The following is a 144,179-nucleotide window of genomic DNA, read 5'->3' on the forward strand; positions in this document are numbered from 1 at the left end:
AGTGCAGAGAAAAGGAGGCTCAGAAGAGATCTTATCACTCCCTACAACCACCCAAAAAGAAGCTGTAGCCAGGTGGGGGTCAGCCTCTTCTCCCAGGTAACTAGTAACAGGACAAAGGGAAATGACCTCAAACTGCAATGAGGGTAGCTTAAGATTGGACATCAGGAGAAAGTTTTCACTGGAAGGGTGATTAAGCATTGGAACAGGCTACCCAGAGAGGTGGCGGAGTAACCATCCCTGTAAGTGTTCAAGAAATGACTTAGCACATGGTGGTGTTTGATCAAAGGTTGGACTCTGATCTTGAAGGTCTTTTCCAACCTTACTGATTCTGTGATCAGTTGTTGCCTCATCAGATGTGATGTATATGGTAAATTTTTAATAGCATTCACAAAAGTCACTTTTATCTGTGCACAGTTTCTCATTGTCTAAACTTCAGATGGTGGCAAAGAATTCAAAGCAAATTCTTCCCAAGGTTTGCCGACCACGCTTACCATGAGTAGAAAAGTAGAGTACAGTAATTTCACGACTATAAGGCGCACCCTTTTGACTAAAATCTCCCCCCAAAACCAGAAGTGCGCCTTATAGTCCGGTGCGCCTTATCTGATCTACAAAGTTGCGACATTTGCCACCCCGGAAGTGAGAGCCCGTCGGCATCGGAGCCTCCCCCGTGCGGGGCGGGTCCGCCGGCTTCGGGGCCGCCCCCGCGCGGGGCGGACCCGCCGGTATCGGGGCCTCCCCGCCGGCATCGGGGCCGCCCCCGGGGCCACCCCCGCGCGGGGCGGACCCGCCGGCTTCGGGGCCTCCCCACCGGCATCGGGGCCTCCCCCGCGCAGGGCCGTCCCGCCGGCATCGGGGCCGCCCCCGCGCGGGGCGGACCCGCCGGCTTCGGGGCCACCCCCGCGCGGGGCCGGCCGGCCCGCCGACATTGGGACGGCTCCCTTGCGGGGGGCGTTAAAGCCGCAGGAATCGGATCGGCTGCTGCGCGGGGGGGGAGAAAGCCGCAGGGATCGGATCGGCTGCTGCGCGGGGGGGGAGAAAGCCGCAGGGATCGGATCGGCTGCTGCGCGGGGGGGGCGAAAGCCGCAGGGATCGGATCGGCTGCTGCGCGGGGGGGGGCGAAAGCCGCAGGGATCGGATCGGCCGCCGCGCGGGGGGGGCGAAAGCCCCCGGAATCACGGCGGTCGCCGCGCGGGCGGGGCGAAAACCCCCAGAAGCACGGCGGCCGCTGCGCGGGGGGGGCGAAAGCCCCCGGAAACACGGCGGCCGCCGCGCGGGGGGGGCGAAAGCCCCCGGAATCACGGCGGCCGCCGCGCGGGCGGGGCGAAAGCCCCCGGAAACACGGCGGCCGCCGCGCGGGGGGGGCGAAAGCCCCCGGAATCACGGCGGCCGCCGCGCGGGCGGGGCGAAAGCCCCCGGAATCACGGCGGCCGCCGCGCGGGGTGGGCGAAAGCCCCCGGAAACACGGCGGCCGCCGCGCGGGGGGGGCGAAAACCGCCGGAAGCACGGCGGCCGCCATGCGGAGAGGGGGAAAACCGCCAGAATCGGAGCGGCTGCCACGCGGGGAGGGGGCAAGCAGCTGGAATCGGGGCAGCGGCGGCACGGGGCAAGCCTGCCGGCATTGGGTCACCCGGAGCGCCAGGGAACTCCCGGAACAGCAGGGCCCTGGGGATGCTGCACGGAGCGGCGGTGGGCATAGCCCGGCCCTGCCGGGTACAGGCAGGCCCGGGAGCCAATGGCTGCCGGATTGAGGCGGGGCCTCGGCCAGCAAGCGTGCGGGAGGAGCTGGGGGCGGAGCCTCGCTGCAAAAAAAAAACCCGGTGCGCCTTATAGACCGGTGCGCCTTATCTGATCTACAAAGTTGCAAAATGTGCCGGCTCCCGGGGGGTGCGCCTTATAGTCCGGTGCGCCTTATGGTCGTGAAATTACTGTAACTATTCAAACCAAGGTCTGTGGTATCTGATTTTTCATTAAGAGTTGTCTCAATGGCCTGATTAATTGTGCTCTGACTTGCTCTTACTTACTTGTGAACATTTTAATGAACCTGAATCCTTTTCTTTAATCAATCCTTTGTAGCTTTAAAACCGTGTGGAAATGTCTACTGGGTTTACTACCTTTAAATGTATTTAAAACAAAACTTTCTACATTTGCTATCTTTTTAAGAATTGCCCATGTTTTCCAAATTGGAGTGTGTTCTTAGTTAATGTGGGGCTCTCGAAGAAGATTCCTCACTGAAACTCACTGCTTAATAAACTAGTTGTCTTCATGACACCATGATTTACACTTCTGATGAAAAGTTTTAGCAATTTGCTGTAATTGAAAACATCAGAAGTGCATTATGGTGTGAACGTATTTTGTCCTATTAGATGTGCAGGCTCCCAGAAGAGAAGTAGAAATTAGTGAAGTAATTTAACTCCTTATTCTTAAGGTCTGTAACTACTTCATGAAATGAGTATGCACTGACACTGTAAGCTGGAATGTTTAAGAGCACTTTGAAAAATTGAAGCACAGGCACACAGAGCAAACCTTCAGTAGCTTCACATTGTCTGCTAATGGAAATGCAGAATCCTCACCAGGGATGGCTTTGTTGCTGAGAGGAGGAATTTTTACTGATTCACACTCAAAACCTCATTTCTCTTTCATAAGTTACTGCCAGGTGATCAAATTGTGTGCATCTTTGCAGCCAGAACAACAAAAAGATTAAAAATCTATCTACCACTGTGTGTTTGTAGGGACGTGCTGTTTACTTTTGGAGTTTGGGTTTTTGTTTTCATGGGCATTGGTTATTTGATTTGTTGATTGGAGGGATTTTTTTGTTTGTTTGTGCATTTTGGGTTTTTTTATTGTTTGAGTGTTTTTTGTGGGGAGTTTTTTGGTAGTTTTATTTTTTGTCTAGTTTGGTTTAGTTTTGAGCATGCTATCTCTACATAGTGAAAAAGCCTAGAACTGAATTCTGATGTGATGAAAGAAACAAGTAAGTTTCTGTGGCAGAAAAAAGGAAGGTAGAAAATCACATGCATTTTTTCTTTGATATTACTCTAATAGTTTATCCTTCTTCTTCATACTTAGCAATTCAGAGATTGAGATACTTCCTTTTCATGTTGTTAATCATCTTGTCTTTGAGAAGTTGAGTCAGAACTACTTTGTGGTAACCATCAGACATCTCCAGTGATACAAGAGGGCTATTTAGGCTATTTGTCCCACAGGGGACATTTAATAAAAATTAATTAAAATATTAACCAGATTGGAAGGTACTCAGGAAAGAAATGTGGAACGACTACTTGCATGATGACCCTATGAAATATTTTTATTTTGTGACTCCTGTACTTTTGTGGTGTCCCTCTTTGACTGTGAGGAACTTGAGGCCTAAAGTTGATAAAAATTACCTTTGAGCAAAAAAACCCCAATTAGATCTGTTTATCACAAGCTTCTTAATGTTTATTATTCTTAATGTTATGTTCACCTGCAATTTATACTATCTGACTACCTCTATTCTGGGTTTTTTTTCCCTCCTCTCTTATGTGTCACATTGTGGATGGAATTAATTGGACATGTGCTCAGAAACTTCAGTACCAACATTTGCTGCCACTCTCAGAATTTGGTGTGTCCAGTGTCCCCAGAGAAGCAGTTTCAAGATAAGAAAAGTAATAGCCATTTCTTTGTGGTTTGATTTTTTGCATGCTCCATTCTCATGAAAGATGTTTAATATTTTAATGGCTGTTGCTGGCTTGTGTATGCTTTTTTTTTAGCTCCTGCCTTCTGACCTTTTATTGTCATTTTCACTCCCTGTTTTAGGAGAAAAGAGGAACCTGAGAAATTCTGGAAAAGGTAGGAAAAATATTTTTTAAGATGGTGTACTGTCTAGTTATCTAACTAATGAGGATTCTCTCTCTAGACACTCAACACTGCTTTCAAACTGCCCTTTTGAGTCATCTCAAAGAATTTCTTTGGTGGACGTCTTCCCAGTAGACAAAGACCTGAGAGGTTTTCCCGTGGGACAGCTGAGGTCAGCAGGCACAAGCACGGGTGAGAAGGGCTGCCCTGGTGGGTGGCAGAGGGGAAGGTGTCTGCCTTTCTTTGTGGGTACATTCTTCTCCCTCAGCCTTGTTTACTTCTGCCTAGACCTGAGATAATTGGACAACAGTGTCATCTTTATCTTATCTCAAGTTCCCTAATGTTGCTTAACTCACAGTCCAAAGTTTCAGTCGAGGCATATTTGGGGAGGGGTGGGCTTCAGTGGTCAGAGCTTCTTCATACAATTTTGCCAGAATGGGCAAAAAGTCTTTCATAACAGTGTTTAAGCCATTAGCCATAACATTTCAGTCTCTCACACTCTCTGCCTTGGGCAGGGACAATTTCCACTGGACCAGGCTGCTCAAAGCCTCATCCAGCCTGGCCTTGAACACTTCAACCTCTCTTTTTCCCCATATTTCTGTTATATGCCACATCTCACATTTGATTATGTGAGTATCTCCATTGAGGGAGTCTCCACAGCCTCTCTGGCAGTCTGTTCCAGTGAAGTCAACCATAGTCAACCCTAATTGTAATGGCAGCTTGGGGTTGAGCCTGAGGACCTCAGGAATATGGGAGCCCAAATTAGAAAGGTGTGAAATGAAAGATGCTCGTGCTGAGCCATGCTCCCCTTGGCATGCCTTTTCCAGCCCTGGTATCCCTGGAGCTGTAGGCTTTGTACTTTCTGAACCCCAGCACTAACCCTAATGGTGCCTGGGGGCTGAGGCTGAGATCCTCAGCACCCTGGGTGGCCCAAATGAGAGGGCAAAAACTTGCTTTGGGATGAGCATGCCTTGGATGATTACTGCTTTACAATGCTGTATACTTCACATGGGGAAAACCCCATTCTTATATAGGAAAGCACAGGTTAACATCAGTGGAAGCTAAAATAACAGCTTTGGAGATATATCTTAAAGCAATATTCCTTTCTCCTTACAACTTGTGTTGAGTAAGTGAACACTTAATCACTCCTGTGTCTAATTCTGGGATCCTTTGATTTGTCTTGGCATGAATTAAATTCTGCACTCACAGTGGTAAAATTATTCCCCTGAAGTAATTTCTTTTGACAATAGCATTTGCCTTGCAGATGCAGTGATTAACTGCAGGCTTCACTTGTGGATACTGCAGTTGTTTTCATCCTCTAGACATTCTTGAATTCTTACTTCTCAATGTTTCATGACCAAAGGAAACAGCAGTATATCAAATCAGTGCTTTTATTTTTTGTTTAGAACAATCATTTTGGAAGTGCTTGATGTATCAACACAGTTTAAACAAGGATATAATATTCTGCTTTTTATGGGTGTAATATGCTTTTGAGAGAAATTTCTTGTAGATATAATTGTTGCATAGATCCAAGTAACCACCGGAAATAGGCATTTCTTTATTTTTTAATTTATTTATTAAAACCAGTGCAGCGAGAAAGGAATCAATTGTCAGTGCCAGAAAATTAGCTTTCCATATACTTTGTGTTTATTTTTTGATACTTTGCCCTTTGTATGAGACTATGTGATTTCTAAGTTCTCTCTCCAGTTTTATCTTGGTATGCCTCCAAACTTTTCTTTTGGGAGCATCCTTCTTGGAAATGAGCTTCTTCAGTAACAGCCACAATGCTAAAATATGTTCAGAAATAAATCAAAATATGAACTAACATCCAGCAAGAAAAGTCTCTGGGGAAAAGGATAGGAGGGAGGGCAGATGAAAACAAATAGTAGCTGCAATTGCATTCCTAGTCTTTAATTTTTTTTGTTCATTCACATCTTTTGACTTCTATCTTCCTTCTGGAACACCAGTCATAAAAAAAAGCCTACCCTGTAGTATTGGTCCATATAAATACTCTTCCTTCACATCAAGTCAGAAGAAATCTGTCTGGAAGAGATTTTACAAGGTTGTCTACTCCATTATTCTGTATTATCTGAAAAAAAACCAGTTGTGCCGCTTTCTCATTTGTGATGGAGACTCCACCACATTCCCAGGTAATCTGTTCTATTGGTGTTACAAGTTGCTTGCTGATTGACCTGAATATTTCTTGCTATGCTTTAAGCTGATTACTGTTTCTGCTATCCCATCCTTCCCTTACGTAACAGCTTTGAAGACTATTATTGCACCGCCTTTGATCTGAAGATATGCTGTTTAGGAAAATTAACTGGACAGATTGAAGACCATTCTCATTTTTCTCCCAGAAGTGCCAGTTGGTACTTTCCTTGTGTTGAATTCAAAGTTCTACACGAGGTGCAGTGCTCTGGTTAAGGTCTTCCCAGTGAGGTACTTGCATTATAGAGCTTACTTTTGTATCAAGTGTCATTCCTCCCTCTCTCTGTCCTTTCACAACCTGAATTTACTAAATCTTGCTGACATTGTGATTTTAACTCACCAATTTTCTTCTCAAGAGCTGATTTTTCTTGCATCATTTCAGCTGAGGTGAAACAGTGAAGTTCTACCATTCTTTGAGATGGAAAATCTGGTGTGGATGTCTCAGTTCTGTGGGAGCTTTGTGTTTATGCTTTTTTTCAGATTCCTAACAGGTTTGCATCAGCTTTACCTGACTAGAAGTATTATTTCTCCTTCCCAGTTTTGCTTCATAGGATACATGTTAGTGAAATCCACAGCATAAACTTGGAATCCTTAATGGAAAATAAAGAAGAACTGAACAATTTTATTTTTTTAATCGTTATTTTTTTCAGAGCAGAGGTAAGGCTAAAGAGAAGCTAAACCAAAATGTAAGGTATTTGACAGCAGCTTTTGCCAGACACTGTATGTAAATAGTCTCTTATGCATTAAGTAAATGTAATATGAATAACTATGCAGGTATTTATTAGAATATGTTTTACCTTTGCTTATTTTTGAAACCGTATGGAAATGGTAAATATGGAAAATACTTTATGTCAGCTGAAAATATCTTTATTAGACTTTGAGATGTGTAGTAATCCCTGTTGCAATCTGATGCATAGAAATGCAGGTAAGAAAAGCCAAAGCTTGCTTCTCTACAACAATGTTCAAGATGCAGGATGTCTATTATTTCCTGCTCCTCTCTTTTCTTCTTTCACTTAAGTTAGGCTGCCTCTAACCTGGTGAAGTGAAAGGTTTTATTCAGTAAACTTAGTGGAGGACTGCTGTTTCAGGTTTTCTTCAGCCCCCTTGTCAACTTACTACTGTATTAATGTCTGCAGTGCCCTCCTCCTCCTCCTCCCCTGTGAAGTTACTACCATAAATAATACATAAAACTGTGAACTGCTTTTCACCCTGAAGGAGCAGTTCACAAAGTTGCTTTAGACACTAGTCAGGATGATGCCAAGATTAGTAACTTTTTAGTATTCTTTTTGTCTTAATTGCATTTTTCTCTCACTAAAATTAAAGGAGTACTAAAAACTGCAACTGTATTAGTTCCAAATAAACACGGACTACAAACTGTTCCTTTGCATTTTGACTTCAAAGCCAGCCTTTTTGATAATTTGTTAGATTGAATTGTACTCTTGGGCTGTAGAGATTATTTGATAGCAGCATGAACACAGGCTGGGAATTCTTAATTCATATCTATGAACAATTCAAAGGTGGAAAAATATGGTTTTGACACCTAAAATTTCAACCCAGAATGAGCACATCATGATACTCAATTTAGACTGAGTTTTAATTGCTAGTTTCTAATATCTGTCTTGATAAAAAGTGTTCAGAAGCATCAAACAAGAATTGGCATGGTAGGTGTCAGTTTAGTGAACTAATGAAATGTAAATGGGGGCTGGTGTCATATTTGCGCTTCTGGAAATGTCTTATGCCCACTCTGTACCATGAAGCTGATTGTCCTGTTGCCAAAGAAGGGTGTGGAGATGCTTTTCCCTTTAGGAGAGATGGTGAACCATAGGACTTCTTGCCTGTCTGTGTTCTTGAATGCATTCTGCCCAAGGGAAGGTCTGGGTGGCTATAGGGTAGAAGCTGGCATATGGAACCTCCTAAGAAATTTTCAAAATTATTATTAAAAGCCTAAGCCAAGGAGTTATTAAAAAATGTAAATGAATCTGATAAGTGGTGGTCTTTCCCCCCCCCCCCAAGATTAGCATAATATTCACGCTAATTATGATACTGCTAGATTCTAAATTAGAGCTTCCTTTTATGGAGGAGGAGTAGCAATCTTTTAGTCACAGTAGTGGGAGAAACTTAAAGGTATATTTAAGTCGACAGCTGTGCTCTCAGAGCATCTCTTTTTGCATTTTTTCTTCTACTCTGCTTCACCTTTTGCTGCTGAATCTTTTTGAGCTGGGACTGTTTCATTAATGTGCTTTCCAGCTTTGAAGAGCCTAAAAGATATGTCATGGCCTGAGCTAGTAACAATGCACACTACTACGTTGGGATATAATCCTTGCCTCAGAAAATGTAAAATGAGTTGGAAAAAAATATGAGACAGAGAAGAGATGAGGGTGGGATGATACAAACAGTTCACTTTTAATGTAATAGCAAGCATCTCAAATTGCATCTTGCTTAACAAGTACCTATGGCAGCAATTTGTAGTATGAAAAGATTATTGAAAAGTCATAAAAAATCTTCAACTCTGCATAGGCTAGAAGGAACACTAAGGTAGCTCCCTAGATAGGTAAGGGTTTAAAATATTATGAGGATTTTCTTCATTTAGGCAATTTACAAGCAGATCTTTAGGAGCCATTCTTTTTTAAAGAGGTCCTTTGAATCTCTTTCTGGCTGCATAAAGTTTTATAAAAAAACAATTGTTACATGATGTGAGAATGCTTCTTCCATTTTGACAGTCAACACTTGCCAAAAAACCTAATGGGAAGGATTTTGTTGCTTTGTATGTGTGCTGTTGTGAACCTTGATCTTGAGAAAAAGCAGGATTATTTTTCTACTACTAAGGGCTACTAACTCACAGTTAGGCTCTTCCTGCCAAGACTTCCCACCTCAACATGACCTTGCACAGCTGCTTAAGACTCACTGGCACCTTGTCTCTGAGGAGGAAATGCTGACAATGCTACCTGCAGTGGATCTGGTGATTCCTATCTGGCTCTCCCCTGTCTGGCAGGGTCATGGTTCCAGTTAATGGGTCATAGCAGAAATCTGTAGCAGCACCTCTAACCTTGGCAAGACCGAAGCACAAGCAGAGGAGATGCAGTGTTTATCTCTTGAGAATGCTGTTCTGTTTCCATGGCAGTAGACAGCTCAGTCCAGATTTGGGCAATCTTGTCTGCAAAGTAGCACAAAAAAAAATTAGGAGAGGAAAAACTTGACTGCAGCTGAATGGAGGCAGTCAAAATTAATCAAGTTTGCACACACTGAGATTGGGTCTGCCATATGAGACTGCAGAAACTAAGAAGAAACTTCATTGCTTCCCACACTGCTCAGGCATCTGATTTCAAATCTGCCTGCCTCAGTCAGTGATGCTCTGTGGGAGACTTCTGTGCCTCGAACTCTTGGAGTTGCCTTTCCAACAGGTAAACTATAGCTATTCACAGTGGGAAGAGAAAAGCATTGCAAAACAAAATTATTAAACTTTGAATCACACTCATAATCAATTAAATTGCTGCTGTTTCAGGATCGTCTCAATGACCATCAGTGCAAGCATCTTCAGAATGATCTGTTAAAGCATATCCCTGTATTCTTGAGGCATGTGTATTATGGTCTCTTCCTAAAAATTAATGAGAAGAATGGAGATTGCTCGTCATGGGAAGGAGGAAGATGATAGATGAGGTTTCCAGTTAACTTTGGTGAAACACAGAAACTAGGTGTAACAATGCCAATCACCTGGAAACCTCTGTAGTCCTTACAGTGTTTTTCCATTGATTTTGGTAGCACATGAGGGACTGTGTACTGACTTCCTCAAATAAATCACTGTCATATGTAGATTATGTATCAGATTTGAACAGATTTTAGAAGATTAGTAAAAGCTAGAATTAACTGAAACATAAGACTGCTTCCAAAATATTTTGTTGAATGGGCCTAATCTTTTAAAAACACAGACTAGCTGTTCAACAACAACCTGAGTATCAATTAGGTAGTAGATAGAGCGTATGCTGGATGACAGATGATTTGATTTACCAAAATAAAAGTGTAAAGGTCTCTTTCCTATTTTTTTCCCTACAAGTCAAAATATGTCCAAGTCAGTTTGGTCACTTCAAAAACTTAGAAACTGAATATCACTTTAAATTTCTTTGCAAGGTTGTTTAGTGGTACATATACAGTCCCCTATAAATTGGCTATTTTTTAATACAGTCTTTGCCAACGAAATGAAAATTACAGATGTTTTAGAGCAAAGTGTATTACAGATGTTTTTATTTCGTTCAGGTTAGTTGTTGTGGTTGGTTTGGGTATTTCCATCTCTGTTCTGAAGAGACTCCTAAAATTAGGTAATACTGCACTTCTTGTTTAGACAAGTTTAGTTCTTTCAGAGCATGCTCTTCTGTAGCTGAAGAAAACTAATTGTCCTGCAATCTAGGTGATTGTTTATTATTTATATTATGTGAATGCTTAAGACTTGCAACCAGATGAGGCCCTCATTATACCGATACAAAGTTTTATTATTTATATGTTGCCCAAAAACTTCAGTTAAAATTAATGAGAAGGATAAAAAATAGAAAAGCACAGAAAATTTAGAAGTAGAATTTCCCAAAATTTTCGTGAGACTGCCAGGAAACAGAAACTCCTCCAAGCTGGTAGAGGCTACCTTGGCTTTGCTGACCAGGCTGTAAGAAAAGATACACGGCTTTGGCATTTCCCCATTTTCCATCTCTCTGCATTTTCCGAATAGAAATGGAAAGCTTTATTCCTTTTGAATGAGGAAAGGTGTTTGGAGGTACTGCATTCATTTTCCTGTCTCTTGGGACTCTGTATGCTTGACGAGGACATTTCAAGACCTGTTTCTTTCAGTCTCTGCAAGTACTAAGAGCACTTGGAAGAAGCTCAGTCCATGAATTTACACTTGAACTAAGGAGTAAATGCCTGTTGAGGAGTTCAGCACTGTTCTCACTGCCTAATGAGTCTTTACAAAGACACTGTCTAGCTGAGAGGTGCCAGACCCTCAGAAATGGCATCATGTACTGGTTAGCTGCAAATGAGAAAACCGCATCACTGACCTTTTCCTGAAATCGAAGGAAATTTTCAGGATAGATCAAAAATTCATTTCAACTACTTTAGCACTGGACACTAAAAAATATGCGTGTGGACAGAGCCTGAGGCAAAGCCTCCTTTTATAAGCAGAATGTAATATCCTAAAGCTCTTGAGAAAATCTGCATCCCACAAACGTGAATCAGCACTGACGAAGACACTTGAATCACAGCAGAAACAGGTGAGTAATCTTGCCTTCCACCATCTTGCATTGCTAATTCCTCTGGCAGTAGCCCTGGGAGGGGCAAAGGACACCCCAGGGTCATGAAGGGAAAAGGCAGTGACTTGAAGATTCTGGTGAGGTTGACATTTGGGCAAAGGCCATGTACAATTTACCCCTGATCGAAAAGAAAGGTGGAATCAAAAGTGAACAGTGACAGTTTCTAAGGGAGAAGCAGGTGAGAGCAGGGACCTGTGAGAACAGGTACTTTGGATCTGAACGTTTATCAGTCTGGAGGAGGTGATCTATTGGAAAGGCTGCACTTGCCTGCATGTGTTCTTGTAGCATCCCAAGCAAAACAATCCTGAGGTGGGGGAATTTCACCCTTGAACACACCAACCTCTCCCTTCCTTTTGAAATGAGAAACCCAAAGCCAGTTTTAATGTACATACACTTTAGAATTCCATCCCCACCACTAGAGAAGGGAAAGATTTAATCATATAGTCTGGGTTATACTGGGGATTCCTAATTAAGCAATGGAATTAGTGCCCACCTTATTTTTTTTTCCTACTGTGTCATCTCTTCTCGGGAGACCCCAGTCCTGTGAACCCTAACTACACCATGGCTCCTTACAATTCTATTTCAAAGATGAAGATGTTTTCTTAATCTATTTTTTTGTGGGTTCAGAGTAAGATTCTGACTGATAATCAGTGTACTTCAGTATAATGTGGCTGCCATGTTCTGCAAGATGTGTAATGAATGTAATTGTAAATATTAGAGATTATTATAAATAATAAGGGAAAATAGAAAAATATATGAAAGAAACAAGTAGAAGCTTAATAAAATGTTAATGACAGTGGAGATTTCAAATAATTCTTTTACTTAATAATCAACTAAATTGATATAAATGATCATATTTTATCTGTTGCATTGTCCTCAGTTATAACTTTTGATTACAAAATTGATTATTTTTTGTTTCCCAATTGCAACATCATATGAATAATCTGAAATAGTGATCTGCACTAGAAAAACTTGGTGGCTTCAACCTTTCATGTCCTCCTCAGGATGGCAGATGTTATCTGGCCAGGTTACCCTTCAGGGACCCCTAGTTAACAGGGACAGGACAGGCCTCCTCCAGAAGGTGATTCAGAGCATGACTTTAGCTGAGGTACAATGCATTTGTCCTCAATTTGCTTTGCTTTTGCACAAAATCTTTCTTCCAAAGAATGATTGCTCGTAGTAAGTAAAATGCTCATTCGCCTTGGGTTTCTCATAGTGATGCTTATATCTAATTTCATTGCTTTGCTGGTTAAAATCATAACATAGGACCTTTCCTTTTGTAAAGGAATTATTAGCCAGCAGGGAAAATCAGTTGCACATTGCTTAGTATCACTCAGTTCCTCAAATAAAGCCCCAAATTCTGAGCTACAGAAATGTTTCCATTTAGCTTTTAAATAAATATGTTTGAGCATGCATGTAAAAAGTTTTTGGGATTGTTGGGGCTTTTTCTCCCTTGCAGACGTATTTCATGGTTAGGCTCACTCAGCAGACACGTTTGTCTCTCTTACATATGTCTCACGCTTTCACTCTTACTGGAAGCTCTGAGGAGTGCAAAAATTCAGGTCAAACTCTTGTAGGAAGGAAATTAATTCATAAATGTCACTATGTCTGTGTAGAATGTTGTGATTCAAGAAAATTTCAGCTCTGGAAAGTCAACATCTAACGTAATTTCATCCTTCATTGAGAAGTCTGCCTCGTGATGAAACTACAAGGAAGAATGACACACACAGAAATTAATAGCATTATATTTAGTAACAGACAAGTTACAGAATGTGAAAAATTTTATATGCCTGAAGGACTATTATATTCTGAAAGAGACCATTCTTTTTCTTACCTATTAGAAAAATTCTTTCTGTTGCTTATTCTTACCATGCATAAAACCCCCCGTGTTCTTCATAAGTCTGAAGTGTCAACAGGTTGCTCATAATACATGCCTTTTTCATGGCAATAGCATTACAGATTTTGTTTATGAGATGCCATCCTTGTTGGTCTCAGGTTTCTTAGGATTTTGGGTGGGTTGTGAGGGTTTTTTTTGTGTGTGTGGGGATGGTTAGTGGGGTTGGGTTTAGGGGGAGTTTGTTGATTTTGTTATTGTTGGGGCTTTTGTTTTGTTTCTTGTGTGTTGTTTTTTTTCTGGAGGGGTTGGCTTGTTAACTTGGGCACAGATGACTTGAGCAGACAGTGATGGTTCAGAAGGAAGTCCTGGTACTCAGTCATGATACATTTTGTGTAGTGTTTTGGCAGCTACTGCCACCCTATGGTTTTCTATAATGGATGAATGCTGCAGAGCTTTAATGTGTTGCACTTCTCCAAAAACCTCTTGTAGGTCAGAGAGAAGACAATGAATACTCCTTTTGTCTTATTCACTCCTTCCCTATGTCCCCCTTTCAGAAAAATCCCATCTGCAAAGAAAATCGAGTATGTAATGAGAGGCCATAGGTAGCACTAGGATGGTAGAACCTTTTCGACTGCATTTACAACAATGTCATTGAATATTAATTTTGGTTCCAAGGGTTCTCATTAACTGATTATATCTGCTTTGGCAGGGTAGATTTTGCTCTTTTTGTTTTTAGGAACTTCAAAATGTACATCTGGAGAAAGCTTCCAAAACCCATTTCTTAAAGTTGCTGCTGCTTTGGGAGCCTGTGTTTACATCATGGATGCCACATATAGACAGATCTGGGTTAAAGCAATCTGGTCTAAGCAGAATGTCCTCAGAGCATTGCTTCCAGCAGAGCTTTGCCCTCCAGACGCCAGCAAGTGCCCAGCCGAAGGCTCTGATGCGGAAAGAGGACGTTTCAGATACCATTATTCCACTCACTGCCCTCCTTCGGGCCAGGGAATACCCTCTGAGTGGAGGAAGACTTTTTTTTCCTTTTGAGGAAGCAGCAAGAGGGATCACCTCTCATGTTGTGTATCTTCTCTTTGGGGCTGGAAGCTTCTTTCCCTTTGACCAACCCAGCTGAAACCAGGCAGCAGTGTAGGCTGTAGAAAATAACTCAGCTGGCTTGGAAGCAGGGATATGGGACTCTCTCATATATTATAGTGCACAAACATTGGTTTCCCTCAGATATTATTGAGGACTCTCAAATTCCATCCCCTCTGCCACGCCCAACCTCACACCTATGGAGTACACGAAGTCTGAAGTGCACCCACTGCTCTTTATTCTTCTTAGCCCGCATGGAATTGGATGCTCTCTCCTTAAGCCGATGCCCAAACCCCACTGCCGGCTCAAGAGCCGGTTCTTGGTGTTCCCCCGAGTCGGGGCTCTCCGCTCCGCCGCGTTCCCTGGTACCCCGCGCATTCCCTGTCCCGCCGGCCGGGGCTGTGCGGGCGCTCCGTGATCCTCTCCTGGGGGCTGAGCCGCTCCTCTCCGCAGCCACCTGTAGCTACGGCTCATTTTTTCTGCATTTCTCCGAAAAACAGCTATTCTCAGCGCCTTCCCGCGTGTTTTACTTAAGTGAACTGAATGCCCATGTATCAGGAGCGGAGGTGGTGTCTTTTTCGGAAAGATGCCGTGTTTGTTTTCGCTGTCGCCTCCCCGCGCCCCCCGTGCTGGTAGCGCGGGACCGGAGGGGTGCGCAGGGCTGGCTCGGCTGCCCCTGCCCCCGCCCCGGGGCGGAGCTGCGGCCCCAAATGAGGCACGATTTCACCTTTGGGCTCGTCTTCCCGGAGCACCACTGGAATCACCGCTGTCCAGGTGCTGGCGGCCTCCCGCTCATGGCTCGGCGCTCCGCCGCTGGTCCCCGCTCCCAGCCCCGACGTGGAACGGCCGCATCCCCCCTGTAAAATGAGGGGAGCGGGATCTCCGCGCGGCAGGCGGGAGCCGCTGTTACGCCTGTCGGAGTTGAGCATGGAGGGAGGTGAAACAGCCACCTGAACGCGGAGAAACACCCGAGCCGACAACAAGTAGTCTCGCCTGGCAGGGCGGCACGGAGAGCGGCTGGGGCCGGAGCCGCCCGGGAACAGAAGCCGCTGTCGCTCCTCCGGCAAAGGTAGCGGCGTGGGGACGGCGGGGCTGGGGGGAGCGGGAGGGATCCCACCTGCCCTTCCTTCCCTGAGATACGCGCTCGCCTGCGTGGTTTGTCTGAGAAAGTAGCGAGCCGAGCTCCACACAGAGAGCTTCTCCCAGGGTACGCCTGCTGCCTGCGCTTATGGGGTGCTCTGTATTGCTTCCCAAAAAGCATCCCTTTCCTCCCTCCCACAGTGGGGGTGGGGAGGAAGAGAAAAATATCTAAGCCTTCTTTTTTCCCCCTCGTTAGGCTGTTAGGATAATAAAAGATAGATGCCCATTAAATAATTAACCGTACACTTTCTGTTCCATCAGCGCGGTTCACACAGCCCCGCGAGGGAGAAGGGGGTGGGGACGGTGGCGGATCCATACGCGGTCTAAGCAGCAGCAGTGCCATTTCGGTAGCCTGCTTCCAGGGGAAGCGGGAGCCAGCCCGGAGCTGTGCCCGGAGCTGTGCCCAGGCGGCACAGCCCTGCGCGGAGCAGCGTGCGGAGCTGGCCGGCGGTGGGTGCCGGGCCGGGAGGGCTCTCCGCGGAGTGCGGGTCCGCGGGAGATCTTGGGAGGGGTCTGGGACAGGCCGTGACCGCGGGGTACGGTCCTCCTACGGTGCTGCCTGTGGGGCTTCTCCTCGATTTCTTCTGTTTGCGTTTAAGGCAGAAGCTCGTCCCCCGCGGACCTGCCGGCGACCGGCTGCCCCCCGCCCAGCGACCGGCGCGCCCCCCTCCCCATCCCCGCCGCCGCCTCCCGTGCTCTCCCCAGTCATGTCCCACCCGGAGCGATGGGGAAGCTCGAGGACAACGAGAGGGTGATCCTCAACGTGGGGGGCACGCGGCACGAGACCTACCGCAGCACCCTGAAGACCCTGCCGGGGACCCGCCTGGCTCTGCTCGCCTGCGAGTCCCAGGGCGAGTCCCCGGGCGGCGAGGAGCCGCCGCCGCCCCCCAACCCTCCGCCGCCTCCGGCGGGCGGCTGCCCGGAGCCCGGCAGCGGCTGCAGCCCCCGGGGCAGCGGCGGCGCCAGCGAGTTCTTCTTCGACCGGCACCCGGGGGTCTTCGCCTATGTGCTCAACTACTACCGCACCGGCAAGCTGCACTGCCCCGCCGACGTCTGCGGGCCGCTCTTCGAGGAGGAGCTGGCCTTCTGGGGCATCGACGAGACCGACGTGGAACCGTGCTGCTGGATGACCTACCGCCAGCACCGCGACGCCGAGGAGGCCCTCGACATCTTCGAGGCACCCGACCTGCTGACGGGCGAGCCGCCCCCCGACGACGGCGACGACGACTTGGCCGCCAAGAGACTGGGCATCGAGGACGTAGGGGCGGCCGCCGAGGGCAAGGGCGGGCGCTGGCGGCGGCTGCAGCCCCGCGTCTGGGCGCTCTTCGAGGACCCTTACTCCTCCCGTGCCGCCAGGGTAAGCGCCGCCGGCCGGCGCTCCCACCGGGCTGGGGAGGCCGAGGGGCTGCTGGGGTCCCCGAGCGGGAGCCGGCATCGCGGGCAAGCTCGCCCCGCTTGGGGTGTGCGCGCAGAAGTGATGCTTTGGTGGGCCACGGCAAGGGGGGACGTCGGTCCACGTGGGGTGGTGATGCTTGTCCCCTCCGCATCTGCGGGCAGTGCCAGGCACACGGGTTCCCGCTGTGCAAGCATCCTTCCCATGGGAGCGTGCGGGGGTGAGGTGGGAGCTGTGCCCCGCGAAGCCTGCAAGGGAGCCGCACTCACCCCCTGGCCTGTGTGGGCGCATGGAGGGGTGACTCACTGTGGACCTGTTTGTGTGTGGGTGTGAGCAGGAACAGCCCCCAGGCACCCCTGAGCGCCTGCATGAAGGTGCATTTGGGGTTGGGGAAGCTGGCCTGAGGTCTCTGGTTTGGGGTCAGGTGGTGACAGTGACACAGGAGAGTGACCTCAGTCCTTTCCGAGCTTTGCTCTGTCTGCGCTGGTAGGTGATCCTGGTTGAACAAAGTAAATGTGACAGGGGGTCACCCTGGCTCTTCCTCCATTGATTTCTCAGGGTGACCCTGACTGGCTCTGTGACTGGGGGCCTGGGGACAAGACAGTAAGTGATCATACTGACTTTCTCTTATTTAGATAGGGATTTTAGATTTTGATGCTCACTCCTTTATACTTTGATGTCTTGGATTTTAGATCTTTATTTTCATTGAAGTTGTCAGTGGTGATGCGGGTTCGTTCTCTAACTCAGGGCTTTGGAGCAAACAAATGGTTGTAAGTCCTTTGAAAGAAATACGCAGTGGTGTCTAATTTAACCAGAGAGAAGCAACCACCAGCAAATCCCCCCTGCAATACAAGACAAAGGGATTGTAATGGGAAATGTTTGATGATAAAATAGCAATAAGTATTTTGTAGTGTATTTATCAGGATTTCCAGGAGGTATTCAGAGCTAAACCTCATTCTGAAAAAAGTATGGTTACGGTGGGTGTAATCTCCTGATCAGTTCCACCTATTCCGCTGGTGGTCTCATAAATGTGCCCATAAGTCTGTAGTTTGATGACTTCTGGAAGTGTAGCCCATGGCATGATGCAGTTTCTACTTCTCACTCTATCAGCTTATTGAGGTAAGTTAAACAGAAAGTAAAAGTCCCCACAATTATTACTGTCACTTGCTGAGTGCCAGCGCTGCTTATGTTTCTGAAGGTTGCCTACCAGTATGTTTTCCCATGACAGCTGGCTCCAGCTGATTCTCAAAATATGTTTTTAATAAAGAATGGGTTCTGAAGAAAAGCTACCAGAAGTGTCTATCTTTGCTCCTCAGTGACATACCCCCATCTCGCATCTCAGCTGTCTGAATCCTAAAGAAAATTTGGCTGTCAGTTACCTGACAAACTGTAGTGTATGCGGTGGTTGCCCTGCAGGTTTTCTTTCACCTTACTGTCTTGTGGAAAGTTGCTAACAGTGTCAAAACTGCAGCTCCTATGACAGAATCTTCCTGCTCAACTTTGCTGGAGAACTAAAAAGTGTGGAGTAAGTGGTAAATGGAAGATACATGGAGAAATAGGAAGGTAGGCATGCTCTTGTGCCCTGGAGTTGCAGTTGGGTTTTCAGCCCAGTCTTTGACAGAACCTGTAGGTGCTTGCTTTTTAAATTTTCCATCTGTACTAGGTCATCCTGAACCATTACTAGCCCAGGTGAAGATATTTCAATTTTGCAAAACGAACACTGTAATTAACACTGTAGTAGGAAATTGAAACATGGCAATATTAATCTCCTAGAAGATAGTGTATTTACCTTTTTAGAACTTAACTGTTTTAAAGGAATTAGTCTGACTTCAGATCCAGGCAGCCAGAATAAGGGTGTCAGAACCTTAACAACAGCGTCTAAATCTGTATTTTCATTTTTTGAAGATCTGTACTTGATCTTTTCGGTAGGGAGACAATTTCGAGAATTTCTGGTGCGTTTTAAAGCATTAAAGTGAATTTGTGTTTAAGGACTTGTATGCACTTAGTAAGCACTCTTGAACACAGTAATTTAAGGTGATGTTAACCTCAGTTTGGAACTGAGAATATTTTTCCACACCTGAAACAAGAGCCCTTATTTTCTGAGTATTCTGGCAAATACACTCTTGTTTTATGTCAGCTGAGATGATGACTAACTCTAAAAACATTTGAGTGAAATCCTGGGCTTACTGAAATCAAGACAAAACTCTGAACATCAATCTTTACCTCACAGTATTAGTTACTGACTCATACACCATTTAGATTATGGTGAGGCTGCTTAGTGGTGAACTTTCCTAAGAACTGTTATAATTATTTTCTTTTAGCATTACTGATTTAGGTTCACTAGTGTCTTTTTTGGGAATTATGATGCTGATAAAAATGGGATAATTTCTGTTAATGATATGGTACTTAATATTTGTGATTTTCTTTATTCGAAACTGTGATCTCTAAAAATAGAAATTTATAGAAATTCAAATATAAGTTGCCATGGTAACCTCTTCGGGGATAGTGCACGCACAAGATTATTCTAGCAAGACCATCCAGTGATGTTATATAAATAGTGGAACTAGTTTGTTGACTAGAGGTTTTACTTTAGTCAAGATTGTAAAAAAATTCAACTTTTAGTGCATGCAATCTAATTGTCAGATAGCAACATCTACTAAACATGGACCTTGTAAATATGAAACGTAATCTATGCATATATGATTGCTTTGAAATCTGCAACACTTTCCTTTGTTTCCCAAGTTCAGGAGTTAGGTCTGAATGTTATTTCTGTCTTCATATTATCGTTCTGGATTTCATAGACCATGAAATGAAATTAAAGAGTGCAGCCATACTCCTTTCACTGCACGCGTAATAGAACAATCATTCACAAAAGGCTGTTTGACACAATGCTGTTATGTAGATATGGAAATCTACTGGCATAAGGGGCTGGCATAGGAGGAAGAGTGCTGGGTGACTGAATCTTTGTGCCTTTGTTTAAATGACTGAAACAGACATCTAATTCTTACCTGACTAAAACTTGTGCACTGTTTTGTTGGTGATATCTGTAAGTGATTTTGGTGTCCAGTGGCTCCTAAGTGCCAGGTACTTGTTTGCTCTAGTAATGTGCAAAGATACATCCAAGTAGTTTGTAAGAAAGCACAAGAGGCAATGTTAAGTGCTGAGTTCAGAAGTGTCTGCGGATGTCCAGCAGGAGCTGGAATGCCAGTGCTCATCTCAGATATCATATTTCAAAGTAATTACCTCTAAAGCCTTTTTACTTTTGTATAATAGTGGAAAAATGATGCTGTTTAAAGAAGTAATTAGTATTTGTCATTGATTTTTCCTAAGGATTATGGATTACTCCTGTACTGAGTGCAGGAATGCAAAAATGGCCCTGAAATTCACCAAGTCCATAGCAGTATATTCCTTAATGTTTTGAGAAAACTGTATATGTTCATGGATAACAGGAGAGCCATGTGGGGTAGTTAAGCAGCGTGGCCCAGGGCACTTGAGCGGCATTGCCCTTTGCAGCAGCTGAAGGCAACTTGCATACCCCTTTGCTATGGCTTTTTCCTCTAGGAAAGATCATGATTACTTGGTTTACAAGGTAATATAAATCCTAACTAGCAAGTATTTGTCAAGTTTGCTGTAAGTAAATATTCACTGCAATGCAAATAAACCACGAAAGCCTTGTGGTCTAGGCATCAAGATACACCTTGCAAGTGTTCTTAAAAATATTGATCTGCTTTATAGTGACATGGGGAGCTGTATTTGAGCAGTGGGTGGTATTTTTGGAGGGAAATAAAGTTCCCCTCTATTGCTTTATATGATGTTAAATTGTCAGATGTTCCTTTCAGTGACACCATCTACACCATCTTTGAGCATTCGGTGAGGTGAAGAATCAGCTGAAATGAGTGGGATGGGAGAGGGGAAAAATATGATTTTACAGATTCCCTCGAGAGGGTAAAGATACAGAAATTATGTTAGAGAACATTCTTATCAAAGATAACTTATGTCTTTATTTGGTGGCTTGCTTATGTTTTCTCCAGGTACCTAGATACCTGTTTTGATACCTGTCAAGAAAGCCTTGATTTAGGAAGCCTGTCATGTACTATGGTGAATGACTGAAGTGAGTTATATTTTTAGGGCTTTGCCTGTTCTGATTCAAGACAAGTTTTATTTTTGGTGGAAACAACACTGCTGCAGTAGTCTGAAATACTGTGAATGGAGTGGTGCAGATCCATTAATCTCAGAATATATGTTTGTAGATTAATAGTGAATAGCAAAGGTTTGTTTTCTTAACTGATAGGAAGCCCTTTAATACATACATGGAAATCTTTACTATCTATATTTCATTCAATGAGGAAAGCAGCTATACTTTAGATTTTACCATTTGATTATTAGGCAGACATCTGTCTGAAAATGGCACAAATAAAACAGTTAAGGTTGATGTTTCAAAGAGGGTATTTCTTTTGTTGGTAATCAAAGCACTGAATTTATTTACAAGTGGAAAATAGTCAATTACATTTAATTGGTAAAAAACAATCATTCTACTTGAAACATTAACACTGTGGGAGCTGTCTTTCTTAAAGACACATCAAGATGTGTTCCTAATGACAAAAGTCAATACATTACTGTTACAGATACTCACACACTCTGCAGCTTCATGTATACATGGGCTGACTAAATCACATTGTCAGTAATTTTTATTAACTTCTGTCATGCTCGCTTTTAAAAGTCCTAGTTGGAAATTCTGGCTTAATACGTGATGTATAATCAACTAGCTTGATCTGCCCTAAGTGTAGATGGTCTCTGATGGTGCTGACATATCAGTGAGGTAAAATCAGCAAGATTTCTGGCTTCCTAACTTCTGCCTCTTCCTCTACAGCTGTTCTGCCTGATGCTGCTAGTGTTTCCATGGAAACAAGCCAGCTCTTCGCTTCCTCTTCCCATTGAAAACAGCCTTCTCACTGTCACTTATTCATCTGGGAAAAGGATTTTGTCATGGCCCTGATATAAATGACACAGAGACGATCTGTCCTATCATTTCAGAATTAGATGCTATTAGGTATGTGCACGTGCATACAGCCAGATTGTATTTCAGTGACTCTGAAATAATTTGGTTAATGGACTCAGGTTGAATTTGCTTTGGTGTAACTGAAAGTGGAAATCAACTAATTAAACAAAGCCCAATATAGTAACAGTGTGAGAACAATTTTAAATTGGGAAATCTGGCAGACAATGTTTTCTTTTTTATGTAGTTAATATAGAATGTAGTATTTGTCATGTTTGTTTACAGTGATAAAATTCTTAAATGGTTTACTTTGAGGACGAGAATTTATCCACAAACTGATTAAGATGGTGGTGGGAGGAATGGCTCACAACTTAGGATGAATGTTGTATAGGTTTCAGTGCTACTGTCAGATGAGGAATCATGTTATCATGCCCATCATGTGATGCAGTCAGAATATGAAATAAGAGATGCAAGAAAACTGGTATCTTCAAGGTCCTTTTATTCTTAAGATGTTTGGTACTTAGTCCAAAGTAAATACATCAATCAATACCCTGTGAAGAAATCAGCATTTTTGCTTGATTTGATGAATTTGTGTTAAGTCATAATCAGAAAAGTTCAAAACTGAGACAAATTCCATATCCTTGATTAATATCCTTCACTGTATGAACTTTTATATACTATTAGAGAAATTTGTGTAGAACTTGCCTATCCTTCTCTTCCTCAGTGATCATTGGCAGAATGTGATTGTTCCCTTCCTATGAAGGTGCCTTGCAATTGGGGTAGAAGGATAAGAAAAGAGGAAAGGCTCCTTCTATAAATTTTTAGTATTTTAATAATCTTCTGGAAAAGTGATGTCTAGTAGTTTTAAGATAGAAGAAAGAACTTCTCACTATCAGGTGCTATTTCAGCACTGTTCATTTCTCCAGAGATGGTTCCTGCTTGTCCCGCTGTGATTCAGATTTGTGGCTCGTCTTAGGGAAGGAGAGTTTCCTTCAGCCATAACTGGAAAGAGAAGGTTTATGCTCTCTATATTTAGCACCCAGAGGGGTAGTGTGTTCCCTTTTAATTCTCTTTACTAAACTTTTCTTTAGACTTCACTTCTGTCAGTATGGTTTACATAAACTTAGTGATTCAGTGTAAAAACTTGTGGGGATTTCTGCAGGGTTTTGGTTGTTTTTGTTTTTTTTATTGTGTGTAAATTAGTTAAGCAAATAAATACAGATATGGTAATAGAATATCAATTAATATCAGCTAATAGCTGTCAGTCTACTTACTTATAAGGAATACTGTATTTCTTACAGTTCCACAGTTCCTTTACACACTCTTGTTCTTTCAGAAGCACACACTTTTCCAGTACAAATCAGTAATTGCATAGGAATAAAAATTTTATTTTAAAGAAATGCTAAGCAAGACTATTGAATAATTTTATATGCAGAGGAAATAGAGAGACTATGTCCAGTTTTAATTACATAGGCTCCTACTTCCAAAGAGCCTTGTCCCTTGATATGAGGGCTGAAACATGAGAATATTTCACACGTGAGAAATAATTTATTCTGGTGAACAAAACAAATATACAATTTTATCTTGGTGATATTTACTAGCATGATCAAAGGGATTTAAGTTGTAGTGATAGCCTGGTACATTTTTTTCCCTGTAGTGGTATACACGTGTATATGTTGGTATAACTATATGGTAATCTTGTAATTTCAGGTGTTACAGAAAAAGCTGTAGAGAATGAACATGAAATCACATGTTTTTGGTTTTTTTTGTCTTGTTCTACTAATTTGTTTAATTAACATCTTTGTTGGTACTTTATGAAGACTGAAGGAGTTTTGAAGGAAAAACTCCACTTCCATCTGTTAATCAGATGTGTTAAAATAGAATGCCATCTAATCACAAGAAATACAATTTCTTGTGATTTGTGATTTGCTTTACAGATTTCCTGGCTGAAGTGGTGACTTGAAGCTTGAAAATCAAATTATCTAATTATGCATTGTAGTAGTGTGTTGTTATTCCCCCTGCTGCTTCTAAGCTGAAAATTTTGAGATACTGCTATTGTTTAGGTCTTTTTAACAGTAGGTTAATTATTACAGTAGTATGATAATTCAGTTCTTTCTTGTTACAGACAGCCTTTTGTAGTTTCTTGGTGTTTCTAGGTGAAACTTAGATATTGGGTCTTTGATATATTCCAGCAAAACGCTGTAAACAGAGAACAGTCTCTTAGCCCAGTGCAGAATAGTGCGGTAGAGTTCATTAATATGCATGAAGTATGACATGCAATATGATCTAAGCTTGTTTCTGAAATAAGTGTGTTTTAAATAAGTATGGTTTAAACACAAAAATGTTTACATTTTCATTAGTGTATAGCATAGAGAATTGCATTTTTCCACTTTGCCTAGTCTTTATAAAAGGGTAAGTATCCCTTGAAGATTGTGCATTTGGCTTGGATAATTTTTAGAGCATTAAAGATACAGTAGTGTCTTGGTGGGATTAGTGTGCACTGCGAACCAGTGTCAACCAAGGCCTCAAATTCTTGTGGTTCAGATGTGCCAGGCTGACGAATCTACACAGTCCAAAAAATACGATTTTCCCAGCCTCTACTTGGCTGGAGGCAGGGCGCCTCTGGTTATTCTTCTTTTCCTGGGCATGTGTCTTGGAGGTTCCTTCAAGGGGACACGTCATCATCATCATCATCATCATCATCATCATCATCATCATCATCATCATCATCATCATCATCATCATCATCATCGTCATCATCGTCGTCATACCTGGCAGTTTGGCCATGGGCTACTGGAGCTGCTTTCTTTTTGGTGGAACATCTTCTCTGTGTCTCGCTGTCCTGCAATGCTAGCACCCATTTTGCAGAGCAGCAGTAGATTTTCCATCCTACTTTTTCATGTTTTCTCCAGAATCATGCAGGAAGAACAACAGCTCAGCTTGTGAGATTGGTCTTCTCTCCCCATCTGGGGGACATCTACGTTTGGGGCCAGAACTTTTGATCTGTGTATCCGAGATTTGGAGAAGGTCCTCTTTAATCTCCTCCCTGAGTTTCTTGTGGTTCTCCTCTATCTTACCTTCTAATTCCTGCAGACATGCTTCCACAGCTGCGATTCTGGCGTGTATTGGGCCGTGTACAGCATCTGCATATTCTCAGAGCTTCTTCACCGTATCAATCATGGTCTCCTCCCTGTCATCCCACTTCATTATTGCTAAAGCAGAAGCATTTTCTTGTGGCTCAATTCTTACAAGTTTTGCCACATCACAGACGTACATGGTATCAAATCTGGATTCTTAGTTGTTAGGTCATCTGAAAAGACAATCTCTGCCACTGCCATTTCTCGCAAGTATCGAATCCCTTGTTCTGTGGTTTTCATGTAGATATTGGCTTCCGATCTTTTGTCAGTTGCTCTGACTTCCGATTTTGTATCAGGATCCTGCTTTGAGGATCCTTCGCCTGGGTTATCATTGTCCACTGGCCGATCAGTTTTGTGCTTTCTTCCTGCAGCAACTGCCAGTGGCTTAGGCTTACTGTCTGGTTTAGCTGCTGGCTTTGGCTCACCGTCTGGTTTAGGTACAACCTGAGTAACTGGAGTGTTGGCTGAGTTATCTCCCTGCCCCTTGGCCTCTGTTTGCTGCCCTGCAGTATTAGCAGTGTGCGATAAGCATATGCCAGGGCCAGCTTATTGCAATGAGCTTTTTCTCCTTAGAATCATCATGGCACTACTCTTCCAGATATTTCCCCACTTTGTCTGGATTCTGAATTTGTTCACGTGAAAATTACCAGGCTGGAGAATCAGAAAATTCCTTCAGGGTTTGGCCCATTCTCTCCCATTCCCCACACCACTCAGAATTTTCCGTGCCTGGCCCTACTCCAAGTTTGGGGGTCTCATCAGCAACTCTGGACCCCTCAGCCTTCATTCTAGAGAGGCTGCAGACTGTATAGAGGAAGCCTACCAGATGAAATACCAGGAAGGTGATATCCTTGACATTCAGGGGAAACTGAACATTCTCAAAAAAATGACTTAACAGATTCAAAGGAGAAGAAGGAAAGGAAAGGCTGAAAAGCCTCATCCCCTGCTCCTCCTCTAACAAACTGTGTGCAATTACTAATAAACCCCCAAAACATGCTATTGGAACTGGGACACAGGGTAGGACAAAGAAGCCATAAACCAAACATACCTGGAACAAACTCCAGTGGATTTGTAAACTTTCTGTAATTCATTATCACCGAGCCCAGCACAATAGCTATTCTAATCTGTGCACCTCTACTGAAAAAACAGCAGTGTTAGGGACACTACTGGAGCTATCCCTGGGTAAGAAAATAAGCCTAGGGACCAGAAAGGTATTAAAAACTCAAAAAAGCCTAAGGACCCAAGACACATGGAGGCCTCCACCCCAAGAGACATTATAAATTCAAACAACATGGTTACTGACTGCTTTACCCCAATACAGAGTAAATACAACCAAAATGCAATCAGAACTGGTTTTTTTCCACTTTCTCGTCTCCCACATTGGGCACCAATAAATATTTGTCCTGGTTTAAGGCAAATTTGGGAGGAAACTTCCAAATGGGGTCCCTCAACTGGTTTGGGGAAAAGTATTTCCTCAGAAAGAAGTGGAAAAAAAACCCCTGTTTTATTTAACTGACAAAGCACTTCCCAGCACAAAATTTAGCAATACCAAACAGTAGAACTTCTCACTGCTGCAAAGAGATGACAAGCTCAGAAGGGTCCCTTTTATGAGTGCAGCCCAGCTCACTTAGTCTGTTCTCAGCCCCTCTAGCCTGGGAAATGCTGCAGCCCAGGTGGGCCACAGGTGTGAGATCCCAGTGCTACTCAGTCCAGAACAGGCTCAAGCAGTTGCAAGAGAAGGAAAAAAACACAGTCCAGAGGACCCCTTTGACCCAGCTAGCCAGAGAAACTAACCAAAAAGCACAAAAGACCTCTCTCCCTCTGTCCACTGCAGACAACACTGTCTGTGTGAAGGATACAGGGGAGCAAGTGCCGCCTCTCATAACAAACTCTGCACCTCTTTGTCTTCCCACTCACTCCTGGAAGCAATCTTAAAGCTGCAGAACTCAATATTCAACAGAAGATTTGGGGATACAAGCATCATGAAGTCACCCCAAGGCAAGTAGATATATAGCAGTAAACTTCTTTTTAGCTGTTTAATCCTTATCTTTAGAGAAATAAGTCTTCTTTGGCAAGACTTTCACCGCGCTTTGATAAAAACACAAGGCTATTCCAGTATTAGGGATCTGATAGTACCTGGGATTTTAAGCAACAGAAATCAAATGCTGAAACTCAGTTAATGGCAGGAGAAATTGCATTGGAGAAAATAAAATTTAGTGGAGTTGAAAAAGGGGGCTGTGGAGCAGTGCTGTGATGTGCTGGGTACGTGTTGTTGCCATAATGCAGAGCACAGGCTGTGTTCCCAACAATTTTGCAAGGGATCTGTGTTGGTGTCTGCTGCAGCACTGAGTGAGAGATGAACCAGCCCCAACAGCACCCTGCTGCTGGTGGGCACTCTAAAGGGATGGGGCAATAATGTCTTCTAGTCACATTCCTGTTGGCCTAAGAAATTTCTCAGATTGTGAACATTCACAGAATACTAGGCTTTTATATGCTGTGTACTGTAAGATTAAGGATAATCAAATATGTAGTGATTAATATTTTACATAAAACCTGTGCAATAGCATAACTTTAATGTTTTTCTTAATGTAGGAAATTTACATTGCAGGAAAATGTAAAAATGTTTTTGAAGTATAAAAATGGATATAAATTTTCTTTAGTTCTTAGGCAATATCAAAGCAGATGTCCTCAATAGTCCTTATTTTTACCTAGGTATTTGAAAATTCTCTGAACTTTTCAAGTGAGCAATAGTCTTTATTGGCAGTTGGTAATCCGACTGTGAATGGCAGTTATGTTTGATAATTGGTTTCAGGAGTATCTTCATTTTCACAGTATAATTGTTAAAAGCTGAAAGAGATGGCTTTGATATTTTTTATTAGTATCATCAAAAGTTTTACATAAGTCTTTTTTGTGACAGGAGTTTTTCAGTATTCTAAGTTTAATCCAGATATAGTTTGTAGAAGAATCTTATTCATGTTTCTGGTTTCTGATCTCTTTCAGGAAATAAATTTTCTTGCATTTGCAGTTCTAGGTCTGATACCTACCATGAGATTTTCATTTGAATTTTAGGATGTAGTTGACACACAAGCACATCTGAATTTCACCTTGAACATTCTTCCCTTGGTCTGCAAAATTATTTAAAAAAATGGCAAATAACTCAGTTCAGCTGTGATGTGGTCAAGCAGTTGGACTAGATGATTGTTGTAGGAGCCTTCCAACTGAAAGAATCTGTCCTGTTCTGAAGAAATAAGTTCTGGTTTTCCCACCTTACCTTCTTTCCCTTTTATTTAACAAGTTGTCATTCTATATAATAATGATGGTGTTTCATAATCTCATGGTTTAGAAACAAAAGTGTATATAGTAAAAGACATACAATAAATGACATCAACTCTTTTTTAGGGTGGAAATCAGACAGGGTAGGATTTCAGTGTAGGTGTTGAACATAAGCTTTGCTGTATAACTCATTATCTCTTCTTTATCTGGTAATACTGTATGTTAAATTGATATAAACACCTTAGGCATCTTAATCCTTTGGCCAGTGAATTTTGTGGCTGACTGTATTAGAGACTGTTTGAATATAGTTTCAAATTTGAGAATTAGACACTTGACAGCAAGACAGAGTTATTTTCCTGATTGCCTAGGTGATATACCTGTGCAGCTTGGAAAACAAATGACTGTGGTTGTCATTTATCTCCCAAACAGGCATGTGAAACTAATAGTGCAGTGACCTGTAAATGGTCAACAAAACTGGTTTGATGCATTGCAGCTACAAGGTCTCCTTGGTTAGTCATTGCATTTTTTAAGTTGGTGCTTTGATAGCAGAAAAACGAACTAGGGGAATTAAAAATGAAAATAAATATTGAATAACAGGGAAAATTACGTCTTGGGAAAAAATGAGCCATTATGGACTGAAGCAAAGAACGTGTCTTCATTGTCTAGGTTTGTCACAATATAGCCAGCCAAACCTTAAAACTGGCAAAGATATTTCAGGTGTGTTTCTTTTGACTGATGGTCACTGTTTTAAGTATAGAAGATGATGAGTTTTTATGAACTGCAGGTTTATCTACTTAAACTTCTTGCTCCACTTGCCATTTCCTTAATCTTTTAGTGAGGTGGGAGCTTTGATCTTTTGATCTCTTCAAAATTGCTTCCCTAATTACTAGGTTATGACATTTTTGAAATGGCTACCTCCATCCAGGAGCTGTGACAGCAGTGTCTCTTCAAGCTATCATTAAAGACTCTCAGAATTGGTTCTTGTTTCTTCACTCTTCAGCTGCCCTGTGTTGCGTTCAGCATCTTGCATTGTCACTGAACCAATGACTAGCTATTCTAGTACTTCAATTCTAGTACAATTAATGCCCTTTCCAATGTTTTTATATTAAAATTTACCATTTTGCTATGGCTTGAAGTGCAGTGGTAGCTGTAGATACCTGCCTACTGCTTTAGCAGCTGTGTTAGCAGTTTTTCTTTGAAAGTGTGATAGCTTGTCTCACTTACTGAAATGAAAACTCTGCAAGATTTCAATGACTTTGCATTCTCAACAATTGAAAGACATTTAAATTTAGTATTTGGTAGCAGAAATGTACCCATTAGTCTCTAGAGAAGTGCAGATGTAGTTTATGTTGGGTTTGTGTTTCATTAGAACAACTTCTCTTACAATACAGTCCTGACAGATTTGTGAGGTGAAGGCATTCAGTATTTGAAATGATACCTGCTTTCTTCAAATATGATGAGCTAATTTTCTAAAATGTGAAGAAATATTAAAATACTATTTTGTAGTGCTGCTGTTTGTATGCTCCTTGCAAATATGGCTGAGGAGGTGTGTGTTAGTAATTATAATGAACAAACTTTGCAAATCTTACTTTGTTTGTTTACTGACAAAGCAATGTTAAAATAACAAGGTAATTGTTGCACTTTGCTAATCATGCTGTGGGTATCCTAATCATGCTGTGGGTAGTATGTTGCCTCCAGAAACCCAAGCCTTGTCTCTGGTTGGGAAAGTCTTTGCAAAAGTGGAAGCTGAAGGAAAATGTGTGACCTAAATTTTTCATTGCAGTTCTACTGTTCAGACAAGTGCAGTATGACTACTGTGTACACTGAAGAAATGTGAAAATGGGGTGAAATGTGAGTGTGAGACAGAAGGGAGAATGTTTGGGATCCTAGTGCTTTCAGACTTCAGGTGTTCTTATCCATATATATATACAAATGTGGATGCAAATATTTTGTGTGTGTGTATAGATGTATGTACATGCACAGATACACACATACATGTATAAAAATTTAATAAATAGGTTTTTATAACTTGTAATTATGATAGTCCTTATGATTTTCTTTTGATTTCCCAATTTGTCCTTGAAGGTTTTAGTGAAGAAGGCTGCATCCTAGATTTCATTACTCAATTCAGTGGTTTTGCTTTTACATGTTTAATTCAGCTCCTGGCTGTAAGTTTGAGTAGAGTTTTGTGGACTGTATGAATATCTTGCTGTTTTAGGCTATGATGGATCTGTCTTATGAGATATGCGTCTATACTACAGTATTGGCATATAGTAATTAATCATGTTTGATAACAGTAGTGTTCCATTCTTTATAAATTTTATCTCACTAAATGTGGGAGAAACCTGAAGGAGTTACATAACTTAAGACATCTTATTTTCTGTGGACTGCTATCTCATCAGTGACTCTCAGGGCCAAATAAAGTTATTCCTGCTTGTCAAAACACACATTCTTTATAATATTTTTAAGACATTTTAAGAAAATCAAGTCTCCCTGGGATGCAGTTTTCCCTTCTTCAGATATAGTAAGGGGATATATTAAATAAAACCAGATTTGGCAGTCATTTACATCAGGTCATGTTGATAACACACAGTGATTTTTCATCTTTGAAGTATTACAGCCTGTTTTATTATTAATCTTTTTTTTCATTTAGTTCTTTTTTTGAAAGGAATAGAGGATCAGTTCAAGTTGAGTTCATACATCCCTGCTTCTTGTGAGGATTATTGACTAATGAGAAGCATAAAACCATGAAACCAACATTTAAACAGAAGATGCAGAATGTCAAAATACAGTGATATACAGTGATTATGTCACAATGAACTCATTTGGTCAGTCTTGGAGGGACACTGAGGGTTAAGAGGGATCAGGCACTAAAGTGCTAGCAGGGAGTTCTGGAAATCCAGGTTTCTGTCTTCTGTGGTTCACCCTTGACTTCAAACTGGGAAGATACAAATGCTCTCTTGCCTTAGAAAATAAAAATAAATAAATTAAAAATATTTAGTGCTAAAATAACAGAGTTACTAAAAAAAGAAAGAATGGTATTTTTGTTTTTGACTGTAAAATATAGTGCAAAGGAGAGCTTAGGTAATTTTTACAGAAGGTTGGCTAGTTTTTGTGCCTGAAGATTTAAGCATACATAATCATTTAACGGTCCCTTTTAATTTTTTTTTTTAATTAATTTTTAATTTTTTAAAAATTTAATTTAGTGGACCTATGGTAGAAGTAAAGTGCCACTGTGTAGTAATTTGAATGTATGCAGTGATGAGTATGAGAGGAAATCCTCAATATACTGATAATAGTGTTTGCAGAGCAGACTTGGAAGAGTGTATTCAGAGAAGAAGGCTTGTATTCTACACCTGAAGAATACAGAACAAAATAAAATTTTGACTTCAGGAAGAAAATAGTGATGATTTTGTGAACTGAGTCAAAGTCTACAGGGAAGAAAACTCTTCAGTCATCTCAGTAACAGTTGCTTTGGTGGATGTAAATACAAGGAGATTGAATTAAAATCATAGAACAGTAGAAAAGACCTTTAAAATGATGGATTAAGGTGGGGGTTGGCCCATACTGGTCTGCTATAGTTTTTCTTCCAAAATTTTGTTTAGTAGAAAGTTTGCAGAATTCAATACTGTTCACTGAATGTCTGCAAAGACCTTTGGTATTCGGCCCATGCTGTTAAATTCTAGCACAACAGAATGTAGAGTCTCCAAGTGAAAAATGTTGTTCAGTCTTTACAGTTGGCTCTGCTGTCAATTTGATCTGCAATATATTAGGGTGGTAAATATGTTGAATGAACTCATGTTGATTTTTGGTTGTCTTCTGTAGCTGCTTTCTAGGGGATGCATTTTATCAGGCTTTGAAAAAAAAAAAAGGTAATATCCCAGCACCATGACCAGTGTCATCAATACTTACAGTAGCACCTAATTTTGTATTTCAAGAGCATTTGCATTAGTTACTGAAAGCTAGTTGCTATTCTGTGCTGCTTTTTAATAGGTTAGCAATTTGTACTTAATTATATAGATCAGTATTGGCTAAGCATACAGTAGTGTTGTAATTGAGTTACTCTAAATTTTGGTATGAGATTTTTTCAACAGAAATTAATCCTTAATTCTGAAATAATACCCATCTTTGTGTTCTGCTTTTCATGTACAAGAACTGTAGCTGTAAGTTCTCCCTGTAGAGATGTGAATTGTCCTATATATGGTGAATGCATTTTCATGAGCAAGATGTGTAATGTTGTTTATTGTGAAACAAAGCCAAACATTTTGCTTATTGATCATAAATTTGAATTGTTATCTAATGTGAAAGCCATGGAGAGGAAGGAAGAGCATTGCCATCAAAATTGAAGTGTTGTTTTGAAGATTCTGGGCACTAATATTTTGATTTTTTTTCCCCTTTTCCTTCATAAGGGAAAACTGTACTGAGTTACTGTATCAGGAAATACATTTTAGGGAAGCTAGACTGAATTATTACGGGAAATTCATTAGTAGTCTGACTGCAGTGTTTTCTGTTGGGGAAAAACAAAGCAAACCAAAACAAAACTAACATTTAGTTATATCTGGCCAAGATTTGAGGATGTGCTTAAAGCATGTGACAATATTGGCTGAATGAGTTCCAGAAGACGGCAGTTGGCAAGGCTGAAGTCTGCTGTGATCGTGGACAGGCAAGCCATTTCTTCATTCACTTAATTGCTTTGGAACAAACAAGATGCAGGATAAACAAATTGGCTCAGTTTCTACCTGAAATGATGTACTGCCTGTACTTTTGACAGAGAATGGCTGAGTTGTAGGGATTTCTTCTGAGGCTTTTGAGGTTTCTAGTGTGTTGTTAATAGCTGTGTAATACAAGGCTGGATTTCAGCATTGATGCTTAATACAGAGTAATGTCAATACTTAAACCAACATACAATATTTTACTTAGCATTCAGTGCACATTACCAGTCAGTAAGCCAACTGTAAAGCTTTTGTCAAGAGAAAATTTATAGCACTATAAGTTCATGTCTGTCACACAATGCTTTCCCTTTCGTTCATGTACTGTGCTGATGTTGTGTGTTGTTCTGAATTTGGCAAAGCTGGTTCTGAAACAGGAGAGTAAGACAGATCTGGTTTCATGTTCACTGCATATCTTAAAAAAAACCAAACCTTCCATTATAGGATTTTAACATGAAAAAAATAGTTCTGTGTATTTCTAGTTGTTGTTGCAAATTTCTGGCATGAGTGACAAGTTTGACCCTGAAAAAACTATGAGCTGGAAGCCCATAGGAATCATGATAATGATTTGTGATACATTTTAAACCGAGTTTGACACTAACTGTTAAGAAGGCTCTCTTCAGTCCTGCAGTATTAGAGTGAAAACCCTAATAAATTGAACTATTTTCAAGACTTACCTAGATAAATACCTTGCTTTTCCTAAAGATTGGAGTTCATAGTACTGTTCTATTGAGTCGAGGCTGTTTCTGCTTAAAGGAAGTACAGTGCTTCTGCATTACTCTGGCAATCTCTGAGTCAGGAGAGGATTTCCTAGAATAGACAGGGAATACTGGACAAAGTGAGCATTGTCAGACTGGTAAGTCAAATGTGCCAGAGGATGGAAGTGCACCTATAAATAGGAAACCAATCTGCAAGAAATACATTAAGATCTTGAAGAGAGAGGATCTTAGAGGAGAAACCTAATTGGAGGATACTGAAGAAAAGTGGTGCATTTGAAATAGCAGTTAAATAAAAAGAAAGGTCAAGAGTGGGAAAAGTTGGGGAGGGGTGTATTGTTTGAATATTATAAATTAAGTAAGGCTTCAGAAATTAGGAACTGATGATGCTCTGAAATGTAGGTTGTGTTGGTTATAGTTGCTTCTGGATTTGTTTTATTCTGCTGTGTAGGGAAGACACATGTTATCAGTTTTGTAGGGTGAAATATTTGCATTTATCACAGTCCTTGGGAACTCTTCAGATGATTAGAATAAAGTATTGGCAGGGAAAGAGACAGGAGAAGGGCAGGGAGAAACCTCAGTGTCCATTTGTACAAAGCTACAGTCTTAGGTTTAATTACGCAGTTGGTTTTTAACTTTTGAAAAGCAATATATTAAATCTTTGAGTTTACCCTGAATCTCTCTGAAGATTTATCTGAATGGTGAAACTTCTGTGTAAGCTTTAAATTGGGATTCTGTACATGCATTTGCTTTTTATTTTCTGGAGAGTCCATATAGCTCACAATCCTGATGCTGTGCTCTATTAAACATGGTGCTTGTTGTGCAGTATCTGTAGCTTTTTAAATAAGAGATTTTGAAGTTAAATATATAACATATGTGCTATTGAGTGTAACTGTGTTAGGCAAACTGTATGAGTTGTGTACCTCTATGTACCAATATTGAGACTATTATTTAAATGGTGAATTTGAAGGAAGCTGAACACTGAGTTGTTTTTATTTCAGTTCACAGGAAAGTAAAAAATAGGTCATGTAGGAAGAGGATAGTAAGATAAATGTTTAATATTTGAAATTCAGGAAAACCACTAAGTGGCAGAGTTTTATTTTTAATTTCAAACTCATTAGTTTTTACAAAATTGCCTTGGATAAAGTTGTCCTAAAGGGACTGTCTCATATATTATGAGCTGATATACTCAAATGAAGGCTTTTTCTCCATCTCACAACCTATTTTAGGTCTGTTGTTCAAAGAACTTTGATACTAAGGATGATGATTCCACTTTTTGTGGCACTAATTCATAGCAGAAACAGTTCACTCTGAAATTCCTCTTGAAAATAAAGTAAGACTCCTAGAGCCAAGCAAAGGTCTTCCAGCTCTACATCACTTACAAGCATGACTTCTTTACACAGTATCTTTACACAGAATTAGACAGGCATGCCAAGTGAATGATGAAGCAAAGCACCTCTTCTGTGTTGCTGTGAATATAAAAAGACATTATAAATCATAAACACTGTATATAAAAAAATAAATTCTTATTGCCACATTGTAATTTTACCACAAAACAACAGCACAAAAGGACTCTACTTCTACGACACATTTTAATTTTTATTACTAGGTTTAGGAGACATATGTATCCATTCAATTTAGATGAAAACCCAGGGAGAGGAAGAACAGTAAAAATTAAAAACTAAGCTTGGAGATTTGTAATACCCCTTTTCCAGAATTATAAGTGATGGCAATTAAAGTGTCAGACTTGATAAACTGCTTTGTCTGTGTTCATAATCAGACTACTTCATGAAAATTTGAATTATTTTGGAACAAACAGGAAGAAATGGAACAACCAACCATATGAAAGCTAGTATGTGTGAATGATGGTTTTATAACACCTTTCATCACAGGTTCACTTTAGAACGCTTTATTGATAATTGTGTGGAAAGGAAAACTCTGTCTAGATATGCACAGTCAGAGATAGTTCTACTTCTCCACTAAATTTAGATTTTTTTTTTTTTAATTCAAGCGTATGAATCATCATCATCCTTATTTCATGAATTTGTTACATTTTGGAACAAACTAATTTTCTTCGGGCTATTTTCTGCTTTTTCTAATTCACTTATTTTTCTGCTTGCTTTTTTTCCTCTTTTTTTTTCCTTATTATTTCCTTATTATCCTTATCTCTAAATTTAGGTAACTCATTGCTCCTCTGTAGAAATACTCATCAGCAAGGCTTCTTCCTGTAATGTGAGTCTTTATATCTGTAGAGCTCGTGGTGCTTCTCATGAGTTACAGAACTAATGGGCAAAGTTCCATACCCCCTTCTTTTTCCATTTCATTGAGTAATGTTAAAAAATCACATAAATTTCTATTGGCTCACAGCTCAGAAGTGTTAAGTGTAATGAACAGTATTATTCTCTTTTCAAACACAGTTAGGCTTAATCTTAAAACTGCAGAGACAACTGCATCTAGTTTTTAATCCTATCTGCAGATGCATTATATCCCTGTTACAGAATCCTCTATAAAAAAATTCTGCCTGAAAATGCCTCAGATGTTGTGGTATATAATTTCTCAGTTGTGTGCCTGGAGGGGCAATTCAGTGCACCTAATACTAGGAGTACAAGTTCCCATCTTTTTAATAATTTCAGGTACAGCCCTGGATGATTGAAAATACCTGAGAGAGATGCATTCATTTGGACACAGAACTCTTTTGAGTGTTTTAGATATAATACTGCTATATGTGTGACTGAAATGGGCAATTGTGCTGTCTACTTCATTGGACTGCATTTGTTTTCCCATAAGCTCTACTAGTGTGAACTAAGCAATGTGCAAAGTGGAAGTTGTATTTGTGGCCTAAATGCAGAATTGGCACTCATCTAACTAAATTGTTTGCTAAAGCAGATTTGCCTAAATCCATGTAGTATGACTTTGCTTCAATTAGTTAAACAGTGCTCGGTACTCATTTAGCTTAGTTTGGCTTCCAAACCCATCTTCCCACACTCAACAGAATGTACTAGGGGCCGTCTCAGATTAAATAAGTTAATTTGAAAATCAGTTTAGCTAAATTGGAGAGAATTCTCTGTGATTTCTGTAAAGGTCACTTGTGATATTAAGGTGTTCTGACCCTTGTGAGATATTCTGGGGAAACCACTGTTGCATGCCTTGAAGTATCAGTTCTGGTCCTGACTGCCTGAGATGTCTGAAATACACTTGCTTTCAGCATGCAATGGTTTTCTTGAAATTAAAGTATTTGAGTGAAATCAGGTTGAACTGACTCTTACCTACTCAGCTACTTCTGAGACACTCATTGCTTGTGTTTAGTACTTTTTTTTTCCAGTTCTTGCCCTCACCTCTTCCAGCTGTAGGTTCCATAGATGTGCAGACTGTTATTGCCGTATGTCTGTGCATATTTGGCTTTTGAGCATTTTGGGTTGCCCAGCATGAGCCCTGGTAGGGAGAGTAGTGAGTTCCTAAGGCAATTCACTGTCAAGTTTGTGACCTCATCAAAGTCTGGCATATTTTGGAGAGCTTGGATGTTCTTTTTTCATCGTCAGTAAAATAATCTTTATTCCATTCTAGCCTATCTTCTTAATGTTAATATAAAAGACATTCTGACAGCTGCCGGGGTACTTTATTGCAATTTCTAAGATAACATAACCACCAATTGATTTTTTTTCACTCTTCACACTTGTGCTGAATTCCCTCCTTGTTTGCAATGCCCCCCAAATGCATGACAGAGCCATTGAATTCTCTTGAGGTGTACTGTGGCTGCATAAACCCTGTTTAGGCAGACCTCTAAATCTGTTACTTCAATATTAGTGATTTCCATTCCCCCTTCTGCATTTCCAAGCCAGGGAGCAGAGGCTGCGATGACTGCATCACATGGGAGGATTTACATAAGGCTGGGATTTGTTCAGAATCAGCAGAGAAATTCTTGTAGTAAATAGCAGGTTTGTGTTTTTGTGGTGGACTCACCCAGGGGCATAACAGGGTGAGGTCTGTTTGTCCTCTGTTGTGTGGGGCAGTGAGAGCAGTACTGAGAGGGCTGCCATGGACAGCTGCTGGGGCAGACCTATGGAAATCCGTGCAGGTGCAGCCTTGGTTTTGTCTTTCAGGTCTTTTTTGTGATAGAGACAAACCAGAATGCCAGCAACCATAAAAGCTGTTTTTCTGCACGAAAGGATGGCAATCATAGTCAAAATGGACGACAGCATGTTTTAATTCTGAAAGGTATGTAAATAGTCTCTGTTCAAAGGGAAAGTAAAGCAGGGGCTCAGTGGGAAGCGTGAGTGGAGGCTGCAGTAGGCACACACACCTGCTCAGCAGTGATGAAGTGATGTTCAAGTGGAAGGCACAATGTGCTTATGCAGCATCATGGTAGCTCAATTTAGTTTCTTTTTGTTTTATGAAGCTGGAACAATTCCCTAACTTTAAATTCTAGTTCTGCTGTTTTAATTTTTGATACAAGAAACTACCGGGGCTGAGTTTTGTCTATTGCCCTCTTCTTCGTTAACTGTCTTCTTTGCACTGCTGTGTATCCCTATTCATTTTGAGGGAGTGAATTTGGCCCTCTGTGTTGAGTGGGCTAGTAGGTTATATAATTGCATCTTTTATACAATTTCCTCTGTCTGTCTCCCTGGGGAACAGAAACACCAAGATCTTTAGAAGATCTTTTTGTCCTTGTAGGCAATGGACACATACATTCATGTGTACATAGATATATAGCTCTTAAATGTAAAAATTTCAGTAAAAGGCACCTATTAAAATTGTGCAGTTAGCACCCTGAATTAGGGAATACTTCATGTTTAGCAGTAACACCATCCCATGTTTATAATTAAGACATAAGATTGTAGTGCTGGGTGATATTATTCAGATTATGAGGGCTATTGCTGTCTCCACGGTTTGTTCACCAAACGCTATGGCATGATACAGACATATTGGAAGGTAGTTACTAGTTTTTCATGTCCTTTTATTTCCTTGAAAACTTTGCAAGTCATTCAGTATGTGGTGTAACCAAAAGCAAGCATCCCAGTGTGGGCTGGGAGTTGCTTTTATTCGGGAGTACTGTGTAGTATTTTGTGCTAAAAGGGCTTCCCTTTCATTAGATTATATCCTACCTTTATGGGTAGTGAAAATATTCTTGTAACTTTCAGAGTCATTGAGTAGATGAAAGGAACCGATTCAGTCATTACATGAAAAGTAACAAGGTGGCACTGTAAAGATGACCTTGGTTTTCTTGTTACCTGTTAAGCTGCCTTTTCAACACTGCTGTGGGCATCAGAATGATTTGTATCCATCCAAGCTGATTTTTTATTGAGGTTTGCTAATGTGTACACTGGTCTGTATGGACACTTTACTGCCTAGAGTTTCAGCAGTGTCAGAGAGAGCACAAATGCAGATTTTCTGTCAAGGACCAAGAACTGCCCTCCAAATACTGCCAGAATAAATAAATAAACTATCATGAAAAAACTGCTTCTGTAGAACAGCTTCCTACTGCAGCTTTGTTTTTCCAGAAGCTGGAAACCAACACTTACTTTCTTAACTGCAGTTAACAAATTCACCCATTTCTGAGAAAACGGTCTCCTAGTTCACTAAAAAGAGATTGCTTGTCTACATATCATTGTAAATGACATAAATATAATAGTAATGAAAAAAAAATCACTCATTTAAGTTTCAAAGCAGCAGTTCTTTCCAGGGGGACCCTAACCTGTTCATGCAATGTGTAGCTGCTCAGCATCAGTGAGCATCTTTTGTTTCCTATGTTTATGTTATAGTTTCTAGGAAATTAGATGATTTGTGAGAAACAGGTTTGCTGCTTTGCTGGCTTGTGAATGCTTATGTGGTACGTTAACCTTGCACTGATGTATTTCTTTAAGTAAGTTTGTTCCCAAGTAAGAATTACTACATTTTTAAATGTTTATGTTCACTGTAAGATCTGACTTAGAGAAATTTCTGTTTCATGATTTTGACCTGAGGACATACAAACTTCCAGGGTTTGGCTGTTGCAGAACTTACGTTTAATTCTGGGTCCAAAGTAATATTTTATTTAGTCAGGAATCAGGAAAGGTAAACATTATTGTCAAGAAGCATGAACTATCTCATTTGCTTCAGTGAATGCTGAAGTCCTGATTTGACCAAATAAGCATCAAGGTGATTAACCCTTTAATTGATTAACACAGTAAAAGAAATTTTTTTTTCTAGTTATGTAATCGTATAAAAATGTAAGTCCATTAACTTCAAAAGATTATAGCTTAAGGACTAAGATTAAAACTAAATATTCAGATAGACTGATATCATAAAAGATAATGCTGTCATTAATTAAATTGCAAAATTCTAATATTATGAAGACAACACTATAGAACCTATGTGACTGTGTTGTGGTTTACAAGATTTTGTTTTCCTATAAAATAGAATTGGCTTAGTAGGTACAAAAACTGTGTCTTGAATTGAACAGCTGTATAAATATTTCCTGATGACTCCCTTTCAACAATAGCTGACAAACAAAAAAAAACCCAACAAAATGAGAAGAATAAAAAATACCTGTTTATATCACCCTGGGCTGTAAACACACCGCAATATTCCTCCCTCCTGAGATTACACAATGCTCTGTCCCTTGTGCTTTGTTACGGTGCATTAGTGCCCTCCTCCTTCTGTAGAACCCCTTCTGAGGAGCTCTTCAGGGCCAACAGCAAAGTTCCAGCTCACAAGGACTTGGTGGCTGTCATCCAGGAACAGGAATAGTTTAGTGATGCTGCTTTTTTTTTCCCAGGGCATTTGTATCAGTGGGTGGGCCTGGCTCATTGCATTTTCTGCATAAATCATTTAATCATTGCCTAAATTCCCATTGAGTGTTATCTATTAATCGATTATCTTCATCAGATTCTCAAGTGTGCCTAAACTGCTCTGAATCTGCTCTGAATTGATGACCAATAACAGTATGTTTGGGGCAAGATGGAAACCAGGGAAGAATGTAATGACTTACTGTGGTCAAGTCTTCTAGGAATACAAGCATACTTTTTCTTCATAACCTCTATTCTTTTAAGCATGTCTGTTTTTATTATGGAGTCAGGATGGAAAGATGTGGACTAGTGGATACTGTCCAGATCACCAAAGTAGTGAGAAATTTAGAAATTATGGCTTATTGGAAATAGTACAACCTAAGGTTTTTTGTCTTAGGGAACAGGATAATGTAAAAGACATAGGGGACTTCAAATAGTCTACTGCAAAAAAAGGGTAAACTTTTCCAGTGCCCATACCAAGGAGAGCAAAATATAGTAGGATTAAATTGGAGGTGGAAGGATTTAGTATAGGTTTGGTTTAATTTTATTTCAGCTTTAGCTTAGCCAAAAGAGATTCTGGTGATACTGAGGTGAAGCCATAAGCATGAAACACCAAGACTTTGCTCCTGTCTCTCTGCATCTTTCCAAATTCTATGGAGCTGCCAACACGCTTTAGGATTTAAAGTTCAAATTGCAATTCTGTAGCCGGACAGTTATAGAAGAACAAATAATTGTCTTGGATGAGAAAATCCATATTTAATTCCCATCCACGCTAGTTTTATGTTTTGTTCTTAATTGCAATAGTACTTTATTGGAGTTTTAAAAATGGTAGAAATAGTTAATAATTAGGAGATTATACGTTTCTAGTCACATAAATTTGAGAAATATGCATTTGCCAGTGGATTTGTAGAATAAGAGAGTGGTCTCAAATTATAGGTTAAGATTTTGTGTTATCTTTATTTTTTTTTAATGCATTCTTACTCCATGTTGTTGATATGTTTAGCTGCTAAAAGCACAAAGTGACAGAAGTAGTTCCTTATGACTCCTCTGAGAGGAGTGTTGTGGAGTCAGGCAATGGAGACTGAAGTTGTGTTCATGTTTAAATAACAGTGTAAAAATAGTGATGTTGAGGAGAGCAGTAGTTCACCAGGAGGAGTTGGCTGGGAGGGTGGAACGTTTTTGCTCTGCAGTCTCTAAGTGCAGTCATGAATCCCTACTCCAGGGCTTCTAGTCACGAAGCAAGCTTTAGGCTTTTTTATGAGTCTGAAAGGTGACTAAGGAGGTGCAGCATCCTATTGTTTTGGCCACATCAAATTGAGAGTCATCATTTATGATTTCTGTCACACAAATAAAGATTTACGAGCCTGTTCGGCGTAAGAGAAGATGCCAGCCAATTTGTACCTCTGTATCTAGACTCCATATGAAAGACTTGCACTAGTTTATAAATAATCCGGTGGGGGATCTAAATAAGTGCAGGGAAAATAGAAACATTTATAGTCTGTGCCAAAAATGCTTCATCTTTATTGAGAGATCTATCTTCTCATGGAAAATGGTAGCAAGATTTTTACCCGAAATAAGATCTGAAAACAGGTTCTGCAAAACTTGAAAATAATAATAGGAGCCTTCTGAAATACCCTCCAAAACCTTGACATCAACCAGACTTTACCTCCCATATATTTTATATTTGTTCAACTGTTTCTTCTTCTGAATTTGTCATGCCTTCTGATGTTGTGCCTTTTGTTGTTAGTGCTTGTGCAGGAAAACGCCTTTTTAATGCTCTTAAATGCTTTTCTAAGTCAGGGCTGCAATGTTTTCCAGGAGTGAGTGTCTTTCATATGTGGAATTACATTCAAATGCATGAAAGGCAGCTGAAATGCTGGGTAATTATTATTATTTGGCTGGTAATAAATTTGTCCAAACTGCAGCTTGGAGGAGATAGAATGTATTCATAAATGTTGTGTTGTTATTGTTGCATAATTTAGATCTCTGGAAGGAGAAATAATGGAAAGTGGCAGGATTTTTAATTTTTTTAATCAGCTACTAATTCTGAAATGTCATATTCAGTAGAAATTTCACTAAAATTTATAAAAAAATATAGTTTTTAATATTTTGATATTGAGAGAAAAAAAACCAACCAAAAAACTAAACAATTAATAAAGCCAGAAAAATGTCCGTTATGGACTGATCTCTTTTAACATTTAGTTTTTCTGTGTGTTTCTCAAACTGAGAAAGCCATCATTTTTGTCATTGAAGTGACTGTCTCTGGTTAGGCATTTAAGGCTTTCTGGGGAACCAGTAAGACAACAAGCAGAGTTTAGAGCTCTCTGGAGGATTTTTACAGTAGCAGCATTTAAAGGCAAACCAGACTTGGGTGTCAGACCTCTAAAGCAAAACCAACAGATTGTTCAGGTCAGAGAAGAAGGTAGTGTGGGTTCAGGCTGTCTGAAACATGTACCAGGATGCCTGAGCCATGCACACTTCACAAAACTTCTGCATGGCCATCAGGAGAAGGTTCATTAATTTCAGAATAATAGTTGTCCCGGGAAAGGAGAAGTGGAAATCTGGGCTAAGAATTGCAATAGAAGTAAGAGATGTGCAAAGCATTTTTAAAAGAAGAACCGAAAGCCTGGTATAGTTGGTGGTCTTGATGCGTTCTTTAAATCTCAGGCTTAAGTAGAAGCAGATTTTAGAAAAATATAGATGAGATTTCTTGTATAAACATGAATATCGTTCATTAAAAGCCTGTGTAGATAGATGTAGGGAGACTTTCTGAACATCTGTTGACTTTTTCTGAGTTCATTATGCAGAAATATGTCTCTTCTGCTCATTTTGAAGTTTGGACATTAAACTTAATTGATTCATAAGAAGGCGACATGGATAATAGACTGCTATTAATGTGCATAACTTAGTAAGAGAGCTTTTTTCTACTGAATTAATAAGTGAATTTTAACAAAAATTGCCCAACTGCTAACAGAAAGGGAATGGAATTTCTTTGTATAAATAAGATACAAATAAATGCTATCAATTTAGCGTTTAGAGTCTTCTCAGTGGAGGAGAATGACAGAAGTTTCAATATGAGAAACAGTTAATGTCGCTGTTACAGCAACAATTCTGACTTAATGGAGTATGACTGCATGCAGGCAAGGGAAGGGCTTTTCCTCTTAAAGAAGTAAGTATTGTCCTTACAGACACCACTAGGAAAAAAACCCATTGCAAACCAAAAACCACTTTGGAAAGCATCTCTGCTGCTTGGAATGCCTGCTCAAAATTTATTCTCATATGATCCTGTAATTTGTACCATGATACATATTCTTTACACTGAGAAGTTTGCATTAGCATTGTTGTCCAGGTGTCGCTGAGCTGTTGTACAGGGGTGTAGGCTTGTCCCTGCCCTGGGAATGCCAGGTGTCCTGCAGGGGCTGAGTTACCTAGTGCCAGTGGTGTGAGATTCTGCTCTCGAGTCCCGCCTGGCTGGTGGGTTGGCAGCTTGCACACCTGTGTGAGTCCTTCTCCTCTATTAGAGAACTTTGTAGACTCACACCTATGTGAGTCCTTCTCCTCTATTAGAGAACTTTGTAGACCTACAGTGAGGGATTTTCCTTTCCCATACATGGGAGAACTGAGAACTCCAGCCTACATGCTCTCTCCTTACATGTGTTATGAAGTCTTTTACACAGCACTTGGTTTTGACTTGGCTTTGTTGGTAAAACTCATCAGTCTCAATCCCATTTCCAAAGGTTGAATGACTGTTCCACTTTAAAACTCAAAGCAGGAGAAATACTATTTCAAGTAAATGGTAGCTTTCCACCAAGGTGAAAAAGTTCTGATTGAGCTGGAAATTTAGACCAGAGTTGTTATTTGCAAGAGTAGTTACTCTTGCAAATAAGCTTTTGAGGAGGAAGGGTTTGTTCACCTTGCTGGCAGTTTCATACAGGAGGAAGGTACTATGTGTTCCCTGTGCAAGGAGCCTTTTACAAAAGTATGACATAAAACCTGGGTTTTGTGAAGGAATAGCTACTAAAAAAAATCCTAATCCTTAAATAGTTTAATTTTTTTAAATTATTAACAGAATTTTTCCCAGTCCTTATGTTTGCTATACTGAGTGCTGTTTCTCAGTCAGTGTAGTATGAGTTGAAATATGAGTTAACTCAGTTCAGTGGTCTGTTTGACAGAGTAATGAAGACGGACAGAGTCTGAGGTGAAGGCCTCTCGTACAAGAACATCAGCAGATGCATACGCCCACCATGTAGGCTCATTTTGTTACAAATATTTTTGCTCACAGCACTGTCAAGGTTAACTGTCTTCAGCAGATGTTTTACCAGGAGTGCTACGTTCTTGATGTTGCTGGAAGGTTTTTGTTGGAGAGATACAACAGCATGTTTCCCTGGTACTCACAGTGTCGTAGAAAAATTGCTTTCAGAGCAGTTCTGCTAAAGGGAGAAAGAAATGCTAAACTAATGAAAGCACGTGCCTTGAATATTTAAGGTTAACACGGTCTTTGAATGATCAAAGCTGTAAATAATTCATTCAAAAGGAGGGGGGAGGAAAGAAGCCTTGAAAATATCGAGCGCCCCCTGATAACTCTATGACCAGATATGTGGATTTTTCAAATGTTTGAGCGATGCCAGGGTTATTTTGACAGCTATGCAGAAATGGGCAGTGTGATAATTCAGCTTGTGGTCTTCTGGCTGGGGGTTTGATACATGACCTTTATGTCCTGTTTTATTGGCTGACCTGGCTACCTTAGAAATTAATGATTGGCCAGGTAAATCTGGATATTGAATCCCATTGGGCCTGGACAGTAGAGAGGGAGGTGAGCAGTGACCCACATAAGGAACTTTTTGAACTGACTCTCCAGAATATATATCATGGGGGGCTTTTGAGAGCAAAATGAACCTCATAGTTGTTTCCTGTGTTAAGGAGACTTCTTCAGAGAAGAAGCAGTAGTACCTGTGATGAGGAAAGAGCATAAAGCCTAGTTGGAAAATGCATATGTGTGGTTGAAAGGGCCAAATGCAGCATCTCTGCTCTTCCCTTTGGCCATCCCAGGAGTAACAAGCAGTTCCAGGCCAATTTTCTAGGAGTGATAGACAGAATCTGTTTCATAGCATCCCTTTCTAGAATGATTATTAACTGGCACTCTTTTTGGAAGAATCTGATCTTGCACCAGTGAATACAAGATTGCATTGCCTGCAGTCAATAGCTTTTTTTTTTTTTAATAGATTTGTATTAAGTTTCTTAGTAGAAATGGGTGTTTTGCTCTCTCTGTAGTTTCAGGATATATCCAAGGCAATGATTCTTTGATCGAGTATCTGGCATTTAAAGAGTACCAAGCAGTCTAATGCGCAAGTGGGAAAACACTGGAGAGATCTTTCAAATCTGAGGAAACCAAGTTAATAATGGTAAATTATTATTTGAAGAAGTCTGCCAAGGTAAAGGCACTTCTAGCTTATTTATCACTGATAGTAAACAGAACTTGAAACAGCAGAGTTTTTTATGTCCATCTCTTCTACATGGAAACTTTACTTGTCATAAAACAATGGAAACTAGAATAAATGTTTAATTTTTCTTAATGTCTGTGATATTTGGAACAGGTAGAATAAGGTGAGATGAAAAAATGCATTTTTCTTAAATCTCTCTGTTTATATCTGTCTGGGGTTTTATCAAAATAAAATGTGTTAATGTGGATAACAATTTACTTAGTCGCATTTTTAGTGACTTTAAGACAAGTTGACTACTAATGTTGGGAATAGAAGCTCGCAGATGACTACCCCAACTCCATAATAACATTTGTTAAATCCATCTTTCTTTTTGCTGTGTTAAATAGAGCTAGTAATCTGAATATATTTTCAATGAAGAGTGATAACTACTATAATTATTAATGCAATGCCAGTCACTTAAACATGTGGTATTTAGTATGAGTAATTGTCTTTCTTTTAAAACAATTTTTACTCCCACGGTCATAATTTCATTACTTACTTCATGTCATGTTATTATTAAATGGAGTATACCTAAATGCTCTTTAGAAAAGATATTTCTGACACTTTCTAATTAGTTCTAAGTGTAATTAAATTTTCACCATAACAGATCAGGTATTTGGGGTTTTCCAAATTACCATTTTTTTAAACAGCACATGAAGTGCCAATGGAGCAGAGAGAGAGAGAGAGAAGGGCAAGTTGCTGTGATATAATATATTTGATCGACTGTGCCAGAGTCTTTTTCCCATGTGGTGGAAATGTTAAATGCAAAGTGCCAAGTGTGTCAAGACACAACAGAAAATTAAAACTGTCACATTTGAATGTCAGTTGGGATGCCACAGAGCTTTATGAGGCAAAGTAAGAACATCTGACGTGTTGAAGCTGATGGGATTACTGGAATGGGTGAAAGTCTTGGAGAAGCCCTTTTTGTAAGTTAATGTTGTTAATCACTGTCTTCAAGCCTAGAGCCTGTTAGGTTTCTATTAGCAGACAAATAGTGAGGTTAGGTCCATACACAAGGAGTACTGAATGCCCTCTATTGATACAGAGGCAAATGGTCTGGTCTTCCCGCTATCACAGAACGAGGGAATGGTTTGGGTTGGAAGGGATCTTAGAGATAATCTAGTACCAATGCTCCTGCTGTGGACAGGGAAAACTTTTACTAGACCAGGTTACTCGGAGCCCCTTCCAGCTGAAACACTCACAGGGATGAGGCGTTCACAGCTTCTCTGGGCAACTTGTTCTGGGGCCTCACTACTCCCACAGTCAAGAATTTTTACCTGATTTCCAGCCTAAACCTCTCTTTCTATTGCACTTTGTCCTGTACTCCTTGGGCTTGTAGATAATCTCACTCCATCTTCCATGTGGGCTCCCTCCAGGTACTGGAAGGCATTTCAGTCAGCTGGAAGTCTTTGTTTTCCAAGCTGAACAAACTCACTTCTCTTACCCTTTCCTAATAGGAGAGGTGCTGCTTCCCAAGTGCATCTTCTAGAACTTGGTCTTGTTGAACTGCATGAGATTCCCCTTGGCCCATTTTAAAAATTTTTTTTGGCCTGTTGAAACATGTCAAAAGAGTACTATCTCCAGTGAAATTACAGGAGGGATCACATAATTTATCTCACATATTTTATTTGCTTGTGTTCTGAATGCAGCATGAGTTTCTGATTTGTGGTTGTTGTATTTTTTTGGTCTGGATCAGATGTAAATATTGGGAATAGATTTGAATTTTTCAGCACTGAAATGTTTGAGAATGAAATATTTGAGAAGGGAAATTGTGGATCTATTGCATCCACACTTCTGGAGCAAATCACCTGATTGTCTCTATCCTACATGCAATGATTAAAACTGCTGTCACATGTGACTTCTTTTATTCCAAAGGAAGAATTAAATGATACTCTAACTTCTTTTTGCTGATGTTCTCCATGGCTCAGAGTTGTGGTTTTCAGAGGACAAAACCCAGAATTTGTGCCAAATTGTATTGAATGCCAGTAATGTTTCAGCTTATTAAACTGCTCTGTGATTTCTGCTTGACAGAGGTCAATAGTCATTGATCACTTGTTTTGTAAATTGCTGTAAACTGGGTTTAATGGATAGTTGTTAGTTTAATGGAGACACTCTTTGTTTACACCACAATAGAAACTGTCTTATTTATTTACTGAATGCATCAGAAAGCTTCAGGAAAATTCTGGATTTTTTTCCCCTCAGTATCATTATCCTTTATTAAGTAGGAAAAACGTCTCAGTTTTTGTAGGAATTTTTTGCAAGAATTCCAAGTCTAAACTTTTGATCAACATTCATGTTCTTAGGTTTTTGCTTGTGGATGAGATGTTGAAAAATATTTAATCTTTTGGCTATTCAGTGGAAAATCAGCTTGGAAGAATATTTTAGTTTTCTGAGGGGTGATGAAATTATTATTTTATATTAGTCCAAAATAAAGTGCGTGAGAGGCAGTTGCTTAAGAGTTTGGCATGGGGTTCTGCTGGGCATATCTGCAAACCTTTAGAAATTAATTTAGTGTGAGATGGAAGCCAATATACGGCGCTGTTTATGAGACCCTGAACAGTTCTAAGTGTGGTATCAACTTCTTGTTAAATTCCACTGTCACAGCTGATGGAAGTATTTCCTACACCTGATCAGGATTTTGATTTCATGCTCTTTCTTCTTACCTTGATCATTACCTGTGTAATTTGATAATACAATAAGTCTTTTTGCCATAGTGATTATGTATTTATTTTCTTTAATATTGGTAGGAGTTTGAGCCATATTTTTTTTTATTTTCCTCATGTAACACAGTCCTATTTACAGTTCTGGCCCAGTTAAGATCATGAAGGTGCTTTTAAGTCAGAGTTAAGCCAATAGGCTTGCTTGTTGGCTTCATTGTTCAGGCTAACAGGAGTGCTGAGGTCATGGCACACATATTAAAGTAATCAGTGATCCCAATAAATCACAGAAATCAATGATCCAGTCAAATCACAGAATGGTGGAGGTTGGAAGGGCTTCTGGAGATCATCTAGTCCAAAACCATGCTTAAGCAGGGCAGCCTGGAACTGGTTGCTCAGTAAAGTGTCCTGTTTGAGTATATTGAAGGATGGGGACTCCACAACCTCTGTGGGCAGCCTGTGCCAGTGCTTGAACATCCTTGCAGTAAAATGCGTTTTTCTTGCAATAAAGCTCATTTCCTATATTCCAATTTGTGCCAGTTTCTATTGTCCTGTCTCTGGGGACATATGAGAGGAGTCAGGCTTTTGTCATCATTTATTTTCCCTGATACATGGATGAGCTGGGACAGCCCTAAACTTGGCTCGAATCATTGTGATTACCTGCAGCATTTTTTGTATAGAGATGCTTAAAGCACTAAGATAAAGATCTAGGTTTTTTTCTAAGATCATATGGGAATTCAGTATTCTTGATGTTCCATTTGGTGTGATTTACTAGTGTTGCATTTTGATGATTTTTCAATGTTTAAAATAAATTATCGCTCATTTGTTTAAAAATAAACACTGACTGTATTGGAAGAAATGTGCTTCTTCCTTCTGTTTCAGAGGAAGCATCACCTTCTTATAGCACAAACTGCTGGTTAAAGTTTTCAGCTGGTGGGATAGTGGGGTATTTTACTTTCAGTAGGGAAGAAATACGGCACGGAAAAGAGAAAGTCCAGATATTTACTTCACAACATGGGGAAGAATCTTATTAATCTTGCCTGCCATCCCAAAGGGTGAGAGCATTTTTCTCTGTTAGAAGAAGTCTGTGTAGCCTTCATGGGTTTATAATTGCCTGCTCTGAGCAGTGCATGTGAAATCTCCTGTTTTACAGTGGCAAACATTTCAATAAATCTGCTTGAACTATGAGCACAGCACACTAGCCATAGAAACCCATCTTGGATTAATCAGAAATGTTTTTGTTTATGGTTTCTTCAGTGCTGAACCATTTCCCTTTTGTGTAGGAAATTTGAAGCATAATGGACTCAGAGACTGCAAGTGTCTGTTTCCAAAACTCAAGCCTTTTGATCTCTTGTACCTGGGCTCATCTGTGATATTTAGAAAAATTGTGTTGTTTGGACAGCTTTTTTTGGTGGCATTATTAATTCTACCCCTACTCTCTACCCTTGTTCCTAAGCTACTACAACAGTTCTTCAAAGCTCATTTAGCAATCACATTGCTACTTGAATCCTTGGACAATTTAGGATATGGGAGTGCTTCTGTCATAAGTCATGGTTTTCAGGATGTCACTACATTATTTCTGCTCAGAAATATAATGGACAAGCTATATTAACAAGATTTGATTTTAATTTATTTGTTCTAATGGAAAGCTCATGATGACTTTGGCATGGGTTCAAAGCTTGTGTGAATCCTGCAGATTGCTGTGTTGCTTCACCCCATCACACAGCCCCAGCTTTCCATACATTGTCCTACCTCTGGAAGGCTTTGCATTATGGTGAAAGGATTAAAAAGACTGTTATGAGGCTTTTGTCCTCTAAGTGCTTAGGTTAAGAGAACTAGCCTCAGTTTCATTCCAACTAAAAGTCAAATTTGAGGCTAGTTTAGTGGAAAACAAACAGTTCTCTTATTAAGATGTTTAAACACATGGTTTGCTGATTTAATTAGTTAATGTTCTCTGCTGAAAGAAAAAGTGAAATCATTATGCATCTTCAACAACATTACAAATAAAATTTATGTACAGTAATTTCACGACTATAAGGCGCACCCTTTTGACTAAAAGTTTGGTCCGGACCCAGAAGTGCACCTTATAGTCCGGTGCACCTTAAATAATGTACAAAGTTACGAAATTTGCCAACCCAGAAATGCGAACTGTGAGCCGTGGGGGTAGCCGGCGCCACGGGAGTGCTGAGCCGCGAGGAGGGGGCGGGAGCGGGTGGCCGCGGCTGGCAGGAGCTGCACGGGCTGGGTGGGACCGGCCAGTCCCCGGCCAGCAGCAGCTGCACAGGGAGAGAGGGAGCGGGCAGCGCCTCGCCGCCCCGAGCCGCGGATGGTCCCGAGCCGCAGGCGGCCCTGAGCCACTGTGAACTGCAGCAACCCCGAGGTGTGAGCCGTGGCCTCCCCGAACTGTGGCAGCTGTGAGCCGTGGCTGCCCTGAGCCCCGCCTCACCAGCCGGGGGCAGGCAGGAGTGCCGGGCCCCGCGCACAGGGAGGGCGCTTAGGGCTGCGTTTAAAGGCTACACCAATCTGTGAAAAATGTTTGCAAACTGAGCACCTGCCAGTAAAATCCTTGATCGTGGGATTCCGTTACTAATTCATTGCTCTGTTGCTCATGACATGGATCTTCACAGCAAAAAAAAAAAAAGGTGCGCCTTATAGTCCGGTGTGCCTTATATAATGTACAAAGTTGCGAAATTTACTAACTCCCGGAGGTGCGCCTTATAGTCCGGTGCACCTTTTGGTCGTGAAATTACTGTACATGCTTTTTGGAGAAGTAGAAATCATGGCTTGATAATTACTTGAAGAGGAAATAGAAAAATTGCATGGAATTATCATGGTCTGCTTGTTTTAAGCCTGCACATTTGTGTAGGGTCATGAGCCTTCAGATAAATAATTTTTTGGTGCTTTAGTGGGACATACATGCTTTGAAGATGATTCTTCCCTGAAAAAAATATATACACTCCATATATTGTCCAAGAGTTGAGGCAACAGGACATAGCAGCTGTTGTACTGTAAGAAGTCTGCAGGCTTTAATGAAGGATAATTACAGTTCTTTTGGGAAATAAAGTTCCCCTCTCTTCAGCAGCTGCGGAATATATGATTAGGTATCATGAAGCATTGCCTTGGATTAAAACCAGTCTGATTGCTGAGCCTGAAAATCTGGTCCTTTAAACTGCCTCCTGTTTGATTTTAACTCTGTGTCAGGATTTGGAATTAACAGCAAATAACTCCAAAGAGCAGAGGTACCAGAAGTAGATTGAAAACACCCCTTACACTTCAACATATTCCCTTGTGGCAGGTTAAGACTGTACATGCATGTGTGTAAATGCTGAGGGTGAAAACTTTCTGTTTATAAGGAAGTCAGCAAAACGAAGTATTCCTTGAATATCTGCTCATCTGGGAGTAATTGGGGATCTGTCATGAAGAAGACAGCCATGGGTGGCAGTGCTTAGAAGGGAGAAATGCTCAGATGCCAGAAGAAACTATATATCCTTGTCTTCCTTTTTTTGATCATTGTTTTTATGCATTACAGCTTTTATGTTGGGCCTAGTGGCAAAATCAGTGTTGATTAAAGCTAGCTTAGGCTTTGCTGAAACTAGAACTCATTCCATCCAACAGCAAAGATGAAAATAATTTATTTAAGGTGGAACTTAGTAAATATGGATGGACTTGGGTGATAAAGTTGCTAGAAATTGAACCAGCTTGTCTGAGTCCGAGTATATTCAGCTTGATGATATCCTCAAAGGAGATATGACTGGTATTGACAGTGTGTGTTTCTATCCTTTGTGTATGAGTCACTGCCCACAGCTTACTGGAATTGTCCCTGGGCTTCTGTTACATATCCTGGCTTCTCAGGGGTTTTTCTCTTTTTTTCTTTTTTATCTTTCCTTTCTATTTTTTTTGTTGTTTTTTTTCTTCTTTTTGAAATTTTTTTATCCTTTAAACTTCTTTTTCTTTTTTTTTTTAAATTTTATTTTTCCAGGAATTTTCTTTTTGTTTGTATTTTGTTTTTGTTTTGTTTTGTGTTTTCTTTTTTCTTTTTTCTTTTTTTCTTTTTTCTTTTTTCTTTTTCTTTTTTTCTCTTTTTTTCTTTTTTTCTCTTTTTTTCTTTTTTTTTCTTTTTTCTTTATTATTTTTTCTTTTTTCTTTCTTTTTTTTTTTCTTTTTTTTTCTTCTTTTTTTTAAGGATACAAGAGTGTCTGCAAGTAGGTAGATAAGAAAAATTGGTGGCATCTGTTGATGCTATGGGTGGTACCAGTATGTCACTGATCCTTGAACAGTTTGTCACATTCACATGCTCAGACATGTCAGCATTGTTAAAGGTAGGGCAGCATTCTCACCCAGGTTTGAACGTCAGGAGTGGGTGGGTTGGTTGGTTAGTTGGTTTGTTATCATCTTCACTCCATTGTAGAATGGGGTCTGGGTAACTTCCTTTGATTTATAGGTCTCTTCTAGGACAGAAGTGAGAGTTTCTTGGTTTGGAAGAGGTTTTAAATGTATTGTTTCATATGTTTTAAGTAGTATTGTAAAATGTTTATTAGCAGCAACATAGGGTCACATCTTAAAAAAAGTGAAATAAAATAAAATAAAATAAAATAAAATAAAATAAAATAAAATATCTGTTGTTTACTTGCCTGCAGTGGTAACACTTGCCTGCTTGACCTGTGGGCTTAGGATTGATGGTGGTGGTAACATGTTCTGTTCCTGTGAATGGAGGCGGAACAAGCAAGGCTGCATTTCTCTCTTCTGAGTATTTGATTTTTATGATCTCATTAATATTTTTAATGTCTTTTTTGTGTGTGTGTAGAATATAATACAGAACATTGCTTTGTGCAAAACTTTACTTTTGGAAAAATACAAATAGAAAAATATCTAATATTTTCAGTTCTAGAAAACCACAACATGTAGGAAATACCTACAAAGGTGATTCAAGATACCTTTTTCCATCAGTGTGGAGTATTTGCTTTTTTCCTGTTGCATTTTTAATTTTTATACCAATGTATTTGTCAGGCAGCAATTTAAAGATGAAGTATGAAGTGTTTCATTTTGATGAACAAAATATAAAACCAACAGGCATATGCTTCAACTTTTGTTCCTGCAGCTACATTTCAGTCACTCATAAAATGTATCCTTACAAACATGTTTTTAGTCCTGCATGGATCTCTGTTAAAAAAGATAAATCTCTATAAATTAAAATGGTTTAATATTCAGTCCCTTTTAAGCATTTGGTATTTTATTTTGTGTTGATGTAATCCACAAATATTGTATCTTTTCATTCAATAGGTCTTTTATTCAAACATATTAACAGATCACATGTTTAATGAGTTATTTTAAACTTACCTTGCCATTATGTAAGCTGCAGCTGTTAAGAGTTGAGTAATGTTGGTATGTACATCAGTGAAGGAATTGTTTACCTAAATGGTATTGATCACTTGTCTGTGAGCTATGGGAATATTTATTATAGATGCACATTTTCTTTTGTCAAAAGAAATTAAAAAAACAGCTTCAAAACCTTCTGAATGGAGCACTGGTCCAGGCTGTGTTTGGAAATAAAGCTGCTGCCTTCAGGAGGTTTGCAATATACCACCAAACCATCTAACTCCCAGCTATAAAGCTTTGTGAAGCCATCATCTCTTGCACTGTCTGAGGTATAGGAGGCAGCGTCACAGCAGCTCTGGGCTGAAAAGGAGGAGTGCTGTGAGCTGATGTGAGTTTGCAGGGTTGTTCATGCAGGTGCCTTGGGAAGGGTCTCGAGGCTGGTCCTTCGTTGGGGTCAGAGCGGAGACCAGGCCTTCTTGGGGCCAGAGATCAGTCTGGACCTTGACAGGATGACCAGGTTATTTAAAGTACTTATCATGGGCTTTCATTTATGGATAGACAGTCATGAGAGAAGTGCAAATTTCTCCTGTATTCCTCATAGAATTTCAATTCACGTTGGAATTAGGATGAAGATATTTAACTCTGTAAGTTTTTCAGACTAAAGGGTTGCTAAAATTTTCTTCTCAACTTCCATTTCCTCATGTGTTTTTTTGTTGTTTTCTTTTTTTACTTTGCAATATTTATTCCCTTCTAAAGAAATGCTTTCCTCAGTTGCATTTTGCCTTGCTATCTGACATAAATTCTGATGCTTTTAGCAGTGTTTCTGCTTGAGTTGGAAAGACAGAGGAAATTCAGCAACCTTCTTTGTCTGTTTTCCATGTGATATAATGCCTTTTGTGACAGGCATTGGCAAAGAACTGAGGTGCAGAAAACTGTGAAATACATGAAAATCCTAAAGCCATCATATGAAAAATTGAATATCTAAGTGTATGAAGCTCACACAGCATATCATCCTACTACATATTTAACAGTTTTTCCTGAGCAGTAGGCAACTAGCTTTGGGAAGTTCATGAATATTTAATTCCATGAGATGAAAAGTAACTATGTAGCAAATATATGACTTTTCTTTTGTTGTTATTGTTGTTTATTGCTTTTATTTGTGTGTGTTTTGCTTTCATATGAATGAATCAGCATTTAATCTCCCAAAAACTAGAATTATTCCCACCAACTTTGTAGTACTCATTGCTGAGGCAGACCTCATCAGCTGGAGTTTCCCTTTGTGAAGATGTGAGCTAGGATGCAGAGCATGACTGTTTCTTCAGTCTTGGGGCAGTTTGTGACAAATAAAAACAGAGTCCTGAAACTATAATGCTGAATTTCAGTTTTAAAATACAGCTTGAACCCTTTTTGCTGCTGTGGGAACTGTAATGTTCTGTAACCTTCTGAACTGAGGGGAGAAGCAGAAACCTGGGATGTTGGCAAATGGCTTTTTTTGGACAGCAACTAGCTGGAGAGAAGTGAGCTGTCCTATATAAACTGTTTGTCCTAGTTCTGGTGTTCAGGCTGTTGTAGTTCTGCTAGAATGCAGATTGAAGAGAAACATGATTTACAGGTAGAAATAATATCTTTGGTGAGATCAGAAGGCATAGAGAGAAGAAATAGGAAAGGCTTTGGCTGTGTAAGCTTTTGTCAGATGAGAAACAGTAAAAACAGAGATAGTAGGTTGATAACAATTGCTATGAATTTAATTATGTAGATCATCTAGACAAGTCAGAGAAAAGAATTCTTCTTACCTGTGGTGCAGAGTGCTGCTGTGATGCATAATATTGTTTGATCTGGAGGAGGAAAGTCTTAGGCTGATAAAATTTGCTGACATACAGATTTTCCTTCAAGTCTATAGGTATGTTAGGGGGGATGCATGATGATTTTTGTCTGGGAAATTACTTTGTCACTATGCTAGAATTTATTTTACTGCTTGTTGACAGGTATCGGTGCAAATTATTGTAATGCAGTTTTAACATACTGTTTTATGTCTTTTTTTTCTTGCCAAGGACTATTGATTCTGTTGCACTTTGCCTTCATTTAAAAAAAAAAGTTTTCTTTTTTCACTCTGTCCCTCCCTCCATCCATCAATCTCTTTAGCTTACATCGCACTGTCATTTCTCTTTGTTAATCAGAGTTCTCTTTTCAGTAGCAAGATATGAGGGAAGGTAACTGAACATGCCAGTGCAAGTTCCCCAGATGTCAAGTCACATGCATGGTATCTAGAATGGAATGATTGCTTAGAAATAATAAAGAAACTCTCTGCACTCCTGTTGGAGCACCTGTGCAAGTCATGGCTGTTGAAGGGGGCAGAAATCAGTGGGTGAGACAGTTTATACCAGCTGAAGATTTGTCAGTTGGTGTTTTCTTTCTGTAAGTCTTAAAGTGTACAATAGTATTAAAAACGTGTTATCCCTTAAAAGAAGTAAGCCAAAACACACAGAAAATATGTACAATATCCATATCTCCTCATTTGGGATGGAGGATTTGAAACAGTTATTGCTTTTCTTTTTGCACATAAGCTTGAAACTTTGCAGATCTTCAAAGCCTTTAGGCTTTTTCCTCAGCATATGTTTATACCAGCAGAGTACCACTGAGTATTGCTTCACAACACTCATGCCCCCTAATCAACTCTGTCTCTGAAGGTAAGACAGATGGAATTAATTTGCTTATGAATGATGCAAAATTATAGTTTATTAACTTCCTGTATTTTAATGGACAAATGAGCCAATGTCTTATGTGGGTGAGCTGGATACTACACTGTGGGTAGGTGGACTACAGTTGCTTCAGTTTGCTAACTGTACTTTCAAGTACACCTGTTCTTCATTGTGGCTTTCAGCTGGAAAATCTGCCATATAGAATCAGACTAGGTTTGGAACAAAAAACCCCAAAGCAACAGAATGGCCATAAATTTAGGTCAAAACACTTTTTTCTCAACTGAAAGAAAGTACTTTTTCATGGAACTTGATAACAGAAATAAATGTTTGTTGAGAAATGTAACTAGAAAGCAGAGTTTCATATTGCATGCTAATAGATGATGAAAGAAGAGAATAAGAGAAATATGTGAAGTTTATTGGCATCACTTTAAATTGTGCAGATTGTATTGAGTCAGAATCCATTTTGGCTTGAAATGGCAGCTTGTGGAAATTCCATTTTTTTAATGTTCTGAGAGACAGAATATGAAGCTCCAATGCCTGTTTTGGATTTAAAGGTGTAGGTGTAGAAGAAGACATTACAGGCGACCTCACCCCTGATAAGTCACAGTTGTATGAATTGCCAAAGAAGAGGAATAACCTTTCCCTTAGTGGGTCACAACTATGACTAATAAAGATAAGTGTTGATAAAAAGGGTAGGCTGGTTGGTCAGGGAGGATCTTGGAGAAAGAGGAGTCCTGAGGAGGTAGAGGAACCCTGAGGAAGAAGGAACGATGCAGAGAGAGGCAAAGAACAAAACAAGGAAGAGAGTAGCTGCAGTAAAAGACCTGCTGTGAGGTCTGATGGAGTCAGAGCTGCTGTTGGAGCCTGCAGTCATAGCTGAGCTGGGTGAAAGCTGCGCTCAGTCTGCAAACCAATCCTTGCAGTCACAGTCCAGCAGGAAACAGCCAGCAGAGTCTGCAGCTGAACCCTGCACTAGGAGCTTGCTGTAGTCAGAGTTAGGATGACAAAGCTGTAAACACAAATGAACTGGGACCCTTTCTGTGTTGTTGAATGAGAGTCTGTGTCTTGGCTCGTTTCTACCCTGGATGAAAGGTCTGCTGCAACATAAAGGGAGTGAACTGGAAGAGGTAGGAGGCAGCAGATGCAAGTGTGTTATTTAGCTGTTACCTAACTTTATTTACTTTATATACAGACAGAAGATGTCCATCTTTTTTGTAGCTGGGCAAAGTTTGATGCGAGATTCTTTTAAAAATCGTCTTCAGCTTTGGTTTTGAAAGACACCGCACCAACCCAATTTCAAAGTAGTAACCCTAAAGTGCAAGGAGCTGTATTATTACAGAGTCTCTGGTAGTGTAGTAAAAAGGCAATAATTAAGATGCCAGAATGACTCTGTTAAATTACTGTGAGTTTTCTTGTAAACGTGAAGAGTTAACAGCCATGTAAACTTAATGAAACAAACCAGTATGTAAAGAGAAACAGGAACAGTAGGTATTGGCAAATAAATGTTTAGTGGTTAGTTTTATAGATCCCCTACTTCATGGTGCAGGAGAGTCAGAAACTAAACAGATGAGATAAGGTAAGCTTTTATATACACTATTGCCAGTTCATTGACCTCAGTGTGATTGCAGAGCTGTAGCAATGCTGAAATGTGGCTGTCGGGAGGGAGCCTGAGTGATGAACCATTTCCTCCACTGCTAAGGGCAAAGGCAGATGCCCTTTCCTGCAGGCAGCAAAGACAATGTTAACAGTTACCTGTGTATTACCACCAGGATAGAGATTGTTATGACTGAAGAATAATAGTTGCAAGGAAGAATAATTTATCTATTTGTCATCCACATTTTACAAAATGCTTTAGGAAGGTATTTAGAGCTAAGATGAAAAGCTGTGTTTTGAAATGCAATGACGATGCTTACAATACTTTTTTTCTATGGGACTGATAAACCATAGGAAAGGACAAGTAACAGGCATCTTGTAGAAGACTCCTAAAACTGAACCACTCTTGTAGCTCCCAAAATAGTCAAGGATATCTTTTTCCTAGTTCTCCAGTCACTACTTTTTGGTGGTTACTATTTCCTGTTGCTATTTTTAAGCCAGAGAAAGTGATTTTAGCTGTTGATTTTGGGGATTTGAAATATTTTCCTCCCTTCAGAAGGGAAGTATTTTACTGCTGATACTGCAGGATGCATAAATGATGAGCACTGATGACAGCTGCTCACTCACATTTGTCATCATTATGTAAACTGCCATCTGCCTGAAATGGGCACTGTCCGAATAAAAAGCAGAAGAGCTCAGCTGAATATCAACCATTAGGCTGGGCTGGGCTTCAGCAGAGCTTGAAAGGTGTCTGGTCATAGATGCAGCTTCTTCTTTCTGTGACTGGCTTTCAGACAAAACTGGTGCACCTTGTCTGAGCAATTTGCATGCCTTGTTTCTGGTGCTGTGCTCCCAAATGAACATTCAGCAGTGAAGAACAAAGCTGATGATCTAAATTGTTTCCAACATTGCCACTGACCATGGTGGCCTTTATGCCATGTTCACTGTGTACGTCAGTGCTATATTTGGGAGAAACTTTGGATGACCTGGTTATTGCTTTTCCAACAATACAGCCCTGAAACTCTGCAAATAAGTAATGAAAACATCCTGTGGCCAGAATAGAAGGAAAAGTAATGAATAATCTGAAAGAGGACACTAGAACTACTTTTTGCTTTGCAATGTAGTGTAGCTTGAAAGCAAGGTAGAGCAATTTTTGTCCAGTTAGTAAGAGATTATGCAAGAGAAAATTCCAGTTAAATATATTTTAAAAAATCCCAATGGCAGTTACAAATTGTAGTAGGATCAGCACAAGTTGGCAGCTGTGATGCCCATCTACAAGAAGGGTTGGAAGGATGATCTGAGGAATGACAGGCCTCTCAGCCTGACCTCAGTGCCAGGGAAGATCACGGAGCTGATCATCTCAAGTGCCATCACATGCCATGTGCAGGACAAGCAGGGTCAGGCCCAGACAGCATGGGTGAATGAAAAGCCCGTCCTGCTTGGCCAACCTGATCTCCTTCTGTGACAAAGTGACCCACTGAATGGATGAGGGGAAGGTTGTGAATGTTGTTATCTTGGACTTTGCTAAAGCCTCTGACAGCACTTCGCACAGCATCCTTCTGGAGAAATGGATTTCTTGTGGCTTGGACAGGTGCACTGTTTGCTGGGTAAAAACTGGCTGGGTGGACATGCACAGGAGGTGGTGGTGAATGGAGATACACCCAGCTGGTAACCAGTCACTAGGGGAGCTGCCCAGGGCTCAGTGTTGGGGTCACGCATGTTTAATATCTTTACTGGTGGTCTGGATGAAGGAATGGATCAGGTGCACCCTCAGTCAACCCTTGCAGATGATACCAAATTGGGTGGGAGTGTTAATCTGCGTCAGGGTATGGTGTGCAGATGGGGCAATTGAGCAGAAGTGGCAAGTCTTACTCTTGGATCACAACAACCCCATGCAGCAAACAGGCAAAAGTGGCTGGAGACCATCCTGATGGAAAAGGACCTGGGGGTGTTGGTCAACAGCAGCTGAACATGAGCAGTGTGTGCTCAGGTAACCAAGAAGTCCAGTGGTATTGGGGCTTGCGTTGGAAACAGTGTGGCCAGCAGAGTCATGGCAGTGATTTTCCCCTCATACTTGGCACTGTTGACCCACACCTTGAGTCTTGTTCAGATTTGGGCTGCTCACTATAAGAAGGACACTGCAGTGTTGGAGTGAGTCCAGAGAAGGGCAGTGGAGCTGGGGAAGGGTCTGGAGCACAAGTCTGATGAGGAGCAAGTGAGAAAGCTAGGGTTGTTTAGCCTGGAGAAAAGGATGTTCGGGGGAGATCTTACTGCTCTCTGCAAGTACCTGAAAGGAGGTTGTAGCCAGATGGGAGTCAGTCTCTCCTCTAGGCAACCAATGATAGAATGAGAGGAAATGGCCTGAAGTTGTGCCAGGAGAGATTTAGATTGGATGTTAGGAAAAACTTCTTCACTGGAAGGGTTGTTAAGCATTGGTAAGGGCTGCCTGAGGAAGTGGTTGAGTCACCATCCCTGGAGGCATTTAAAGCAGGTTAGATGTGGCATTTACGGACATGGTTCAGTGGTGAACTCCAGTGTTAGGCTAGCAGTTTGGCTCAATAATCTTAGAGGTCTTCTCCAACCTAACGATTCTATGATTCTAACCTCTGTGCTTCTCTGCAAGTTCATCTCCTTATTTTTAAGTTGCAGCTACGTTAGCAGTAATCTAAACCCAGCAGGGTAATATTCCACCTTGACCATTATACAGCAATGCTGTAGTGATCAACAGCTGAGACGTTTCCTACAGCAAGAGGATTTTGTTTTGTTCGCAAGAATTAGGCTGCTGTTCAAAATTTTCAGTCAAAATTACTGATTGACTGTGAATCTTGATTAAAAATTAATATTGAAATGTCAATTTTCTTCATGTCCCATGAGTAAGAGTCATCAGAGAGCAATGATGCCTGCCTCAACAGTGCAGCAGCACAGTACTTAAACAGGGCAGGAGACAAGCAGGGGCTGAATTTTGTGTGCTTGAGAGGTTTACTGCTCTGTGTTGACAGTGACACAATATGATAAATCCTTCTCTTCATAACAGGCCATTTAAAATGTGATTAGTGCATTTAGTCAAAACCTAAATATAAATAGAAAATAACCATGCATATAAAAATGTTTGTTGTGTGTAGATTTTCCCCAGGGGCAATAAATTAGCCAGTAAGAGGTTTTGTGCAGTTTTGTGATGTTTATTAGTTACTGTGCCACATTGTACTTTAGGAGGAAAAAGCACCTCTATTCAATTTGATGAAGCTGTTGAAGAACCTTTATTTGAACAGTTTGTGACTACATGTCCCAGATGATGGGTGCAGGGAACAGTAAATTTAATTTTTAGCTTAACTTTGCTTCATCAAATGCTCAGTGCATCAGAAATAAAAATGCTTTTCTTTGCAGTCTACACTTGATCTCCCTTATCTGAGAGAGCAGATTTTACATCAAGGAGTTTGGAAGTACGAGGAGACCAACTCAGGGTCTGCGCACTTGGCCCTCTGGAGCAGAGCTATGGACCACACATATGGACCAGGTAGCCCCTGGTATCAACATACAGTATGTCCAGTCTGTATCCTATGAACTATCCAGTCTATATACTATACACACACCAGCAAACACCTACCAATTTTTCCCCATGCCTGGACTCCCCCTTAACCTCCTCTCTGTTTCTAGCAGTGACACAAAGTCTCCCTTATTCATACTTGCATTATTTATGTTTTGCTGCCAAGCCTTTCTCCTAGTTCTTTTTAATCCACTTTGAAAAATCTTGGTTTTTTCCTCCTCTTTTGGCTTTGCTAGGAGGCAGAAAGTTACAAGTCAGCTACGTTTTCTTTTTCTGTATTTAATGCAAACCTCTTTTACTGCTTTCCAAACTCAAGGAGTCAGCTTCAAGCATCAAGACCACCTGTATTCTGCTGTTGGATGACTTTAATACTAAATATATCCACACCATCTTAGTGGGTGTGATACGTTTTTCAGTAGTCTGTAATGCCTAAGCTTTGAAGTCTCTTTAGCCATGTTAGCTTGGGGCTTAAGTTCATGCTCAGCCTCAAATTCTGTATTGTCTTTGTTTATTCAGTTTGTTTCAAGGGATGTAACCCTCTAATCTTGACATGAGAAAAGAGACAAACTTCTTGTGGTTTTCCTTGGTTGGTACTGGTTGAAGGAGGACCTTCAGCCAAATCATAGGTCTGATGATTCAGACTTAGATGTTCCTAAAGTGAGCAGAGTATTTAAAAGCCTTTTTCACTTGCTGTTTGCAAGGGATTTAAGATAAAAAGGTGGATGAAACATCCAATCTAGACGTGTGAACCATCCTACTAATGTAGGTAGCTGTCCTTGTGTGCCAGATACAGAAGTACCTTCATTCCAAGTGATTTTGCAACATTAATATTTAGGAAAAAAATATTTTTCCAGTACTTCTACAGTATTTAAAATAAACTTGTTCTGTTCCAACAGTTACAGTGGAACAGCTTCTTCTTTTGTGTTGAGTTTGTTTTCTTCCTACTCTTTTCCCTCTTAATTTTCACCTGAGAAATGATTCATAGGATTTGTTAAATCTTTCTGTAACATGACACATTTGGTCTGATTCTAAGAAATTTTTAATTGTACATTTGCTGTTGAGATAAAATAAGGAAGGGGAAAAATGGAAAACTGCTTTGCGGAAATGAACGTTATTACAGCTTTGAGGAAATTACACTGTAATTAAAGCTGAGATAGATTTTATTCAAATCCCTTCTCTTCAGCTGTGCATAGCACGTTGAAAATAATGTTGGGATAATTAATCGTGTTGATGCTGTTTAATGGACAGTTTATGGAGAGAATTTGTACTTAATTCTGAGAGAGAGGATAGAGCATTTCTGTGTATATTTAGACTTGGGTGAACTTCTGTAAGAAGTAACTTGGAAGCTGGTTTTAACTTCCTGTTTTGTGCCAAACTCTGTGTATTCTGTTTCCATGGATGTTCCTTTAGAGTGGAATTCTGTCTTTTCTCAAAAACCATACAATCAGAGTTTGGGTTAGGACATCAGTACATATGATATTTTTAAATGATGAATTGTTTACTTTTGCCAAGGTAAAAGTGGAAAGGGAGCAAACAAAGGAAAAGAAAACAAAAGATATACAATTGACTAGCTCTTGCATTGCACCTGTTACTATACCATGTGGACACTTTCCATTTGGGATTTTGGGGGAAAATGTAATTTTAAAAAAAGGATATGAGTACATACTAGCATACTTGTTCTCATTTGCTCCCATCTAAGCCATATTTACCATTGAGCTGAAAAAGCCATGAGATCAGACCTTTTTTTCACTTGTAAAGAAGAGTTGCTCTTTTCTGTCTTTCTTTTACAATTCAGTTTCAGTAAGTCAATTAGATGTCATTAGGTGTCATTTTCACAGCTTTTCAATCCCTGTTTTAAAACCGACATATATATTTTTCCATTTAGGAAAAAAATATCAAATAGACAAAATATTGAAGAATTTATGATTGATTCAGACGTGTTTGATAATTTGCTCTTCCCCTTGTTCTTGTCTACAATGCCTCATTTTCTTTTTTCAGTATTTTCTTATTGCGGCCTTTTTTAATGCTTTCTTTTCATTTACCAGCAAACACTATAGTTTTTCAGAGCACAAAGAATCATTTCAGTTTCTTTGAACACAGTGAGATCCAAAACAACTCATAGCTGTAGCCTGCAGTTAAATTGTTTGCTATTTTTTTCATTGCAACTCTGTTTTTTTCAGTTGCTTATATTTTTGTCAAAATCACTCCATACTGGTAAGTATTAAACTAATTTGCACTGCACAGGAGGCAAATTTTATTAAGCATAATAATTTCCTTTGCAAAGGGGAACTGTGTTTTAAAAGGTTTGTGCTTAGATAATGAACCCAGGTTATATGCTTGAAATACAACAAATTTCGTATATACATAAAATACACAGTAGTTAAAAACTGGAAATATAAATATTTGAGGAATCTAGATTTTATGTTTTTAAAGAAGCCTGAATTTTGTGATAGTAAGTAAGAGGTTTCTAATTTTATACAGGAAGTGTAACAAATGCTATTTTCAGTTTTCTTTGCTGGTGTAGGGTCAGGGTTTCCAGCCGTGGAAAATGTATAAGGTCTTCAAAGCGGCTGGTAAAAACTGCTTAGGTAGATAAGTGATATCTCATATTAAGTTTGAAATCCTTTGATACAAAGTGTGTGGGCTGAACTAAAATCCTTTCAGGTGAGGGGAAGGGTGACTTTCTGCCCTGTCTCTTGTATCGGTATAGAAAGTTTAACTGTAAGCTTTTGACTGTGAAAATTCATGGTATATGGTCAGATATAGAGGTAAAGTAGGGAAACAACCTTTTTTTTTTTCCTATTGCAAGCTTATATTAAAAAAAAAAAAGTATTTTTATAGCCAACAGGAAAAATTACAAAACTACCATGAAATACTACACAGCTTAACATCTCAACTGTAAGGAACACTTATCTAAAAAAAATACAGAAAAGTCTACTTCTGCTTCAGCTTTAGTTGTCTTTTGTGGGAATATTTTCACAGGTGCTTTGAGGAAAGCCTCCCCACTACTGTGCTGAGCTGGAGGGGAAGACCTGAACAGCAACTCTTACTAAGATCAGATTAGTAAAGAATAAGCTCCTGTCATCTTCATCTGTAAGATGAAATTTAAATTGTTCTAATAAAGTCTGTGCATAGCAGCAGTTAACTTATTTTCAGTTGTCAGTTTTGGAGATAGACTGTGATTTGTTCAGAAATAATTATTAATAGTGCCGTGCACCAAAAAGATCTGTGATGCTTCAAAGGGATGCACAAGCCCCAGAGAGATGCTCAGATTTACTGCTGTGTGTGATTGCAGAAGAAAGTTGTGAGGCTTGCACACTTCAAAAGTCAGAGCATGCAAAAGGTCAAGCAACCCAAGCAAATTCTCCTCCTTCCTTCTGCTTGCTCATTACAGTGCATATCAGTGCATATAATTGCTCAATCAGTTTCATTTCTTTGGAGCATCTCCTTTAGCAGTTAAGAGATTTGATGATCTAAGTATGAATGGAGTTCTTAAATTATATTTTTTGGTATTGAGGTTTTTGGCCAAGTAGAAATGCAGACTTTTTGTTTCATTACCGCTGCTTTGCCTTTACAATAATTTTTTTTTTTTTTTTTTGACTGTGATCTGGTCTGTTTAAGAGCTCTCCTGTATCTCAAAGCAAGATGCTGTTCTCAAATATCTATATGGTGCATAACTTACTGTTTTTTTGATATGTTGGTAGCATTTTTATATGCTCCTATAGCTGAAATAAAAATTGCACATGAACAGTACCCTGCCTGCCAATATTTAATCTCATCTATGAAAAAGATTTTATTTCCATGCAGAAAAGACACATATTTCTTTAAAAAGGATAAGGCTAATTTGTATGGCTAGAGTCTTAACTTCACATGTCCAGAAAAATGACTCTGATGCAGACATACAAAGGTTTAAACCTGGCACAGTTTAAGCCCTCTCTGGAGCATATAGAGGAAGGTGAAAATATACTGTATACTGTATACAGTTGTCAGTATTGCAGATTTATACTGTAAATAGCAGTAAAAACAACAGCAAAAATGGTAATAATGATGATACTACTTACTACTGCTACTACTGTTGCTTTTGTGTTTTCAGTGAGAACACCCAACCTCCTCTAATAGACAGACCAGTCTTTGCCTTTAGTTTCAGTGGTGTCTGGCCACATCTAGAAGTGTTCTGGATCTAAAGACTGAGGTCTTGTATCTAGCAAAATAAATTAATCCGTTCTTAAATGTGACATCAAAAAAACCCATGACTGTACTGAGCTCTCTTTATCCATATAGAGTCAGATAGTTTCAATGTAATGGCTTCAAATTAGTGCTTTTTGACATTTGCATTTCTTGCACAGCACCTTCCATAAAGATAAAGGCAATAAATGGGTTACAAATATTACTGTAAAGAGTTTTTATAAGGCAAAATACTATAAATACATTTATACTGATTGATTATACTTTAGACAGAAATGGTAGGTGAAATTTGATAGATTTGACATGTACTAATTACCTCTAGATCTAGCTGTTGCTGACTTACTAGTCAGTAAAGACACACAGTAATGTAAAATCTGCAATGCAAGCTATATTATTTGGATTTATGTTCCCTAGATATTCTATTCCCCTGCACACTGAGACAATTTATTTCCAATCACTGAACTGAGGTTTTGATGAGGCTACTGCACTTCAGGCTCATTTTCAAAATCAAATAGTTGTGTTGGTTTTTACTCCTGTTTCCCTAAACAGAGAAATGCTAAAGCTGGTGGTGAACAGTGATGTTAACAGTGAATAAGAAATAAGGCAGAACATTTTGAAAATGCTGGTATTTGTATTAATGAAAAATTATTTTAGAAGGGAAAGGAAATGGCTTATAAGTAAAACAAAGAAATAAGAATCAGGAGTTATCTTTATTTGCAACTCTAGCAGAAGATTTAAGAAGTCATTCAGTATTTTTCCATGTTTTTGTTTCCATGTTTGTAAAATGGCATGATAAAGGTGTTCAGGAAAGCTTAACTAATTCAAGGCTGCAGAGTTTGTGGAGACCAGTGGATGTGTCAGATGAAAATGACTGAAATTTCTTTCAACTTGAGAATTTACCTTATTTAAATTGACTTGATTACCATGCTACTTACTCTTTTATCTAGAGCATAAAGCTATTGAGTGGCTCATTTTTGTATGTTACTTTATAAGTAATAAAAATTAGTGGAAAACACTAGAAATTAATGTAATTTTCATATCACACTAGAGAGACCACTTTAAAAGTCTATATTTAGTTCATTCCAACTCTGAAAGAATGTGGAATTCCTATCAGAAATGTGCAACAGCAGTAATCTTCAGGCATTATCTAAAAATAGAAACTATTTTAGATTTTCAAATAAAGCAAAACTTAGAAATGCTGATAGCTTGAACTCAAAAAGCTCATTTGGAAACCCCTGAATTACCTAACTTGCACAGATTTTAATGGATGGTCTGTCCTTCCTGTATATCCTACCTGTTTGCTTTTGGAAATGCTTTTAGAGTTCTCCAAAGATATTTATTTGGGTTAATAGGGAGCTGAAGTTCTTTGGAAGTACTTTGGTTGGAGTGATTGAAAAAAAGTGTTTGGCTTTGAAATTTGTATCTGGTTTAATTTCACATTAGAGCGGATGGTGAAAAGTAAATATCCTTCAATGCAATTGTCTTCAGTTAGTCATATTTTTGCTACTGGAAAGCAACTTTATAATTTTAAAAATAACTATTCCATTAGGATTGAGCATACCATTGGTTTTTATTTATTCTGGACTAGAACATTTATTGTCCCATATTAAAATATTTAAGAACCAGTCTGTGCAAATGAAACAAACAGCTTAAAATAAGTGAATAATGAATTAATCAGATGCATGTTACTTACTAAAGTGTCTCTAAGGATTTATTGCCTTAGTGAAAAGAAAATTAAATACAGTGTATATTTTTCTCATGGAAAATCAGTCATTAGGAAGATACCATCTTTGCCATGAGTAACCTCTCTGGGAGCAAATACAAAGAAGAAAAATCTGAAACCAAATTAGTTCTTCATCTAGGAAAAAATACTGAAAGTACCAGGATTAACCTTTTTTTAATTAAATGATGAGTTTTTATCAAGGTAGACAAGGACCATATATTTGAAAATTTTATCCCTAGCATATTATTGTAGTTACTATTTTTGCTGTGCTAAGAAATATGGATACATAAAACAGGTGAAAGGAGAAAGTTATTTGAGGTCCAGAAAGGAAACTCTTCTAATGTTTCTTTTCAAGTTTGCAAGAACTCAACGGATTTGCTTGCAAGGTATTATATAAGAGAGAGGAATGAGCAACCTTTCAAAGTGCAGGCCTTCTGAGTACAGAATCAGTGTAGATTTCAAAACCAAGTAATAACCAAATTCATTCCACCTTTTCCTCCTGTATTCAGCACTGGTGAGGCTGCATCTTGAATCCTGTGTGCAGTTTTGGGCCTCTCAGTACAAGAAAGACACTGAGGTGCTGGAGCAAGTCCATAGAAGGGCAGCAGAGTCTGGTGAAGGATCTGGAGTTTTATTAATGTCTTACCTGATTTACTTGTTAGTTCTTGCACTTTTTGCATGGCAACTTGAAAACCTATTTCACAGTCCTGCCCAGATAAAAGTGGTTGCTTCATGGATGCAAGAAGCTGTCTTATCAGAGCTAAGATGCTCACTGCAACTAAATCAGAATCAAGTAAAGAATAACAGTGTAAGTAATGGGCTAAAGATGATGTTATGAAGCTCTATGACTTAATAACTAACAATATTTGTCTCTGTTCCTTCCACTCTTATAGCTGTGGACATTGGTTTCATTTATGTAAAAATCAGTTGAAATAAATGATTTACTTTCTTCTTACTTAAATCTGACTGTTCAGGAGACAGAAATGTCTTAAAAATTGAGACAAGAAAAAATTAAATTCCTCAAACTTTGGCTTTAAAATTTTTTATTTCTGTCCGGTTTATTAGTGACTTTGGAAAAGAACCATAACAAGTGAACTTCAAGTTGGCCTTTCAAAATGGGGATTTGAAAAGCTATAGTTCCTGAAAAAGTAAAAAAAGGGATAATTTTCACATAAAAATCTTTGCTTTCACATAAAGGTCTGTGTCTGACTAGAACAGTTTTCATTAGCTAGTCATATGTGGTTTCCTACATGGATTTTCTTTTGAAAACAATGACTTAAATGGAAAATCATGCAAATTAAAATGTTTTCTAGAGACCCTGTCTTTAAAAATGGTAATTATGAAATGTAGGTTAAACCACACTGATTTTATATTGTGTTACATAAAACTTTAGAAGGCTATCCAGGCAGAAAGGTTTGAAACACCATATGCATCATCTAGTATGAATATGCATGGAAAATTAACTGAATGGTAATCTAAACTCATAGGCAGTTGCCTGCAGTTATGTTTCTTGATGTATCTATAGAGAATTTTAGAAGAAATCCATCAGGGGAAGTTTTTCAGCTTTCTCATAAAGCTCTTCCCCCCACCCCCCACACTATTTAAATGCAAAAATTAAGATTCAGATATCTGGGTGACAGCTATTGGAAATAGAATGCAAGAACTTTTTTATGAATGGGAGTAGGATTATTCTTAGCAATTTATGTCAGGCTTGTAAAACGTCTTTTGCCTACTCTTTCAGAGCTACAGTTACAGATTCACACTGAGCTTGAAAGACATCTGGGCCTTCAATTATCTTTCTTCCTTTTTGTTCCTAATGGATTGGACATTATTTGACACTATCTTAGAAAATAAAGTCTTTACCTATACTGGAGAGCCAGTGATTTCACCATATTTCTGTTAGCCTCACAGGGGATGTTTTGAAGTTCCAGCAGCTTTGCTTCTGAAGGGAGTTAGCAGCTCTCCTGGATTCTCCAGGGTGAAGATTCATCTTAGGAAACAAACTGAATTGTTTATGGCACCTCTGAAACCCATGAAACCTTTCAGGAAGAACTTCCCTGAGAAAATCCTCTTCTCACTTCGAGTAGGTCCCAGTGGAGTCCTGTGTACGATGTGATGTAGTTGTCCCTAACCGGTAGGCCAAACATAAACAGGCTTTGTATTAGAGTCTGTCCTTGAGTGCTTGGTCAGGTAGAGGGAACTCTAAGGAATTTACTAATTTTATTCGTGCTTACCATTAAAAAAAAAAAACAAACAAAAAAACCTGACTTTGTCCCTTAGACCTTCTGTTAATTCATGTTCTACCCTCATGACAGCTTCTGGGAGCTGTTCTTGAAACTCTACACTTGACTATTTGGCAGAGGCAGGTATGTTCATTGAAATATCACATGCATAAACCTTTTGTAAATCTCTCTATGAGATAGTGGTGATGATGATGTAATGGTGATGCATATACACACAGGTTAGAAATAAAACTTAGTGGAAATTTGTCTTGTAGATATTTAATTCCTAATTTCTCATATTACGTGGCCTGTGGTTGGGGACCATGCACAATTTCTTCCTGCAGTGGTGTAAGTTGTCTAGTGTTGTGCATGTGGGTCACTGACATGTGTTCCTCTTCCTACTGGTGGTGGAAATGGTCAATGATTAAACCATCCTCTTTGCCTGGCCTAATCCATCTAAACATTATTTGTCTGTATTTGGCTAGTGTCTGTACTCTAACCACAGTCGATGGAAAGAATTTCCAAAGGATAAGATAAGATCAATCCCCTTCCTGAAATGCTTCCTCTCTCCAAAGACTGTAAAAGAGTAATTCTGCTCCGTTAGTAGCTACTTTCCTACTCCTGATTTGAGTTTGGCTGTTGTGGTACTTCAGGTTCTTAGACCGAAATCCATCCTGTTCCCTAGTACAACCCCACGTGCCGACCTATCCAGGCTGTAAGGTCAGTCTCTTGGATGTGTGCATGACTCCTCATCTGGAAGAACTTTACATGTTTTACACCTGAGGTTTAGACCTTGTTCATTCAGAACAAAGCCCATTTGCAGCAATTAGGCTTTTTCCCCTCTATGGCTTCTCAGCAGCCTGTTACATGCTGGTCATTCCAGCTGCTGCTAACCCTCTCTGCAGCCACTTCCCCTCTTTGTTTAACACTACCTTTCCTTCTTGGGGAAACCTTCCAGAGGAGAAAAAAAGGGAGAACCGTTTTGTGTCGGGGTCTTGATCACAGTTTCAGGAAAAGTCAAAGCAAATTCCTGGACCCATTTTCAGAAAAATTCGCACCTCCACCTTCAGCCACCTGGTGTGAAGGACCCTTTTGTTCAGATGGGAATGACTCCTTTGAAACACTTAAGCCTATAAACCAAACTAGATGATTTTTTTCTTTTGAAAAAAGTTTTAGCTAGGATTTACTTTTATGAAGTTTTCCTGAGGGTTGATATTTAGTTGAACTGTAGTCTGCTGCAGAAGGGGACAACTGAGTGCTCTCTTGAAGTCCCTTAAGCAAATGTTAATTGTCTACACTGCATAAGGACAGTAAGTGCTGGAGGAAAGATGCTGCCTGCAACCTTGTTGTAAATAATCAAAGATTGACTGGAACACAAGGAAGGTAACCCTTGGCTAAAGTTAGACTCAAAGTGAGATGTTGCTCGTGAAAATCTGAGCTTAAAGCAAAAACACATGATGGTTGGGGATTTCTGCTGGCTAGAAAGTCTTTCTAATAAGAAAACAAGGACAGGCAGGGTAGTGCTACTTTCAGCAGAAATTCTGCTCCAAGGCTCAGGCTTGGGTTATACGTGGAAGCTGTGACTTTCTGTCTCTTCTGTAAATTTTATTTAATGAGCTGTAAATGTTATGTGAGAATAACCATCTTAATATTTCTGAGGTTGTCTATCGTGCCAAATTCTTAGTTCACCCTCAGATAAGCCTATAGACTATGCAGATTTCATGAAAGATTTCCCATCTAAATATCTAAATATTGAAACTGAATTTAAAAGACCTGTTAAAGATGTATGAATGCAGACTTTAAAATTTTCATTTCAGCTGCTTTTGTTCCTAAGAAAGCACTTTAAAGATAAATTTTAAGGAATTATTTCATTGAGTGTTTATTAGCATATATGTCCATCTCTCTGCAGGCTCATACAATCTCAAACCTTTTGAAAAATTAGTGGTGTTTTGGAGTGAAATGCTAGTGCAAAACCAAGTATCAGTCAGCCAGCCAAAAGAGATGTGGGAGTTAATGCAGAAAAAAATATATTCAATCAGTTTGGAAAACAGGTTCAATGATAATTTTATAGCCCATGAAAATGTCTGTTTTGACTCTGCTGATATTTCTGATAAGAATCGTTAGGAGCAAGAGTTTGTTTGGAACCAAATATTTCATTGTCCAGAGAGAAAAAACAGTAAGAAAATACATATAGCCTGAGTAATCTTAGTTGAGCTTAGTTACAATGTTTTTTTACTCTGTAGGCAAAATAGTGCAGGAATTAAGAAATAATTTCCTCTCCTTGCCCAAGTGCTGCTGGAAAAAAATGGAACTGTGAGCACTTCCATTTTTTTCAACAAGTGTTTTCTGTTTCTTTTTGAAATAGCCGTGTGGTGTATCCAACCAGAAACTAAACTGAGGTGCTGAACTTCCGTGTGTACATCCCCTCTTCTCAGTGGCATAAGAAAACTATAACTGACCTTCAGTCATTTGTTTGCAGACTAAAGTAAAGCAGTGTGGAAACCATTCCATGGTCACCTACTGGTTTTGAGCATTTCATCCTGAATTGTAATGTACAATGTCTACCTATGTTCTTGCCTGCGTTGGTCATGCTAAATGAATAAAGTTAAAAGTTTCAGTAAATTAATTCTTAAGACTAGTGATTTATTAAAATGTCTAGTGATTTTTTTTCTTTTAACCCCTATCAAGCAGAGAAGCTTCCAGATGAAAGCTGGTATGCTATGTTCTCTCTTCATATTCCACAGAAAATTAGTTATAAGAATAAAGGAGAGAGTAATCATTCCAGATTTGCTCTTCTAGTGTCATTTCACTGATGAGGTCTAAGAATGAAAAGGAAGAAACTGGCTGGCAGGGCCTATTGGTTAAATGCTGTGTGAGAGCACTGTCAAAGCCTTGCTTTACCTGGCTGCAGAGAATGCCTACTTTTAAGTATCTGGGAGAAAGGCAAGTTTCCATAGTGCCAACCTTCATGTAAACAGGTTCTAGGAATATGTTCTCAGAATGAGCACAGAGGGCCCACATTCTTGTTTTTGAATGTTAGCTCATTGAAAGTGCAAGGAATGTTCTTTATCAATGAGTGAGTGGTTGTGTGTGTACATCAATTCTATGTATTCTATTATTTATAATACATAAATTATAATGTGTATATACTTATATGTACTTTTGGTATTTTAAAGTGAGAGAATCAGCTACTGTATAGCTGTTTTAATTTCACATAATCCATGCAGTCTCCTTCCATTCTGCTTGAATTGAGTAGTAGATACAGTGCAGCTTTTAAGCATAAAGCTACAGGGCTTAACAGATTAATTGCTGTAATGTAAAATGACTCCAATGTCCCTGCAGATCATGCTCTGTGAAAATTGCAACTAATTAAGGCTTGTTGGCTGTCCAAGTTGACGCAAATAGAAATAACTGTACACAAAACAATATTATCATAATAAATTAACAAATCGCATTTTCTCTAAGCTTTTTCAGAAATTTGTTGCATGTTTACATTAAATAGATATATTAATCTAAAATTTTGAAGCAATTAAGTCATTAATGGTTTCTTGGATTTTAATTATGCTAAAAGCTCTTGGGGCTGGGACTTGTCACTTTGGAGTTTGTGAAATTCTGCTGTCATTGCAATTGTAGGCTCAGTACTACCACAAATAATTCAATAGCAGAAGGTAGTAATCCTTGGATTTCATATATTTAGGATGTGCATTAAATAATATATTGAGGTTTTTACTTTGCTTTTTCTGAATAAGGCAAATTTTATGAGGACTTTCTTAAAAACTGGTCATTTCGTCTTTTTATTTTCACAAGTGCTTTATGAATATGACATGTCAATTTCCATCTTCCTCTGTAACAGAAGTTGTAAAATTGTGAGATTTGTACATTTGCTTGTCTCTGAAGAAATGTCTATTTTATACAGGCTTATTTTCATCCTTATGTGAAGTATTTCATATTTATAAGGGAAATAAAAAGCCCTTTAAAGTGGAAGGACAGTGTAAATTTAAAAAACAAAGAAACTGAATGTAAAGCCTAGAAATCATTGAGGTAATGATATGGATGTGCACATCTTTACTTTTGAATGAGTCCTGATAGTTACAGAGATAAAACACTTAGTAATATTTCAGTTGTAGGCTTTGAACCCTTCTGTACTGAATTGGTGGCAGTTCATGAAAATATTTAGAGAAACTCTTAACTGTAGTATTTATGAGTATTTACAAATCCTTAATGCTTAGTAGCAGTCAAACAACAAGATGAACAGAAGTCTCTCCCAAACTTCTTAAAAGGAGCTTAAGAAGAGTGGGGTATTACTTACTAAGCATAACTAATGCTGCACAAACTATCTCTCTCTTAATCATAAATTCACATTTGCATGGTGTGGTGACGTTTCAGTTATGAATAAAGCAAAACTGTGCCTGATTGCATCCTGACTGTGATACACCTAAAGTGCTAGCCCTTGGCATAATCTCTGTGATGTTTGTGTGTTTAGGAGAGCTGCATGCATCTATTTTATTTTCAAGCATTCAGCTAACCTTTTCAGGTTATTTGAGCATATGAAAAGGAGGCAAAATATACCCCAGCCTGATTGTTGTGAGGCTGCAGAGCATCAGGAACCTGGCAGAAAAAAATTGCTGCTGGTCTCAGCATCTCACACATTTTTAAGGGGCTTGGGGAAGGTTTTATCACTGTCTTCAGCTCAACCTCTACGGTCCAAGAAGCAAGGTGACTTTTGGGGACTGTCTCCTGACTCCTGTCCCGGTCATTATCTCCAGCTGAGTGACTTTTCCTAGTTGCTGATGCAGGCCTGTGATTAAAAAGCATTAGCTCAGAACATATAGTTTGTTCTAGAGTAATTTGTACAATGCGTAGTGTAGTTTATCTAATATGGGTGGAAAATTACTCAGGTTATGAAATTTGCAAAAAAAGCTTGTGGCCACATTTGGAAAATAAAATGCATGTTTATTGTTTATGCTTTTGCTGTTCTTTATGCAAATTGGCTGATGAAAAATGAATGCAGTAATTTTTTTTTTTTTTTTGGTAGGGAAACTGAAATCCTTTACCCTGCACAACTCTAGCTCATTAGTAAACTTGAATGACGTTTTACATCTTTGGTTTCTTTTCTGTGGTGTAGCATGGAGACTGCTTTAATAAATATGTCACTGCCTAATCACACTGCATCATATATGTTGAAGTATTGTTACAAGTGTTTTGGATGTGGGTGCTTATGCAGAGATTCCCACTTTTACTTTTCAATACATTTCACATCCAGGCAGCAATGTCCCAGCTCTGCCTCTCTGGATAATGCCATGATGGTGTCCTCCTCTGTTTGCTGTGCTTCTGTCCTGCCTTTATGTTTTCTGGCAAATCACACCTCCTCCCTTCCTGAGCAAGCCCTTAAATTCTGTTCTGGGAAACAGGAAACTCTGCAGCTCCCATGTGGACAAGCTGTGCTCTGTGCTGCAGCACATACCTTGTGTGCTCACGGGGTGCACTTGGGCTGTGACTCCTTGTGTGTTTACCTGTCTCACTTCACAGAGGAGCACTGTTGCTCCTTGCCTCAGACTCAGACATGTGTGCACCTCACCTGATCAAATTTTATCTTTCCTATACCACAGACTCCTCTGATGACAATTTTGATGCTGTCAAGGAAACAATAGCAATAGTTTGCTTGTATCCCTGGCACAATGTAGGCAGATCATCAACCAGAATACCAAATGCAGTCTGTTTAAAAATGCTGTGTGGTATTAAGAATTTCTGTTCATCTATATTGACTAGATCAACATCTATCAATGTTATGTCATTTTATGAGTCTGTGTATAGTTTCTGTCCTTGTTTCCCCAAAAGAAAATCAGTGAAAACAAAGCTGTTCAATGCATTTGTCATCTATTCCATTCAATGCTACCAGTAGATGTGTTTCATACAGGCTGTCTTTTGAATGTGTTAAGATTGACTTTATCTGCTTGCAGGCTGTTCTGTTTCACCACAATGATGTATCACCTCACTGCTTTTATGTAATAGGTGATCTTGCTTCATAATGCTTTTGTTCATTTTTCTCAAACTTTGCCAAGTCAAAGCTAAAGCTCACTGATCTTCAAAAGTCACCTCGAAATCTGATGAGGACTTACTTGTTTTTCAAAATTTCAGAAAATCTAGAAATTAGAAGCAGGATTGTGTTATTAAGGGCTTTGATAGCTGGTGGAAGACAGGATGATGTAATGGGAACACTTAGGACCCTTTTCAGGAGCAATGCCATTGCCTCTGCAAGAATTCTGACAGTTTTAAAGTTTTAATGCTACTGGACATTTGAAAACACAGTATTCACTCATCTGTCAGACGACTGAATGTGAGGTACCATTGTTTCATAAGCAACTTGCTCCTGTGCATTGGATAAAATTTATACTGCAGATAGTGTTGCAAAATCTTTGTCAAAGTTCTGACTACCACCCTCTTCCACAAGGAATTATTACAGGGAAAGCCTGATATGACCTCTCTTCATATTGTCTGTTTTACAAATCCTTGTCTGGTAGATTCTGGTTCCTTTCAACTTTTCAGGAAAGTTGCAATGGAGGATGAGGGAAGCAAGGAAGTAAAAGAGGATAGTAAGGAGAGAGTAGTCTTGTGAGAAGAGAAAAACTTTTTTACTATTATGCATGGATACATTACCCATACATCTGACTGGTTTGAAATAATCATTATACATACAGAAGCAAAGCAATCACATTCCAAAAGCTGGAAAATATTGAGACAGAAAGTCACATGAGGTAACATCTACAGAAAGAGAAAGGAAAAGCCCTCCATCAATTTCTGAATTAGCAATGTGTTTTTCAAATGAAAATGCTGGTTTTTTTGGTAGAATCTAACCATTTTATCATATTACATATGTGAATATAAGTTAGAAACAAAGTATTTTAAAAGCTCCCTCCAGTTTTTCAGCTATTGAGGAACAGCCTATATTTCTCATAAAGGACTGTTCAAGTTATTTTCAAATGATGAGATAAGGGAAAGAAACTATAGCTATTTTCCACCAAGGTTTGGCAATTCTGTTGAAGAAATCAGGCAGTGACACATGGAAAGAGAGCCCTGTATACAAATAAATCATTCTTGACATATCCCTTAGGCAGTTAGCTTTCTTATGCTATGCAGTGCACTGGGACGTACTATTATTATTTCCCATGTGATTATATGTGTGCATATGCTGTCACTTTCCATTGCTGGAATAAGCTGTTTGAGCTGGATTTTTAAAATATTCCCTCTTTATTCATCAATGAAGAGTCAGTTTGATGCAAATGAAGGGTTTCCTGAATTTCATTAACAAGGAAAAAAAGTCTTTTTCTTCTCTGTCTCATCTCCAGTTGTGCAGCTAAGGCAAGTCAACAACCTCTAAGGTGTTGCTTTAGATGCTGGAAGTGGTGTGAAGTAAAATGAAAAAGATGCAGCTTTAGCTGTCCATCTCCCATTTGAAGGCCTCCAGTTACAGTGTGTTGAGTGCTAACAGCTAGCACTGAAACCCAGAAGAGCTGTGTGAGTATGTGTTATCTCCCCACATGTAGACCTAGGGAAAGATACCTTTGCATGAAGCAGTGGGAAAGATAATTGTCTTTTGTAAATTACTGCATGATGCCCTGTGCAGTTTTCAGGGTGATTTTATTTGTGGCTCTCTGTCCTTCCATCTCTTCTGCTTAGAGCCTGGTAAGATAATGATGTTTTCACTTCATTAAATCAGGACTAAGACCTCTGTGACTCCTGGTCGCAATCATATCTGGTTTATCCTGGAGGGAAGAAGGGTCCAGTTAAATTTGTTTGTTCTTGAATGCTGTTCTGTCATATTCTTTTTGACAGTTATAATTTCTCAATGGCTTTAGGTGCTTGTTGTAGGGGGAAACAGAGTATTTAGCATCCTTGTCGATGTAGGGAATATAACATGCTCAGTGTTTTGCAAAACTAGTATGGATCATTCTGTGGCAGATTGATATTCTAGTAAATATTGCTGGAAGTTCTATCTCTGAAAATGGATCTTTTTTTTGTTAATCACTGGGTGTTCCAGGATGTCTGTTGCTGTGGAAAGGCACAAGAGATTGAACAGGTTGGCTACAGTGAGAGAGGAGTGACTTCTTATGCAGCAACACTTGTTTGCCCTTAGGTTGCTGTTATTTTCCATCTCTAATCATAAAGCTGTGGGGGAAGACAGGAGATTTCATCTCCCAAATTCAGGCGTTTCAATTACCAGCCACAGCCAAAGGTTTATCAGATGAAGCCATATGTGATATTGGCCTGTGGCACTCTTGCTTTCTCATGGACCCATCATTTTCCCTCCCACTTTGCTCCCTTTGCAGTTTTGTCACAAAGCTTTGTGCAACTGTGCTGTGAGTTGGTTTTGGAAATAAACGACTTAAGAAGTGTGTGAGCTGGGAAAATCTAAGAAAAATGGTGTTTCTCATGAAAACAGAGGCATTCAAAGGATCTTCTTCTGAGGAACCTTACGTTGTATGTGAAGATGATGAGTGACTCCTTGATAATTCTCTTTCCTGTACAGAGGGAAGTGGCTGGAAGTTAACTGGTGTCCACATGTTTTATATGACAGCAGAGGAGCCCTAGGTGTGAATTGTCCTTCTTTGCAGCTGTAAATACAGATTTTTCTTTTCTAGCAAGCCTTCCTCTGCTCACAAAATTGTAGCGTCATGTATCTTGTGCAAACCAAGTTGCAATGCAGAGCAATGACCTGATCACAAATGGGATATTTTCTTGCATTTGTTCTTTTTACCTTCAGTGGTTCAGTGGTAGCTGCTCTCCCTGTGCTTTTTGAGAGGAAATAAGGTAACCTAAAGCTATTTTGTGTTTCTCCTTTAGCAGCTCCTTATGCCTGAGACTTCTGAGCCAGAGTCCCCTGGCTCTTGTTATGGCTTTTGCTGTTCACAATTAATAGTCACTGTGCTTTGGCTGCAGCTGCTTCAGAGCAGGAGTGAGAAGCCACAGCCGGAGGGGTTTGCCTTCAAAACACACCTAGCACTTGGCTGGTGACTTCAATCAAGTTTATTTCAAAGCACCTCTGACTAGCAGTGCAGGCACTGTGAGTTATCATGCCATCAAATGTGCATGCTGGATCTGGCTCAGACCTCAGAAGGTTATTTCAGCCTGCTATTATTAAAGTGTTTAAAAATAAACTGTGGCTTTCAGTCGCTGTCCAAGGTGAGGGGATGGTCAATGAGCCCTTCCCTCAGCTGGAAGCACAGCTGAGAGCCAACAGATTCAGCTCTTCCCACATAGTCAGAAGGAGGAGAAGAAAACGATGCAGCTTCCAGGCTCCTTTCTTCCCCATGTTCAATATCAGACTTTTTTGCATGTTATGATCTCTGTTGTTAGAAAGGAAGGCTGCTTTTGCCTCTGTGGGTTGCATAGGGTATGTAGGAACTACCTGATGGATGAAATTATGGGTCCATCCTGGTCAGTGTTCTTTGATAAATTCAGACCAGCCAGCAGCATTTCTTCTTTCTTTGTTTTCTCCTTTTTTAACTGTGGGATCTGTCTTAATACAGTAGAGGCATAGAGAAAATCCTTTCATATAGAAAGAGATACTGTTTTAGGATTGCAAATATATTGGAGCATACAGACGAAGTTTATTTGGAAGTGAGAAATATGCCTGTATGCATGTCTCTACAGAGATGGTAATTTGAAATTATTTAGTTTAAGATGGTATACATAGTGTCACTTCAAATACATGTCATAAATTTTTACACAGAGATGGTATGGGGAAAGAATGGAGACATAACTATCTAATACTTGTGGTTAAGTGTATGTCAATGCCTTAACTAATTATTTTAGAAGAAAGTATTCAAGGCCAAAGCCTTCTAAACAGAAAGGTGATTTTATGGCTAGCCCCAAGCATGTGGCTTAAGACACCACTGCAGAAATTTATGTTTTCTATAACTCATTATTTCATAGTTTATTTCATAATGACTATGATACTGAGTTAACTGGAGTATGAAATTATGTAAAGCAACCATTTCAATATCAAAAAAGAAATGCAATCAAAGAAAGTATTAAAACGTCTTCCTTTATTCCTTGTTTACATGACAAATGGAACAATAGTTAAATGATACATCCACAGTAGAATCCAGTAGAATTGAAATTGTGCAAAAACCATTTGTTATCTTTTGAAACTCTTTCTTAATGGTGCCTTACATGTAACCTTCATAGTCAATGGCAAATGCCTCCTTTTAATATTTTTTCACTTCTTTTGCCCATCTAACATCTTCAGTTTCAGCCCCTTAGTCAAATGGATGTTCCCAGAGTGCAAAGTCCTGACTTCCATGGTCTCTTGTGTGAGAGATTCCAACTGGTGTCATGTCCATGTTGTTCCTATGCTGAGAACCACCTACTGTAAAGAGCAAACCTTACTGCTAAATTGTCTTACTCAACCATAGCAATGTACTCTGAGGGCCAGATGCTGACACATCATGTAGCACACGGGCAGTCATGTAGGTGTTCTGTGGGCTGGAGTGTGCCTCACCTCCTGTGTACTTGTCTCATGGGACGTGCTTTTCACAACCCAAGCTGCTGACTGCTCATTGCATGAACTTTCAAAATGACAGTCCTGGGCTTGTACTGATACTTACACCCTCCAGCTCCGTGACAGTGCCCCTTTGGCTGCAATTTTCCTTGTTGCTGGCTTCTCTGACCTTCTTTTAACTCTTCACAGCTCCTTGACTGTCCCAGTGTTTCACTGAGAAGACTTGCAAGGAGAATACAGTTCTAGAGAGAACTGTATAAAAAAAGAGGGTTTTGTTGAATTTTAGGAAAAGTTATTGTTTCCCTCTCCTCTACTCTCTGCCCCACCACATTTTAAGAGGGAGGTGCCTGAAGGCAAGGAGAAATCTCATGTTTAGCAACAAATAAATTTGTCCTTTTGACTTGCAGAGGTGGAAAATACTGAGAAGGTTGAGGGAGGGCTTTGTCATGATCATCTTCTGAGCTTTGAACAGTGAAACATAGACACTTGTCAGCCCTCTTACTGAGTGGTGGCAGATGAAACGAGGGGAAGAGTGCTGTTTTACATTATGCAATAACATGTTCAATGGAATTCTTCCTTTTCATTGGCTTCCTGCTGGTTTTGGTGGTCATTCAGAAATGTCACCTTCAACCCTATGAACCCTGAGAAAGGCAATAATAAATAGGCCAACAAAGCATGCTGCAAATATCAGACCTCTTCATGTGAAATTTGAGCTGTACATTCTGATCTTTGTTCATTTAGCATGCTTACAAAACCTTTTTGGTGTATAATGTCTCAGAGGCAAGCACAATTTAATTTTTGATCTGCCAAAGGAAGACACCTGTTTTTCTTATGTCTAATTAATTACTGTTAAATATTTGTGAGAAGGTGGACACAGTCCATAGAAGGGAGGTAAAGATAAGCCTTCTTGGAGAGAGAAAAGAATTTAATGGAATTATAAATGTATGGAAACTTAACTTTACAGCTGAAATGCAAATTAATAACACTGAAAAATTTTCATTATCTGAAAGCAATTTAAAAGTCAAACCAAACAATGTTGCACCCCTGCTGTAGGAAAATACTTACCTGAATTGAAGTTGCTTCTAGGTGGCTACAGCATATTGATAATTAATCCCTATTTGGTGTGTGAAAAGCAAAGAATGAAAGTTGTAGCAGTTCAACTCACACATAAACCTGACTGTTAGGCATTTTTTTAACATTATGTGGTGTCTAGGGATGAAGGACAAGGAGAGTAAGGCAACTAAATACTTTTAAGAATTCTGAGAACTCCCAAGACATTAATTCATGAGTCAGACATCCTTTCCCCTTGGGAGGCTTACTGGTGGAATCAAATGAGAAAAGAGAGTGCTTGCTTTCTTTTGTACTCTTGCTTCTGAGGCAGCAGAGAAAGGAGTTAATCAGGTACTGAGTATTTGCTTTGATTTTCCTCTTAAACCAAGGAGCATTTATTAGATTTTTGTTTTACCTTGCTTTGTCTTGCCTTCAGAATTCCATAGGAAGATGCAGTCTTTATATGTGTAGGCCAAGGAAGGTATCACAGATACTTTTTAGTTACATGAAAACCATATTTGCTTGTTAGAAAATGAAGTTAAATAATGCCTCCAAAGGCTGTCAAAATTTCTTGATTTTTACTTGAATTCCATTAATTTGAATGCTTCTAATTCCTAATTGCTAATAATTTCTAAGCTTTGAAGATTTGAAGAGCTATCTACAGTGCAATTTTTGCTTCTTTTGAACTTTCATTATTTTTTTTAGATGTTCCAGAACAAAAAAGAGAACATAGAGTCTAAAGGTGTATCTGCCAGGCAACAAGTCAAAGTTTTCTCTTCATATACTGAAAACCTGGAGGTATAAATATATGCATTTGTCAGTGATTCTAAAGATCAGCAATTTGAAAAATGAAATTTTTAATCCATAGGGACATTATTTTGGTTAATGCTTGGACTCAGTGGTTGTAAATCTTCTTATTTTAGTTTCTACCTGTTGCTATTTCTTACACAGGAAATGTTCACCAAGCAACAAAATAGTCATCCATCCACTTTAATATACCCAATTTGTGGGTATATTAAAGTGGTTTCTCTTTTCTATTCATCTGTTTATTTTTTGCTGTTGTTACATGTGTGTAAAGTCCTGAAATAAGAAATGAAAAATATGTTACAGTAAAATATATCTAACTTAGGAAAATATAGTAATGATAGCACATCTAGGAAACAGGAAATTGGTTGTGAATATTATTGACTCATTTAGCAGATATTTTGAAGGGGAATATTAATATTGGCCTCTGGGTCTTGGTTGTGTATATGTATTTCGTGAAACAAGTTCATAAAAACATTCAAGAGTGTGTTTTTTATAGAGCTAGAGTATTATGATATGTTTTTTCTACATTAGTTTTTCTATGATACTTTCTTGATAGTTTATTTTTAGATAAAATAATTGTAATAGTAGCTATGTAGCATTGTATATTTTCAAAGCATTGATACAGTGGAGAAAACATGAAGAATTTTTTTGAAAAAGAAAGTGGTTTCGGTGGTTTTTTTGGTTTTTTTTCTCATAAAATAAATTGTGTGGTCTATAATTACTTTTCTTATCTTTGAAGTCAGTGGCATTTTACCTTGGGAACATAAGGTTGAATGAGGCTTTGTTAGTAGTTCTGTAGTCAGAGTGGGAGGCAGCCAGATTAGACTGGATTTGGGTAAACCAGGAAATGTGCTGCTTTAGTGAATTAGAGACATTCTTCTGGCAATTCATATAAGTGACTAGCAAGGATACTCCACGCCTGTGTAGCAAGGGATGAGAGGGAAACTGTCACTCCAACCTCCTGTCAGTAAACTCATTTCACCTTATTAAGTGTCAGTTTCTTTATTTTTAAAACAAAGATGCCAAAGAGGTATGCTGTGATGGTTTGCTAATGTTTGTGGAAAAGGATTGCTGTGTTGCAGTAACTCTTGCTCTCCGCAGCTCCCGGTGCCTCTGAAGAGCCTACTCAGCCCTGAAGGCTTCTGAAATGTTTCACGTGAGTGTGTGTGTTAACACACCTTTGAATGTCGGATGAAATGATCTCTGAAAATCCAGCCTTGCTAGTAGGTCTCTGGGGACACCTTCACAACTCGTGTTCTCTGAGTCATGATGTCTAGCTTAAAGAATAACCAAGAAATCCAGGTTTGCCCCTGTTAGATGAGAATGTTGCTAATGTAACAGGGAATGTCACTGGTCCCTGGGGTTATAAGCACTCCTGAAATCATACTGTATCAAAGATACTTTTCTCTTAAACTTTCCTGTCCACTTTTTCTCTAGAGCAAAATATTTCAATTTGTGTAAAATAAAAAGGTTTGTTCATTACAGTGCATTGCTGCTCTAAGATAGAGGTTCATTTGTAGACTTATTAATAAGATTGTTTCTCTACCCTAGGTTGTATACCTGCTTTTAAAGAAAAAGAATTGGCCAGTTATTCAACCAAATAGAGTGTCTCTCAAGATCAAATTACGATGTCACGCTTTGTTTCCTGATGAAATTGCCATGTCATTCTCTTGCTAAAAATTTCTTCTGATCTGCTTTAATCATACATTAGGAAAAAGTATCTTAAAACCTGCTCTTATATTACAGTTTCCTTTAATGCTTAACTTAGCAGAAATTTATTGGACATAATTTTATAGCTACTGAATACTTATAGTCTGAGGTGCAACAAGAAGAAATTATTCTGTCATGTTTCAGGATGTGAGGCAAACATTTTGATTTGAAATTGAAAAAAAATTAATGGATTTTCAAAGATACCTGAAGAATGTGATGCAGTCTGGTCATAATGAAATTATCTCAGAAGTAAAATAATCTCACTGATTTTTTTAAAATGAAACTTTACAAGTCTGTAAACATTTTGAATTTTCTCTCCAATATAAAATCTTCTATTCAGTGGCTCAGATTCTCCTTACATTATGTAATTTTACATTTGTATTCTATCTGTTCTCAAAACTAGGGTAACTAAAGCCTAACAGTTCTAAGCACAATTGCTATCATGAGTCTATTGTCTTTAGAAATCTACTCTCTGAATATGAAGTATCCTCAGGTTGTTTCAATGGTATTCATATCCCAAGTGCATTAGAAGTGAGGATGGGAGGCATTTTCTCAAATGCTGGTGTGTAGAGAGTTGTTTAGGCTAATCTTCTTCCATAACCCACAGTCAAATGTCCACTGACATGCCACATGTCATGTACACTGTCATGTCACTGTCATGAACTGTGGTTCTGTTCTAAAGGATGAATGGTAAGCTAGAATTGCCCCACTCTCTCATCTGTAAAAAGAGGCTAGCAGGTAGGAATTCTGTGCAGACTCATTGTAAATATCTATTTTCTGAAGCCCCAGTGAGCTTAAAGAGAACATAGACCTTGAAATTCTCCAAGTGGGGCAGCTCTGAATAAGGAGAACATGTATGTTTCCAAGAAAATGATGAAGACACAACAAGGAATCAGCTGGTAATTTTGTGCACCTCCAGGCTCAGAGGAAAGATAAGGAGATTATTTAATATCATAGTTTTGATAATTTTGAGGACTGTAAGTCACATGGCCACATGTGACTATTAGCTCTGAATTTGGTCTTGTTAACCTGGGAACCTGAGAGAAAGGTTGATGTTTTTAACTAGGAAGGAATTGGCACATAAATGCTTATTTAGAAAAACAGGCAAGTGCTAGATTTTCAATGCAAGCTTATTTTCCACTAACTTTGATGAGATTTATTATTTCTACAATAGCAGGAACTTACAAGATGTTAGAAAACATCCTTTAAAAACACCTCTTTGAGATAACTTCCTGCCTGGTTAAGGATTTTGTAACATTTACCATTCAAAGATGGTTTGTGCATGGACATTTTAGATACAGTAATTGTAATAGCAGCTGTGCAACACTTTTATTTTCAAAGAATTTCAAAGCACATTTTCATAGTATTATATGTGGTTTCAACTGCCCTATCTCAGCACTTAAGAACCATACATCAAAGAGTTTTAAATCCCACCAATCCTACAAGCTCTGTTTCCCCTTTCTACATAATTAAGTTAATCTTTCAAGGCAAGTTGACACATGTAGTCAATTGGTTACAGGGATTTTTAAGATCATATTTTGTATTCTTCTAACAGGCTGGTAACTATGGTGAAATCTAACTCGGGAAATTTTCAGCTTGCACTGACAGTTCTTCATTATTAAATTCAAAGGGCATATATGCTGATTGATTTCTGATTATATCCGTGTCTTCTAGAATGCTGTGTGTAGTTTATCTCGACAGTTTCTTTTACAGTCAAATATTTAGAGGGAATAATTCACTGTGTTATGTGCAGTTATTTGAAATAATAGTGTTTTGATCAGTAATATTTCCAGGATTCCAGATATTGGCAATGTAAGCTGCAATAAAATGTTCATTATAGTTCATATTGTTATAATTTTCCTCCTATGTAGCTGCTTTAATGCATTATTAGTTACTGTGAAATTTATAGGAAGCTAGAGAAACAAACAGCTACCTAGTGTGGAGCATGAAACCTGCATTTAGTGACTGCTGGTATCTTGACTGATGTGCTATTATGCTGAAAACATGGTATATAAACAATTTACTGATGAAGGAAGAACCTTTTGTTGGGATTTTGACCAAGGTCAACTTGATACTAAGGAGAAGGTCATGGGCAGAAAATTACTTCACCAATAAATGGCCTGATAATCTTCAGGATGAATCAGTTACTTTGCATGACTGATGACAAAAGGAAGAGTGTATTAGGGGCTATAAGATAAAAGCTTTAATGTCATCACAGAGTGCTGATGATGGGTCAGATGCTGCTCCTGACACACCACTTTGAATCTGGACTTCTGAAATTGCTGGACCAACCTAGGTTTCTGTAGCCCTTGTTTTTCACTATTGCATAGCTATTTCTGTTCAGTGGTTTCTGGAGCACATGTGTTTGTCTCCACTTGTTCCTGCATCCCTGTAGGAGAAGCATCCAAGAGGGATGGTGAGCCAGGGAGGGCAAGAGGGACTGGGACCTTATGCTCAGGGCTGTTTGCTGCCCTTTGGCTTGCTGAACCACCATGAGTAAGCCTTTCCAGCTGGCACCAAGGGCACAGCTATGATGAAGGACTGAAGATATAGGACTGTTACATTCAGTGCAGTTAGTCCAGGCTTGCAGTAAATCAAGTGGCCTTTTGTTGATAATGGCATGACTTGTTACTATGAGAAACCAACTACATACCGGCAAGAGAGAAAGATTGCAGACTGAATCTTTATGGCATGTTTATTTTCCTTTTCATTAGGAAAGCAAACAAATTAATTGCGTGTTGCGCTTTCAGGTTAAAGACAAGATGATTTTTTTTACGTTCTTGGTGAAAAGATGGTCTCTCTTCAACTGTACACTAAAACCATCCTGCATAGAGGATCTAGCATGCTGTGGAAGTTACAAAGCAGCCCGTAGCAATGGCATGTTTTCAGTTATGTACATTTGCCATGGAGAGATCCTGTCTTCTAAAGAGCTGCTCTTTCTCTGCCCTCTGTTACCAAGAGCAATTCTCCAAACTGTTACACCAACAGAAGGAAACACTTCCTTCATTCAGTGTTTTCCAGTTATGGTAATTGTGATCAGCTCCTTCCTCATGGATTTTCAGTGTTAATTCTCCACCTGCAGACATACCTGTGCAATACTGAAAGTGTCTAATCTCATCTACACACAGTTTGTGGTCTGAATCTAAGCCACACATCTAAACCCAGTCTTTCTGTAGGAGGTGGTTGATGTTTATGGAAAGCTTAGTTTTGATTATGGCACAAGTGACTGCCAAAACATGTGTGAAGGGTTAATTACGTTAAATAGGTACTACTGATCAGAACTGTTCAAATTGCACGTGTCTGAGAAACAGGAAATTCTGAAGAAGTCTCCTTCAGTACTGCATGGTGGCATCAAGCCCCTGAAATAAATCGCCCTATTTGCAGGTAACTTACTAAACTAAAGAATAATTTTATTTTTCTGTATCAAGTACGTGAGTCTTCCTTTCACTGCTAACTTGGGAATTCCTCCTGTCTGCTCCGTGAGCTAGTTAGCCCACGTATGATAGCAGTTCTCAAGTCTAGCCTGAGGTTTAGAGTAAATTCAGGCTGAAGATCAAAATGAGGCTTCTAATCAGCCTTTAATTCAAAACATTTTTGCTGGCATTTTATCAACTTCTGTTGCATCTGAGATAAGAATATCACCAGAGGTTGAATAAGGCTGTGTTTATTTTTCCTTTGTACTGAGCTACATTATGTGGCATAATTATTAGCACTATTCTTAGAAATTAGGACTCACTTTATGAAACTAATGTTTAGAAATAGCATCAACTGTTTGTCTCCTGTAAGTCATTCCAACTACTAATCTTTAAAAAGGCAGTGTTATAGTTTTAACAGTGCCTTGAGGGTAGATGGGTAAGTTTTGTTTTACTGATGTTTTCTGTTACAACCCATCCACTCATGCCTGGTTTATAGTGACAGCTGAGTACTTTATATTTGGCTGTTTTTTTATGTAAAGAGTCCAATGGCTTGATGCATACATGTCATCCAGATTTAGTTCAAAAAACACTTTTACCATGCCATTAGCTTAGTGGAGATATTTAATGGGACCTGGGGGAATTGAAGCTTTCTCACATACCCTGTCACCATTTTGAACTTCATTCCCAGTTTACCTCTGAGGTAAATGTGTATGAGAATAATAATTAATAATTCATAGATCAGCATCTTGCTGTGTGTCTGTGTGTCTTACACGCCTGTACTGAATATATGTGTTGGGTACTTTGAAATTACATGGGTTTTTCCAGATTCATCTGGAGTAAAAAAAAAGATCGTAAAGTCCTTGTTCTGAGCAATGGATGTCAGGCTTTGTTTTATGGCTTGTCTATAATTTTATTGCACCTTGTAGCTGCAGACCAGTACAGCAGTAGTCTGTGCACTTTGAGTGAGCTTATGCATACACAGGCACATGGAGTCAGCGTCACATTACCAAAATCAATGTGCTTATTGCTATCTTAGCAAGATTCTTCAGCACGTGTCTCATTGAGAACTCTGACTTGCACAGTCACTGTCTCAGGTGGTCTGACATTGCCAGGCTAGGTTACTTTCTTTGGCTTACTCTCTCATTTCTCTGGTTCTTTGAAATTTGGTTTGTTTCTATTCTCCATTCCAACAGCATTAAACTTCATTGTGTTCTGCTGAGTTATCTTGTTGCTACATCAGTGCAGCTGCATTTGTAATCAGGTCTTGTATGGTGATGATCAGGCAGTAAAGGACTACAAACCTGAACCAACTTATATTTTTGGAAGAGTGTTATTGATACTGGGAGCATTACAGAGAGCCTGGATTTGAAAGAAATGAGGGAAAGATGTCCTTGCCTGTGCAGGCTGTTGCTGTGCTATAATGTGGATGCATGTATACCATACTAGTCTCACCTAATGGCCTGCTGCCTCCCCGGCGTGCCTTGTAAATGCACATTTAACTGGTAAAAGTTCTCTTGCTCTGGCATGGGACTTGCCTTATTGCCTTCTGTGTTCTTTCACAGGCCCAAGTTTCCAAATGGCTGTTCTGATGTCTGTATGCATCTGTTCATAAATGGAAGTCAGCCCTATATTGCATGAGTCAGTTTTATGCTTTGTCATTTCTGCAGCCAGGAAACAACTAAAATGTTTTAATATCTGGCTCTATCTACACAGAATTTGGCTCATTTTGCTTGGAAGTTTTCCATCTACCTCATATTCTTTGCTTGGAAAGTGCAAGAACCTCACAGTCAAACCAGTTATAGCAATGTCACACCATGGCCTCTTTAGCCTCTTGCAATGTGCAGATTTTGGTAACATAGAACAGCAGGAAACAAATATAATTGTGTCTTCAGACTCTACTATTATCATATTAAGTAAAATAAAAAATACTTTGACTCAACCAGTATGGGTAGTGACTTTGCTTTCCTGTTCTGGTTGTCTACTGTGGTCATGGATTTGTGACAGTGGATAAGGTAATACACCAGTGGTCAGTTCATCTAGAATGGGCTCAGGTCCTGTTAAACCTTTCCAGGCTTTCATCCTCAGTTTCTAACATCTGAGTATTTGGATTGTTAGCCAGTGGTAGAATCACAGAATGACTGGGTTGGAAGAGACCTTCAAGATCATCGAGTCCAACCCATGCCCCAACACCTCAACTAGACCATGGCACCAAGTGCCACATCCAGTCTTTTCTTACACACATCCAGGGATGGTGACTCCACCACCTCCCTGGGCAGACCATTCCAGTACTTTATCACTCTTCCAGTGAAAAACTTCTTCCTAATATCCAACCTAATTTCCCCCTGATGCAACTTGAGACTGTGTCCTCTTGTAAATAGAAAGGGATTTAAAAACAGACATTTGAGGTACTTTTCCTGGTGATATCTTGCATAATTTTTCATGCATTTGAAATAAACCGTTGAAATGAAGTTTTGAAACATACATTTTCGCACTTCATATCTGAAGCATTATATGACTTGATATCATTTGTTAGCCAAAATATTTGATGAAATCCCTTCATGTGACATGGGAAATAAAACTTCTTTTATTTTAAAATGTAGATCTATACTCAGTGATCAGAACTCCATCTTAGCTGTCCTGACATATATTCCACTTGGGGTCATAACCCTCTTATTCCAAAACTACTGTCATAACCTGTTTCATATTGATAGTGTGCTAAGAGAAGCAATATTTCTTGCTTCCCAAGCTCTTGCTATCCATAGTTTTCCAGCTTTTAGCACATTTTCCATAGGCTGTATTGTGTATCTCTTCCCCAGGATGCCTGTTAATGTTGAGATTCAGTTGAAATTTTATGGTTGAAATCTAAAGAAAAAAACAAACCAAAACCAAACACACTCCTCCCCCCACCCCCTGTCCCAAAGGAATAACTATCTTCTCTTTGCACCACAATTACCTATATCTGAAGGATTAGCTGTTTCCTGCTCATTTATCTTATGAATAAACTACAGTGAACTCATGAACAAGAAAGGCTTGTGTAATGGCCACGTTCAACAAACCCTCTTAATCTTGTTTGTGATTTAACCTCATGTAACACAGAGAATTTTCTGAGTCCCAGAAAGTTTTTACTGATTGGACCAAAAGAGAAATCTGTATCTGGTAATGTGGGTAACAGTGAGACCTGCATTAGGAAATTATATAATCAAATAAGCAGATGATTTTTAATCAAGAAAAAAAAATTACAAAAGCTGTGACAGCAAGGCATGAGGTCTAGAAGGAGGAACATAAATTTTGCTATAAATCCCATGCAGAAATTAAGATGAAAGCCCAAGAGTGTCAGTTGAAACAAACTGAAAAATCTGATATTTCTTTTTGGTCTATTTTCCATAAAGCTCAAGACCTTTGTCAGATTGCCACATTGATATGCTTGCTACAGGCAGCCTGGGCAAACAGCCCTCACCAGACCAGTCCTGTGTTCTGCTTTGCTTGTCTCTCCCTCTAGTGAGTATCCCCAGTTTCCACTGCAGGAGGTGCTCAGTATTTCATAGGTTGAGCCTAAATAGCTACATATATTTGATTCCATTTCACTTCCAGATAGCTTTTTTTTTTTTTAATAGAAATAGTATTGGTGCCAGCTGTGGAAAATGGAAAATAAAGACCCCAAACCCAAACAAAAGGCTCACCCTTACTTTGTCTGATCTCTTCTGGAGTGAAGCTCTTGTACTGAGTGAGTGCCTGGCCAGACCATTTGACTCAAGGCCAGTTTTTGTTCTGGACTGGTGCTGTAGTATTTTTGTGAGCTACCTCCTGCTATCACTGCAGCTGCACCTGGCAAGAGGAAACAACCCACAATCTAAAAAGCTCATCAGAACAATAATGTCTACTTCTCTCTTGACAGGTTAATTAATTGCATGCTATTATATTTTGTGTGTGGTTTTGGATGGTTTTGATAATTCTCTTTCACATGTGTTTCCCAGTAGGATTTGGAAAGGCTGGTGCATTGTCTGCCTGTCTCTCACTTCAGATGGTGCTCGATGCAGAAAGAAGAGCTGGAGAGGAAAAGAATGAGAGAGAGTATGTTGGGGTGTTGCAGTTAGAAAAATCTTATGGGGAACTGGGATAAAATAATGGTTATGGCAGAGAAGGGTGGACTTCTCATCAGTCCAAGGCCATAGTTTGGGCACACATTGACTCCTTAGAGATTTTAACATGGTCTTTCATCTCCCCTATGAGCATCTGGATCCCTGGATACTGTTTTTTATTGGGTTTTTTTTGTTTTTCTTTTTTTTTTTTTTTTTTTGTGGGACAACTCTTTTGTTGGGGGTGAGACAGGGGAGGGAAGAAATTAAATTATCTCCTGAGGAGACTGGAATCCCCAGTGAAAATTTCATGAGCAGTTCTTGTCTTAGTAACAGCAGCTTTTTACCTCTTGGATTACATTATTCTAGAAATTGAAGTAGCAGTGTGCAAGTGATGTGCTAGAATTAAGGGAGTTGACCAGACATTATGATTTTCAAACGGGAACATATCCAGATATTGTATAACACTTCTTTATATCCTCCCACCCAGAAATATATTGAGACTTATGGGAGGAAGAAGTTTGACAGTTTTCAGTGTTCTTGGAAGGTCCACTGGCACAGAAAGTTTTTAAATATTCAAGTGCCTTATTCATGCATTAAGACTGTATCAATGTTCGCATTCAGCATAAAGAAAGGTATTACTGGAAGAGTGTTAGTCATGTCTGTAGGTTTGGAGGGCATCTGTTGTATTGCCTGAGACAGAAGCTTTGTCTCTGCAGAAGAGCTTGGCAGTGAAAGACCCTGCCTGCCATGCACTGTGCTGTCTTTCCAAACGTTCACAGCAAACTGGAACTGTACTGGAATTGCTAATGGCTCTTATTGGGCACTGCTCTTGTGCCCACTCTGTGTGGCACTGATGCAGAAATTGAGGGTTCAGCTTCTCATGAATGAAGATAAAGGACCAAGAGAAAAAAAATAAACCAAAGCACAGTGACTTAATCCAAACACCCTGCCTGACTTTTAACTGGATGTCATTCACAGTTTAGGAATTTTTCATTTTTAGATGAAATGACTGCAATGACAGAAGTGAGAGGCCTGAAGGTCTGGGAAGCAACCAGACTGCATAGATGTGGGAGACAGGTTATTTTTATCTGAACCTTGATGGTTTTCATCTCTGTTCTGTATGAAGAATCTAGAAATAGTCCTTTTTTTTGGTACTGGGACAGTCTATAACAGTATTGTGGCCTGAGAGCTGTCTGCTCTTGCTATGGTGGGATGGAATTGAGCTCAGGATCAGGAAGCACTATAAGCACATGAGATTCTAAGTCCAAGCCCACACAGTACAAGTGGTATCATGGATCTTTCTGGAGTACTTGAGCTGGGGAGGATGAAACACATTCAGTATAGGTGACTCTATTTACTGATTTAGAAAGTAACTTCTCTTTTCATTATTTTCCTCTAGGGAAGAGGGGGACTGGATTCACAGATGGGAGTCACTACTGCTGCTGTGAAATCAATGTATTTATTGCAGTGCTAAAAATTCCCTTTGTCACAAGATTCTTCCATTTGTTGGATGGAGATTCTACTCTCAACTTTGGTACCTTGCTCACCTGGCACCAGCCACCCTCTGTCTCTCCCCAGGGGCCAAATTCATAATTGCACTGAGACATGCACCAGAGCATCCTGATGTAAAACTGGGGGCCAAACACAGTGATGTATGAGTAACCTGTACTGCAAATATAATTATAAGCATAGAATACTTGGTAAATCTTGCACACAAAATCTTGAATGATTTTATTCTGAGCTATTTATCTGTTGAGGACAAGGGAGATACCTGACTGGCTGGGATAATATTTATATTATAGCATCTCCTTTAGTAAAGGAAGAATCAGTCTTTTATTCCTAAAATGGAATACTCTCTCCTCTGTGCTGCAAATGAAAAAGAATCTTTTGATGCATTTAAGTTTTCTCCTGTTTCCCACAGTCTTCCTGGTTTGTTACATACAGTCTATTAATGTGTCTCTGCTCTTCCTTGGCAAAGTAATCCTGAACACTGCAAGTGTTAAGCTTTTAGTAAACTATTTTAATGATCATCATCTGTCCAAGTAACTTCAGTCCAAAAACAAGACCCTCAGAAAAACCCCACAGCTGATGTTTTAATGCAGTTTTGTTATAGTTCTGAAGGGACATTTAAGGAAAGAGTCTTAATGGTCAAGAAGTGGATTTAGAATTTATGAGGCTAGTAAGAACTCTGGCATACTGCTAATTTTTTTGGCTTGCCTCATAACCACCACCAGCGACCAACTTCTGCTGGTATGTCACATGCATATTTCATCAGTGACAACCCTTTTAATCCCATGTGCAACTAACCTGCTCTTTTTTTAAAGAGACGTATGCAGGCAGATGTAACCAATCTTGAAAGGAAAGTGCCAGCAGTACATATCCAATGTAGACCTTACACTGGAAATAGAAACTGCAAAATGTGCCTCAGTGCAGCATTGCGTGCCACTCCTTTTGCAGTTTACATTCACAAAAGTCTCTAGTGAACATTATCTGCCTGGTAGTGGCAGCAGTGGCAATTCCTTCTGCCATAGTCCCCTTTGTGCATAATCATCAGCAAGATCTCCAGACATGTCAAAGATCTCTTTTGCTGCCTGATTTTCTAACTCTCATTTTCACAAAAAAAATGGTCTCCCTTAATGCAAAGTTTCCACTGAATGCTGCAAATGTTGCTTTTCATTGATGTGAGAATCATTGGATACCAGCCCACATAATAAATAAAATAAATTTTAAAAACCCAACCAAAACAGTCCATTGTAAAGATAACCAGAGTTCTTTGTCTTTAACCAGCCCAAAACCCTAGTTGCACAGAAAAATATCTACCCCAACCAACTCAATGGCATATTCACTCTATGATAATCAATACTTTTTACTTCTGACTTCTTTACTGTAGGTGAATTTTGGACATCCAGAACATCCAAATTTTTATTAGATTAAGTTTATATTTCTTCCCATGCTCCTTTGTGTGGAGAATGTAATTAAAAGATCCTGGAATGGGTCCTCTGTGTGCATTCCAATATTGATTTTTTCGTAAGTAAGCTAATAACGTAAGTTAAATAAGTGGTGTTTGGAATCACAAGGAAAAGGACAAACATATTTGTTTTCTGAATAACTTATACCTGTGATAGAGATGAGTTGTCATAACCAGTAGACAGACAGTAGCTTTCCCTGGCCTTTTGGGAAGGCTTCTTCTGGAGCCCACTGTATTGGGATGAATGCTCTTGTCCATATCAGCACCTGGTTGTGAAGAGATACATATGCCATGGTGGCTTGACATGTCTGACACAGGAATTCATTCCTGGGTTTTCCTGAGGTCACATAGCTTAAGTCCTGTATGGCTCCCCTCTGCTGCTAACAAACCTCTGCTCATCAATAACAAGCTTTTGAATAAAGGAGTCTTCAGCAGGATGATGCAGAGTGTTGCTGGTATTTGTCCTTGAGCTGATTAGTCCAGCCCTGAGTGTAAGTATTAGTGTCAGTCCCTAGGGCAAACTGGTGATGAAGCTCTAAGAGAATGTTTAAGCTAAATAATACGGATACATTTGAAATGGTGCTATTCAGAGTCAGTGCTAATGCTTGCAATGGCAATAGCTTAGAACATAATCTATGCATTAAATAAATGTGTAAATTGGATTTGGAAATATTCATGGGGACAAGGGACTGGGGGAGCCTCTTGGGTCTCTGATTCCAATCCTCTCTTATCATAGGCCCAATGTCATATAATCCCTCTCATAAACTTGTGTAATATTTTTCATATACTTTTCCCAGGTTCTAGAGGAGGGCCTTGAGCTATCATCTCAATTCAAGTGTCTTCTTTGAACAGAGAATGAAATCCAAATGTCACAGCTGTCTGAGTATCCTAATAACTGTTTCATTGGTGGCTTTTCTCTTTCTTACATTTGCTTTCTCAGTTCAATTGAACTATCACCTCTGCATTCCTGGAGACAAGGGTAAATAGAATTTTAACATATTAAAAAATGGGAGTAAGCTACATATAGTTATTTACCTATCTTTCAAAAAACCTTCCACAAAATTCTGGGTAACTGGTTGACCAATGCAATTTTTTTTTGCACTCTGGAGCCAAAAGGTCTGAAAAAAACATGTCTGTGTGAACTGCTGTTGTCTGAGGTGATATGCTTGGTTCCCCAGGGTCCAGATAAGCCTAGCTGACTACAGTTGCAATGAATAATTCACTGTCTCTAAATTTAGCCTTGATCTATGTGATTGTGTTGTGAACTTGAAACATACTCACATACATCAAGCACAGGAATATCAGCAGTCTTGCCCTTCCCTCTCTCATATAAACACCCTTCTGACCTGAAATTCTTCCCCAAGTGCATCACTCTTTCAACTGTACCAGAGGGTGGTTAAGGTGCATTGATTTAGGTATTTCAAAGATTTTTATTTTTATTTTTTTTAATATTAAGATTTTTCAGAGTCATGTGAGGTCATGGTGGAGTTGCAAGGACACTGTCATGTCTGGCCTAGGAAAAGGGTAAAGAATGTTTCTATTTTATAGACTGTCCAGTGATTTAACTATAGAAAGATATAAATATTTGTCAGAAGAGGAGCTGTTCTAATTTTATTAGAAGGTGAATTTTTAAAATTAGGGTCAGCATAAATACTCCCTTCCATTTTCCTGGAATCTAGTTGATACAGGGGAGGAAGCCCTCCTCTCAAAGTCAAACCAGGTTTGAAAGAAAAAATGTCTTCCATTAGACCAGTAATTCAGTTGGAAAAATCAGATGAGTTTCCAGGCACATGTGCTCTTCAGGTACCAATATAAAAGTCACAGAAACTGCACAGGGAGTGTAGGCTGGCATGAAAATCCTGATGAGGTTGTGAGATGAAGAGAAAAGATACGTGACAGAGAGTGGCTGGACCAGGGGACTGTGGAGTGGTATCAGCACTGGAGCAGAAGGAAGCTCTCTTACTTTTGGAGATGGAAAACAGGAAGGTGGTTGTGATTTATGTCAAAGGACAAGGGCTCGAAGGTCCAGAAATGTGGATTGAGACTAACAAACTGATCAAAGTAACTGAGCAAATGGCCTGGGACAAATAGCCAGGTAGCATGTGAAGTGAAGGCTGAGTCTGGGGCCTGGGAGAGTCTGGAAGAACAGAGGCACATCCGCTCTGGAAAGAACTGCATGTGAAAATAAAGAATGATTAGAGGTATAGGACATGGATATACAAATGAGGTAAGAACAGGTTGGTCAGAAGAAGAGAGAAAGAAAGTCTGGGATGCAGCAGTGAACCTCAGGAGCAGAGCTGGGGCTGAGAAAGGCAGGGAAGGACAGGAAGAGAAAGTACCAGGGCAGGGACACACTGGAGTTGGAAATTTTTAAGAAGTAGCTTGGTAGTTTTAATGTTAGCACTTGCAGTAGAAGTCTTATTATGTTGTACAGGAAAGACAGTCTTGGAAAACTAGTTAGTAATTCCAGAATATTGTGATTAGCTTTGGAATAACAAAAAGAATTTAGCTTCAGAATAAGAAAAAGAGGTTACATGAGTTGGTTAAAATGCTTCTCTGATGAAAGCTGAGATGGGCTCTATGACAAATCTTAATGGACGGCAAGCCTCAAAATCTCTTCTAAATTCACCCAAGTGTACTTTTAAATTAGGTCATCAGACTTGTTTTCAGTGAGAGGAAACAGACATAAGTGAGCCTGAGTTCTTAAGTGAGATGGAGATGATACAGATGAAAATGTTTCTGTAATTTTAATGGCTGTGAGATTTATGTACTAGGCAAACTACATTATAATAGAATTTTCATTAATTTATATTAAGAATGTCTCTCTTTTCTCCATTTGTCTGCATGGGTGTAAAAGTCTATTAATAATAAATAGTATTGTACTGAAGATTTTTTTTTCAGTTTTGACCTATTGAGCCAAATGAGAACTTCTCATGATAAATCAAGTGCAGAAAGAAAGATACTGCCTGTGTGGTATTTCAAGTTGCCAGGTCCCAGAGCCTAATCTTTCCTGTAATGATGTGAACAGCAGGTAGTCTGGAGAAGGGCAACAAAGCAAACAGAGAGGCTAATTTGACACATTATGTAAATTTGGGATTGGCTGAAATGCACGCTTCAAAATCTGCATTCTTCTTCCCTTCAGACAATTTAAGCTTCATTTTGGAATATGCTCTTTTAGTAATGAGAAACCTCTGAATGTCTTAGACCAGGCCAGAATACAAGCTGTGAATTCCTCTTTTTCTCACCTTTGCTTTGACTCTGGGAAGAACATCCATTGCATTTTTGCAGCTGCTATAAATATTTTGCCTGTTTGATTTATAGCAATGTTTAATGAATGAGTGGCAGTGGTTTGCTTATCAAGTCACATAGCCATGCAGACCTTTTCAGTAAGACAAGGGCAAAGTGAGCCTAGCTGATGCCTTTTTAAAAAATGATTGCTAGAATATAAATGCCAAGTCTAGTTAAAATAATGTGCACAGCTAGCTGTTAAACCAAAAGCGTTGCTGCAATAGTCACAGCTCAGAAAAATCACAAGTGAAGCAAGCTTCATAAATTCAAGTGAATGGAAACGGAAGCTTCTGAAGGCAGCGTGATTGCTGTTCAAGGACTTCTGCTGAGTCGTCAAGAGGCAATAATAGCATGCAGTGGAATGTATGTTGTGTGTTGGTATGGCATGTTTTACTTAGCTGCTCTCCATGGGGTGACAAGGTCAGATGATTTTGATTTGCCTAGTGGGAAGCAGCAGTGGTCATTTAGGAAATCAGTAATCTTCTTGGATAGTAGGCAATGAGGGATGGAGTACGAGGGAATGTCCTGGGCAGCAGATCAGTCCTGTCCCCAGGAATCCCACTGCATGAGGTGTGGTCCTGCCACTGAAATTCATTCTCAAGTCTTCTTTCCAGTTACTTGGCAGAGGAAAAAGTTTTCCATGCTGTGTACAACATATGTCTAAATCAGGGTAGCTTTGTAAACCAGTTTTTAATTCTTTAGAAAGATATGCATCTATTAAATACAATTAAAATGCAGGATTATTTGTAACTGGTTTTCTTTACGATCTGCTTTAAAACGTAGAAGTGACTAAGACATGTATCTGGGTCAAACTCGTGTTAGACTGCTGATTTACCTAACAGCTTAGTTAGAGTGACTTAATTTTGTGCCTGGATTTCTGAATATGAAAAGGTGTATTAATAACCTTTTTATTTGTGTCCATCTGGTAATGAAAGACAACAGCTTTTTTTAAAACTATAACAAATGAGAAAAGAATGAGCAAGCAAGAGAACATTTATGTTCTCGCTATTACATACAGATAGTAGCCACTCTCCTTTAGTAGCCACTTTCTCAGCTGTAAATACTCCTGCACTATAAACCTACACATTGGACATTAGCTATAGGCTGTTCTTAGAGACAGTATATTGATAAAAGTGTATTGACATACAGATTTATTTCATTCAATTATGACCATGTGTAGAATTGTAACAGCAGCAGTTCAATGGCTAACTTGAATGCCAAATATTATTAGCAGGAGAGGGTACATGAGGTAGAGCTGTACTGGTGATTTGAAAAGAGTAGACTTATCTTTTGTAGGATGAAAGCAAAAATATTGGCAGGAACTGTTCTGACTGTGGCTTGATGTTGGTTGAGATATTATTAAAAAAAAATGGTCAGAGTTTCCAAATTAGGATGCTAAGGTTGGGCTGTTAAATCTTTATGTAGACATTAAAAAACCCACTTTAATGCTGACATTCCACATTATTCCCCAGAAGGAGGATGACTTACAGAATTTTAGAGACATAACATTGGTCTTAGTGCCTGGTAGTTCTTGTATCATGCTTTTGTTTGTCCTTTGATGGTTTGTTTAAAATACTATGTCTTATCAATTCCTTAATATTTGGAGAGAAATAATGTAAATTATTATGATTTATGATTGGTGAAGTAAATTGATAGTACGTTTGCCTTGAGTTTATACTTTGGTTAGTAGCTTCTGATGGTATTTGTTTTCTTACTAAGCATATCCAGATACAGTGCACTGAAAATGCATCACACCATAAAAACTTGTGACTTTGCCTTCTTTTTTCTTTTTCATGAAATGATAATTTTCCAAAGGCAACTTAGATCTATGGAAGAATAGAAGGTTTGAGAAATAGAGTTGTGAAGAAACTGATGGGATGTTTGGTGAGGTATTTGGGTTTATGTAAAATCCACATTAATGTTCAAGTTCTGCCACACAGAACATTAAATTATATAGAGAGGTAAGTTCATCACAAGGGCTCATTCTAAAATCACATTATGATTTTAACAGTCTCCTGATCGCCAGATGGAACTAAACAGAGAGAAAAAAACCATCTATCATGTTGAAATCAGAAATGAGGACAATCTGTCAAATCTAAACAAAAAGAACTCTCTTTAAAGCTGGAAGTGGTATCTAATTCTGTGGTTTCATTACCAAGGTTAGTTGCTACTTTGAGTGAAGCATGCCATGTACTTTACAAATGCAGTTTCTTTTTCTGCATAAGTAACATTCACAGTTGAGTCATATTCTCATTGAATGCCCAAATCCCTCAAATTTATTGGATTTTATATGGGATTTTTTTTTTTTAGACTTTGGTTTTATATGACTAAGCAGCTATAAAACTAGATTAAAAAATCAGCATTGCAGGTTAGTTGGGACTGATTAGAAACAACACATGACTTTGGCTTTGTTCCCTGTTTGACTGGGTCTCATTCAATCCCCCTACAGAACTAGGGGGATTTCAGAAACTAACAATTTGAATTCCTGGAAGAATAATAAAGGCCTCTGGAGAATATTACAGGAAAAATTTATGGAAGATTTACAGGAAAAAATGCTTTCCTTTCCTGAATGTTGAGAGAGAAAAAATCAATATCCGCTTATAACGTTTATGATGGGAGTATAATAATTTTGGTATTACCACTATTAACTGTTTTAGCCTAAGAAATAGATCGATAAGTCCTAAAATACACATGAAGAAAATTTGTAAAATACAATTTTGTAATGCACGTATATGACTAAATTCTTGCAGTCAGTGAGAAGTGGGTGCCTGTAATGCATAGATCAACTTACTTTTTGTGGTCAGAGGATTAGTAAGAGGAAGAAATGGAATTTGAGTTTTTTTCATATTTTTGTATATTCTGAAATATGAAAAGACAAGCCTTAAACTAACAGATGTGAGCAGACCACACTGGGAATAGTTTTTACATCTGCAAAGTTTTGAATTTTTTTTTTAATTAATCAAAATGAGTATGGTAATAAAAAAATAAATACTGCTTTCCTTTTAAGTATTCTGTTATCCTACAGAAGTTACCCTGTTTTGAGGGTTCTGGTTAACGTGAATGATCTGGGAAAGCAAAGAACCCATGAGTGGAAACTCCTCTACTCTTGTTTTGGTCAGAAAATATTCAGTTGTTCAGTAAACTCTTACCTTTTGTAATGAAAGCAGGATTTTGGTTACACTAGTGAGCAAGCAAGCCATCGAAGTTAGGTTCTTTAGAAAAAAAAAAATAATCACAGTCTCTTTTCTTGGATGCTCTATAGTTGTATTTTTAGGCTATGAGTGTGGTGGGGAGGAATATTGATTTTTAAAAATCATTTTAAGTTCTAGCAACACACATGTATTAAATCTCATAATGTGCCTGTGAAGAAATTTATTTAAAGCAACGTTTTAATCTCATTTCTTTAAAGGCAATTCTGTACCTGCATTAGAGAATATTAAGTGTTGTATTTTCAAGGGCTTATTAAATATTCAGTAATTTTGTTTTTCTGTTGTCAAGTGTGTCAAGGGCAAACCTTCTGTGTCCTGGAATGTAACTCAAACTTAGTGAATCTTAAAAGCTGCCATTAAATGCTCATGTTAGAAAATATACATGACACAGTGAGGGGAGTTGAAAGAGGAGGTGTTGAGATCCAAACCCAGAACAAGCTGTATCCAGACAAGATACAAACGTTTTATGGGAAAACACTGGAATATGGTGAGAGATTTTATTCAAAACTTAAATGTGAAGCAAGAAGGATGACTGTGACTATTAACACTGTGCTGTGCATTAACCTCTTCACTGACTATGACCTGTCCATCTTGGAAAACTAAGTAATTGTATAGAAATAACCTATTTAAGGGTGTGGGATGGACAGAAGAAACTAATTTTAAATATGGAGTAGGATCAGTCGGATTTTATGAATGTGTGTGATACACCTGAGTGCAAGGGTCAATTTCTAGCTCCCCTGTTGCTTTGTTCGGGCTCTGTCTAAGCTGTTGAGCCTTAGAATGGCTCAGCAATCCCTGCCTCCATTACCCAGGACAGCGATCAGTCTCATGCCTGGGTTTGCTTGGAAAGGAAACGTGAGTGTGGGGCAGGTGTGAGCCACAGACAGCATCCTCTGACCTTGTGCCTTTTCCTGCTGTGAAATCCAGACATGGCCTGTGAGATAAGACTGTTGTCAAGTCACTTGCAGCCACAATTTTTAGTGACCTTAATTTTTCAAGGCACCTAAGGAGCTATGTGCAAGGTAAAACATTGGACTCATAAAAGTTCTGCTAATCCATAGACTGCTCAATTTGGTGTTCTATGGTTGGTTGTCAATTTTGAAATTGCTTTAAACTCTGAGCTACTCAGTCCCCCATGAGACACTGAATTCAAAGTACAAAACGTAAAGTTTTCTACTTCCAACAAGTTATCTGCAGGCACCTCACACTCTAGATTAATGTGCTTCATTGAAAATCAAGTTATAGATGAATAATCCACTTATTGTGAACATTAGTAGAACTTAGCAACAGACCTTGGCTGGTGATCCTGTCAACTAGACAAGCTGAGAGATGGAATCTCTGCTGACTGTACATGTGATGCTGACACACAAGAACAAAATTGGGTGCACACTGGCTTCAAACTGTGAGCAGAGGGAATCAACAGCCTACTGAGAGCTTTAACTGCTTAATGGGGAATACTCTACATGCTGTGTATTACACACTGAATATTTCTGTAACTTAACTGCTCTCTTCTGGCAAAAATGGACTGAACTTTTTACTAATTCAGTTTGTGTTAATTTAAATTTTGAAAATGGTAGCCCCAGAGTGTCTCTACAACCATTCTGTCAATTAGAAAAATGGTTCCTTCAGGAGGAAAAAAAAAAAAACCTAAATGAAGAAAGTTATTTTTATCCATTGAAGCAAACAAGAAGTAATTACTTAAAAAAACCGACCAACCAAAAAAAAAAAAAAAACCAAAAAAAACCCAAAAAAACAAAAAAACCAAAAAAACAAAAAAAACCCCAAACCAAAAAACTCAACCTTTTTAAGAAATGAGAAAAAATCATGATTACTTGGATATTATTTAAAAACTTTTCTTCAGCTGTTTTTGAAGCTGCTTAAAAAATGTGTTAGGCCTGCAGTCTTTGGTTTAAAAAGGGGGTGAATAAGCTGTTTCGCACTATACTAAGGCTGATCTTGTCTTGCAACTACTCAAAAATAATTCAAACAGAAAATTGTGTCTTGCTGTAACCTTTCTGAAATAATGATCAGTCTAAATCCTTTTAGATTTTTGTGCCTCATAAAAGAAAAAAGGAAACAAACAAAAAGATGTGTGTGCTACCCTCGTTATTGTGGACTGAGGAACTATTGCAGGACTGAGGAATAGAACTTGGTCGGTCACATGCACCAGAGAATCTGAGTTCAAATCTGCACTGTTTTTCTGAAATGTGGTGCTTGCCCACATGACAAAAATGGATGTATTTTTAGAAGCTAATTACTTTAGAGAAGCTGGAATTAGGGTGAATGAGATGGAAAGCATAAAATGAAGATAGCTCATAACTTCATTTATTTCTATCATTACAGATGTATGTGAAAAACAGAGACTTTTCAATGCATTGCCTGGCATTTATGTAACATAATTCTAAGGAAGCATCTTTGTTAATGTAAGGTTAATCCCTAAGCATTTTCTGTTGGACTGATCAAATGTTCCTGCTTGCATTGGTCTTTGCATTTGCTGCTTGTAAGTTCTCTGAATCCTCTGATTATTGCAATAATATTGTAGGTCTCTTGTGTATGAGGCTTTGTCTTGCTAGGTGCTATGCAAGCTCTGTCCTGATCCAAGGAGCTGGCAGTTTAAAGCCAAATGCAATGAGAGATAAAAGGAATGTGGGTTTTTGCCCAAAATCAGTGATGGCATGCATATGCATGGCAAAATATGTACATCTTATTGTTTTACATTTCTATGAATGCTTATTGCAGGCTTGCTCTATTGACCAAGAAATCTGTCACCAGATTGATAGTGTTTCCTTGTCTTTGTTCTGACCTCTGGAAGATGACTGTGGACACGACAATGTCTTTTTCCTTTAGGGATAATAAAACACTGAATGTAGGTGCACAGCTAAAAGTTTCAATGTGCCTTGCCAAGTGCAATGTCAGTGCAGTGTCAATGTTGAACAAAACAGTAATAAATAGCTTGTCAGGCTGTTCTACCTGTAGTTACTCTCTTGGTATTTGACATGTTTTTAGAAAGGTTCTGAACCTGAATGGAGTCTGAAATACAGTCCAGAAAACAGTGGTAATTATTTACATACTTTTAGGTTCACTGCACTGTTGAATGCACAGTTAATTCTTATTATATCTGAGATGTTGGTAACTTATTTAGTTGCTGGCAAATTTTACTTTGGTTAGACTGAATGTAGTTTTATTTTATTTTCACACACACACAAAAAAATATTCATAGCTGTCTGAAATCACCAGTGTTGCTGTTGAAGCAATATTTTATCTATCAAAAGTTCCCTCTCGAATTACAAACTACAGTGCTGACTTAGCTTCAGTGACTCAGCCTCCAAAGACTTATTTGCTTTTTCCATCCTTGACCTTATAGAACGATTCTGGAGGATGCTCTAGGGGACACCCAAGGGTCATTCTTAGGCCACCAGTGGCTGAGAGTCTGATAAATTCTCTATCCCTCCTGTGGAGAAGTTTTGCAAAGATCTGCTGAGATTAATTCACTTAGGTTGTATAAATCTGGTTGTATTTGCTGACTCTAGTTGTTTCACACAAGATTGAGGCTCTTTTGTGTGCGTTGGTGTCAGGTGCTGTGAACTATGAACATGCAGCAATTCTGTAGTTAAGGCAAAGGCAGAAAAGCCTGTTCAGTAAAAATCAGACAGTGTAAGATTGTTTGCTTAGCTTGTGGCTAGAAGTCCAGACTGGATGATAAGTGTTCAGTTCAGTCTCTGAGTCAGTACTTTTTGAAAGGTAACAGATTTAGAGTGTTTTCAGTTGTAGGGCATGGTATAATAACTTTTTTTTCTCATTGATTGAGAAAGAGGAAGCCATAAATAATCTGTAAATATTTCATACAGGTAATTATATGAGATTTTTCATAGATGCATTCATGAATCTGAATGTAATAAATTTGCCAGACCTGCCCTGAAAATTTAAGCTTGTTTCCAGAATAAAAGGAATTCTCTCTACAGGTTGTGGAGACAATATTTTGTTGTCTAACCAGTGTTCCATGTTAGAAAATACAAACATTCAGTATTGTACGAGCTCAAATGAGTTCCTGTGGCACATAACACTAAACCTGAATGCTAATGCTAAATTGATATCCAAAGTACACAAAATCAGTTTTGCCACAATGCTGCATCCTGAGATAAAGTGGCAGAATAGAGATATTCCTGCTTATGACTGTTATTTTGTCTACCTTGCAACTAGACTTTTTCCAAGGACATTCAAGATTTCAGTGTGGTAACAAGATACGAGATATTTTTTAACTGTTTAGGCATCTTTTTGCCTCCTTAGGCCCCTAACATTTTCAAAAATCTTCATGTCTCCAGAAGGCTTTTTTCCCCCCCAGGGTAATATTGGCTATAAAATGTTTATTAAGATGAAAATTTAAAATAATAAAATATTGTTATTTATGTACCACACCACTGCTGTTTGAGTGCTAGCTAATATAGTTGTAATGTCATTGAAAATAATTTAACCATTGTAGCAAAGGAACAACTGACCTCAAAACACGTTTTCATTTGGTGTATGGAAATCTATTTCTTGCTCTAGTTGTTTGGCTCAGTGTTAATTTTTGAGATCCTGTCCTGCATGTTCTCTGTTATTTAGTGCTTGACTGTGATGGCTGAGTTGAAGATCAGGCAGTATATACTTTTTAAGCCCTAAACAATCTTCTGTCATGTCTGTTTCCAGGTTATTTGCCTGTATTTTACATGTGCCTCTATTAGAACTGAATTTGTATTTCCCTTTTTGTTTGGATTGCCCTGAATTTTAAACCTGGTTAGCAGGATTGTGGATCCTAAGACTGCGGCAAAGCTCTGCCACCACTGTGTGTGAGGTTCTGCAAGGTTTACTTTTAGTGCTGCCCAAGAGAATCAGTGATTCCAAATGTAATAGGCTCTGCAACCAACTCTACCTGTAACACAGAAGGCATTTTCTATCAGTAAATATCCTGTATTTGCAAATCATTGAAAATCTAAAGGGAACACAGAGTTTGGATCTGCTCCTAGATCCCTCTGAGATGCTCTTCAAGACAGGTGTGAATTCTGAACCATAATCTCAAACCCACATTATCCACTGTGTGAGAAGCTGGACATCTTTAAGTATTGCTGTGGTTGGTGTGTACAGGAACTGCTTGCAAGGAACCTTGACAACTGAATCAAATTCAGACAATTTAGCAGAGATTAAAGGTTTTGTTGTCACTTTCCTAATGAGTTGTATTTTGCTGTGACATCCATTGCCAAGACTTTTCCTGCTCCTGGACTCCTGACCTGTGTGAGAGCTGTCTGTTGCTCTCCTCTGGCCTAGATGGAAATTTGTATGCATATGAATTTGCCAGCCATTTGGGGAGGAATGAGTAAAAGTTTTACTATAAATACAAACATCATCTGTATTAATGTGAAGAGCTATGTGGTTCTGACGTCTCTTTTATCTCTTTGTGTTTCAGTTCATCGCTTTTGCCTCTTTATTCTTCATCTTAGTTTCAATCACAACCTTCTGCCTGGAAACACATGAGGCTTTCAATACTATTATAAACAAAACTGAGCAGGTCATCAATGGGACAGAAGCTGTGTTGCAGTATGAGATTGAGACAGATCCTGCACTGACATACGTGGAAGGAGTCTGCGTGGTATGGTTTACATTTGAATTTTTAGTACGTGTTATTTTTTCTCCCAACAAACTTGAATTCATCAAAAACCTCTTGAATATCATTGACTTTGTGGCCATCCTGCCCTTTTACCTAGAAGTGGGCCTGAGTGGGCTCTCCTCCAAAGCTGCTAAGGACGTGCTTGGTTTCCTCAGGGTGGTAAGGTTCGTCAGGATCCTCCGGATTTTCAAGCTCACCCGGCACTTCGTGGGCCTCAGGGTGCTGGGCCACACTCTGCGAGCCAGCACCAATGAGTTTCTGCTGCTGATAATATTCCTGGCACTCGGTGTTTTGATATTTGCCACCATGATCTACTACGCGGAGCGGGTGGGAGCCCAGCCTAATGACCCGTCAGCGAGTGAGCACACACAGTTCAAAAACATCCCTATTGGCTTCTGGTGGGCTGTAGTCACCATGACCACCCTGGGGTATGGGGATATGTATCCACGGACTTGGTCTGGCATGCTGGTGGGAGCCCTGTGTGCACTGGCTGGAGTGCTCACCATAGCCATGCCCGTGCCTGTGATAGTTAACAATTTTGGGATGTACTACTCCCTGGCCATGGCAAAGCAGAAACTGCCAAGGAAGCGAAAGAAGCACATCCCTCCTGCTCCTCAAGCCAGCTCACCCACCTTCTGCAAGACAGACTTGAACATGGCCTGCAATAGCACACAGGGTGACATCTGCCTGGGCAAGGACAACCAGCTGATGGAACACAACAGATCATCAGGTAGGACCCCACTGGAAATGCATGTCCTCTGAAAACACTTTATAGACCAGTATGTTTGGTAGGGGTCAGAAAGCAGCCAGTCTTTCTGCCAGGAGAAGATGTAGCTCCCACCCTTCTCCCCTCCAACATTTGCGTGTGTCAGTCTCATAGAGGACAAAATAGGTATAGTGATGTTCCCAAACCTCTATGTAGCTGGTCTATACAGTTTTGCTTGCTCTGTTGAGAATGCTTTCCTGCTGATGATATCAACCTTTTCTTTTGCCTGTTGTTTGTTGCGTTGTATGGATGTTTCTTGTTTTTCTGCATGACTGTGACTATTTGAGCAGCCACCGTGTCCCACCCTGTTGGACTCCATGGTGTTTTGCCTCAGTGTCTGTCTCTTGTGTCAGCTTTGCCTGTGCCACATCGTGGCCTGTTAAGCAAGATCCTACAAAGAAGCAGTCATTTAAAAGGAGCAGGTGCTTTACATCCAAAGCCCAGCACTCAAAGGAAATAGGAAGAAATTTTCTTTCTTGTTTTCTTTCCATTTGGCATTCTGTTTCCCTGGCTAAAGAATCTCCTTCATCTGTGTTAGATGAGACATTGCATGATATTTACTATTCATTAAATTATACTAGCATAGCTGATGTAAATCTTGTCAAGAAAAAAGAAAATGACAGCCCTTAGCACCATCATCGCTATTACAGTTGATTTTTGTGATTTCTATTACCTTATTTGTTAGAGTTCCAAATGATGAATAAGGAGTATTTTGTGCAGTACTCAGTGAAATTGCATATCAAATGACAGCCTCAGTCCCTCCAAGCCACTGCTCCATATCCCAAATCTGTTGCAATTAAAGAGTAAATTTTACATCTCAGTATAATTAAAATAGTTTAGCAGCACAATTTTTAAAAATTTGTTTCCTAAAAGTATTTATTCCTAAGCCAAACATGATCTGTTTTAGAAGCTCACATACCGGTCAAGAGACTCCAGCTGTAAAGCTACTAAAGAATAATAAGAACAAAACCACTCAGAACTGGTGTAATTCAGTAATTGAAATATAGTTTTTAAAAAGAAGAGTCTGAACAATATCCTTCTTGGGTCTCTTGCTCTATTACTGAATAGCATTTATATTCAAAGAAGCTTGTTTTCAGTCTTTGAGTTACTGTTCACAAAGTTAACAGTTTTTTGAAAATCCTAAATATATTTAAAAGAATAGAAACACTTGAAAAATCTCAGACTGACAGTAAAATATAGTTAGTTTTTCAGTGCTTTGACTGATACTCATTTTGAGATAACATCTCTAAAGTGTTAATGATAACAGCTTTTTCATGCCGTCAGATCCTACCAAAGGTATCGTGAAAGGAGAAGGCTCAGTGTGATCACTATGTCTCTCACTAAGAGACACTTTTTTTTGTGTCTACAGCTTTGTTTACAAGAGGTTATAATCCTTGAAATTAGACAGAAAGGAGACATGCAAGAAGGAACCATTTTAAAGTGTTATCTTTCTTTTCAGTAGTGCCACCGCTCACATCATGCACTATAACTTTATTTCTGGTAGAGAATGTTATTAGAGTCACTATGAATTATGTGCAAAACTTCAAGGCTGAATTCTGCCCTTTGCATGCCCAGTTCAGAAAAAGAAAAAAAAAACCCACATGCTCAGGTTTAAATGCAAAGGTAAAGCTGGAGTTACGTGCTGTACTGAGAAGAGATTTTTTTTCTTGAAGTGTGGCCTGAATTTGAAACTGTAGGTAATTTTAAAAGAGAGTCCTTTGGGAGTGACAAATCAGGAGAGGTACCAGTTTTACTATTTGATAAAATAAAGTAATGAGACCAAGACAACCTTTATTGTTGGGTACTTATGATGACAAGCAGTGCAAGTGTAATAAATATGGAAATGAAAGCTAAGTGTGTTATTAAATAGTATATAGTGCCAAATGTTGAAAGTATAGCCCTTCTGGGTGAGGGCTTGTCTTTAAAACATTAAACAATATCTTCTAGACAAAATGCCTAACATTGTTTAGAAAAACCAATAGCCAAAATAGTAAATAAGTGTTTGAAATATCCAAGGCTGACTGTATTCTCTGACAAGTTACAGTCCAGAGTAGACAACTAACTGAGCCTTGGTTTGATTATTTCTTACCTCACGTTAGTTTAATCTAATTTTATACAAATTTTCGAAAAAGAACAGGGAATTCAAAAGACCATTTGTTCTTGAAAAAAAACTTATATCTTCTGCCATTTTGTACTGACTAATGATGAATTGCAATCTTGTTTTCTTCTAATGATTTACTTTATATCTACTTTTTGAGTGATGGGAATATCTGGCATTCAGCGTAAGCTCTTTGTGATGTCTCATTTCCTCATTCATTATTGTCTGTAAATGGGCATGGTGCTTTAACCAGTGTTATCAGGTGAAGACAGTGCAGGAAGTGAGCAGCCACTCTCACCTGGTGAAAGGCTCCCTCCCATCAGACGTTCTAGTACAAGAGACAAAAACAGAAGAGGGGGAACATGTTTCCTACTGACAACAGGTGATTACACGTGTGCTACTGATGGAGGGATCAGGAAAGGTATGGACTTCTTTCATTAGATCATAAAAGGTTACTCAGCAATGTGCTTGTGAAAAACAATCTTAGAGTAAAATGATGTGCACAATGCTCTAAGAGGAAAGACTGTACTCACAATGTATCTTTTTTTCTTTATTCCCAGTCATTCTTTTCCTTTTAGAAACACTCATCTCCTTTAGTCTTCAAAAAATGTGCTTGATGTTGGACCCTCATTTCACTTGTGTCTTCATTTGTCTGTAATTTCTAATGGAAAAGCCTGCAATTCAGACATTGTTCATTTAACCACTCATCACTCAATATAACTCATCATTCTAAAAGATAAATTAATCATGTTATAACTTTGGTCTGCTTTCAATAACTTAATAAAATTTGCAGCTGAATACACTTAAAAGGTTGACATTTCAGAAGTAAGCAATGTTTTTGTTCTGAACACAAAAAAGCATATCCTGAGATGCTATTTAGATTTCTTTCAAATAAAATTTTGACCTTATAATGCCAACTTTTTTTTTCTTGGCAATACACCACTGATACTAAAAAATAACTTTCTACCCCAGCCATAATTCAGCTATGTAGTAAAGCAATGCTTCGCCTTGCAAGGTGTTAAAAATGCCTTTCTAATTATTTAGTCTCTTCAAATCTGATTCCTTGCTGGTCAGTAAGGAGAGCCCAGGTGGAGTTTGCAAAACTGTACTTGTATCTCCCACATGACTGATTGTTTCTACCCCTGCAGCCACATCTGGCTGTGACTGCCAACCTAACTTCAGGACATAGTCCTAAGATCAGCAGGCCAGTGGTACTCTTCCCATTTCCTTAGGTAGGAACTGCTTTTGTTTCTTGGCAAATAATGTTCTTCTGACATTGTATCATTCTGACAGATTTTGCATTCCTGACTGCTGAAGTGTAGTTGTTCACCTCAGAGTCCATCTTAAGTAGCCAGGTGGCACTGGACAAACATTTTTGCCTGAGATTTTTCTGGCTTTTTTTTTGGTTTGATTTTTTTGGATTTTTTTAAATTGCTTGGTCTATAGCAAACATAGCTGTCTCAGCCAACCATATATCTAAAGGAATTCTCTTGGGTTGTTCTGCAAATGCTCTTTTTACACTTCAAAGCATGAGCTCAATAGGTTAAACCTCTTTAAGGCAGATGTGCAACCAATTCCATGTTTATGGTATTTGCAAAGAGTATGACTCTCTATGCTCAGGCATTTTGTGTACTCCTATATATAATGTTTAGTTTAAATGAAAAATCATTGCAAGCATGTTTTTGCACACATTTTCCACGGAGCATATATTTCACTGTCTTCTCAACAGCTAGGATTATTTAAAATATCTCTAATGGTAAGAGTCTTTGGGGAGGTCAAGGAGGTAGATCTTGCATAACCAAGTTTTTGACTTCACCTCAGGAAGTTATGGCAGTGACCATGACTAGAGCAGGTCAGAAATACTAAAAGAAGTTACCCATCAGCTACTAAAGACATATTTGTATAACAGTAAAACCTATTTTATCCTGGATTATTTTTATTTGTAAATCTAGATTTGAAAGAATCTGGTTTTGTAGTTTTCACTAGAAAACTGGGGCTTGATTTCAGAGCGGACAGTTTTTTAATGAGAAATGTGCTCTTTGTCTGAGTCTGATGATAATCTTAGTTGAGACTGAAATGTTTTAGCCACTGGCTTTGGAGTGTATTTTATAGAGAGTAGGGAAGTTAGCCCATAAGCAGAAAATACCTTCAAGTAATGTGCAAATGGCTTTGAATGCTTGAATGTCATTCACACATCAAGTCTACTACTTTTACATTTTTTTCCCCTTTCTTTCTTTTGGTATATTCTTCCTGTTTGGTTTGTTCCTTGGTTGTGTTCAATTGTTGTTTATTCAAAGCTTTTTTTTTGCATCTGCACCTCCAAGATGATACTGATTCAGAGCTGATCCACTAAAATACCTAAAAAGTAGGTTTTGGATCATTTGGATCATCACTATTCATCTTGTGTATCTGGTTTTCATTTTTTTTTGAGTTTCTACTTTACTTATAATCTTTACCGTCTTCCTCTATCAGTTCTTTCCTTTTATAACTAGAAGAGTAGCAAGAAAATAATCTTAAAAACTACTTTCCTAGTTTCTATGTAAAAAAGCTACCTGATTATGTTGTTTTTTTGATAAACGCTATGTTTACAGGGAGTTTAAATATATGCACTAGCACAGTACTTCTCTTTAATTCCCTTTTCCAACAATTCTTTCTAGTCCGTGTAAATACTGATAGAAACTCAGAACTGGAGGCTGTTTCAGAAATGTATCAAAATTCTGTGTAGTATCACAGTCTAGCCTGCCCTTGCCATCTGGAGAGAACATTGCACAATGTTTTAGCAGACATGATGTTATGCATTTGCTTTTCGTATAGTTTTACAGCATGCAGATCTCAGTAGGTATGTTAATTGTTGTAAGGGGAGAGCCTAAGGTATGATTTTTCCTAAAGATGCCATTAACTGTCTCTTACCTAGAGATCTGGAATTTGAGCCAATAACCATTTAAAAAAAAAAAAAAAGTTTGCTGACATTACATGTGATGTTTAGTTTTATTGTTAGTATTTTAAAATTTCTGTGGGAAAAAGTCTCATTATTTCCCTGTAAGCATTTTAGATCTGGACATCTTAACCTGACAAATGCTTAAATGCATACTTGTCTTCAAGGAAATAAGTAGTGCCACTGAAATCAGTGAGACTTCTCATGCTTGCACTGAAGCATGTACCCAGGTACAGTAATCTCACGATTACAAGCCGCAAGGACTATAAGCCGCATCTCCGGGTGTTGGCAAACATTTCCTTCTTTGTCCATACATAAGCCGCACCCAATTATAAGCCGCTCTGTCGTTCGCAGCGAGGACCCACGTGCAACAAAGTTGCCAAATAGTAACAGAACCGCGGGATCGCAGGGTTTACTGGCTCAGCTCGGGCCGTGAGGGCTCAGGGCTGCCGACGGGGCCAGGTGGCCCAGCTCGGCACTGCCGCTCGGCGGGGCCGCTCAGGGCTGGCCACCACCACTGCTGGGCTCGCTCGTGCCAGCCCGGCGCTGCACTGCGGTGGCAGGGGGGCACAGAGCCCGTCGGCACCCGCGGCAGTGGTGGGAGGTGGGGATGGAGACCGCTGGCACCCACGGCGGCGGTGGCAGGTGGGGACGGGAGCCCCCTGCCTCCCCCCGAGCCGCGAGGCCAGCAGGAGGGAACCCCTGCATCCCCCCGGACCGGGGGACCAGCAGGTGGGAGCCCCCCGTCTCTCCCCCGGGCTGCGCTGCTTGAAGGAGGGAGTCCCCCACCTTCGCCCCGCCCCCACGCTGCCTGCAGCGAGCCAGGCTCCACCTGCCACGCAACAGAGTAACCAATTTGTAACAATCACGCAGTCCTGGGTTTTACTGGCAGGTTGCTCAGCTCAGCACCTCGGTTTGCACTTCCGGGGTTGGAAATGTCAGAAAATTATTCACAAATTAGCCACTCCTGACTGTAAGCCGCATTTCCGGTGTGGGAGCAAAATTTTAGTCAAAACGGCATGGCTTGTAATCATGAAATTACTGTACTTCATGAGCATGGTCCTGCCTGTCTTAATCTTTGTTGTATATCCTTGCTGATATCTTCAGGCCAATGAGCAGATCCTTTTCTTAACAAATGGGGTTATTCATCAGCTGCTGAAAATACTTGAATATGAAGATAGTGACACAGTGACTAGCAGTGTTTTTTCATTGGCTTACGGCATAACCTCTACAAAGTGAAGAAAATCCACAGTAGCAAAAAGTATGTAGCTCGAGCTCACAGTGTATGTCAAAAGAAATGTCTGCAAGTGCAATGTTCCCTTCAAATTGTGAAACATTATGTGGTTGCCTCATTTAATGATTAATTATTTACTACTTGCTTATATGAATTAATACCATTGATTTTGTTCAAATCATCTGGAAAAGAAGCACAAATCCAATGTTTTAAGTTTGCCATTCAGGAGGCATTTACAATTACATCAAACTCTGCTGTCTTACTAGACTTTAAAATTAGAAGCAAAGCCTAAGGGTTAATATTTTTGAAGATAAAGCTTCATATATTAACATTCAGTCCTCTGCAAAACTGATTTACACATACTGTATAAAATTTAACTTGTTTCTGGTTTATTTATTTTAAATAAAAAAATTGTACTTTATTAGGAATTGAATTTAGCAGACATGCTGTAATTCTAACAGTTTCTATAGTCTGTCTTAATGGGTTTTTGGTTATGCTTAGCCAGATAGCTCAGTCACCTGGTGGGATCCTTTGTCTTGCTCTCTCTGCAACCCTGAGAAGCCCACTGGGTGATACTAAGTGCAAGATGGGATGTGGAAGAGCAGGTCAGACCTCTTGTGCGGTGGTCTGTTTAATATTTTTTGGGAAAAAGTCAATGCATTAATTTGTAAATAATTTTATTTATTAATATATTGTGATAGTAATGTGTCTCAGCACTGAGTTCTTTTGCAGGCAGATTCCCTCTGAGTCCCTGATAGCTCTTTGGATTACATTACATTGTACTGTTTGTCTTTGTCTCTTTTTTTGGCTGAATTCAACTGATGTCTGTGCATTTTCTCATACAAGGCTATGAAAAATCTCGAAGCTTAAACAACATAGCTGGCTTGACAGGCAATGCTCTGCGACTGTCTCCAGTAACATCACCCTACAGCTCACCTTGTCCTCTAAGGCGCTCTCGGTCTCCCATCCCTTCCATCTTGTAAACCAGATGGCGTCAATCGGCTACATAGTATTAAATCAAATACTGTTTACCACATATTGGAAATAAATGTAGCATTAAGCATAGGCTCCACAAGTGCTGTCTGACTCCTGCATGATACAACTGATGTCAGTAGTAAGAAAAGCCACCTGGGTAGCTGAAGATTTTTGTCTTGGCTTTTAAAGATTACTTGAGGTAGCATTTCTCCTTTTATCTACTATATTGTCCTACTTTCCTGTGGCAATAAAAGGACAGTTAGTGGATACTGTTGTCCAGTATATTCAATAAATAAGGATATTTTCAGGGAGATTTACTTAAAATAATGTGCTTCCAAGTAATAATCAGTCACTCCATTGAACCTCCATTTCTTGTGACTCTAATCCATTCTGAAGATGTCTGCTCTGAAGGGTCTGCTCATTTGCATGGACCATCCTGTCTCCATCACCTGACAAGCAGTGTTGCCGATCGTGGAGACCACAGAGGGCTCTGGATGTGTGTTCTCACTTTGTTACCATCCTGCTGAAATGAAAGCACTGATAAACTGGTCTGCATGTGGGATTGTTTTTCTTTGTTTAACCTTTTCCTTTATTTTTTTTTAACTATCTACTTGTTTATAAACGACTTTATTTTGTGATTAACTTATTTTGGTACTGGATTGCTGTATCAGAGTTCTGAATGTCTCCGGTTGTTTGCACACAGATAACTGCAAAGAGGTTGTCATTACTGGTTACACGCAAGCAGAAGCCAGATCTCTTTCTTAATGGCTTGGGGAAGGCACAAAACATGCAAGAAAGGTAAACGCCATCCAGACTTGCACTTTTAAGCTAGCAAGTGCTGCTTGGTACTGTAGTATTTTCTCTACTCCAGGGTTCTTCAACATTTTCAGAAGCTGAGTACCAAGTAAAATTGAAACAACTATTGGGGGCTTTTTTTTTATCATTGTAAGAGGGTAGTAGTTCTCAAGTTGGGTTTTTGACCAGCCTTATACCTCTGGCTCACGGGCTTCAAAAATATTTCATCAATGTTTTTTGAGGTGCTTTGTCCTATATGTTGTTTGTCTGTCTGTTTTGCAACCTGTCTCCTTGTATTCTCCATCTGTCTCCATAAAACACAGAGATACTGTTAAAATGCCCCCCTCTTTTAAGTTGAACTAAGAGCACCTTTTTCTCCTTTTCTCTTTTTTTCATATGGACTGTACATCTGTGTGTAGATAGAAACATACATATTTTTCAAGTGCAGTTAGTATCATCTAGACTAACTCGTGTGCACTCCTAAGATTTTTTGAGCGGCTTTTCAGCACTGACCGGTTGCCTATTGCATCAATCTTCCTCCTAGTAACCAGCATCCATTACAATTTTGAAACTGTATCTCCTCTAGTGGCTTTTTCATTCAATATTAACCTCTGTTTATGCAACAGGACAAATGCAATGGCAAATTTGAGGTTCTGGGCTGGTGAGGAAAAATTACTCTTAAACTGTAGAGCTTTAGAACTACATGGGGAAGACCATAATGACTGAAATCTTAAGTGATCCTTGAAATTGTTGAATAATACCTGACTGTCATGTTTTACTTTTTCGTTAGGAAAAGAAATTAAATTTATTGTTGACCGTGTAACGTTATGTATATAGCCAAGCCCAACAGCATGACCTGCATGTCAGAATTCTTGTACAATAATGTATTTATCAAAGTATACATTTCTGATATTTAGAGATGTACATTGATTTACTTTTGGTAAAAATATTGTCAATAGAGAGATAATTGCAAACAGCTTTTAGCAAATGAATTAATATAATATCTGGTGCTGCTGTTATATTAACTACAGTGTTGTACAGAATTTATCATGGATTTTTGACTGCTGAAAAAGGGACAATGGAATTTAGCCATACCAAGGACTGTACTGGAAAGAGACTGCTGCTGCTGAATGGACCCTGATAAACGACTCACACCTAGAGGAGGTCACTGAGACTTTGCGTGCGAAGCAGAGCTCGTTAAAGAAGACGAAAGACCGCTCATAATTACTGCTGCCAGAGGAAGGGGTGACTAGTCACTGTTGATGAGTCAATGTAAATAAAACGTGTGTGCATGGAATATCAGTTTTTATCTATATCAAGGAAAGCTGAATTCATGTCATCATTGCTAAGGCTCCATGCAAAGACCCACACCCCTGTGTTTATTATTCCTGGTTCCTGCAGTAAGCTGTGCTGTGGATCATACAAAGACACACGCTTAATAATGATAGTGATGTAAACTACATCTGTCTTGACTTCTGTCATACTAATGGCATATATTGCAAAAGTCACCAATTTTAACAGAGTAGGTTTGCGTAAGTCCTTGCTTTCTCAGTTTGCCATGACCTAAATTGTTATGAATTCTAGTGTACATGCCAAGTCCTAAGTTTATATTTCACTTTGATAACAAAAATGTGACTGCAGACAAACATCACTGACTTTGTTCACAGCACACAGTCTTCTTTCGTTGTTACCTCAAACTATAAGTATTATCAGAAATAAAATTCTGGCAGCAAGAATATTTTGTGGGTTTGTTGTTTGTTTTTTTTTAATTCAAAGTGTTGCAAACCCAACATCAATAAGTATAAAAATTGTATTAAAATTATATTCTAAAATGTATATTTTGCATAAAATATATATTCTTTGATAAGTTATTTTCTGTGATTTTTGTGGTAAATGGATCTAGTCTATTCTATGTTTATGAGACATTGTAGTGCTACGATGTGATAATTATGTTCTCTCCATCCTATTCAGTGGGCAATTCTCCAGAATCTGTTTTGTCACCCTGGTGTTCCGATTGTAGGGACCTGTCCCAGTTGTGAAACTCTGTATCGTGGAACTTCTGTGAACATGTCAAGGTGCATGCACAATCCTGGTGGAAACCAGTGGAAATGTAATACCTGAATTGGAGAATAAAAGGCGAAAGACCTGGGGAGGAACTTGGAACATACCTTCTGAACTGGCTCTTGAGCTTTCTTTAGCTGTATCGGTCCCCTGCCTGCCACTGGCCATCCCAGTTCTCAAACCAGCCTCCTGGAATGCATGAGGAGCTAATTCCAAAGCTAGCATGAGCTGGCTTCTGCAACAACTGAAAATTTGTGAACTTCTTAATGACCCTATGCCTGCTCTGGAAGTTTCAGTCAGGCTGGGTATTTGAAGTCTGATGGGAGTTTTGTTGCATCCTGGTGTGAAGTCAGCCTAAAAAGGAGGTCATAAATGGTTGCTTAAAACTTAGAATATACTCTGTTTGTGGCAGCCAGAAATCCCCAAATACACAAGCAGATTGAGAGCAGCAAGGTAGCCAGTATAGCTTTACAAATTATCTGAGAGGCTGTAATGCAGTATTTTGGCATATATGCTGTAATGTAAGAGAGGTTCCAGAAAACAGGATCAAAAAACAGGAGTTCAATTTCAGAAAATGTGTTATAGTGATATGTCAGGAGAGCTCACAGTGCTGTTTGCCCAGGGGTTAAAAGTTGCCTGTACTGTGATTGTGAGCAGTACCCAAAGGAAGGTGTAGAGGTCAGCCAGCACAATGCTCACAGCAGCTCCAGTCATCAGGTGATGTCTGCCCCAAGCACCTAGAGAGAAGTGTCTGGTTTTCCTCAGTGCTACTCAGGCACAGTGATGATCCCCAGATGGGATGCAGACAAGGGAGTGCATTTTGTTGATCTAGAGTGTAAAAAGCACTGATGGCCAGATGGTGTCTGACATCTCTCTCTGGATGGTAAGGAGCCTGGATGGATCTCCACCGACACAGTCCAGAATATCCTGGACTAGGCATTGTTTCTGCTAGAGAACCAAGCCCACATTTAAATGCTTTCTTTTAAAACACACCTGGAGGACAAGCTGATGGTGAGTCTGGCAACTATCCATGTGTTTTGAAAATACAACCCAACTCTGACTGTTCTAAGAGGAAGAGGGTGACTTAGCCCCCAGCCCCTCTTGTTCCTCATCTGTTTCTGGGCCCAGGAAGGGGTGAAAGGGCATTTTCATGAGGGGTGGGACACCAAGGTTTTATTTTCTCAGGCTGAGGAAGGCTTTGAACGTAAACCTCACTCTTCAGGGTACTGCAGTTCCTGTGTCTCAGGTGCAATGTAAAGATTGGGCTGCACATTCTCATTCACTTCTGTTTTTTGCCATCTTTTAAAGGAAAGTAGATGCAATGATCAGAAGCAAAATTGCACCAGGAGAAAGGAGTTTTGGTGCAAGGAAGATGCTGTGTAGGTATTCTGGGGATCAGGTACCCACCAAAGAGTGCTTGTGGCCATCTCTGGGCTTGATTTAGGAGTCTAAAAACTTACTCAATCCTTGTATTACTTAAGGGTTGGAAGTCAAAACTAGAACACAAGCCATGAATTTACAAGCATCTGCTAAGACAATTTAGGAGAAGCTGTTACTCATTCACCTTTTAAAACTGTGAAGTCAAGATGTCAAAAGTGAGCATCCTTTTGAAAGATGAACTAATACAACAGCACGGTTTGAGTGGAGATCAAAAACCGTGACATATTGTGGAGATGAGCAGATTATGGGATGTTTGGATTTTGAAGGCAGTTAATGTTCTTATGAGGCCCCATTCAGCACTGAGAAAATGTTGTTCCAGCAATTTTTGAGGCATTGCATTATGAGTTTATATAGGTGTGTGCTGCAAAGTAGTGCCACAATTGCTAAGAAGCATGCAGCTAATGATAATTAATATAATCCTGTATAATCGGGGGCTTTCTCATGTGTGAAAAAATTTACTGTTCATAAAAGTTCTCTTACAAAAGGTCTGAATTAAATTAAAGCTGCTAAAAGAGAAGGAAATTTAAGGAATCTGTTCAGATGGGTAACTGAAAATTATAGGGGGAAGGGATCAATCTAACATGAGCAAACTTGCCAGCATATTTATGGGAAATATGAATTTTAAAAGTCATGAATGAATTAACTATATGAAAGAGAGCATTTTATCATTTGAAAAAATCATGCAGAAGTCAGATAAAGGAAATTGGAATGGAAAACTGCTATTAGGAAGAGAAAATTAATTTATTAATATGCTGTATTACAAGCAATGGCTTGAGCAATTCCATAATAGAGCCTTTGAATAGAGCCTTCTCACTGAGTGAGAGGAAATTGCAAAAAAAAAAAAAAAAAAGCAGAAAGGTTTCTATCAGGTCAAATTTATCAGAATTATTAATATTTTTATAATACATTATCTTCTGCTTGGAAATAAATTATATTTATTTAATTTCCCAAGGGAAAAGTTATTTTTTAAATGGTGGGTTTTAAAAGTCAAGAGTTGGCTTGAGAGCAAATCCTGAGCTGTTAGTGCTGGGTGTTGGGTACCTAGCTGGTTTGCCACTAGGAGCATTTCTCTCCTACGTTAGTGCATACCCCTGGGATGTGCTGAAATTGCAGAGGTGTCTGATGTCTAACCCCAGAGACAGGAATGTGTTACATGCTGTCTCCATGGAAGGCTGGGATGCTCTCCAGCCAGGCGTGAGTGGTGCAGAGCTCCTGGCTCTGCAGCACAACCTGCAGAAGAATCCCGAATTTGCTCTAGGTGCGGCTTCTCATTGCCTTCTGACAAAACATGCATGATTCCCCCACCCTCTGCAACCTCCTCGCCAAAACCCAGCCTTCTGTCACTTGCATTTTTTTATTACCAGCATGTTGATGAACAGATGACAGGTTTCAGATTCATGCTTTCACAGCTTCACATTCACAGATGGCAATATTCTAGCACATTAAAAAAAAAAGAAGTTGGAGGTGGACGCTTTTTGAAAATTTGGCACAAAAAATGTTATGCATGGCAGTTAACAACTCCTGTATTATTTGCAGGTGGAAGACTGGAGATCAGTTTAAACCCAGGGCACAGCTAGGCTATTCTGAAACTTTTAGGATGTGTTCCTTTTATGTTCTGCATCTGGTTAGAGCATAACTGCATTTTGTTATCACATGAAGCTCTCAGTTTTCTCCTCAAACGGGATTTAGAGATAAGATACTAGAGCAAGTCAGAGAGTACTATTTTAAATTGGAATTGGGACTGGCTTCCCAAGGAAGTGGTGGGATCACCATCCCTGGAGATATTTAAAAGACATGTAGATGTGGCACTGGGTGATATGGTGAATAAGGTAGTGCTGGGTTAACAGCTAGACTCAATGATCTTAGGCGTCTTTCTCAATTGTAGTAATTCTATGATTCTTATAGGATTGTAAACATGAATTGTACCATGTAGAAAAATCCCTGGAAAATATTTAAGCTGAAAAGATGGCTGTAGCTTAACAACTCTTTGTTTTGCAGAATGGTATGGGCACCTTTTTAAAGCAGACAATCTTGTATTGGCCTCCTCATAACAGTGTTAGACTTGCATAAGACAATGAACTACCAAAAGAAAAAAATGGAAGTTTCTCTCCTTGACCTTAAGACAACTTATTTGCAAAAGTAGCAAGATCAGACTTCTTGAAGAAGTCTGGCCTTTTCAGTGAAACAATGCAAAACTCCATCAATCTGAAGAATAGTAAACCGTAGCCACATTATCCTATTAAGCTGATTCTAAATATAGAATGGATTTTCAGTTCCTTACAGGGATTTCCTTGCTTGTGACTAAATGCAGCACCAAGGTTTTACGAAAATCTTATTTTCTTCATACCTTTGAATGTTTTTGGTACAATGAAGTTTGGCAGTCTGAATGTCTTTACATGATGCCATTGTTTAGAGGCAATTTTTGCATTTTCCTAGCATAGCAAATCAGCTTTTTTCCTCAACTAGAACACTCGCAAGGGGGATAGAGGGAGCACTGAATGACATGATTTTCTTGAATTCTTATGAAATCTACCACTGTGATGACATAGAAATAAAGATACACAGCTTTCCCTATGTCAGTGTCATAACATTCACTCTTACATTTCTGAAACTCATCTTAGTTTTGTTTGGAAATGACAGCAACAAAATGTATGTGGTTACTGCTGTTTATAACCTCTACTTAAACTTTGAGAACTATGCTTTAAATCTCTGAATAATGGAGCAATTAGGGACCTTAAGAGCATGAGGACTGTGCTCAGAGAAGAACACATGCACAAATTTAATAGCTTCATCTGTAATTACTGAAGTGTTTCTTCAATACAGGACATTATCTGAACAAGGTCCCAGTGTCAAATAACCTCATTAACATGGATTGAGAAACTGTCCTTGGCTTACTTAAGCAGGACTAGGTCTTGGGAAGTAACTGGCTTATGGCATGGGCATTTCCAGGACATTTATCCCCAACATCATAAAATCATTGAATAGTTTAGGTTGGAGAAGACCTCAAGAGCATTGAATCCAACTGATGACACAGCAAGTCCAAGTCCAGCACTAGACTAGCTTTAAGTGCCACATCTACATATCTTTTAAAACTGCAGAGTGTTTGGCAGCACCTCTGCCCTGTGCACACCTGGTACAAACTCTAAGCAAGCTGTTTTGGGGTTTTTTTCTCCAGAAAAGAAGATGGAACATTCATGTCTAGAAACTAATGTCTTAGATACCTCTTTCATTATGGGTCAAATTGATAAACTGATCTTTGTGAGTGCCTGTTGACAGAAAAATATCAGGATCTGTCTCTCCCCTTGCATGGGGACAGAGGGCCAGTACAGAAGTAACCTGGCCCTGCTCCAGTGCCTCTCACGGGCGCTGTCTTTTCGTTTTACTTGCTCTTGCAGATGTGCAGTGCCAAGACATAGACATTTCCCCTCCACTGCCTCAAAAAGATTTTCTTTCTCAGCACTTGTGTTCTTCTGAGAAGAGGAAAGGAGTGTGCCACCAGAGCCTGCCTGGGAGGTGGCTCATGCTCAGGTGCACGTGGGATGAACGTGTTCCCACACTGACTCCTGGGCTCGCTTCTCATTTTTGGTGCTGCAAGAAATCTCTGGTGAAACCATCCTGTCATATGAGCTCCAGGTGTACTTCAAGAACACTTCTTGGAAGAACATTTGGCTATGTAAGAAGCTTTAAGTTTTATTGTTTTTTTTTTTTTTTTCCCTTCAGCAATCTACTGAACCCACCATGTAGATTATTCCCTTGTTTTATTTGCATATTTTCACTGCTCTCTGTCTTCTGCAGTTTTCCTAGCTTCAACGCTGACCATCTTGTTTTCAATGCCTTCTTTGCCTTTCTCCTCATTACAGTGCAGCTGAAGACTGGATGAGAGCTGCTTGGAAGAGAAAAGGTAAGTGAATTTGAGCCCAAATCACAAGGACAGAAGAATGCAGGACTGAGACTTCTTTTTAAGCCAACTAAAACTTGTTGGAGATGTTGTCTTTTGCAGTTGGTTCCAGCCCAGTTTGGAATAAATTTGCAGTTCTCTGCAGCATGTTTTGTATAGCTGCCACAGTTGGGAACATTAAATTCTGGAACCACAAAATGCTGTCTAAAAAACAGCACAGCTGTCAATGAAAAGCAGTTTGCAACTGGAATATGTCCAGTGCCTGGGCCACTGCAGAGAGACATGCCAAAAAACCAGATAGAGATGATTGCTTAGAAACCAAATTCAGAAATTAGATTTTCCAACCACATATTCACTGAACTATTCATTTACTAATCAATATGATAGTACTGAGCAGAATGATTGGAGTGCTGAATACATCATAAGCTATCAAAAATAATGACAAATACTGACATGATTCTTTCTGCCCTTTTTTTAGGTTTACTGTAATAATTAATTTCCTTCAGATCCAGAGATAAATATAGTAAAAATAGGTGCATTAGCTAAATTAATGCCAGGAATTAAACATTCCTCAAAGGTAGCTACAAGAATTTACTTTAAGAAAAAAGTTTTTCTATTCTAATCCTAGGCAGAAGCTCTGAAATAAGTTTTATTCATAATCCTCAGTACTCTTCAACTAGGGCATAATAATTTCTAGACTTCTATTGTCCTTCTTACTTGGAAGCCTCTTTCACTTATCTGTGTTTAAATCTTTAGAGAGTAACAAGTAATTTTTTAATTCAACCATGCCTGCATTGCCTGTGTCTTTTTAAAAATACTAAACAAACTATGTTAAAAGCTTATCCAAGTTTTCAGACGAGATGTTTTGTAACAGCTGGCAGGGCAGGTGGGCATATGCTTAGCAAGAGATATGCTCCAGGTTATGGGCTATAGTTCACAGTAGGTTCCTGGGAAAAAATTGTGGGCCTGGCTCTTTGTCAGTCAGGATGTTACTACCATGTCTAAGCTAAAGGAAGGGGTTGGAGCTGAAGCTGTCTGATTCCCCATAAAAGTTTCAACACACAGAGCTGAGAGGTGCAAGCATCTGTCTGTGGCCAGCACTGGGATTCAATTTGCTGCCTTCCTAAAGAGCCCAGCCCAGCCCACTGAGCAGTGTGGCTGTGCTCTGCAGGGCACAGCTCTGGTGTACAGCTGCACTGCCAGCAGCACTGCCAACACCCTTTTGGGTTCTGGATCTGATTTCAGCCCTGCAGCCGGCTGCCTTGGGTGGGACCCAGCAGTGGTGTGTGGGTAAGTGTAGCAGTATCCAAACCTTGACAAGCTCTGCAATTCCTGACAGAACTTTTAGGTCGCAGATGGAACACACTGCCTGTCCAAGAAGCAGCATTACATGACAGCTACCACTCTGCTGTGCTACATTATGTATCTATGTCCCCTTCTCCCACGCATTTCACAAAGGTGTTTTCTTCCTTTGTGGTGGGCTTCACTCCTTGGGCTGCTGGCAGGGAAGCAGAGCTGTGCACTGAGTGCCAAACATGTCACAGCCCCCTCCATGGCTTTGCAGAGTAGTCACATCATCACAGAAATATTTGTATAATGCCACATCTCGGTGTTTAACAATATCATGTGCTTGGCATAAGCTGCACATTGTACCACGTGGCACAAGGCAGTGGGAGGCAGGGGATCTGCTCCAAATCTCTCTGCCTTTGGGAGCTCAGCTGTAGGTTATTTTATTTTCAGAGATAGAGGAGTTCGTGTTTTTGCCCACTGAGTGGGTGGATGGATTTAGAGTGTTGTGAAGGTCCTGGTGGGAGGAGGACAGAAGTGGACTGCATGGTCCCTGTGTCTACACACTGGCCTGTCTGCACCAAGATCCAAGGGATCTGTTGGATGGACACCATGCTGTCAGGGCTTGAAACAGCCTACCAGAAATCAGTCCCAGTGGCCAAATACTGCTGGGCCTCTTATGCTGGGGCTCAGGGAGTGAGTGGGCTGGAAGGGATGAGCTGTGCTGCACAGGGAGGGAGACACTGCAAAGGGGCAGGTCAGTGGAGAGAACTGTGCCAGGGCCTGGGACCAAGTGTGGGACACCTTGGTGGGGTGCAGAATCACCCACTGCATATCCTCTGCTGCTCACAGCCAGAGACATTGGCCCCTTTGCCACAATGTTTTACCTCATGCCTCCCCAATCCCCTTGTTTTCTCTTTTAGGGCTTGACTTGGCTCCTACACACTGAGAGAATGCACAGAGCATCCCCCAGGATGCATGCACAGAAAAGCATTTGTTCCTTGGGTGCCCTAGTTACGAGATTCTCCTTTCCTAGGCATCACCACAGCCATGAGCTTCTCGCCTTCCTGATCCATCTTGCTCCCCACGCATCCCCAGCAGCTGGAGGCTGAGAAACCAGTCTGCATCTCTGGTCCTAATGCAGTTTTCCTCCTGATGCTCTATGTAATGCATTGCCACAATGAAGGTGGTGCCAGTTTGTTTCTCTAGCCCAACATGATACGGTCAAGGTTAGATGGCTTGTTAGTGTGGGCTCTAGAGGCCTTAGTTGTTAGAGATGCAGTTGTCATTATGTATTTTGTTTAAGGGATTATACTGGTTTTGGCCGGGATTGTGTTAGTTTTCTTCATAGCTGCTCATGTGGGATGTTTTTTGGATCTTCAAAAAAACCAGAGTTGATAACACACCCACGTTTTAGCTATTGCTGAACAGTACTTACACAGGATTCAAGCCATTTCTGCTTCCCAGACAATGTTACCAGGATGAGTGTGCACAAAAGTGAGGGGACACAGCTGGGACAGTTGACCCCAAGTGACCAAAGGATTGTCCAAGACTACCCTATGACATGATGCTCAGCAGTAAAAGGTTGTGAGGGAGGGAACTCTCCAGGGCTGCTGTTGCTGGGAGTCTGCCAGCATTGATCAGCTGGTGGTGAGCAATATTTTTGGGTTTGTTTTTCATGAGTTCTTTTTCTTGGCTTTGTTTTTCTATTTTGTTGGTTTTTATTTTACTTAGTAAACTGTCTTTATCTCGTGAGTTTTTCTAATTTACATATAAATCCAGAACCTGCTCATGGTTGCATTTAGGATGATAAGAAGGCTTGTTTGTTTTGCTTGGATGTTTTTATGTCCAATTAGGCTTAATTACTGAATTTAGCGTATATGTGGGAAATGTTTTTTTTCTTTTTCTTGCAACCCTATTTTCTCTGTCAAGACCAACTTAAGGGAGTTTTAAGGAGACATCAAAAGCACAACAGCTGATGCTGAAATGCAAGGGCTGGCTTCACAACATTCATAACTGCATGTGGTCTTCAGCCTTATTGGATTACTGAGACATCAGTGTTTCTGAATAAATTTTCCATCATGCCAAATAAATTACAATACAAAATAATACAAATGACCATCTTCCCCCCACAAAGGATTCTAAGCAAAACTAAAGGAGAATTCTATCCTTTCACTGGTATGGTGCAGCTTCGTGGACAACAGATTTCTTGTTAAATATTGAAGGAAGGATCCCAGGAGCTTTTGCAAGGTGCTTTGTGTAAAAGGTTCTCTGCAGGGGGAAGCTGGAACCTGGTAAACAGTACTCTCAGCCTTGGAAAAGGCCTTTCCTTTGTAGGCACAAGTGCTGTGAAGAAGCTGCTCATTTCTCATCATAGGTGGCTTGGGAGGGTGGCTGATAACCTCTGTGAGGCTGCCACACACTGAGCTGCAGGTGAGAAATCTGCAGAGGGCCTGAGAGCACTGAGGCACTGCCAGACACCACAAATTCCCAGTCATGCTGTATTAACAGGCAAAAAACCCCCAAACCTGTATCATCATCCTCTCCTCCCCCTGGAAGGAAGGGAATGTTATCTTTCTCGTCAGATACTGCTGCAGGTAATGCTTGTGAGCGTGACTGCAGTGAGCAATACATGTGCACATGGACTGCGTGTTTCAGAGCTTAGCTCTGAATTTTTAGAGCTATCTGGGCTAGTGTGTTGTGCCACTGGTTACCATCACATCATACAGAGCTACCTGGAAAGCACAGAGAAGCCACAACTCTGTCTGGAAGCTTGAATTTGAGTCTGTGGCTGGAGCCAGCAAAGCTGTGGCAGGCTGGCTCTCACCTCTGGGAAAGGTGTTTAGTGGTCAGGACATGCTCTCTCATCGTGCTGTCTCTTGGGCAGCATCCCCACAGGCTCCTTTCCCTCAGTGCATGGGCACTTGACAGCCTTCCACCAGCTTTAATTCAGACACACTCATTCTGCATTTGGAAGCCCTCATCTGCAGACCTGGACTACAAATTTGTTTACCAGCACTCTATTTTTCTTTTTTTTCTGGAGAAAAAGGAACAGGGATGGACAAAAAGTAACAAAGATGAAAAGTTATACTTATAAAGCAGTACTGTATATCTTTAGAACACTTGTTTAATGTAATAGTTGTCCTAAAATGATGTTGACAAGGAAATCCCAGGAAAAAAAGTTACTCCAGAAAGATTTATATCATTTAATGGCTGTCCATTAGTGCACTTCCTAGCTTTTTGTTTTTTCAGTCATTCTTCAGAAAGATTCATATTTAATGTTTGCAAACAATAAACCTAAAGTAATAACAAAAGTAACTCTCTTCAGTAATACTCTCAAATGTGTTTTTGTCATCTTGATTGCACTGGTTAATTTTTTCCCATCTCCATAAAAACTTGAAAAAAATTCTAAACATTTTTTTAATATTTAACACTATCAAAATGTTATTTTCTCTCTTGGAGTGCAGAGACTTCTATATGTTGGAGGGATGCAATATTCTCTAGAACTAACTTTGTACTTCTAGCCCGTGGACAAGTGATAGCATAATGTTTTTACATTTTTAATAAAGAGATTATGGCAGCAGTCGTGTTGTGTGGGTCCTGTTCAGAGTTAAGAGTTCTTAACCTTTTGGCTTTCCCTGCTTTTGTATCAAACACTTCATGAAAGCCATTGTAAGGTGTTACTACCATGAACAAATTTTAGCAAGTTGTGATGGAAAGCTGTAAGAAATATCTTGTGTAAAATGTCTCTGTCAAATTTCTGTTTCAACAAAGTTACTTTCAGATTCCATATCTATTAGTTCTTTTCATTCAGACCATGTTCAGCTGTCCTTAAGACACATTTGCTGAATCTGCTTTAGTTTCTGGGTGAGCAGGTTCTGACATGGTGGCCTTTGCAAGCATGTGCACCATTTTGAAGAGGAACAGCAGATCAGTCCTGTTTTAGCATGCAGTGGTTAAATGCTGCTTGTCACACTGATCCTCTCCATGCAGGATGGATCTGAGAAGACAACAAATGCTGCAGAGAGAGAAGTTATTCTGCTGCAAATGTTTGACACATGCAAACATATTCACAAGAGTACCCCAGTAGTCATTAAAATATTCAACCTAACTCGAATGGTACAAAGAGTATTCAAACACTCCTAATTGACATCAATGCAGAACTTCTCGTGTGTTCTTCTATTCATATCATGGCCAATCTCATTTTAGGGAGGACATTTCTTCCTGCCAAGTAGAATTGGGAGCACAGCTTCAAACTAAGGAATTGAAGTTTGCTGATGCAAGTGATATGAGAACCATAAGAGCACACAGTGTTTGCCCACTGCTCAGTGACAGGAGGGATGAAAGATGAGGGGAGCACTTGAGAGGGCAGAACAAAAACCCCAAATCCACCATAGGTGGAGTTGTTCCCATGGAACAATGTCAAAAAACTTGTCTATCTATTCTGGGGTCAAAAGAGAAAAAGGTAAACCCCAGCCCTCCACCTGCAAAAAAGTTTAGAAGGAGTTACTTTTCTGTTGACCTTATCCAACTCTCAGTGCAGCTCATTCTCAGAACTTTATGAAGATTATATCATGTAAATTTGCTACAGCAAGAATTAATTTGCAGTTTGATGAATGAGAAACCTGGTGACTCCTGACTGGTGGAAAGAGCTGGCACTGGCCCACTGACTAAAAAAACTGGAAACCAGTTGTAACATACACCAGATTAAAGTCCATCCCTGCTTTTGGCATGGGATGCCCACAGTTCCTTTCCTTCTTTGGCCTCTAACTGCAGGTGTGAAAAGACCCAGACTCTTGCATCATGATCATGGTCAGAGCAAAGTTGAATTGCAGGAAGAGCAACTAAGAAATCAAACAGAGGGAAGTACAATAATCTTTCTTAAGTTTATGTGGTTTTATGTCTCACTCTGCCTCTCAGCGTGGAAGACACTTACAAATGTGGCTCCCCTGGCCACCAGAGGAAGGATATAAATGGTTTTGATAGAATCAGTCAGACTGATGGGCTGTGAATGCTCCATATTGCTTTATGTGCAGCCTTTGAGCTTCTGCCCACGTTTCATGTATTCCTCACCAGCAGTAAGGTAAGTTTAGAAATATCACTTTTCTAGAAAACTCACATGAAAGTACACACTGGCTTGCAGGTTGGTCTCAAGCACGTTTTTGTTCCTTTTCTCAAAAAAGCACCAAAATGGCATTTGCCTTCAGATTTTCAAACCAGAGTGACCCTGTGAAACTGTCTTTTGAAATTGCACAAGTATGAAGAGTACTAATGCAAGATGAAATAACTGTCTATTAATTATAATTTAAGATTGAACCTTAAGATTAAGTATAATAGAATGGATAAAAAAAATGCCATCACATAAAGACATCAGAAGCCCCTGGTTAATATGTAGTGTACCAAGAGCAGGTATTTTTGAAGTAGGAAGGTGTCTTTTTGCAGACCAGGAAAAAACAGCAAAGATGCAAGAGAAAAATAACATGCTGAGTCTCAAAGTTTTACTGCAATCTACTCACCCAAAGTCTGCCCCTGAAAATATTAATGTCCTAGAAATCTAACTATGAAAGAAAATTTAGATTATCTACCCAATTCTGAAAGTGAAAAACAACTAAAGAAATAAATGGCAATGTAATAATTTGGGACTTAACTTGAAAGTTTAGCCTTTTTTACTGCTTTTGAGGATATAAATAGGTACAGAAAATGATTTCTGGGAATGAATCTGGGGAAAAAATATTTTTTTTAGTGCATTTAAGTCTATGAATTAAAATTTAGGCATACATTCTGGACTTAATTATTTTTCTTCTCTTCTTGTAAGAGTGCTCTTCCTCTGAAAATGTTCTTATTCATAGCATTTGGGAATACTATCTAACACATAAACACGTCTGAATGTGGCTTAATGTGAGTGTACAGTCCATGGGGTCATGTGATCCATGTTTCCTCTGTCTGTGGTCATTATAACAATCACATCCCTTACTGGACTTGCATTTCTGTAATAAAAATTACTATGTGGGAATTAAAAGTCTGTTTTTCTACAGCTGTGTACATCCACAACTTTTTCCGTCAAAGGCCATAGCAGTAAATATTTACAATCCTAAACCTTGCTTGTTCTTTTGTGATAATTCAAATAGTGCATTGCATTTATATCACACTCTGTGCAGAGATGGGTTTCGCTCAAATTAAATGGAGCTTCCAGTAATAGTCAATGACAAAAGTGTTTGTCAATTCAAAAATGCTTATGGGTATGACTCTAATAAATGCATTAAAAATATGTGATGACTCATGCAAAATATTTTAAAGCATGTGTTCAAACTAGAAAGGAGTGTCTGCTACTTTAGAAAAATATTTATAAACAAGAAGCATTTTTTTTTTTCCACCAGATTAAACAAATTGATGCTTACTTTGCTCCAGGCAGCAAGTTTTTTGCCTTCTCTGTACCACCAATATGGCTTGTTTCACTTGTCTTGGATTTTGCCACATGTGACAAACCTTTAGACGTTCCATAATGCCACAGTTCATCTGAGGTCAATCTGAAATGTTTGGTTCCCCTCTGAAATTTTTCAATCCCTGAATGACCCTCACAGAGCCTTTTAAATTCATTTTTTTTTTCCTGTAAGCATTTAGGAATGATGCACCATGCTGTTTCTAGAAAAAAATCAAAGAACTCTGCCTCTCACTGGCACAAGGAGCTGAGAACAAGGTAGCATTTGGGGATTCCAATTGCTTCAGTTTCCTTCTGCCAAGCCTCACCCTTTTTATCTGAGCCCTGGCTCAGTTTTTGTCAAACAGTTCAGAATCTTGAACTGGTCCTTGTTTGCTGCACTTGAAGTACAGGTATCTGTGGCCACTGGGCCCCTCTTGCATTTTCAACTCTCACCGTCTGGAAGTGCAGGAGTCAGTACTGCCCTTTGGAAATGGGAGTGCTTTGGTCATTTCCTGGTAATACTTCTCTCTTAGGAAGCCCCCCAGTTTTTTTAATATGATTTGCAGAGATCTTCATTGTCTGTATGGTTAAGTATCCAGAAACGTTCTGATCTCAGATTTTCCTCACGGTGTTGTAAAAGTTATCCAGTTCTCCATGGAAAACTGAGAGTTTATCTATAAAACACATCTGGTTGTTAAAAGCTCTATCTGAAGTTTGCAAGATGTAATAAAATCAGGTAACAAGAGTTGATTAGCCTGTTCAGGGGACTGGCATAAAGCAATTACGTTTTGTCCAGCACCTGATAGAATTTCTACAGCCTCTCACTATCACTTACTGTGTCATTGTCATTGTCTTCTGCTGTCATAAAAGTTCAGGACTCCTTCAGCTTCTTGAACTCTCACTTAGATTTTCATCCCAAGTCCACTTAAAGCCTCTGCCTTGTAATTGCTCTTAATGCTGTCAATCTGAGCAGGAAAATCAGCCCCAAACCTCTCACTTTTCTAATATTTAGAGTCTTTGGCATCCTTCCTCTCCTGGGTGACACACACTCTAGTAAGGGCACCAGAATTTTAATATTTTAATCTCTCCATTTTTCCACAATGGATTTTTTCTTCACAGCAGTCCTGACCAGATGTTGTTTATCAGTTTTTTGCAGCCAATCTGGAAGTTGTCTGTTTCATCCTTTTTTGTAAAATTTTGGCTTGTCCAGCATTTAACTTTCTCAAATGTGAGGCAACCTGCTTCTGAGATTGAATGTGTAAGTGCTTTTCACTGTGCATGTTTCTGCCAGAAACTCTTGGTCATGATTGCAGACCACTGAGATGAATGTCAGGGCTAATATCTAAACCTTCATTCTGAGAAATGATCACTTCCTAGCAGAGCAAGTAGGTACACTTGAATGCATGCACTTAGCAAGATCCATTGACTTCAGTTGTGCTTAAACCATGTCTTTGAGTGTCTTAGTGAATCACCTTCATGATCAAAATCCAGATTTCAAAGATCCAGATGTCCTTTGAACAGATTAAGATCTTGTGAGGTATTTCTGTGAATAACTGCTTAAAGATTATTTTCTTTTCTAATTCTTCATGCAGGTGACTCAGCTCCTTCTGGTCATTCATAAATATCTGCTGGGAATCTTTAACCAGTTCAGGAAAATACTGAGAGCTTCAAACTGAATCTGTCTTTCAAGGGCAACTGTCACATCTGCTTAGTGGTAGTCAGAGAGCAGGAACAAAGTCCCAAACAACCAGCATAAATTAACCTGAAAATAGCAGCATTAAATATTGAATGGCTCCGGAGACTGCAAATCTTTGGGTTATTCATTAACATAATTATATGTAACATCTTTTCCAACAAAATTTTTCTTTGGGAAATCTCATACCTTTATTCCCAGTTTATGAAATGCACTGCCTCAGGGTGTTGTCCCATACCCCTTCCTGGTCTCACCAGTAGCTCAGGGGCATGAAAAGACTTGGGGGCTCACCTGAATTGCCCCCTCCACCATCAGCACTTACATCCAACACCCAGAGCCCCCAAGACATCACTTAGTATTGCCTAATCCCAAAGGGGTCTGGTTTTCCAGCACGACCAGCAGCAAATCTGTACAGCTTCCTACAGAGCAGCCTTGGGTGTGCCAGCTGCTTGCTTTATCTTTGGTAGAGTAGCAGCTGGGAGGTTTCAGCCCTTCCCCAGTTTTGCAATGAAGGCTTCATGTGCTCAGATTTGTGGATGGAGGTACAATGTCAACTCTTGAGGCGCATAAGTTGCCTCTTAAGTGCACATGAAAGTGGGTCACCCATGCCAAGTGTCCATCCTTTCAGCCTACCCTGAGCTTCCTTGCTCTCTAAAGAGACACATTGCACTCTCTACATGTTTTGATCTTAAAATCTTGGTAAGGGTGTGTATCAGAGAAAAAGATGATAAGGTAGTATTTCAGAAACCGTGTTAATCAAATATTTATGAACTAAAATGCAATTCCTTAGACTATCATAGAGCTATTTCCCACAAATAGAACACTGGTAAATTTTTTAAACACTCACACCATTTTGAACTGCAAATTTAATAGGAACACCTGAGTGACAGCTGGCATTCATGAACAGAAATTTAGCTTGGAGAAAGGAGGTGATCAGCAGACTCGCCTGTTTTGGGGAATGGATGGCTGGCTGGGCACAAGGGATTCACAGGCATGGAAGGCATGTAACTCTCAGACAGTCATAAGGGAAACTCACAGGGTATCAGTCTTGCTGCTGTGATCACTCATCCATGTCTTTCCTTATAAACATTTCTACAGCACCTAAGAGATGCTGCTGTGCTTTCTCTACCTTGTTCAGAGTGCAATTCTGAATTTAACCCTGCTAGTGGAATACAGCCTCTTAAAATTTACTCTTTATTCCCTACTTATCAAATATCTGTTGCCCAAGATCTGCTTTTGTGTATACCCTTTGACAGTCCACTGTGGTAAATGAATTATTACCTTTCTGGTAGTATTTTTTCCTTCTTTCTTTTCTTCTTAGTTTGACTTCCTATCTGTTCATGATGCCTTGCCTCAGACAAGATCTTGGCTCAGTTTGCACAGACCTGATGAGGACAGTGTCTATCCTCCAGGCAGGTATAACCTGGTTGCCCTTCAATGGGTTCACCTCTGCAGAAAGCAATCAAACTCTTAGGGTGCGAACTGTTCTTGTCTCCTCTCCTTGGTTTCTGGGGCTTGCAGCCTGCTTTGTGACACCCAGGGATATAGTGCAGAGATGGCAACATAGCTCTTTAAAAGGGGAGATGTAGCCTGATACTCAAGAAGCCTGCAAGTTAGAGTACTTGAGTTGTCTTCCCAGGTTTGCTTTTGATTTGCTGACAGATGCTGGGCTCAGTCTGTTCCCTGGTTCTTATAGCTGCATCAGTATTGTAATATGGGCTGATGTCTTAAATAAAGTGATTTTATGAATGTCAGAATGATGATTATTTGGCTCAGACTCATTCTTCTGAAATGCTAACTCACATGAAAAATATTTTTTCTTTTCAGATGTTTGAAAGAAAATTTGACTAGATTGTTCCTTTCAAGTAAAGCAATCTCACATTTGCCATGGTTGGATGCAAAGTTGTTCAGCACTAGCTTGCCATTCATGTTCTCAAAGAACTTCAAAAGGGATGCTTTGATGTATTTTATGGACTCCTTCCAGCTGCTGTATAGCTCATAGTGTCTGTACTTCTGTAGCAAATTGTGACTTGTGGGATTTTTACTATTTTACTGACTGCCTGAGGAAGTAGTCTGAGGGGTGTCTTTTGAACAATATGCAGGAACTGGATATCAAGATTACAGTCATAAATAGAATATTTACATCAGCAGCAAAATGTCCTGTGCTCCTGAAAAGAGATACCCATTCCTAAAATCTACAGTTCCCTATAGCTCCTTAGATTTCTGCAAAGGGAAATAACAGTGTGTGGCAGTTTGCTTGCTTCTGGCTTCATTTTCCCCTGTTTCTCAGCTTTCCAAAGGGGTTTGTTGAAATCCCTTAACAGTCCCACTGGCTTTGCATGTCCCATGGCACAGTTGTTGTCCTCTCCGGGTGGTAACTGGATTATTAAAACTCCTCTCCATGGGAGCAAATGGGTAATGCTGGGAAGGGACCCATGAAGCTTTAGGAATCATTTTGCATGGTGAGAAAGCCTGATGCAGACTGGCAGTGGCTGTGTGTGCTTGAGAGGGTGCACTGCTGCCTGTGAGAGGGATGCTGGCAATGTCCTAGCAAAGCCCTGCATCTCTCCAGGGGCTGTGTATGGAGTGATCTGTGTTGTCACTGCAGGATCCCCCACCTGGGCATTTGCTCCAGTACCTCCTGGCCGTGGGGTGACCTAAGGATAAGCACAAACCTGTGAGCTGCACACGGCTGACTCAGAGCTCCTCCAGTCCTGCTGTGCAGCCAAGCAGAGGGTACCACTGCCACAACATGCAGATCAGGTTAGGTCTTGGGATTTGTAGCTAATTGCTAGATTTTAATCTCTATTTTGAGCCTGTGCCCATCTACAAAATGTCCTGACGTGCTGGGGTCAAGACCAAAGCTGGTAGCTCCCAAGGGATGACCGGTGCTTTATCACAGGGGTGAGGGCTGTCAGTCCTGGGCACAAGCCTGACTAAGCCAAGACTCTGAAGTTAATTGTGCAGGAAATAAGGACTGTCCCTAACCTGACCATCACATACTCTGACGTTAAAAGACATTGCTTTGACTATTTCAAATAAAAATATTTTAAAAGAAAACATGTATGAGACCAAACTAAAAATCCCCTCAAAACTGGATGTTCCACATGGTCAAGACTTCTATCTCTGGGGCAAAGCTGAGAAGCCAAACAGTGTGTGACTGATTTTTAAGTCCATCACTTAATGCACTGTGGGTCTGTTGTTCAGATGCTATGATGAGGAACATGTTATAAAAGCTGACATGGAACAGAATGAGTTTGAAAAAAAGTCAGACATCATGTTGAATTTGTGATTCAGATTGAAGTGCATTAATAATAAATTGAAAACATGTATTATACATGGAAGTTCCTATTGAAACATTTCTTGAGGGCAGATGAATTTTAGTGCCATAGCAGAATGATAATAGTTTTAGAGGAAATGTAGATTACTGTCATTTCTCTTGCAAATTGTGTTGAGAAAAAATTATGAACAATGACAGAGCTGCTTACACGGGGTATATCATAGGGAACTCAACCTACTGCTAAGCTCTGCACTTCCACCTCCAGACTCAGAATCAGATCTCACCAATCTCTTTGGTAATGGAAGAATAAAAAATGTACTGTGGGCTATAGGTCCAAATATAACTAGGAATGTGTCCAATAATTTTAAAGGAAAAACTGTTGAATTAAAGACCTCTAACTGAAGTCAAATTGTCCTCAGAAATCCAACCCACTCATCTTATAAAAAATACGTGAAGTAGTGAAAGCTTTCTGGATACTCATTTCTGAACTTAACCATAAGGATGATGGGTTTCAAGTAGTATCCAGAGGGATTTCTTCAAATCTTCCCTCCTCCATTAGAAGGCAGGGAGAAGTAGTCAAGGGGTGTAGTCACAACAACATATGCTCTGATTCCCTCAGAGCCTGCAGCTCTCCCTTTGCCCCAAATCTTCCATGTAGCCCTTTTCTTGTGGTATTGGGCTTGTGTGGCAAGGTGCTGGTAGTGGTGGGGTTACAGGAAAAAGCTTCTGTGAAAAGCTGCCAGAAACTTCCCCCAACTCTGACAGAGCCAGTGCCAGCCAGCTCCAAGCTGGACCTGCCACAGAACAAGGCCAAGCCAACCAGAGGTGTTAGCAACATATTTATGGGGGGGGGAAAAGAAGGAAAAGGAAGTTGATGCTGTTTTTAGTGGTAATAGTGGCCAGAGAAGAGCAGAGTGAAAATACAAGAGAAACAACTGTGCAGACACCAGGGTCAGTGAACAGGGACTCCTCTCCCTGAGGAAGAAGAGTGGCAGAAGCAATGCGATGAACTCACTGCAGCCCCATTTCTCACCAAGTCCCTGTGCTGCTGAGGGGGAGGATACTGAGAATCAAAAACAAAATTAAGCCCAGAACATAGGAGAGAGGTTGGAGAAAGGGTTTCTAGGATTTGTTTTACTTCTCATTATCCTGCTCTGATTTTGATTAGTAATAAATTCAACTAATTTCCCCAAGTCAAGTCTACTTTGCCCATTACGGTAGTCAGTGAGTGATCTTCCCCTGTCCTTACCTCAGCTCATGAGTCTTTCATTATGTTTTCTCCCCCTTGTCCAACTGAGGAGGGCAGGGATAGAGCAGCTCTGGTGGGCACCAGACATTTAGCCCACACCAACCCACCACACCTGTACAAAGTACAGAGATGGTTTCAATGAGCTCTGCCTGGGCACTGGAAATAGGAGAAAGGGTAGCAGGCAACATCTGGTACTCAAGAGAGAAAAGAGAGATTTGCTTATGGTGGAGGGGAAGTACTGCTAAATTCCTAGTTAACTTTAAAATCTCCTTCTGAGTACAAAATGTCTCTGCTCCTCCCCAGATCCCGTAATTCAGCTCAGGAGTGTGCCAAGTGGCCCTTGGGGCTCTGTGTATTGCTCTTTACAGAGACAAAGGTGCCTGCCTCCCCTGTGAGAGGTGTAGGAGAGATCCTCTCCCTGCAGAGAGACTAGAGCAGCTTTGTAGTTCTGAGCCCAAACTCTGGTCCTAGTCTTTCCACATACAGACCTTTCTGTTGAGACAGTGCTTGAGGACCCTCAAGAATTGTGCTTGCCTTGTAACCTCCCTTCTGCCAGGTGTGAACTCTTCATGCTGGCAGGACAGTCCTTTCCTCTTCCTGCCTGAGCCATGTTGGTGGCTTTTGGCCCTTAGAAATTATTCGAATGCCTGCCCACCATTCAGTGCCTTTTTATTGCCCTAAATCAAGGTCAGAGAGTGGCAATGGCCTTGGAAATGGCTGCTTCCGCATCACTGAGAGGGTCCTGTGAGCTACTGAGCATGGGGAGCATCACCAACCTCAAAAAAGATGCACTCATTTAACTGTTTTCCTCCCTCAGCTGCTGCTGTTGCTAGGATAAGAATTTTATTCCCTTTTTTTTCCGGACATTTCTTCTCTACCTTAGTGTTTCTGGCTATTTTCACTCGTCTTTCACTTTGTATGTGAAAGGGTTGGGCAGGGAGAATGCTTTCCCAGTTATAAGGGTCCATTTTTGTTTTCACAAATGCTACCCTTGTGCAGGAGCTGGATGCAGGAGAAGAGGCAGGGGAGTGCCTCCTCCTGTCCCTTTTCACTCTCTTTAGCTGGAAGTTTGACCTGACTTTGTCCTCACTTGAATTTCTGCATTGAGTTCACGGGGAAATAACACCCATGCCAATATCACATTCTGCTTTCATGGTCATGCATTTCCAGGCCTACTACTGCTAACAGACAGTAAGAGCAGCCAGGAAGAAAACACTGCTCCCAAATTAAAGGAAGTGTTTTAGATGAAAAAGCAAATCAGAAAAAATGCTAACATTTGCAGAGTTAATCAGGAGAAACCTCAACACAGAGGTAGGAGAGACCATCAGCATCAATGACTCAGGCTCTGCCTCAGCCCTGGATGTCCACCTGCAGTTCCTCTATTCAGTACCCACCATGGAGCTAAGCCTTCATCTCAGGATGGGCAGAAATGGTGATATGGGTCCCATGCTGCATTTCCTTCAGTATTTCAAAGACTGAGGCACTGGTGTAGGCAGTAGCATCCTGACCCAGGAACAGTGGATGGAAAGGAGCCACACAAACTTAGTGATTGTGAAACAGAAAAAAAATCCAGCCTCCTACAGACACTACAGAGATTTTCATCTTTTAATTTGAAAAGTAAAAGGTAGGCTTGAAAAGCAGACTTTTATAGCTCAGCAGAACATGCAGACCTCTTGAACTAAGACACCGAGAGAGAGCCTCTATCTGAGAAGAAAATGTGGAGACTTTGTAAGTGAAGTCCTAGCAAGCTATTGGCACAGCTTCTAATAGCTTCTAACTGCGCTATTAATCTTTGGAAGAAATATTTGTAAGAAGCCTGAAATTTATTTCAAAATAAAGCAGCCATACTTGACTGCTAATTGGCAGAACAGTAGAATAAATTAAGCAAAGTCCAAGTAGGTGTCTCAGTAGAGATAACAGAGCAGTGAGAGTTCGACAAGGCAGCAGAAACCTGGCTTTCATGTCATTTGCATATGAGTGGGGTGCTGGAACTCCCACATGTGTTGATTTAGAACCAGTCAGCAGTTAGTGGAGCCTAGAGAATGATTCAGTTATCTCCAAAGAAAACACAAGGCATGATTCAGATGTCATTTACAATGCCTTTGAGGAATCTAGACATCTCCATTGGGCTGTCAGATATGTCATAGGATCTACAGGGGACCTCAGGTCACCTGTAGTGACTGATGGAGGTAAGGGAGATACCCAAGGCCATCTCAGATGGGACCAGAAGGCTAAGTTGAAGCAGCTAAATCCATTTGAAAATGTATCCTGCAGCCTAGGCACCACTGTCTGTCTTTTCTTCACTGGCTATTTTGGGAAATGAGATAAATTGGCACCCAGCTTACATGTAGATAACCTGCATTTATGTGTCCAGAGCTGAATCTTGCCAGAAAAGCCTGCCTAGGAAATGAAGGATATTTGTCCTTACCCAGGAGGTTGACAACAACCTCAAATATGCACCAGAACTTGCAGGGTTAATGAAAAGAAAGTGACCTGGAGGTGCACCGTGCTATCCATGTCAGGGCAGAGGTGGGAGCAGAGCATGGGGGACAGGCAGTACTCCGAGTGCTGAAACCACAGTGCATCTGGAGCACAGATTATGGGCAGATACTCAGGTGAGACGTCTGGCTTCCAGACAAGGGGTCATAACTTGTAACATTGCTAACTCTGTTTTTCAGGTTTGGCAAACCAGATCTTAAATGCTCAGAAAGCTTGTGTCAGCCTTGAGCTGTTCAGTTACACAGCCCAAGTAACTCATGCCTTCCTTTTCCATATCTGTGAAAACAGAGATACTGGTTCAGGACTTTGTAAATTGCTTTAGGGTATCAAATTGCTTTAGGTGTTTAGCAAAAGTTTTGTGTAAATTTCAGAGAGAAAAGAGAGCTCTAATAGCAGTTAGTGCTACATCAAATGCAAACGTACTGAAAGTCAGCAAAAATTGGTCATCTACTCTTTTGTGAAACCACTGAGTCCTCAGCTTCACTATTTTCCAGATGTCAATGTGGAGAACACCTTAGACAACAACTTCTGAAGTTGATTTAGGAAGCCACAAACTAATCCTGTTTGAATTTCTTTACAAGTGGAAAATGTTGGACTTCAAATTGAGCCTCTTACTAGATCTACCATTTCTAATCTTGCAGGGAGAGTATTTGGGGCACTTAAAGAAGCAAAGCCACAGAAAAGCTTCATTTTTTCATGTCTAGATGAGGACTCCTCTGCTTTTAGGGAGAAGACAGACTGTAATGGTAAACAATCCATGTTACAATTTTGTTATGAAAAAAGGAGCGTCACACATTATTTCTTTGGTTAGTCACAGCAAGCCAGCATATTTAGAAAGAAAAGTTGTGGTATCTGGTTGTAAACAAATTAGCTGAATTTTTCAAAGCTTATGCCTTTCAAGAAGGAATCATAAATAAGAAACAAATTAGGGAAAACTAGAATTAGTAAAATGCATACCATCTAACTTAACTGAAAAATTCAGCAAATTTTATTCTATAGCTGAAGGCAATTATTGCAAACACACATCATAGAGGGTGATGTTGGAGAGGCCCCAAACAATATTTCAGGAGGTTATCTATCAAGCTTCTCTGTCTGGTGAAACTGAAGTTGAGACAATTTGTTCTCATGCATCAAACTCCACCTGTGTGCTCAGTTTTCAACTAGATACCAATATCATGAGCTCTTTGAGCATGGAGAGAAGCCAAGCCACTGCCTGTCTGGGCTGAGGTTTGCAGGATGGAGCACCCATGAGAGCCACAAGGCAAGGAGAACCACAGCCACTGTGATGGTCACTGCACAGGACAACTGCCCTGCTCTCCACTGGGGTCTGCAGCACCTTCTCACACCATTCTTCCTACTGTAGACATGGCATGCACAAAGAATTACGCTTTTACTTCCTTACTCACACTCCCTTTTGCATGGCATATGTTAATGGCAGTCTTTTTATCCAGCTGCTGACCTTTTTGCCATGTTTGCTGAACACATACATAGGCTGTAGCAATTTATCTGGAAGAGGAAATCCCAAGTTTTCTAGGGTGAAAAGAAACATTTACAAGGGCTAAAGAGAAGGTGATGAGGGAGTTGGGAGTTGGGGGTGTTTCTTGTATAGCCTATACTTGCAACCAACTAAAATACATGAGTTTGGGGAATGCACTAAGTCAAGTCTACAGTGACTTGGAGTGGCTACAAAGCAAATCTTCTCTTTTCTCTTCAAACACTCCTCATGCTTATGAGGTCACAGCGAAAACATTTGTGACAAGATGAAATACGACAGATTACTTCTGCGGTTTACCAAAATTTCAAGTCATGCTGTGAAACAATGACTCTGCGTTTTATCTCTGGGCAGAAACTTGGGCAGTTTCTCCTGATTAAGTTATTGAAATGTGACAGTGTTGCAGACCTGTTCTCCTATATGACAGGACATAAGAGTGTTTGCAATTCTTATTTTGGATTTACAATACTAATTTTTGTGTCACTTTTTGTCTTACTATTAAACTAGTTTTTATAGCCAACAATTCATTTTATGTGTCCTCATTCCCTTAGTAAGTTTTATTTAGCCTGTATCTAAAATCTAAATACTAGTAGTACAGAGATAATAATAGTGTTCTCACAGCAATGAAATTCAAATAGCTACAGCCATTTTTCAGTCCATGTACTTTCATCAACCTCGAAAGTTACATTTTATTGCTATTAGAGAAAGTGCTTCCCATTACTGAAGGATATAATTATATTCAATTCTAGAAAATTTAACTGTGAATTTTTAAAGGCTATCATATGAGTTGCTTTCAGAAAAAAAACCAACCAAACGAAAAAAAAACCCAAAACCCCCAAAAAGAAAACAAATTAGCAAAACCAAATCAAACCCAAAACAAGTAATCAAGCTTAAACATTCAAAACTTAGCAAGTAAAACAATCCTTAATCCTGAATTAAATAATACTAGAATGAGAATGGTCACTTATCAAGATGTTCTTTAGAGGTACTGGAGAGACATAGGCACCTCCTGTGGCAATTCATGCCATCTCTGAGAAAATAATTGAAGCTAAATGGGATGACTTACTTTCCGATGTCATGTTATTGACTTGAAAGAACAGAAATGTGTACCTTGGACCAGATGTCTGATGTTAAGATGGTGACAGCTAGGTGTCCAACCTTATCAACCATCATTAGTTAATTACATTCATGGAAAACACTTCATAACAGTCAGACACAGCTTATGGCAGCAGTGCTGAAGACATGCAGGTAATGGCAAAGAGTTTCTCGTGCCCACTGTATGCAACTGTTTGGATGTCAATCTATCTCTGTTGGTGACCTCTGCATGCCTTTCAGTGTCTCATTTTCAGCTTTTTCATAGACTGTTACTAGTGTAAAATGTCACTTGTCCAGTTCCCTTGCACTGGGAAATCAGTCTTACCTAGATGACTGAAAATAATATAAATATCTAGAGATGTGTTAAGTGTTTTCTAATAAACTGTTTTTGAATCCTCCAGTCCATAAATATTTGGAACTAGAAGAGAGAAGTGTTTTTCTGACAGCAGAAGCAGTTTTCTTGTCCAGCCGTGAAGTGCATCTTGGAACAGGACATTGCTCAGCAGGGATTCAGATGCTAAAATTTCCACTGCTTTTGTTATCAGCATTCAGAAATGCAGACTTGTTCACTAATGTGTAGTTATGATGGTACACTACAGAGTATTAAATTGGGAACTTATTAACTCGAGGGTCATATGTAACCACATTGTTTCCAGAAATGAGCTGCGTTCTGAATATTGTTTTCTGTGTCCTTCCTCAGCTTAATGATGGGGAGGTCAGCATGAGGATAAACAAACCTTATGCACGTTCTAGTATCCTGCTTCTATTTCTTTGGATGCTTTCATGCTTCTCTTTGGGCTTACAACTGCATCTACACAGCAAGGGGAAGTGGCTTTCTGAGCCTGGCACAATGTAGCTGCTTGTTCCAGTCCCCCTGATGGCAATTATTGTGCCTGCAGTGCAGTCTGTGACCATGAGAACACTTGTCAATCATTTCTGTGAAGTGTGGTGGCCTGAGCTGGCCTCTGAGATGTCTAACTTTGCTCAAGTAGTGATCACATATCTTTTCTACTGTTTACTCTCCTGCTGGAATAAAACACATGGTACAGAGGAGCAATGACATCTGAAGTCATTGTTGCTCTTTGCTACATGAAGGAATGTCAAAGCCCTGGAGTTAACTTAGCCAAACATTCAGAACTCATTGATCAGAATCCAAAACATTTGAATGATGTCTGAAAAATAAGGACTTAAAAATAACAAATGTGCTAATTCTTCCCTATAGAGCACCTGTGGATTTTCTAGATTTTCTTTACAGTTAGGAGGGGTAGGTATTAAGTAGACAGCCTAAGTATTCTATGATTTCAGAAGAAGATACCAGAAAACACCTAAAATATTAAGACATTGTACTACTCTGTGACAAAGAGAGAAGGTCTGTATATTTATAAATATGTTTCAGTTAATAAGTAGTTATTGATGAAATAACAGGTTTTTTTTAGACTGAGCTAAAGTGTTTTCTTACAAGTTGAATTTGGATGCCTGAAATAAAACATTTTCTCACACCTTTTATATTCCAGTCAGGAAAACTCAGCGGGGATGTATGCGTTTTTCCTGAAGTTCATTAAGTTCCAGCATTTATCTGTAAATATTGATCTGTTGGTTGCCTTGTCTTTTATCGAAGATGCTTCTAAAAGATGATTTGGTGAAATTCGTCTTTTCATCAAGGAGATCTAAAGTCTTGAGATTGTGGAGAAACATTTCTTGGTAAGTCCATCTTTCTCAGAAAGAGGTTAGAATATTTTGTCTCACACCATGTATTTGTTGAAAGTGCTCAGAGTGTTGGAAGTGTTCAGAGTGTCACTACCCCAGGGTTCAGTTTCCATCTTCTTTCTCTCTCCTGGAACCCACGTATCCAACCAGAGTGCTCTCCAACAAGTTAGCTGTCTTCACAGTCAACATCAAAATTATTTGTAACAACATAAGAGGTTTCTGATATGTGTCATCTGTCAGAAACAAGATGAGTGATAACCACAGCAGTAGTCACTAGAGGAATTGCTCCAAAAGCCGTCACTGAATCTGTTTTAAACTCATACATGGATACACACACACATATATATTCATAAAGTATTGAGTCAGGATATTTAAGTTAATGTTTTCCCCATGTTCATAACTGAATATTCTTTCTTATAAATACAAATTCCTTTCTAACTCCTTTAACTCAAAACACTTCTGAGCTGGCTGTACCACCAGATGAGAGAAGATTTTCACTGGGTTGTACAAAGGCATCTTCATAGGGTAGGTCTTGGCAGTGGTGTAAAAGACCAAGCTGTAGGCACTGAGCTTTTAAATGCAGGGCAGGCCTAAATGATATATATATATTTTTTTTTTTCCCTGAGTGACATAAGGACTGGTGAAACTGAGAACCAATGAGAATTTCCTCAGTCTGAGGTACAGTGAATTCCTACAGTGTTCTAGGTTTATCATTATTCAAGCAGAGGAATAGATGGCTGTAGTGTGTTGGCCTGGCTGGATGCCAGGCACCCACCAAAGCCACT

General features: G+C 39.5%; 1 protein-coding gene across 7 annotated transcripts; it reads left to right on the top strand.

Moving 5' to 3' along the window:
* The first annotated feature begins 14,665 nt into the window (after positions 1-14,665).
* Positions 14,666-117,439, top strand: KCNC2 (potassium voltage-gated channel subfamily C member 2). Of its 7 annotated transcripts, XM_033059161.2 has the most exons (6): positions 14,690-15,325; positions 16,000-16,753; positions 106,269-107,199; positions 109,587-109,754; positions 115,181-115,275; positions 116,304-116,338. In XM_033059161.2, the coding sequence occupies exons 2-5, from the start codon at positions 16,121-16,123 to the stop codon at positions 115,240-115,242; spliced, it is 1,794 nt and encodes a 597-aa protein (XP_032915052.1). In that variant the 5' UTR covers positions 14,690-15,325; positions 16,000-16,120; the 3' UTR covers positions 115,243-115,275; positions 116,304-116,338. The 7 variants fall into 7 exon arrangements, with proteins under 7 accessions (XP_042635167.1, XP_032915050.1, XP_042635168.1 ...); XM_033059159.2 differs by having other exon boundaries at positions 14,672-15,325; positions 109,596-109,754; positions 114,349-117,439; XM_033059158.2 differs by having other exon boundaries at positions 14,682-15,325; positions 114,349-117,439.
* Positions 117,440-144,179: the final 26,740 nt, after the last annotated feature.

Source organism: Catharus ustulatus, chromosome 4, assembly GCF_009819885.2.
Source record: "Catharus ustulatus isolate bCatUst1 chromosome 4, bCatUst1.pri.v2, whole genome shotgun sequence".
Lineage (NCBI taxonomy): Eukaryota > Metazoa > Chordata > Aves > Passeriformes > Turdidae > Catharus > Catharus ustulatus.

Bases quoted from the DNA above. Each gene is read 5' to 3' on its own strand.
- KCNC2 (XM_033059158.2), top strand. From the start codon at position 16,121: ATGGGGAAGCTCGAGGACAACGAGAGGGTGATCCTCAACGTGGGGGGC. The intron at 16,754-106,268 runs GTAAGCGCCGCC...TTTGTGTTTCAG, and splicing joins ACTCCTCCCGTGCCGCCAGG to TTCATCGCTTTTGCCTCTTT. The intron at 107,200-109,586 runs GTAGGACCCCAC...TGCTTTAACCAG, and splicing joins GGAACACAACAGATCATCAG to TGTTATCAGGTGAAGACAGT.